Source organism: Acomys minous (assembly GCF_964271855.1).
Source record: "Acomys minous genome assembly, chromosome: 9".
NCBI lineage: Eukaryota > Metazoa > Chordata > Mammalia > Rodentia > Muridae > Acomys > Acomys minous.
This window is the reverse complement of record NC_140490.1, coordinates 50,583,227-50,691,002: the sequence shown is the minus strand read 5'-3', so window position 1 is coordinate 50,691,002 and position 107,776 is coordinate 50,583,227. Positions and strand designations below refer to the sequence as shown.

The 107,776-nt window shown below is 46.2% G+C and overlaps 2 long non-coding RNA genes and 1 pseudogene across 4 annotated transcripts; 1 reads left to right on the top strand and 2 right to left on the bottom strand.

The window, feature by feature from the left end:
- Window positions 1–11,597: 11,597 nt before the first annotated feature.
- LOC311604645 lies at window positions 11,598–67,667 on the top strand. 2 transcript variants are annotated; one of them, XR_014781600.1, is made up of 3 exons: window positions 11,598–11,675; window positions 66,671–66,891; window positions 67,380–67,667. It is a non-coding gene; the product is annotated as an uncharacterized lncRNA (long non-coding RNA). The 2 variants fall into 2 exon arrangements; XR_014781601.1 differs by lacking the exon at window positions 11,598–11,675 and adding an exon at window positions 44,336–44,460.
- On the bottom strand, window positions 38,804–41,575 carry LOC311605016 (interferon-induced transmembrane protein 2-like; annotated as a pseudogene). The gene is made up of 3 exons: window positions 41,559–41,575; window positions 40,892–41,035; window positions 38,804–39,245 (listed from the first exon to the last, which is right to left on the bottom strand). The product of its transcript is annotated as an interferon-induced transmembrane protein 2-like (transcript).
- A 28,795-nt stretch (window positions 67,668–96,462) lies between the features above and the next one.
- LOC311604644 lies at window positions 96,463–100,463 on the bottom strand. Its single transcript, XR_014781599.1, has 3 exons — window positions 100,292–100,463; window positions 99,749–99,852; window positions 96,463–97,843 (listed from the first exon to the last, which is right to left on the bottom strand). It is a non-coding gene; the product is annotated as an uncharacterized lncRNA (long non-coding RNA).
- Between the last annotated feature and the right edge of the window lie 7,313 nt (window positions 100,464–107,776).

Sequence of the window (107,776 nt, the reverse complement as noted above, 5' to 3'; positions counted from 1 at the left end):
GGCACCGATCTCAGGGAGACAAAGACAAAACAACTAATTAGGAACAGATCTTCTCTGTGGGGTTTCTCTGGCAATCACGGGGATCTTAAAAAATAATATTACAAGGAAAACAATCAGGAACTTAATTTATATACTTGGCACAACTCTACAGTAGGAGAAAGAAACCTACAGAAAAAAAGGCTGGAATGTTGTAGGGCCACTGTGAGCTGTGGTTGGTTGTCACGGAATAATTGGAGGTGATTCTGATTATTATTTTCTTTGTATCGGCCACTGTTTTCTGGGTGCCCTTCAAGTAGCCTACACGTCTTTTGTCCTCAAGGCATCTGATGAAGGCGCGCAGTGTGAGCTCCTGTCTCAGCATCCCCGTATCTCACGTCTCACAACTTCAGTTCTCATGCACTTGAGGATGCTACTCTGCATCATTTGAATAGCTACGGAAAGGAGATTTGGGCTGTGGAGTTTTGTTTGAGAAATGATGTAGAATGGACATTTCCCTTCTTTTCTCATCCAATCACACTTCTAATTCATATCCCAATGCTGCTATGTAGGTCATGATGAAGTTATGCTCAGAAGGCTAAGTTTAGATGAAAGTGGAAGGTTGTTAGACCAGTGGCCAAGAAGCTGATGATGTTGGCCAAGTGTACTGGCTGCTATAGTTCAAATTATCTTGATAAGAGAAGTGTATGAAGTGTGCTTTTGGATACCACACTGCTGTGGAATTATTAATATTTAATATTATATTAATTTTATTAATATAATGATTGAGGCATATAAAAGGAATTAATTATTTTATTAATATTAATAAATGTTGTTATTAATACAGTGGCAGTTATTCTTTAACCCGCTATTTTACAAATAAAAGACACAGAAATTTGTTAGATTTATAATAAGCCTTAAAACTCTAGGGCTATGCAGATATCACCTCTCTAAGCTATCTTGTCTACTTCCCATCCAAAATCCCCATAAGCACTCGCACATGCTCCACTTGGGCTGCTTCTGCTCCATCAGGCCAGTCCTCAAGAAAGCTGCTCTTGGCCACGTGCTCCTGATTAAGCTGACCCATGCGCCCTGCTCCTCTCTTTCTCCATTCTCTCATCCCCTCGTGGTTCTTCCGTGATCCTCATAAGCCCTCGAACCTTCGCTCCCGCCTACTTCTCTTCTGCCCATCCCAGGCTGTAGGCAGCGAACTTTATTAGCCAATCAGGGATATTTGGGAGGCAAGAACCACACACTGTCATGTTGGATACCTGAGGATTTGCTGGTAAGACAGTAAAGATCTTGGGGGAAAGCAATTTGAATACATAGTAGCTCCTGATCAACTCCAACTCCACACGCTGGAGGAACGTGAGCAGAGGAGATGAAAGGTGGGGTCCGGCCTGGTCCAGCGGCAAGAGCTCTTACACTATTTACACAGGTCTGTGTGACCAGCGCCAGAAAACCTTTCCTTATTTCCAATTCCAGCATGAAAGCAAAAGCAAAGGCCTCTCTTCACCCGTTCCCAAACTGCCATGGCATCAGGGGGAATGGCGGTAAGCCAATGACATATTGAAGAAAGACACCATCCACCACTGAGTGGACCTAATGAGACATCCTTTCCCAGCGTTCACTGTCTTGCTTCTCTTGAGACACACAGATACTCTTACATGAACAGGAAGTGTGAGGGGCTGGAGAGATGGCTCAGCTGTAAAGAGAGATTACGGCTTTTGCGGAGGACCCAGGTTTGATTTCCAGCACCCGCATGGAAGCTCACAACTCTCTGTAACTCCAACTCCAGGGGATTAGATACCCTTTCTGACCTCCACTAACTCCTGCATGCAAGTGTGGTACACACGCTAGGCAAAGCACGCATACACATACACATAAATTTTTTAAAAAACCATTAAAAAGTGATAAAATTTAAAGAAGTTGGACATGGTGACTAAAAACTGGGTTTTTTTGGTTGTTTTTGTTTTTGAGACAGTGTCTCACTGAGTAACTCTGGCTAGCCTGGAACGCCCTATGTAGACCAGAGTGACCTGGAATTCACAGAGATCCCCCATCCTCTGCCTTCTGAGTGCTAAGATTGAAGACATATGGCACCATACTTGGCCCCTCATGAAGATATTTAATAAGATTTTATTGAATTTTCAAATAATTAAAATGTAAAACTTTAGCTTTTTAGTATAATTTTAAGATCTTTTATTATTAGTTATAGTTTATAAATTGATTGCTTTAAAATTATAATAAAAATTATAAAGTTCATGAAAGTGTTATGTAAAAATAAGTCCTGAGTATGGCTCCGTGTTACACACTTGCTTCCTATGCATGAAGCCCTACACATTCAATTACTAGTATGGCAAAGAAAAAAAAGTTCAACAAACAACAACAGCAACAAAACCCAACCCAACCCAACCCAAACAATAACAATTAAACCCTGAAAGGAATTTAAATAATAATTCACTTACATTTTTTGTAAAACAATGTAAATGTAATATAAAATACAAGTGTAAAAAAGAAGAGAAAGACAGCATTTACTGCCATATGTTTTTCCAGCAAAACCTCCTACTCCTGTCCCCAGAGGCTAACCTGTGACCATCTCATCTGAACGCAAATAAAATATAAGTCCCTCTCATTAAAAAATGTGCTTTATGGCATAAATAGAGACCCAGCAATGAGCATAAGCAAGGCCAGCCACGTGAGCCTGATGACCTGGGTTTAGTCCCTGGGACCCACATGGTAGGAGAGAACAGATGCCTGCAAGTTGCCTTCTGACCACCACACATGTGATGCAGCATGAGCTTCCCTATACACATATGATAAATACTTTCACACATATGATATAGCATGTGCCTCCATACATATACAATAAATATGTACACATGTGTGATGTAGCATGAGCTTCCCTATACACATATAATAAATACTTTCACACATGTGATATAGCATGTGCCTCCATACATATACAATAAATATGTACACATGTGTGATGTAGCATGAGTTCCCCCATACACATACAATAAATACTTTTACACATATGATATAGCATGTGCCTCCATACATATACAATAAATATGTACACATGTGTGATGTAGCATGAGTTCCCCCATACACATACAATAAATACTTTTGCACATATGATGTAGCATGTGCCTCCATACATATACAATAAATATGTACACATGTGTGATGTAGCATGAGTTCCCCCATACACATACAATAAATGCTTTTACACATATGATGTATCATGCACCCCCATACACACACAATAAATACCTCCACACAATAAACACTGACACATGTGTGATGTAGCATGTGTCCCCCATCCACATACAATAAATACAATAAATATCTACACATGTGTGATGTAGCATGTGCCCCCCCATACAAATATAGTAAATATTTTTACAAGTGTAATGTACCATGTGCCCCCCTATACACACATACTAAATACCTCCACATTGTGCAATGTAGCATGTGCGTCACCCCCACCTCATAAACACACAACAAACAAAGGTACAAAGAGAACAAGTAGAGCAAAGAGCTCAGAGCTTTTGGTGGTGAGTTCCCCAGGCCACAATGAGAGTATGGCTCCTGGGTTTCCATATGTGATGGTGGACACATGGCCTTTTGCTTGTACCATTTGCGTGTTGCCTGAACACGCCTTTTCTGCAGCAGGCTGGAGGAAGCCCCTCAGCAGATGTCCACTCTTTTCTGGGTGTCACTCTAGTGTAGACACACCCTTGAGGTTTGAAGCCTTTGGACAATTCCAGACCATCGCCGGAACTTTTCTGTCAGGTAAGAGGCAGACCCCACCTCTGTTCCACTGTGCATGACAGCTCAGATCAGGGGCAGGAATTTGCACCTTAGAATTAGGACCCTCTATTTGCCTGAAGCTCTGTGTTTAGCTGAGAATTTATTCACTAATATTCTTTTTTGTTTTCAGTTTGACCTGAAAATTTATAGCTGGAGTGAGATTCTACCCTGGTTTTATTTGAATTCTACAAGAGGGGCTGCCTCTGTCTGACATCCCACACACCCCAGGAGCCCGCCGCTGTTTACTCATCCCATTGGTCATGTCAACTTGACAACAGTAGTTCCATAGCCTATGTGTACTTTTCCACAGCTAGGATGTTCACATTTCCCACGGAAACCAAGTGTAAGATACACACAGTAACAGTTCATCAAATTTCATTTTTGCTAGTGTGTATTACACACGTACATATGTATGTATGTGTGTACATACGTATGTGTGCATGTACAGATGGGGTCTGGCATTGGGCTCTTCATGCAGCTCTTCTGTTCCCTGTGCCTCATTCTCCGGGGTGCTGAGGCTGTAGGTGTGGACCACCACACCTCATTTATGTAGTTGTGGGGATTGAACCAAGGGCTTCCAGCATGTCAGTTCCAAATGCTGCAGACTAAGCTACGCCCTCGGTCTTGTTATCTGTTAATACAAACAGATGTGGAGATTTGTTGTCACACCAGTTTCTGTATCTAAGTCATACCTGGAAGACATGGCAGGTGTGGCAGGTGTGGCAGGTGTGGCAGGTGCCTTGGGATGGTGCACAGTGGTGAGACTTTATAGTTTAGGGTGAGTGACTTTCTCTCCTCTTTCCTTCTTCCCATCCCCCTCCATGTTTCCTCTCCATTGCTCTGTCGGCAGCTTCCTGTCTTCCCAGCAGTCAAGGCTCCTGAGGCTTCGCAGCTACCTTATCTCAGAGGGAATTGAGATCTGTGGGGGGAGTCGTGCTTATAACACTCATTTATTTGAATTTTCCCAGTGAAAGTTTCCTTTCTTCCCAGAGCTTCCAGCATGGCTACCTTTTGCCCCGTTTACTGTCTCACTGCTGTGGCAGTGATGGCTACAAAGCCAGCCGGGGCCTTTTCAGGGTGGCAGCCTTCATCTTCCCATTGAAAACAGCAAACCTACTGTTAAATAAGAGTGTCTAAGTGGTTTGGCTTTTAAATTCCCTTTCTTTTTTTAAATTTTTAAATTTTTTTTTTTAATTTGACGATTTCCTCCAGTCCCTCTGAGATCCAACTGTAACTCTCTGTTTTGACACGTTAGACATCAAAACAGCTGTGAGACATCTCTTGGCAGATCCGGATCACTTACACACGTCTTCACTGTGATAGTTGAGTCTTGCTTGGCTGTTTTCTATCACAGCGGCGCCTCAAAGGTGAGTTAAACTGGTTCTCTCTGGGTAGGGATGGGTAGTAGGGTGCTTCTCTGTCTCTTCCCTTTACCACGTCTATGTTCAGAGGGAAGCCACTGTCCTCCTCTGACCTTTCTGCAAATTAGTCACAAAGGTCTTTCTACACGGATGTTTGCTCTGTGTCTTGCTTTTAACTTAATGGCAAGCCTTTACAAGTTTTTTCTTCCTAGACAGACATTAACATGATTTACCTGTCCCAAAGTCTCCTACAGTCTAAAAATTTTATTTTAAGTCACTGAGATTTTTAGGGGTTATTTATTTTAGCAGCTTTAAGTCTCTTTAAGTCTCTGTTCAATACTGGGGTACTTAGATTGCAAATCTTGAGGAACAGGACTCATTTTTAAAAAAATTATTTGTGGCTTTCTCAATATTTACAATAGATTCTTTTAAGGTTTCTTTCCTCTTTATTTTTCAGCAGGAGATCCGCAGTTCATTTTGTATTCATTTATTTTGTGTGCATATGTGTATTCATGCCCATGTATGTCCCTACATCCTTTTTCTGTACGTTTGTTTGTGTGTGTATTGTGGGGTGTGCTAGTTTTTTTGTTTGTTTGGTTTTTTATTGTTTTGTTTTGTTAACCTGACACAGCTAGAGATACCCAGGAGGAGGAACAGCATTAAGAAAAACGCCTCCATTGAATTGCCTATAGGCAAGTCTGCAGTGCATTTTCTTGACTAATGATTGGTGTGGGAGGGCCCAGCCCACTGTGGCAAATACCGCCCCAGGGCAGGTGGTCCTAGCTTCTATAAGAAAGCAGGCCAAGCAATCGAGTAAGCAGCATCCCTCATGGCCTCTGCATCAGCTCCTGCCTCCAGGTCCCTGCTATGAGTTCCTGCCCCAACTTCCCCTCAAGGTGGACTATCAGCTGTAAGGTAAAGCAAACCCTCTCCTCCCAAGTCGCTTTAGGTCATGGTGTCTATCACAGCAATAGAAAACAAATGGAAACAGGGATCAGTTAGAGGACAGCCTTGGATGTTGGTGTTGACCGTCAAGCACAGTCCACTGTTTTTTGCTGTTTCGAGACAGGACCTGTCACTTTCCTGGTACTAGCAAAGTACTAGGCAGGAAGTCCCAGGGCTCTGCCTGTTGCTCCTTCCCCAGGGCTGGGACCAGAAGCTCCTGCTATGATCCTGCTGCAGAGCAAATGTATGTTCTCACAAGCTCTTTATTGGCTGAGCTGTTTCCCTCAAGAGAAATTCATTAGGAGAGTTGGCTCACTTGAATATAGAGGGTGAGATGGCATCACAAGGCAGAGAACCGGAAGAGCTCTTAGTACAATTCAGCCCTTGTCCACAGGTCTGAGAATGGAGTGTGTGTGTGTGTGTGTGTGTGTGTGTGTGTGTGTGTGTGTGTGTGTACAATGATGTAAATAAGTCCTGGTTGCAATCCAAGAGCTCCGAGAAGGCTAGGGGAAGAGCCAGGCAGGGGACCACCCACATGGAATCTGAGAGTCTCAGAACCAAGAGGTGAAGGTACAAGTCCCAGCATAAAGACGGGGTGAATTTTCACACACACACACACACACACACACACACACACACACACACACACACAGACACACACACACACCTTTTGTTTTTAGCCAGAGCCTCAAAGGACTGGCCAACCCCACTGAGGAAGGTAGTCTTCTTTTATTCATCTACCAGAGATAATGTTTAACAGGTATTTTGGTATCTCGTAGCACAGTCAAGGTGACATATAAAATTAACCACCGTGTAGCTTGGAAATAAGCACGCCCTTGGGAATACTGCCTTAGACACGGGCCTAAGGGTAGGCTGCATAAATGAAGTGAAGCCTGACTGAGAAAGAAAAGTGAGTTGGCCTCAGGAAATGCTGGTTATAGACACAGTTGAATGGAACAGAATGTGGAGCCTGGTCAGGGATGGTAGCATTTACCACTAAAGGAGTGACCTGCTTGCTCCCTTTCCTCAACACTGTCACCGTGTTAATCTGCTTTGCATTGTAGTGACAAAATACCGCAGAGAAGCAACTTAAAAAGAAGTTATCTTGACTCACAGTTTTAGAGTTTCTGGTCTGTGGAACCATGGATAAGGATTCGGTTGGTCCTTTTGCTTTTTGGGGCACATCATGATGGGAGCACAGGGTGGAAGGAATGCTTACCTCACCGTGGCTGGAACATGAAGCTAGACCAGAATTTCACACTCCATCCCCCCCCCCCCCCCAAGCCATCACATTAAGGACCAGGAACCTCCCTCGGGCCTTTGTGACATGCTCAGGGTCCCACATCACCACAGTTCCAGCAACTGCTGAAGCTGACTTCTGTTCCCCTTTGTGTCTGTTCCTGACAGAAGCCAAGTAATCAAGTTCTAAATGGCTCTCACATTCCTCTGGCTTTTCCAAGCTGGTCCCGAATACACAGCACAACCATTAAGTGATTAATACAAGCAGAGAGCTCTGAACTCTGAAGTAGGACTTAATGAAATTTGTTTTTAATGGTAACTCATTATTGATAAACCAAGGGAATTAACTTTAATTAGCATAAACCTCTTTCTGAAGAATTGGGTGTTAGTTTCAGAATAAATTTGAACTGGATTTCTCTCCAAGGGGAAAGCATTTTAAAATGCATCTTTACAAAAATATCTGGTTTTGTGAGTAAGCTCTTGATAAATAACTGTCATCATTGTTTTCGTTCCCCCGTCCTTGTCATCTTCAGTAGAGCTGAATAAAGGCCAGATGGGGCTCAAGAGGTTGGTTGGTGTATGTGTGTGTGTGTGTGTGTGTGTGTGTGTGTGTGTGTGTGTGTGAGCTCACCGAGGTACAACTCTAGCCCTGAGTCTTCCTTTTTGCTGTGTATAATAGACTGTAACAAAAGGGTCTGTTCAGCTTCCTATCTGTGGGCAATGCGTAAGAGCAGGAGGCAGGGAGGGAGGGAGGGAGGGAGGGAAGGAGGGAAGGAGGGAAGGAGAGAGTAGCCTTTATGATATAACTATTTTTTTTTATCACATTACATTTATCAATCCACTCTTGACCCAACCTGTGTGTGATTGCATTCTACAAAATTCTAAGACGTGCACATCAAGATTGGAACATTTTAAATTAAAAAATTTTCATCGTTTGAATACATTCATTTACTGTTAGCCTTTTAATGGTGTACTCTATAGAACTAGATCAGTTTAAGGAGCATGGAAAGGGATACGAGTTCCCGTCTGTGGCATACAGTATGTGAGTTTTTCTCTTGTCTTTTTACTCAACTCCTTGATGTTGCATAAGTTGTTCACTAATGCCAGTTGCTGTTGACATCGAAACCAACAAATATATTTAGCACGATTCACCAGAGGCTGGAGAGTAAAGCTTTTAATTAGCCTTCGGGGGATATTCTAAGATCATAGGCTTAAAAAGAAGTTAGAGGGAGGGGAGTTCCCTGGTAAACTATGCCTTTTCTCCTGACTTTTGCATGTTGCCACAGGACTAGGGTGACCTCTGACCCACAGACATTGTGTAATAGGCTATTTTTTTTTTAAAAAAAGTCAATGATTGTTGAACAGCCTGATCTGCACCTATCCTATTGAGACAAGTGTGGGTCATCAATAAATTCGTGACAGTGGTAAGTCAACCACACTGCAGTGAATGGCTTTATACCTTGGAGTATATGGGTATCACAAATTATACTTGTTGGGTTATTTTTTTTTTAAGTCATAGAACTGCAGAATTGGCTAAGTGATTAATGACACTTGTTGCTCTTGAGAGGACCCAGGTTCAACTCCCAGCACCCACATGGCAGCTCCCAACTCCAGTCCCAGGGGATCCAACACCCTTTTCTGACCTCTGAGGGCACCAGGTACTCATGCGGTGCATAGGGACATAGATGTAGGTAAAACACACATATAAAATAATAAAACAAATGACTATTTTTTATTTAAAGCCACAAAGTTGGATGGTTAGAGAGGTGAGGGTAGATCTGAGGTGAGTTAGGGGAGTGAGAAGGGGCGAATGTGATAAAATATGTTGCCTGAAATTCTCAAGAATGAATTAAAAATGCATCTCAAAAAACTTAAAGCTCATTAACAAAGATGTGAGACTGTACACCCTTCCCCTTCCCTGGTATCTTCTTTATCCAGGACACCTGGGGTTTCCTGCTGGGCCCCAGTTTCCCAGCATGCGAGAAGCCTTGTTTTTGCAGAGCTCCTCCCATTCCCTAACTTCTCACCCCAGGGCTGAGCCACTGCCCTTAACTCGCCACCAAAAGGAACCTTTCTGATTTCTAGACATTGCACCAGACACAGTCCACGAGTCCCCAAAGCCATCTCTGCAGGAAGTTCTGGAAAACTGGCAGGTCAGACTCCACCAAACAAGGCTCACATGGGGAGGCTGGACCCTTCCTTCCTTCCTTTATCCCCTTCCCCTCCCTCCCCTCCCCTCCCTTCCTCCTCTCCCCTCCCCTCTCTCTCCTCCCCTCCCCTCCCCTCCCTTCCCCTCCCCTCCCCTCCCCTTCCTTCCCCTCCCCTCCCCTCCCCTCCCCTCCCCTTCCTTCCCCTCCCCTCCCCTCCCCTCTCCTCTCCTCCCCTTTCCTCTCCTCTCTCCTCCCCTTTCCTTTCCTCGCCTCTTTTCTCTTTCCCTTCTCCCCCCCTTTTTTTTTGTGACAAAGTCTCAGGTGATCCAGACTGTCCTCCATCTCCCTATGCAGCTGTCTGAAGGAAATCTTCCTGGGAATGACTCCTGCCTTTGCTTGTTTCCCAGTTCTTTCACGGCGTATGTCTAGACGGACAACAATTAGAGTCCAAGTTCCCTTTGGACTATGGGACCCCATACCCAGTCAACTCAGTTTCTGCACCCGCCATGCCTCTGTCTTAGTCCCCCCCCCCCCCCCGCTGCTTTAACAAAACACCACTGACTGGGACATTTGTGAAGAGCAGGGACCTGTTTCTCACAGGGTAGAAGGTAAGAAGAGAGGACTGTGTATCTTCACAAGACAGAAACGTGAATGTGAGCAAGCTGGTCCCAATTTCCCCTCTTGCCATTAATCTGTCCGTGAAGTCTTTACCCTTGTGACCCAAACGTCCCTCATTAGGCTCCACCTCCTAACACTGTTGCATTGAGAACTGTTTGCAACACAAGGGTTTCAGGGTATTTAGTATGCTCAAACTGCCAGTCAAGCCACTTAGTGCTCATCATTCTCAAACATGTTAGTGTCCTACGGACTGAGCTTCCGAGGCTGGAGATCAGCAGGGCCTGGATGGGAGGGCTGGGACTCTAGGAAGGCGAGGTAGAGTCGATGGATCTGTAAGTCTGTAGTTCGTGTGCTGTCTCCTCCTCCTCCCCCTCCTTCCCTTCCCTCTTCCTCCTCCCCTCTTCTACTCTTTGGTCCATCTTTTCCCTTTCTCTTTTATCCTTCTACCTCATCTTTAGATTATTGGATAGAACAGGGACGGGATACCTCTTGTCCAAGCTCTCTTCCAGCCCCGTGGCCTCTCTGCAGTCTAGCACACACATCCTTACTTCCCTCCTCCAGGCCTAGTCCACAGTAGTGGCTCCTCTGTGTGGCCGTGTCAGTCTGTACAGCCCAGGAACAGCAATCAGAATACAGGCAATTTAATGTAAAATTTATTATCTGTTAAAGAAGACTAAGGATAAAGATGGTAAGAAAAAATTTGAAGACTGCCCAAAGGCTTATGGGAGCACTCAGGAGAGCTCAGAAGTGAGGGCCCTCTCCAAGTCCAGATGCAGGCCTTGTTGGAGGTATGGATGGCTGTGGTGTGATCCTTTGCATCCTCTTAAATATTCATATCCAAACTTAATCACAGGGGGCTTTAAAAGGTGACTTACTCTGAGGTCACCACCCTCACAGGCGGGAGTAGTGTCTGGGTAAGAGGCCCTGAGGGTGTAAGTTCACTCTTGTCTTCTTCATGTACGAAAATGCACCTGTGCCCCATGGAGGAAGCAGCAAGGTGGTTATTTTCTGTGTGAAATTTGAGCTCTTATCAGATGGCTGCATGCACCATTACCTCTTGGGTGTCCCAGTGTCTAGCACAGAGAAATACATTTGTAATATTCATAGCTCACCAGTCTCAGGTATTTCATCAAAGTAGCCTGACTTTGACATTCATGGTTGACTAAGACACTCATGGTCGCTGGTCAAGGAGGAGACACTTATCCAGGATAGAGACCAGGTCTGGTAGAAGAGTGCACAAAAGGAGAAGGGGGGGGGGGAATCTCAGGGGCCTACTCTCCAACAAGGCAGTGCAAAAAGTGGAGTGTGCACATGGATCAACAAGGGAGGCTGCAAGTCAGGGCTGGCCATGAGCATAAGGACTGCATTTTCCACTTGCACAGATGGGGAAAGCCACCAGGAGTCACAGGGCTCAAGGTGAGCGAGGACAGCAGCCAAGCAGAGCCAGGAAGAGAGTCCCTTCCTCCCACACACAGGCACAGCTCTCTGCTGACAGGCTTCAGATGGTGTCTGCTACAAAGGAGAAGGCCTGAAGGTCCTTTATCGCAGTGCGAGTGAGGACGCTTTGGAGGTGAGAGTCAGTGCACGACTTGCCTTTCTTACCCCTCCATCTGGCTCCTGAGTGTCTCTTATACTGTATCCCAACACACATGCTCTGGCCTGTGTCTGAGCTTGGCTCATTGTGGCTCAATGGGAGGTAATCTCTCCTTCTTGATCAAATGCTGTCAATTCTGTAGACCTGGGGCAAGGCCCTAGCCCACAGCCTCAAACCCATGTTCTGGGCCAGTGAAATTAATCCATGTAACGATAATTAGTCCACCAACCAGTCCAGCTGGTCAGTTATTGGGGGATCGAGGGGGGTCGCAACCTGTACATAAAGACATGGGCGGGAGAGAGACAGTAGCTCAAGCGAACAATTGCTTGTCAAGAGCTCGTTTATTAAAGGTAAGGGCAGGCTTTTTAAAACCTGCTTTAGGGCGGGCGGGGTACGCAAGGGAGTAGTGGAAAAGTACAAAATCTTCTGGGTTGAGCCCCGGGAACATTTGCAAGGGGAGGGGTCTTTCAGGTGAGACAAAGCAGGATGTCTCTGTGAATATCTTAGGATCAGATCGCTGTCTTCTCAGGACTAAGCCGGATGCCTTGCATACCTAATGAGTGGCCCAGCAGGATGTTTGCTGCAAATACTGAATGGGTGGGAGTCGGCCTCAGGCCTTTTGGTCCCTGGCATCTTCACCCCTTTTGTTTACTTTGGCCTGAGGGAGACCTTACAGCCCAGCGAATGACCTTTAGGAGGTCACCAGTCATTGTTACAGGATGGCGGTATATTTAAGAATCACTAATGTCCAATGTTTCAGGACAACAGTTATTCTGGACCGGCCAAATTCCCAAGGAGAGGGGGCCTCGCGATGGCCTGAGCCTGCTAGAGGATCGATGCTCAATCTTACCACGCCTATGGTCTGTCCTCCCACCAAGGACCGACCGACGTCTGATAACCGAGGCTTATTCGAACGCTCCGTCTCTGACTTACCAGGCACTATCGGGGGTCAGGTCAAGGTGGGCTCAGGCCAAAAGATATAGGGGAGGGCTTGCACAGGTTTATCAAAGGCACCGAGGGCACAACCAATCTCACCATCCAGCATTCTGCATCCTCGGGAACTGCAAAGGCCGCCCATAGGAACTGCAAAGGCTGCCCATAGTTAACGTAGGTGTAGGTGAAATCTCCTGGATGGAAATAGAAGTCTCATTTGAGTCCTCAGTCTCCAGGCTGCGGTAGTGAACCTGGATATTCTTGGTGGCAGCTTCAACCTGACTTTTAACAAACCCTGTAAGACGGTTTAAAGTCCATGGGCCAAAGGATAATAGAAGGAGAACACCAACGAGGGGCCCGAGCAGGGTGAGGAGAAGGGTAGTAAGCCAGGGGGAGGCAAGGTTAGGGTTGGGGAAATTCCCCCTTTCAGAAAATTTAAAAATGAGTCGGGGTCATGAATAGTAAAACGGGGAAGAAGAATAACAAGGACACACCAGTCTTTGGAGGAAAGGAAGGTAGGGGCATAGACGATCGAGGTTAAACCAGAGGAACAAGCAAAATGGGTGTTATTTGGCGCGAGAATGTAGGGGAGGGAGAGGTCGGGAATGACAGTCTGGGCGCGAACGTCGCTGAGGGGAAGAGGTTGGGGGAGGGAGCATATGGGGACCCAGGAGGCAAGTACCTATGCCGGAAACAGGCTGGAGGGTAATGCGATTGTCGGGAGCTAAGCCGGTGAGGGTGGGGTAACATTAGTAAAGAGCAAGGTGGAAAGAAGAGCAATACCCTCGTAAAAGGGCGGGGAGGGGGAGAAACACATCCAACATTCAGGAAATGACAAGGAGGAGTCATTCATTTTTTTTTTTTTTTTTTTTTTAAGGCCCATATGGAGGCATTTGTCAACTGGGGAATGACATCAGCCGAAATGGGGGGGGGGCCCAGGGGGAGGGTAGGTCGGAAGGGAGGGGGTGGGAGGGGAGGGAGGCATGGGGGTGGCGGGTTTAGGCGGGGGGGGGGGGGGGCGGGTCAGGAGCAGGAACGGGAACAGGATGATGGAAAATATGATTAGGCCCAACCACTGCAGCGCCCTTACTGGGTACCTTCTTTCAGGAGGTGTAACCTGAACGTAAGTTCAAAATCGTACTCTGATTTATAAACACGGAGGCCCCATTCAAATCCACGACCCGTCCAAATGGCACGTTTACCGGGCTCAGTGAAGCGAATGGTCAGGGGGTTGCACCAGCCATTGGTGACTGAACGAGCTACATTGCAAAGGTCTTTAAGGGTCCCAAGAAGAGGATGGCTTCCAGTACGTGTCGCCAGTGGTCTCACACCCCCAAGAGGCACAGTAAAAATCTTGGGCCCCACCACAGCGATGAGAGGGTCCCGGGAAAACATAGAGCCCTCCGGCCCAAGCAATCCCATCTTGGTGTAAGGTTTTGTGGAGCATGATGCGCTCCAGGTCATTACAGCAGCCGGGACTGGGACCACCAACCGAGCGAGAGAAAAAAAAATGTCTTCCACGCCCCAAGAAGAGGGGCCTCCCAGGGCCAGGGCACAGAGGTCAACCTGTAAATCGAGCCACTGGGGATTAATGCCCTGAGAGGAGGAGGAACTAACAATATCTCCCGCTTGGTTAATAATGACCCAGATAAAATTATAGATTGTATAAGGCTGAGGTTGGCGCAGAAATGCGGCGAGAATCACTTCAGGGAGGCGGAGGCAAAGGAGCGATGTGGTGAGTAGCAACGTGATGCATCGGCGGTATCTTTTTTATCCTAAAAAAGAGCACAATTACATCTTTTCCTCAGGGGAGTTCCCTGGGAGAGGGGGGTTAAAAGGTTTGACTAGGCGCTCAGGTAACCAGCGCGCATTTTGTTCTTTCTGATCATAAATGCAGGCATGACCTTTGCCCCAAATAAGGACTGGGTCGGGTCCATGCCATCGGTGGGTCAGTGGATCCTTCCACAGAGCCTTGGCATAGGTGGAGGAGGTGGAGGAGTGCCAAAGGCGATCGGCCGCCGAATGGCCAAGATCATCCTTTTGTAGAAAATTTAGGATGAACAATGCATGATTGAGAAGCAGGCGAGGCCCTGCTGTAGAGGGATATAGGATTCCTTTGGAAAACTGTAATTTATTAAGCATTGCTTTAAGTGTCTGATGGGCCCTCTCGACAATTCCTTGTCCTTGGGGATTGTAAGGTATCCCCGTAACATGTTTAATCTGTAGTTGGGCACAGAAGGACTTGAAGGCAGAGCTTGTATACCCAGGGCCGTTATCAGTCTTTAAGGTATAGGGTTTGGGGGCAACAGTAAGGCAATATAAAACATGATCAATAACATCTCTAGTAGCCTCTCCAGCGTGCGGAGAGGCGCAAATAAATCCACTAAAAGTATCTATAGACACATGAATATACTTAAGTTTCTTAAAAGAGGAGAAATGAGTAACATCCATTTGCCAGACCTGTCCAGGCATGAGGCCACGAGGGTTGACTCCCGTATGTGGCTCGGGAAGAAAGGTGACACATGCCTGGCATTCTTTAACAATAGCCCGGGCTTGTTCCCGAGTGATGGAGAACATGTGGCGGAGGCTTTGGGAATTAAGGTGGTGGAGGGCGTGAGCCTCCCTGGCCATAGCAACGGGGTCACTGGCGGATGGAACGGCCAGCCCTGAAAGCAGGGGGCGCGTGGCTGAGTCCACCTGGGCATTAAGTGTAGTCAGAGGCCCTGGCAGGGTAGAGTGAGCACGAATATGACCAACGAAAAAAGGCTGAGAGCGCAAAAGAATAAGCTGTTGGATACGGGAGAAGAGAGGGGAGGCATTAGTAGCAGGCTTAATACGAGGAACCGTCTCGAGGAGTGGAACAGAGGACGCGACATAGGCACTATCAGTATATAGATTAAAGGGAGTATGGGGAAGCAATGTAAAGGCGTGTGCGACAGCTTCCAGCTCAACAAGCTGAGCAGAGGTATGGGGGGTTTGTTTTTGCAGGATAGCTCCGTCCACAGAGAGGGCAGCAACCCCGGTAGAGGAGCCATCAGTAAAAACCAGGGAAGCTTGGGGGAGGGGTCTGGAGCGGGTGACTCTCGGGAAGATGACAGGTTGTCGCTGCAGGAATTGAATTAGTTTATCTGGGGGATAATGATTATCTAATAGGCCGCAAAAAGAAATACAGGAGACCGCCCAATCATCTGAATTTTGAAAAAGCCACCTTATTTGTGTGGCCGAGTAAGGCGTGATAATAGAGTGAGGGTCCCTTCCGAAAAGCCTGGTGGCCGCTTCCCGCCCCTGTCGAATGAGAGACGCAACCAGAGTAGGATAGGTAGGAAGGACCTTAGTGGAGGAGGAGGGGAGATGAAGCCAAAAGAGAGGGGTCCGTTGCCAGAGCAGTCCTGTGGGGGCAAAGAGGGAAGGAAAAATTATGAGCGCGAAAGGCTGGGTAGGGTCATAATAGGAGATGGACTGGTGGAAGATGGCGTCTTCGACCTTTTGTAGGGCCACTGAAGCTTCAGCAGTGAGACTGCGTGGTGAAGAAGGGTCAGAGTTGCCTTTTAAAATATCAAAAAGGGGTTTAAGCTCTCCAGTAGTGAGCTTAAGGTAGGGGCGCAGCCAGTTTATGTCCCCCAAAAGCTGCTGGAAGTCATGAAGTGTTTTAAGGGTGTCTCGGCGGAGCTGGACCTTTTGGGTCCTGACTGAAGAGGTCCCAAGTTCATAGCCCAGAAAAAGAAAAGGGGGGTGTAGTTGTATTTTGTCTGGGGCAATTTTAAGTCCCAGATGACCCAAACTCTTAACAAGTTCCTGGGTGACGAGAGAGAGCTCAGCCGTGTTAGGGCCAGCAAGTAAGATGTCATCCATATAATGAATAATATATAAATGTGGGTACCTAAGGCGTAGCGGGTCGATGGCCTGGGCTACATATTTTTGACAAAGAGTGGGACTGTTGGCCATGCCCTGAGGAAGTACCCGCCATTGAAATCTGGGTGAGGGCCCAACATGATTAACAACAGGGAGGCTAAAGGCAAAACGTTTGGAATCGTCAGGGTGTAGGGGAATGCAAAAGAAGCAATCTTTAAGGTCGAGAACAAGTTTATGAAATCCTTTAGGGATAGCTACAGGAGAGGGGAGACCAGGCTGCAGAGCTCCCATGGGCATCATGGTCTTGTTAATTTCCCTGAGGTCCTGGAGGAGTCGCCAGGCACCATTCCTTTTTTGGATGACAAAAATGGGGGTGTTCCAGGGGGAAGTAGAGGGCTCAACATGGCCTGCATCAAGTTGCTCCTGCACCAGCCTTGAGGCTGCGGCCAGTTTACGGGAAGGAAGGGGCCACTGATCGATCCAGACAGGAGAATCAGTTCTCCAAGTAATTTTATCGGCCTGGAGTGCAGGGGGAGAAGTGGCCCTTATAAAAAATTTTGTTCATATCCCAGCCCTTGGCGACTAATCCTAGGCATAGGGACAATGGGCTCGAGACGCCCCTGTCCCAGCTTGCCGAGGCCCTGGCCTGGCAAATAGCCTTGATCCAAAAGCTGATGCGTGACAGGAGAGGAGGGGCTATAGATAAAGACCCCCATCTGAGAGAGTATGTCCCGGCCCCACAGATTAACGGGTAACCCTGGGACAATGAACGGTTGCACCGTCCCTGTCTGGCCATCAGGGTCAGTCCAGCGAAGGACCTTAGAACTTTGAAGGGTATTGGTAGATATTCCGATGCCCTGAAGGTGAGTAAGGGAGGGCTGACAGGGCCAAGACGAGGGCCAAGAAGATTGGGACAGGACCGTCGAATCTGCCCCGGAATCAATGATGCCTTCAAAGGGGCGGCCATCAAGCCTTAGTGTAAGATGGGGTCTATCAGAAGTTAAGCGTTGGACCCAAAAAGCGGAGGGGGGCAGGGAGGGAGTCGGGGTGGCGGGAGGAGAGACAACAGAGTCAGCCAGGGTTAACGGAAGGGCCCAGGCCAGAATCTGACCAGGAGAGATGGAGAGAGGGCCCTGGGTAGCGGCGGCAAGGAGGAGCGTAGGAGAAGGGAGCGGGTGTTTTAAAACGAGGGGATAGATGAGTAGCCCGATAAGGGCAGAAGAGGCACGGCCGAGGACCAGGAGGGGAAGAGGGGGAGGGTTTCCAAAGAGGGCGACAGGCAAGGACAAGGTTCCATCCTCGGGCGTCAGTATTGTAGAGGTGGTGGCACGGAAGTCCCATCCTGTGGGGGAGGGCAAGGGGCCGCCGCTGGAATGGGAGGAGGTTGGGTTTGGGAGGTGGGGTAGGAGGTCTGTGGATGGAAGCGGGTCTGTAAATTGGGGGGAGCCTGTGACACCGGTCCCGACGCAGGCTGGAATTGGATAGGGTGAGGGGCCCGGGACTGGCCCCCAGAGGAGTTTCCCGAATGCGGGGGGAGAGGGTTACCCATGGCATCAACAGTGGAACGGCAGGTGTTCGCCCAATGACGACCTCTACGGCAACGAGGGCAGAGCGTAGTAGGGGGGGGCCGGGCCACAGGTCCCCGGGATCCAGTGGGTGGCGGAACGACCGGCGGCTGTCCAGCCTGTGAGGGTGGGCGGTTACGCTCATTTGGGCAGGCGCGGGCAAAATGTCCCGGTTGGCCGCACCGGTAACAGGAGGCCCCGCTAGGGAGGGCTCCGACGGCCATAATGGCCTTGGTAAACTTATCAGTTAGGGGATCAACCTCTCGGCAAAGCTGAATCATCTCATCAAGATCCCTGCCCTTATATTTGTGTCTAAGAACTGCCTTACAGGCTGAGTTGGCATTTTCAAAGGCCAATTGTGTAAGAAATTTACTGTCTGTCTGGCCAGGACCAAGGGATCTTTCTGAAGCCTCCAGGAGGCGCGCAGCGAAGTCGCTGAAGGGCTCCTGAGGTCCCTGAAGAATCTTGGTAATAGGGGACAGGGCGGAGCCCGTGGAAGCAATAGTTCTCCAAGCAGCGAGAGCGGCAGAACTAGAATGTGAAAGTAAGGAAAAGGGGAGTGCACGCTGTTTTTCGTCAGTGGCATATTTGCCCTGGCCAAGGAGTTTGTCAAGAGACCATTCACGGGTCTCGCGATGTCCCTGCTGTACGTTTTTTCGGATAAGGTCACGGCAACGATCAGCCCAGTCCGCCCTCCAAGAAAGGAACTGTCCTCGAGTGAGGACAGTCTGTGCAGTGGTGATCCACTCGTTGGGCGTTAGATGACCTCCATCTGCCAAATCATCAAGGAGGGAGAGTGTGAACGGCGCATTAGGTCCGTAACTACGGACAGCCGTGTTAAGTTTTTCTAGCTTTTTAAATTTGAGTTTATGATAAGCAGTGGGGGTAGGGTCAGGAGCCGTTCCACCACCTTTCTGTTCTCCCTCCGAACCTGAGGAATCATGCTCACTATCAGAATCTACAAGGGCCGCGGACGACTGGGAGGGTGTAGGGGCAGGTGGGTCTCCCAAAGCAGCGCCTGAATCAATGGCCTCAGTTTTCGCCCCGCTCAGGGCGGGCTGGCTCTGGGAACGGGTGACAGGGAAAATAAACGGAGCTGTGGAGGAAATGCGCGTTGTTAAAAGCGAAAGCCGTTGTTGAAGCTGAAGAATCTTCGTCGCATGGGAGATCTGGTGTTGGAGATGAGCCTCCGTCTGGCAAAAGCAGTTTGGGAGGGAACAAGGTGGCGGGAGCCGGGAGGCAGGGTAGGGCTTAGTAAGGGGAGGGGGAAGAGTGAGCAAGGTAGAGGAGGGAAAGGTTGGCGCCGCGCGGAGGAGGCCATCATCGGAATGATGTCGAGCAGCCTCCTCCTCAAGGGTGGCAGCAGCATCCGGATCCAAGGGCTCATCTGGGGCCTGAGAAAGGAAAATGGCGGAATGGCGGGAGGCGCGTGAAGGGGCGGCCGACGGAGAAGGAACAGGAGAGGCTGGCGGACCGGATCGGACAGAGGGTGCCCTTTTTGGGGGAAAAACAGGGGCACAAAGTGGTGAACACCCGCGTTCCATAGCGGAAATGGGGTCCTCATGGGTGGGAGGAAGCGACGGATAGAGACGGCGGGAGGAAGGGGAAGGCTTGGACGCAGGCGCAGGGGAAAGATTTTTTAAGGGCTCCGAGGATGTAGGAAGAGAGGAACCCTGCAAAGAGGAACAGGAAGGAACACGAGAAGGAGGGAGAGATTCGCGCAGGCAGAGTTCAGCCACGGAGAGGAGCTGCCTCTCTCCGCTTTCGTTTTCGCCGGACTCAATTATGTCCCGTATAAGGCCCCAATAAGAAAAAATACTGTTCGACACCGCTGTATTACCATCTTTTTTAATAAGTGCATTAAGCTCACGCCCCACCTTCTGCCACTTTTCAGAATGAATAGTAGGTCCATCAATCATGAACCAGGGACAGGTCTGGTCAATAAAAACAAAAAACTCAATCAAATGTTTCTTTTTTACCCTAATACCTCTCTCTCTGAGTACGTCCTTTAAGCCTTTTATGAACTTTGCTTCCTTGGACAGCGAATGGCCCATTCTTGAGATATGCGAACGGATGACTCACCTAATGACGAAGCCGGCCGGGCGAGCTCGGCTGGTCATGAAAACTCCTGTGGACCGGTCCCTTAATCCGTTCGGGGAGAAACCCGCACCTCGAGTCCCTTCGTGGTCGCCAGATGAAATTAATCCATGTAACGATAATTAGTCCACCAACCAGTCCAGCTGGTCAGTTATTGGGGGATCGAGGGGGGTCGCAACCTGTACATAAAGACATGGGCGGGAGAGAGACAGTAGCTCAAGCGAACAATTGCTTGTCAAGAGCTCGTTTATTAAAGGTAAGGGCAGGCTTTTTAAAACCTGCTTTAGGGCGGGCGGGGTACGCAAGGGAGTAGTGGAAAAGTACAAAATCTTCTGGGTTGAGCCCCGGGAACATTTGCAAGGGGAGGGGTCTTTCAGGTGAGACAAAGCAGGATGTCTCTGTGAATATCTTAGGATCAGATCGCTGTCTTCTCAGGACTAAGCCGGATGCCTTGCATACCTAATGAGTGGCCCAGCAGGATGTTTGCTGCAAATACTGAATGGGTGGGAGTCGGCCTCAGGCCTTTTGGTCCCTGGCAGGCCAGGTCAGTCAGCGATGCGACATCAAATACGGGGGCTTCATGGCCATTGTTCTGATGACACTTTTCTAGGACAAGGGCTCTTCCTCTGTTTTTCCAATGGCCCCTGAATATCCTTTGTCTCCACAGACTTTCTCAATTGATGATGAGAAGTGATTGATTGACAGCCTGGGAGTTTTGGAGGTGAGGGAGATAGTTGGGCGGGGGTGGGGGGGATGTTAGGAAGTCTCTGGAAAGGTAATCAAGTGGCTGCTCTGTGCTCCATCAAGACCCAGTGTGAGTGAGTGCTCACTAGAGATCCCCTAACATAGCATCCTCCCTGGCCCCCTCCTGGTCCCTTGAACTAGTGTCACCACAGTGGTACCCATTATAGCGTAGAACTCGCTCCTGTAATTCTGGGTACTGGGTGAAGAAGATGTAAAACCCCTGGGGATAAATGGAAATGACATCGCCTGCTCTGATCTGAGCCTGGTTGGGAAGGAATATCTTCTTTCCTTGATCGCTTTTAAAAAGTAGAGTTGCTTTCGTAATGGAGTCATTTCTCAGGATGAAATACTAGAGATCATGAAAAAGTGGAGGAAGAAAATGACCTGAGTGCTTTGTAGAGGACAGTTTATTGGATCAATGCCTCTTTGTCTTATTACTCCGTGTTTCCCCAAATGGCCTCTAAGTGATTCTTTAGTCACTGTGCTCAGGCTCAATAGCTGGAGCAGGGACATATTAAAGGCTTTGGCCCAGGCTGTGAGCTGCTGTTGTTCTTCCCTCTGTGCTGATGTTGCTCATTGCTCAACAGTCCTTTAAAAAGCCATCCATTTCCTGTTTTATCGGATCAAGATGCTTCCTGACATGTCCTCCCCTCCCCCAACACCACAGATTGCACTGAGGTTTTAGCTGTTTTGCATTTATTTCCTCAGCAGCTAACTCATGGTCATTCGGGATGTTCCATGTTGAACTATGTAGCCCAAGAATCCAAAGCAGTGATGGACGTGTGCTTAGGTCTCAAATAAAAGTATTTAAATGAGTGGGTGACAGCCATCAGTGACTGAATTATCTTAGGCTGTGAGGACTGGTTGTCACGGCATAGGCCACCCAGCTGGTAAGTAGTAGAGATTTATTTCTCTCAGTTCTGAAGCTGAATAGTTCAAAGTCAAGGTGTCTGGAGAAGATCCATTTCCTGGTTCATCAACAACAGACAGTTCTCAACATATTCTTGGATAATAGAAGCGGCATGGGGAACCTTAGGGGCCTCTCTTATAAGGGCACCAATCCCACTCATGAGTTTCCACCCTTATGACCTCATTTCCTCCCAAAGTCTCTACCCTCTAGCATCACTTCCTGGGAGTTAGGTTTGCAGCATACGAAATTTGTTGGGATGTAAAGCATTCAGTCTGTTGTGCTGATTTAACTTGTTTTAAGCTGACGTACGTTGGTTCATGTTACCAGGAAGTTGCACATTGCACTGTTACCCTCTGGCATGGTTGACTCAGGGCTCAAACTTGAGCACCGATGGTCAATGTTCCTTTTAATGTATCCTGTTTTAGAGGATTGCTTATCTAACCTTGTGTGGGTCAGGAACATGCAGTAGCCTGTGGCTCCGGGTCAGAATTTCTCCTAAGGTTGTAGGCAAGTTGTCGATCAGGGCAGCCATCTTCTGGAGTAGAGAATCTGTTTCAACGTGAAAATCTTGGCTGATTTCAGGTCTTTACTGGCTTCTGAGCAGCTTGTCATGTGACCTCTGTAGAGGCTGCAGGGTTTCCTCAGAATGACACTTAAAAAATGGAAGTGAGGAGAGGAGAGAAGGGAGGAGGGGAACCTAAAATAGAAACTCTAGTTTTGTTTAACCATTATGATCTCAACGTGACATGCTGTCTTTTCTTCCATATCCCCCAGGGGGCCTGTTCTGGTAGCTGTAGGCAGGGTCACTGGGGTAACTCTGCAGAAGTTGCGGCTTCTCTAAGACAATGAAGACCAGACATTGTCCTTGTGATGCACAGAAGATAGGACCTGCAGCTCAGGGAAGTCACAGAGCATGGGAGGCATATTTCCCAAAGGGAAGTGGATGTCTACCACAGGTGAGCACTAAAGTGAAATACAATGCATAGCTCACTCTAGGGGCCACTGGGAAAGTTCCAGTAACAGCAACACTGTGGCTGACTTCCATCTGTGGGATCATCGTTAAGTATCCATCTACTGTGGGGCGGCGCCCCAGCTCAACACTCTTATTGGAGCAAAGGTTTGCATAACCAATTCAGCTGTGTGTTTACAGGTAGGGTTTTTGGAAATCTTGGCAAAAGACCAATGTTTGAGTGTTTGTTTCCTATAAATCATGTCTGTCTGTCTCTTACAGTTGCTCCAAAGATCTCTTTGCTTTGCTGTTCTTTTAAGCTTTCGAATTTATAGCAGGAGCAGAGGATGAGCTATGCCCTGATGTGATTTCCTCTGGGAAGGAATACCAGAGAAAAATTGCCGAAGGTCTAGAAATAAGAGATGGTCCAGCCATAGACCCTATGCCAAGATGAGCCATGACTGATCCAAAGGAGGCGTCTTTTGTTTTCTGAGATGGTTTCATTCCATAGTCCACTATGTACCACAGTCTGCCCTTGAGCTTGTGGCAATCTTCCAGACTCAGCTCTTGAGAGTTGAGATTATGCACCCTGTTGAAAAGTAGATATTTTTGAGCTGGAGAGATGGCTCAGCAGTTAAGATCCCTGGCTATTCTTTCAGAGGGCTTGGTTTCAGTGCCCAGCACTCACCCACATGGGGACTCACAAGAGTGCCTGGGAATCTGATGCCTTCTTCTGGCCTCTATGGGACCAGGCAAAAAGTTAAGTAAATAAATAAAAAATTTTTTAAGTATGTATTTTGACTGTATGTATTTGTAAGGATTTTCCATTGAAGTCTCCAACATCTGTGTGGCTAAGTAAATGTTTTTCTCATTAGGGATTAATGGCACACAGAGGAAAGGTTCTCTTCCTCCTCGTCTTCCTCCTCCTCCTCCTCCTCTATCTTTGGCTTAAGTACTGTCAGCTGCTGAGCCATGCAGACACCCCACTGCTCCCAGTAATGGAAAGCCATTCTTTGTTATCCTGTCTCTGCCAAATGAAGCCTGCTAGGTACCACATCCCAACTCCCAAGACACTTGCTTGAAGACTGAGCTTCTTTGAAGTTGTCCCTCTGGGCCTTTGAATGTCTTGGTAACTGCCCAGAAGCTGAGTGATGCAGGAGATGGGTTCAGTGTAGTCTTGGTGAGGTTTAATCACACAAACAAAGGAATTTCAGCAACTGATGAGAAAAAAACTGCTGAGTGGGAGGTCTTATGTACCTTAACTCTGAAGACACATCTGATTTGGGGCCACTCAGTAAAAGTGAGACCAAGATGTGTCAGTCACAGTGGGACCCAGGCCTAGAGACCTATGCCCTGGGCTTTGCAACTGACTTTCAAAAGCAATTCAGTATTAGACATGCCGTTCTTCCACAGTGATTTTGATCCTGACATTTCTCACCTGGCTTAGTCAGTCTTCTGTGGCTGTAACAAAATACCTGATACTGATATTGAACTCTTAATTGTCCTGTTCCCACCTCCCAAATGCTAGGATTATAGATGTATGCCAGTGTGCCCTGCTTCCTTAAAAATTTATTTTTTACTTTTTTAAACTCTCTCTCTCTCTCTCTCTCTCTCTCATGTCCTTTCCCTGTAAGGTTTTGCCTCATAATGCAGACAATTTATCCTCTCATTTGAGCAGATTTGTTGTTGTCATTGTTGTTAAAGGAAGAAAGGTACCGATTGCGGAATGAGGTCTAAAGGGAGTCGGCAGAACACCTCCCTGTTTAATAAACCTTTTGTTAATACATTTTTTTAATTTGCTAGGTTTTTCTTCCCTTCATCTTTTTTTAATTGAAAAATTTTGCCTCTCTCTTTTTTAGTGCCTTCTGTACAGATTTCAATGGAATAAAATTTCCAGGATACTTGGTCCTCTGCTCTTCTCTCTCCTCCCAAAGCTCTCTTTCAATCATATCAAACCCGCTGCAGCCGGGCCTTTCCAAACCATCAAGGAACAGAATGGATGGGGTCCAATGCCCATCTGCCGTTTCACGGCTTGGGGATGCACACAGTGATGCAGGCTTTGTCCTGTACCCCTCCCACCAAACGCTTATGTTGCATGTTTTATGCAGAGAGTTTTCATGCCAAGAGACAACGTGTTTCTTATCTCTCTGTGGCAAACAAAGCTAGGGTGTCATCACTGGAGGACCCAGAGGGCCTGGGATCACAGGGAGGGCCATACTTATAGCAAAGAGTGGGCCCAGCCCCAATGTCCAGGGAACGCTCAGTCTGCAGGGGTAGGAAGAACAGGCTTACAATAGGATGCTACACAGAAAGTACTAGAGTGAGGCTTTAGGGGCACAGAGATTCACTGAGTATCTTGATGGGGATCCTTGTCTACCTGGGACACTAAAGCCAAGGGCAGTTCCTTGTTAATGGTGGCCTTTGGAGCTCCGAGTCCACACCAATATTTGAGACTGAGAAAAAGAAGGACTGTGGGCTTTGGGAGAGGCAGAAGAACGCCACAGTAGCCTGCGCCCTCTTTGTGTGGCTTCACTTTGCAGCTGACTTCTTCAGAACCCAGGTTCGTCTTGCCCTGGAGGCCACTGAAGATGACAGGGTGGCACAGAGGCCAGAGCTGCTGGAAGAGTCACACGCCATCCTGAGCCTCCAGAAGAGGGATCCTCACTAGCCTAGCTCCAGGAACCCTGCCCAGTGTGGACTGGGACACAAGTCTGATGTCTCTCCACACTGGGCACCAATTGGATGGTGTTCTTCCACCTGCCTTGGAGGCCAGGACTGCAGCATAGCCATTGTTTAGGTTTTTCAGTGCCTTAGACATTTTTCCCTTTGCCACTTAGATGCTTTCTAAGTGATAGCAGTAAGTGGTACTCAAGGCATCAGACCTTTGGCCCCAACCATTGTTTGCCAAAGAATGATGCCAAAGTGTCTTTCCTCACCCACTCAGGGCTCTTAATTCATTTCCACATCAGTGAGCTCACCCCACATGACTGGCGCATTAGCAACCTTACTCTAATGACTTTCATGGCAAAGGCAGGAATGACAGCACAGCCTGAGTCACCACGTCATTTGTAACTTGCCTAGGTGGACAGCCACCCACTATTTACCACTGCATATGCCTGTGGTACTTATCCTGGCACTGCCACCAGCAGCAATACAGCCTCTGTTGCTCTTGCAGACCCGTGCCACCCCAACCTGCCTTTATGTACCTTATAGTTTAGGAAACCTAGTTCTTTCCAGAATATTCTCTGCAGCTTTTTATTCATTTTCTAATTTTAAAATTACCCCTTTCCCCCGTGTTTATATGTAAACCACTGTGCACATGTGGATGTTAGTGGATGACTTGTAGGAATTGGGGTTCCCCTTCCACTATGCAGGTCTTGGGGACTGAACTCAGGTCATCAGGCTTGGCAGTAACTTCCTTATTCCACTGAGCCATCTTGCTGGCCCCCACTCTCTGCTCTTACTCAAGACATTCTCTCCACTGCACTGTCCCATCTCTACCTACCTCTTTCCTTACGGAGCAAAGCAGGCATTCGTGTCTCAGTGAAGCCCTTGGAGACTGATTCTGGGCTGTGAGTCTCTCAGCCCTCGTCTTCTTGTCTACCCCTGACCATAGTGAACACAGTTGTCTACTTTGTGGATCAATGTTCGTTCAACCATGAGAGTCTACAATGCTCTGAGCACTGTGGCCTAGCCTACTATTATAAGAATGAGCAAGAGACTGAATATGATTTTGAGCACATCAAAAAGTCAGATCAAGGTTCAAACAGGTAAATACAAGACGAGAGTGAAATGTGGGAAACACAAGAACGGGGTTCTGGGAGTGTGTGAAGGCTGGCATGCCCCACGGCTGCTGAAGTTCCTAGTACATCCAAGGGATGATCAGAGGAAGACTAGGGTATGATGGGATAGCAAGCAAGCTGCCGAACATTACTGACCGTGGATGACAAAGTGGCTTGTGGGCCACAATAGTTTGCAGACAATGGGAAATCATGAGATATTACTACACAATAGAGTCTTAGGTGGGGTCTGTACTTAATCAAGTCTTCATTGACCTGAGCATCTTCCAGCCCTGGCCCAATAACAGGAATTAATGTTTTCAGTTTAGCAAATATTTCTTCTGCATAGAGAATTTCATACATACATACATACATACATACATACATACATACATATGTAAAATGTGCTTTGATCAAATCTGTCCTCATTACCTCCTGTCCAGGTTCTTTGACCACACCATTCTCTCCCAATTTTGTGTACCTAAAGGAAAAAAAAAAGCCCAAAACCGGAGTCTACTTAGTGTGGTCTGTATGTGCACAGATGTGATGCCATCCACACCCAGAAACCTTAGGCTCTCACCTCTTCCCTGGCTTTGGTGGGGTGCAGTTACACCAGCCACTCAGACCTTCTGGAAATGGGGTGCAGAGGCCTAGTGTGAGGAGAGGAGTCCTCCTAGGCTGGTGGAGAGGTGGGAGGTATTTATTATATTATTTACCTTTCTCAACATTGTGACAGTATGCTGGCCTGCCACAAACAACTTAAAGGGAGGTAGGACTTATTCTGCTCAGTATTTCAGAGGGTACGATGCATGATGGCACGGAGGGTTTGGCCAAATAGGGACAGTTCATGTGGCAGACAGGAGACTGATAAAGGATACAGGAAGGACCCAAGGCATGATATGACCCCCCAATGATGTCCCCAGTGACTACCTTTTTAACTAGGCCTCATCTCCTATCTGTCACCATCTTTTAAAAGTTAATTGATTAATTAATTATGAATGTTCTGTCTTCACACACACCAGAACACAAAATCAGATCCCAATACAGATGGTTGTGGGCCATCAGGTGGTTGCTGGGAACTCAATTCAGGACCTCTGGAAGAGCAGTCAGGGCTCTTAATCACTGAGCCATCTCTCCAGCCCAAGAAGTTCTACTTGGGTTTGAACCCCAGACCTCCAGACATAAGGTCTGGTGCTTTACCAGCTGAGCCACCTGAGGTTTCCTGTTACCCTGTCACCATCTTTCATTGGCACCATGTATTATTTGCCAGCCACTATGTTATGAATTCATCATACGATCAATTCATCAAACAAGACCCAGAGCCCCCAGGATCCAACCTAATCATCTCTGGAGTACAGATACACCAAGAGTGTGCTTATCTGAAGGCTAGCCATTACCCCGGCCCTGGCATGGTTTATACTGATGCACAGGTGGCCTGCTAAACTTACTGATAGGCACTGAGAAATGAGTAGTTTCTCCATAGGGTGACGCAGTAGAGCCAGGATGTAGCTATGAACTGCAGATGCTAGGATTGGCCTGTCGGAAGAAGGCCTGGCACACTAGGGAACCGAGCAAAGCCAAGTAGTAGCCTACATCCTTGGAGTGGATCTAACCTGGAAAGGCAGGGCATACTCAAAGTCAAGGCTATGCTGGCTTACAATTCCTGGCTTTATTACCACTCCAGCTACAGCTGGCAGCACAGAGAATACCCGGAGGTATTGAAGTTTGCAGGAACCAAGAAGTGTATACTGGTCCAGGATCCCCTCCGGGGAGGTATGGCTTCCTTCCACACCACACTGGTTACTTTGGCTAAGGACACCATAGTCAGACCAGGCCAGGATCAGATTCTGGAGGGGACTCAGAGGAGATGGGGGTGTGGGTGGCTGGAGAAGCAAAGGCGAGGGAAGTGAGGCAGGGCCAACAGTTGTCCTGGTATCGTGTAGAATTTCTTAAATTAGCTGTGAGGAGAGGAAATGGGAAAGTGGAGCCAGAAAGTCAGCAGCCAGTCTTTTCCATACCATCTGTGAAGGGAAGCAGGGAGCTGCCAAGAAAAACCATGTGCTAGAGCTAATTGGTAGAACTTGAGAGTGGAAGCGATGAATCAAAGGGCTCTGCTCTCTTCTCTTCTTTCCTCTCCTCTTCTCATCCTCTTTGCCCTGCCCTGCCCCACCCCTGCCTTCTCTTCCGTCCTCCCCTCTTCCCTCCCTTCTGTTCTTCTTTGCCCTCCTTTCCTTTCCCTCTCACTCTCCTCCCTCCCTTCCCTTCTTCCATCCCCTCTCTCTCCTCTCTCCCTGCTTTCTCCCGTCTCCTTCCCTATCCACATAGCACTCTGTGACCTCAGGACGATGATGCGACTGAGAAAGCACTTGTAAGCAAGCAAACCACGATTAAGCTGAGAACATTGCTAATAAAAATGGAAGGAGACGGCAGCCTTAGAGGAGTTTGATTTTTAAAGTCTTCCTATGAATTGCATTCCTACTTTGTTTATTTTGCTTTGTTTTAATATTTTCACATATTTTTTTGTGGTTCTTTTCCAGTAGGAATTGATCATTATGTATGATGGAAAAACATGGGACTCTCATTTTAATTATATTTTCATATAATTTTTGCTGTAGCTCTAATAATTCTTACAGTACTATAATATACTGAAAACATTTTCTTTCTACATATTTATTTATATATTTTTTATTTTATTTTTGAGATTCTAATATGCTTATATCATTTCTCTCCTCCCTTTCCGCCCTCCAAATCCTCCCTGCTCTCTTTCAAATGGCCTCTTTTTACATTAAATGTTATAACAAGCATATATGTACATACGTATATATATTCTTAAGTTCAACCTGCTCAGCCTATGTAATGTATTTTGAATGTATATTTTTAGGGCCGAGCTTTCGGATGGCCAATTGGTGTGGTCTTCCCTGGGGAAGACGAGTTTTCCTGCTCTTAACATTCCTTAGCTGCCTGTAGTTCCCTGTAAAGGCTTGAGGCCTCACAGGACTCCCTCATCCACTTTGGCATGTTTATTGTGTTGTCCATGTCCAGCCATCCACGCTTAGGCCATCGTGTTGGTGAGACTTTATGGCCACAGTGTCTGCTATTACGAGGAGCCTTGCTAATTGGTAACACCGGTTTAAGGGACACCACCATTTTAAAGGGACAATATCATTTTTTACATTTCTTACTTCCTTGTTATTCCTTGTGTTGAGCCAGGGCTTTATTATGGGGCAACTGTATCAAGCACAGACCATACTGCATGCGCCCCCTTGGAAGAACTGCTTTAGGTGAGCGGGTGGTTTTCAGTGTGATGAAAATGCCTCAAAGGCCTCAGAAGATTTGTACTTCCCTGGGATGTAATGTTTCTGTCATGTTCTAAGCTACTGAGGGATTTGGGTACCTGAGGAGTTGACTGCCTGAATGTAGTCAGTTGAGCAGTGTTTTGCAAAGTCAGTGCCTGACTAGGCTTCCTTCCCACTTCCTTCTCTTCATCTCCTCTCTGCTGCGCCCCCCAATCTGTTACGTATCAGGGTGCTCTAGGAGAGCTTGGAACCTCCTTCACCTGTGAACTCCTACAGGAAGGGGTGGTTTTTCCCTAAAAGTTCCTCTACAGTGTTTCTGCTTCTCTGGGGATTGGGGATGGCGGTTCCATTCATTGCAGAATAACTCTCTCACAGCATTTTGGTTATGAGACTCATAAATCCCAACCACCTTCTAGAGTAAATAGATGGTTTATGTCTTCAAGGTTCTAAATATTTTATATAATTAAAATGTTTTCAATGTTCTCATGGAAGGTGGCTTTATGAATCTCAGATGATTATCTCCAAGAGAGTTTGTTGGTGGTGTTTCTTATTGTGGAAGCCACAGCACATAGTTGCCTGGACTCAAGGTTGGAGAGACATGGCTCTTTTGGCAGCTGTGTCCTCCCCAGCTTTGTGATCTAAGGTAGGTCTTCAGAGAAGCACAGCTGGGAGAGATGTGCAGAAATGTTAGCCACAGGCCACAGAGCATCTGAGCCCCCTGCTTCTTTCAGGTCTTCAGGGGTGTGGGTCTGGAATTAATGGGTGGTCCAGAAGTCATACTGTGATAGAGAGCCAGATGACGGATGAGGTGGCTTCATGGTGACAATAGCAGTGGGGACTCCCAGGAGTTCAGGATAAGCTTAAAACATGGACTGTAGTGTACAGCTGAGCACATGACCACTGGAGGGTGACAAATGGGAGGTACCTGAGTGGCCTGTATATCCACGTGGCACTTCGTCAGCTTTCTAAGTGTCTCCTGACCATATTATTGTATGACACTCATGGATGCACACGGGTGTGGCTAGAGGTTGCCTTCAGGGGTCACCATTCCTATGACCAGTGAACCACAAGCATCTGCCTGTTCCCACCTCCCCAGCACTGAGATTACAAACACCTACCACTGTGCTCCTCCCCTCTCAGTGACTAATGCTGAGATTGAACTCAGTTCTTCCTTGTGCTTACAAGGCAAGTGTTTTACCAACCCCCTCCCAGGCATCTGGCTCAGATTCTTGGCGAAAGAAACTAGGGTGTCAACTCAACCCCAGCCTTCAGTAAGAGATAACTAGCCTCTTTAAGGTCAGCTCAGCATCACACCCTGACCTCTAGGATGGCCCTGAGCTGGGGTTTGAACAGTCACATCCCCCTGGCTTTCTGTTTCCCAGAATGCCCTATTGCTAATAGTTTGTACCTCAGCTAACACTTGGTTTTAGAGTCCTTTGTTTATGCTCATACTTGCCAAGTTCAAACCTTCCTGGAGGTGCCCCTTCCCTAGCAGGGTTTCCATGGATACCTGAGGAAGACTAGCCTGATGCCCAACATTCTGCCTTTCATTTATCTAAGCCTGACGCAAGGAACCACATGACTTTGGCTTTGAAACTTGGGATCCTGATAGCAGAGCGCCAGGTTCATTAGTTGATATTGGCCACATCTCCCCAAGTCCAAGGCCCCAAGCACCCACTTGTTTCTTATTTGTCTAAAAGATCTGGTAAGTGTGCAAAGGTGAAGACTCCAGAGAGCAAGAAGCTCATGCCTGAGAGAGCAGAAGTCTCCCATTGGTATGAACTGTCCTTTGCTATAGAAAGCCATACCAGTGGGGGAAAGCATATGACAGTTAAGCTCACTGGCTTTAGAATTGTAAGAATCTGGCTTTGAACCTGTAAATAGGTCCATCATTGGCCATATGATATTGAGAAGGCTGTTGCATTCGCATACTTTTCAGGGCAAGTGCAGGGCGGGATGTCACATTTTCCATTTAAAATGATGAAAAGTTGGGGCCGAGGCTGTAGCTCCATGAGAGAGCTCCAGGCCCCAAGCTCAATTCTCACAAGTGCAGCAGAATAAACATTGCTCAGTATAAACAAAAATGAAGGAGAGACTAGCAAGATCGCTCAGTGGGTAAAGACACCTGCTGCCTGACAACCTGAGTTAGATTCTGGGGACCCACATGGAGGAAGTTGAAAACCAAGTCCCTCAGTTGCTCTCTGACCTTCCACATGCATGCTGCAGCATGCGTACCCCCCCCCCAAAGTAAGAAGTAAATAAAATGTTATTTGAAAACAACTAAAAGAAAAAAATGAGACTTGCAGAAGCTGTGGGAATGAAATGTTTAGCATAGTGGCATCTCCAAGTTTGGGAGATAGTTCACATTTGGCATAAAGCAGAGACTCTCCTTGATATGGTTGCAGCCACGGCTGGCAGCACTGTTAGAGTTTACCACTTCTCAAGGGCAGCACCAATGATAAGAAGGCTTAGCCTTTATGAAGCCTTTCCAAGTGTCCACAGAGCTTTCAATTGCTCTCTAGAGAATGGTACTCCACTGCTGCAGGAGACACAGGTCTTGAGTTCCTTATGCTTGATTTTCCTATTTTAAGGAGACAGGCTCGCTGTCTCTTTACAAACATTGATGCTTCTGTTGCACACCATCAAACAGGGCCACAGCATTGCTACAAAGCCTCCCAGGAAGCTGAGCGTGGTGGCATGTGCTTTTACTCCCAGCATTGGGGAGGCAGAGTCAGGCAGATGTCTGTGAGATCAAGGCCAGCCTGGTCTACAAATCAAGTCTAGGGCAGCCAGGGCTATATAGAGAAACCCCATCTTGAAAAACAAACAAAGAAAACAAAAAAACAGACAAACAAACAAACCAAAACCAAAACCAAAACCAACACAAAACAAAACTTGAGAACACCAAATTTGTCTGTCCTCTTCATCTACAGGTCTGTAGGTGACCTTGGCCAAAACCCCTGAGAAGAGCGGTGTGTGCCGTAACCAGCTCCTCCTGTGGGGACAGGGAGGGGCTGGTCTCAGTTTGGTTCTCCTGACTCTGGACAGGTTGTTGTGCTATCACTTATGCCTTGTTTTCTGGGTGAGCTGAGTGGCACCCTCCCTGCAGAGATGTACCCACAGTGAAGCCGTAAGGATAATCTTATTCAGACAAAGGGTTCCTTCAGACAGAAGTTAAGAATCTCACAATGACATAATTCTGCACTATCTCAGTTCTCCCTAAATCCAATGGTAGGTGTTCTTACAAGAGGCAGAAGAGAGAGGGTGTCGAAGAAAGCTGTGTAGACAGAGAGATGGAGATGGCAGTGATACAGCCCCAGCCCAGGGATGCCCGGAGCCACAGTACTGAAAGAGCAACAAAGCATCCTGCCCTCGCCCCTTGGGAGTATGACCCTGCTGACAACTGTGACGTGGGCATTCTCCTCTCCAGAGCTCACACATGCAGACACACAGACACACACAGACAGACATACAGACACACATACCACACACAAATATACACACAGACATACTACACACACGGGCACACTCTACACATGTAGACATACAGACACAAGCACACATACAAGCACACACACACACACAGACACAGTCTATATATGTAGACATACGGATATAGGTGTGCGCGCGCGCGCGCGCGCGCACACACACACACACACACACAGAGAGAGACAGAGAGAGAGAGACAGAGACAGAGAGACAGAGACAGAGAGAGACAGAGACAGAGAGAGAGAGAGAGAGACACACACAGAGAGAGAGAGAGAGAGAGAGAGAGAGACAGAGACAGAGAGAGACAGAGAGAGAGACAGAAAGAGACAGAGACAGAGACAGAGAGAGAGACAGAGGAGACAGGGACTGAGACATCTGTCAGTAAAAGTAGCAACACAGGAAGAAATAGTGGGAAAGAGAAATATCACACTGCTCATGTGCACAGAGAAGCCATGTGTTCCCTCCTTGAGAGGGAAACCACTGGAACTAATGTGCCCCCACAGCTCTTTCTCTGACTCACTAAAGGCTTGGAGAGTGGCTGGTGGCTTCATTCAGCTGCTTGGAGTGTTCCCCCATTTGTATTCCCTCCACACGCATCTCCCCATCACAGAGGGACTCGCAGAGCAAGGCTTGACATTTTCCAGTTCTGTGCCCAGAATCAACAAGCCTCACCAGGAAGAGAGGACAAATCCCCAAGGCTGCAGAGCAGGATTCCTCTGGCTGCCTGGCTGTGGATTCCCCTTCCCTCCCTGAAACTAGTGCTAGTATCTCAAGACTCCAATGTTGACAAAAGAATGGTCCCAGAGCGGAGTGGTAAATACAGACATCCCTTCACACGCGCAGCTTCTGCGTCCTCAGACTCAACCAGCCACAAATCAAAAAGAGTTTAAAAATTCATCTGAGCTGAACGTATCCAGGCCTTTTCTTTGTTATCAGTCCCTAAACCAGACAGTATAACAATGGTTCATATAGCATTTATGTTGTACTAGACACTACCGTAATCCAGAGATTAATTAAAATATGTCTGAGTAGGAGGAATGCTGTGAGTTAGTTAGTCTGCCTGTTCTGTATAGCAAGTCTCTGCCTCAAAACCTAATAAATGAACCCCCTTCCCACCCTGCGAAACCAAACAGATCAAAAACAACAAATAAAAACAAAGTCTAGCTGGGCATGGGGGCGCACAACTTTAATCCCAGCACTTGGAAGGCAGAGGCTGGCAGATCTCTGTGAGTTCAAGGCTAGCCTCTACAAAGAGAGTTCCAGAACATCTAGAGCTCAGAGCTATTACACAGAGAAACTCTGTGGGGCGAGGAGTCTACAGGAGGCTGTATAGAGATCCCCAGTGAATCATGTGTTTTATGTAAGGGACTTAGAATTTTGGTATCGTTGGGGTCCTGAAATCAGTCAGTTCCTTGTGGGTACCCAGCATGTCTGAACTGACTCAGCTTTAGTGACTTTAGGTGATTCCAGCTCAGCCTGTCCCTTTTGTTCATGACGGCAAATCTTAAAAATGGTATGATGCATGTTAGGGCACAATTTGGTGTTTGCTTGCTGGCCATTTGTTGTTGTTGTTGTTTGGTTTTTATGGCTTGCTTGCGACCCACATGACTTCACAAGGACCTCTTATCGATGGATAGGTTCCATTTTGCACATCAGGGAAAGCTGCTCCAATGCAGCTGAGGCAACCTGTGTGCTCCACGAGCTGGGCATGGGGCAGGGAAGCTCAGAGCCAGCCGCTCCCATCACTACGTTTCTTCCTCCACCTTTCCTCCTCTGTCTAGTGCCACATATTGTCCATTTTAGGTCTTCAGAAGCAGTCACATCTAAGTGTACGAAGTCTATTCTAAACTAATAAAGCCATGTGACTTATGTTCTCAGAAAGCTATAGGCAGGACCAGGCACCCAGAAACCCAGGAGTGACCTCATTCTTAAAGATGCTCTTGGTAGGTCCTCTTGCCTAGCTTTAGGCATGACTTTTTTTTTTTCCTGATGAAAGAGAGAAACACACAACACTCCAGAGTACCAGAACTCCTGCTTGGGCTTTTGTCTCTAGTCCCTTTCACTCTGTGCGGCTACCCTGCAGGCAGTGCCAGCCATGGGCCACACACTTGCTTTGGGGCTCCTCAATCCATTGTTTCTGTGACTTCATCAATGAGTTAATACATTGGTAAAGTTAGAGCATGCTTGGTCCAATCATCTCTCAGAAGCCCGTCAGCTGGACACCACTCCTTGAAATCAGGAGCCTTTGGAAGACATTTTGATTCAAAGCATCCTGAGTCAGGGGGTTTAATTTGATCAGATTCTCACTTCTAGGCAGATGGCTACTCCTTTGTGATTTCCAGCAGAAGACCATCGCTGCATCCCACCTAAAAGGGACGTCACAAGGGAGGGAGTGTGGGAAGAGCCAAGGGCTTGGAGCAGAGCAAGAAACACCAGGCCCCTTTGGCAGGGGAAGGAATGCGTGTCCCCCCTGGGAACAATTGGTGACATTTGAGCAGAGTGTAGCATGCAGATGGGGCACTAGGGGGAAAGATGGTGTGGCAAGAGGGACGATTAAAGAACCGATCCAGTAACCAGCTGCCCAGATCTGTTGGTCCTGCCAAAGAGTCTGAGGATTATTCTTAAGGCATTGGTAATGATGACAAGATTTAAGGCAGGCAATTAACAGCATCAGCGCAATGTTTTAGAACAAGGGCTCTGGCTGCCTCCTAGAGCAAAAATGTAATGGGTTCAGACATGCTCAAAGTGGGGACATTAGGCAGGAGGCAGTGGCTGAAGTCCAGGGAGAATAGATGAGCTTGGACTGAGGCAGTGACAAGAGTGGGAGGCCTTGGAGAGGTGGGGGATGAGACAGGCAAGGGCCTCTGTGGAGGCATAAAGTGGAAGAGAGGAGAGACTGGCTTGAATCAATGGGCGGTGGCAGTGCCTGGCTTGCGGGGCACAAGAGGGACACAGCCCTCCCCTCTGTCATGAAAGGTTTGGATTCCCCTGTCCTTGGATAGGCACAACTGCCTGGCCTTGGTTTCTCTAGGGAACACTTGCTTGTGAGTTCTCAAGACTGGTGGTCCCTTCCTTCTTAGAGTCCAGTGGATACATCCACTCTGGGGTCCAAACATCACAGTATCCCAGGGTGACTTCATATCGTGTCGTGTTCCATGGGCAAAGCAGCTCCTATAAGCTATGGCTTCCTTGTATTTTGGAACATAAAGTAAAATTTCAATGTTTCCACCTTGATCTTGCTCTTATTTGATGCACTGTCTGAGGATATTGACCTCAACAAATGTCTCATTGTATTGGACCAACATAGGTCTTGCTTAGTTTACTTTCTTTCTTCTTTGTCCTCTTTGCCTGTTTAGAACACTCAAAGTTTAATGATCTAACAGACCAAAGAAAACACTGCAAATGACAGAGCTGGCGAAATAGCAATCCTGTTATCCCTTTCTGGCACGGTGGGAAAGTGCATTTCCCAAATCCCACTATGATTAGCCTGAAGCCATGTGCCTGGGTTGGGCCAATGTTACACTGCTAGAAAAGATGGCCAGTGGCTTCCTGGCCTGGCATGAAGCCCTGTGCTCAATAGTTCATGCTCGCTCTCCTCCTGTGGTCACATTGAAGGCTATGTGTGTGAAATGGTGGCAATCCAAAATGGAAGCTATTTAAATTCCTGAGTGACCTCCTGGAAGAGAGCCACTAATCTACTTTGGCTGTGACTTGAGCAAGTAGCAAGCCTAGAGTGTGTCAGGCCGATGGAACTGAGGGTTATTCATGTACAGCTTGTTACCCCAGCAAAGGCACACGGTTAGCAGTAACTCAAGGGTTTTCTTTAGGATCAGTCAAACCCCTTTGCTATTGGCTGCCTGTGCTGGTACTCACTGGCTGGAGTCTGGCTTCATCATGAGAAGACAGACAGCATACTGAGTACAATGGCAAGCTCATTGGCCTCTCCTCACAGAGTTTGGAAACAGACTATAGATATTTGGCTGGCTATATGTATATACACACACACTCTTATGGATAAGCCTTGAAGCATTTGCTGAGAAGTACATCCTTTGGGGGGAAAGTCATTTTTCTAAATCATAGTCAAGAAAAGCAAAGCAGACTTGGGTATGGTGGCACATGCTCTAGGGGGGCTGAGGCAGGAGGATTGCCATATGTTTGAGGCTAGTGTGGGCTACACAATGAGATATTGTCTCAAGAAATTAGAAGAGAGGAGGAGGAAGTATGAGAGAGAGAGAGAGAAAGAGAGAGAGAGAGAGAGAGAGAGAGAGAGAGAGAGAGAGAGAAGAAAATAAACAGAAAGAGAGAGAAAGAAAGGTCATATGAAGACAGAATTCTTCCGGCTTCCAAACAGGATTGTTTTACTGAATTATAATATAATGACGATGAACATGTCCCCAGGCTGCCCCCACTCCCACCTCCATGCTTGTCTTTGAGGAGAGCACCTTTTGTTATATGTCAAGTGTCCATTGCCATCTCCAAGGGGACAATTGAGTACTTTGCATCTCCAGGTCAGGGACCACTGTGTAGGCGGTGGACACTCGAACCTCAAGATGCCTTTGAGCAGAGAACGAGTTCTGGAGAAAGCCAAGGCACTGTGCCTGCAAACAAGAGCAGAAGGGGAGGCTGCCCCTGGTGTCCTCCCTGGAGGCTTTTGTTCTGCAGAGGGGCAGAGTGAAGGGAGGGGAGCCGGTGTCTAGGAAGAACCACCACAGCCACAGAACGGGGGAAAAAAGGTGTGTGTGTGGGGGGGTGGAGAACAGGACTCATTTTTAAAATGCCACTCAATTATCCAAACCTACTATGGCAGCTTGTGAGAAACAGTTCTGAGAGACCTAGAGATGGAAGTGATTGACAGGAAGAGGGGGACGGTGGCTAGGCAGACTGGGACAGAACCAGGAAGAGGAAAAGGCAATGGCGACAGAAGTGTTCTCTTTGCCACCACACCACATAAACCCATAAAAGCTGTGCCTGATGTTATTTATGTTTTGTTTTTAACTGTGTGTGGTGGGTCCACTCACCTACATGAGAATGAATGGAGGCCTGAGGTTGACATTGGTTTGTCTTCCTCAAGTGTATCTCCACCTTCCTTTTTGAGACAGGGTCTCACAGAACCTGAAGCTAAACTGGCTGGTGCCAGTGAGGCCCCAAACTCTCTTTGACCTCTGAACTGGTATCATAGGTATGCACTACTGGCTTTTACATGGGTTTGAGGGGTACAGACTCAGGACCCCAGGCTTGCTCACTGAGCTATCTCTCCAACCCTGAATGTATCTCCTGTTTCAACCTGAGAAAATGTTATCAAAATCCTTCTAAATGTTTCTTTTATTTATTTATTTATTTATTTATTTATTTGTATTTATTTTGCCACCATGTTTACTTTATTGAGTTCGCTGTGGACAGATGTGTGAGGGTAACGTTTGCAAATGCATAGGGCCAAGGCCTCAGCCTAGGGGATAGGGCCACATGTAGACAGTGGAGCAGAAGGCAGGATCAGAATCCAGAATATGGTACCCTTTGTGAAAAGGCTTGAAAGTCTGCCACAGAGGTGGTGGGGACAATAACAATGTAGATAATGACCATAATGACACTGAAGATCAGGGAGCTCATGTTCAGGTACTTGGCAGTGGAGATGTAGGCCTAGGCTCCAGTCACATCACCCACCATCTTCCTGTCCCTGGACTTCACAGATAGGCACAGGCAATGAAACCCAGGTAGAAGCAGTTCAAGAGTGCGTTGAAGAGGGACCAGACCACATGGTCGGGCACAGAGACCTCTCTGGGCATGTTGATCATGGTGGTTCTCATGATAGTTGAGTTGTGGGGCTCCCCTAGTTCAGTCACCCCATATTCCTCTTTGAATATCTCATAGCTTAGAGGAAGTTCTGGCATTGGGGGTCAAGAAGGCTTGGGAGTTGTGGTTCACGGTAAAGACTCTGGAATTATCGTACTGTCTGAAGGATGGCTGCTGTAGGCTGCTGCTACCTTGGCTCTGTAGGCCCCCTTCGATTTATTTATCATTTTATTGTAGTTTTGTTGTTGTTGTTGTTGTTGTTGTTTGAGACAGGGTTTCTCTGTGTAGCCTTGGCTGTCCTGGACTCACTTTGTAGACCAGGCTGGACTTGAACTCAGAGACCTGCCTACCTCTGCCTCCCGAGTCCTGGGATTGCAGGCATGTGCCACCAGGCCCTGAGAAATGTTCCACTTTCTACCTCAGATCTGGAAACCGGAGATCCTAGGAAAGTTTGTTTTCTTGTTTTCTAATTGAAATTTCAGGGTAACCACAGCTGGCCAATGGGTCTCCCTATGCTGTGATCTGTAGTGAGCTGTGGCATGCCTTTCTTCTAACTGTAAGGCTATGTTCTCTTTGTGTGGGTTTAAACTTTTCATCCTACCATGAAGCATTTGCTTATTGTTCCTGAAGCTTCCCTACACATCTGGGTTAAACGTATGTAGTAGAAAGTCAGACACTACCTAGATATAGGTTTGCATCAGTATAACAAAACACCCGAGGCTGGCAACTTTATAGACACATATGGTTTATTTAGGTTACTTACAATTGTGAAAGTCTAAGGACCCACATCTTGTGATGGATGGCCTTCTTGGTGTGTCAAAGTCCCAAATCATGCAGATATCACACAGTGAGAGGCAGGGAACATGCACACATGTGTCTTCTGGTCTTCCCTCTCTAAGAAAGCCACCAGGATTCAGAGATGGGACCTCCACACGATGAGTTTAATCCTAACCATGCCAAATCTCATCTCTATACACTGCATCAAGTTCACACCTTCTTAATTCCTCACTATAGGAATCATATTTGAGCTCCTGAACCCTGGTGGACACACTCTAGCCACCTGCAGGTCATAGCATATGTTTGGTAGATCCAAGCCCTACTGTTTAGATTATTGAGGGACCTACATCCTAAACTCAGTCCTAGTAAAAAGTATTTTAAAAAGCAGGTACATATGGTTGTACCTTATGTGTAGCCATTCTTTCATCTCGGCTACAGGAAGCTGGATCACATGCTATCCCACACAGCCAGAGAACCCTGGGTAGAGTCTCTACCAACCTCAGTTGTAATGTGCTCTGTATACTACGCATTGCGTGAAAATAATGTGCCCCTGAAATATATGAATAAACAAGGGCCCATACAGACATATAAAGCATATTATCTATAAAACTGAATTCTTGAGTTGATTCTTCATGAAAAGGAATCTTGCAGATCCATTTCCTCTACTATCTCTTTAAAAATAGTATCCATAAATTTTCACCTTGATGCCCTGCCATTTCTGTGGCCTGCATTAAGGGCACAGAGTCAGGATGAAATAGGAAGGCAAAAGATAAAAAATAAATTCACTCCACAGCTGGACCATGTGTCTTCTGAGGGACTCATTCTCATCAAAGAAAATTCCCCTGGAGCCCCCCCCCCCCTAAAGTCCACTGAGCTGATTGTCACTGCCAACTCTGTCTGCAGCTGTTGACTCCTGACCTGTACGGAGATCGTTAATCCTGCAAGCTCTCTCACTCCGAGGCTTTTCTCTTTGCTGAGAGTTTAAGGCAGATTGTGCTTGTTTCCACTGACCTTTGAGAGGTTTGTTGTGTGTCCCCGTTTAAGCAGGTCACGTAGAAACCAATTATTGGAGTGTGTCTGGGCTCACCGGCCCGAGTGGTCAAGGTGGACATCTTGATTCTGTCGTCTTCCCCCGTGTTGAAATCGATGAGGCCTCTGCCAACAGAAGCAGTTAGGATGTCGCATCTGAAGAGATGTGAAGGGACTTTTCTGATGAACAGTTCTTCTCCAGGGCCTGTGAGGAAGTTTAGCTGCCTCCTGAGGTACAAAGATAAGGAGCCAGAGGCCTCAGGCCAGCTGCCAGGAGTGACTGAGAATCCCGCTTCATAAGACCCAGTGGCTATGGTAGATCTCACTGGAGTTGGCCCTTATAATGGGCAGGTCTCTTTACTATGGAGAGAGAAAGAATTGTGTCCACACAATCAGAATAATGACGAGCAATAGAATTATCTAGTGAAGGCAGGTGTTTGGGGAGATAGCCACTCTTGACAAATGAAAGGACAGGACGGGTATGGGAAACCCAACAACATGGCTTAGGCATAATAAGATCCCCTTCTCAGTGGCTGCTGAGTTGTTTGTTTCCTGAACTGTTTATCTACCCAGATGTCATCCACCAGGCATCCTTCCTGGGAGCCCCTATTCTAAGGCCGTCAATACGTCACTAATCCTCATACCTTACTGCAGTTTTGAATTCATGCTTGCCCGTTAACCCCTATGTTCATGACAGCTTGCCGCAACTCGTTCTCTGATTTCCATCGTTCCTTTTAAAAATCATATTCATTATTATTTTTTGTGTATGTGTTTGTGTATAGAGGCTCCCCTGGACCCCCTCCCCGCCCCCCATGGTCAGAAGACAACTGATGGGAGTCTGTTCTCTCATTCCACCATGAGGTTTTCTGGGATTGAGCTCAGCTCCTTAGGCTTGGCAGTGAGTGCCTTGACCCACTGAGCCATCTCACCAGCCCTAGCATCCTTTCTTCTTTAGGCTTTGCCTGGAGATACTGTGCGCTCTCTAGTGATGAGGTTGGGAGGATGATCCTGGTGGTGTCCCGACTGGACCTTCAGGCCATCATTCTGGTTGTCGCTGCTTCCAGACTACTTTTTTCCCCTTCCAGTGTTGATTTCCCCAGATTTGATCCGTCTCCTTGAGACGGACTGGAGGCCTAACTGATGAAGTGATTATTCACAGACCATTTGTGACTACAAGAGTTCAACAGTTTTATGAGCTCAATGATGTCCGTGTTTATGTTTGCTCTCTGCAGTCAAATGCTTTACCCCTGATCTATATGCACCCTCGCTCTCTGGTTAATTTCTCTATACATTTAAAAACCACAGTTGATCCTCATAAACGTACTAGGACACATAAGCAGGGTCTGTGCTTAGGAGTCTCCCTGCTTTCATTGCGATGGGGTTTCTACCCAAGCAGGGGGCACTGAGGCAAGGAAAGAGTTTCCTCCTAATTTTTGAGCAGTGAGGAGATGCAGAAAAACTTGATTTTCCACCAGAATCTAATTCACACCAGTGCCTATGATGCTAAGCCAAGCTCAATGCCCCAGGTTCATTTTCTGTGAAGTTTGCTTTCACTCTAGGAAAACCCAAAGACTCCATGACACTGGTAACGGAGATGGCATCAATGACAGGGGTGTGACCAAACAGTGCAGTGGCATCTTAAGGAACAGAAAGGTTGCCTCCTTCACATCCCTCTCTGAGAGAAGGATTGTTTTGCTCTATTTGCGCTGTCCATTCATTTGTATCAAACGAGGACAGTAATGGGTGTGGAAGCCCTTGGTAGAGCACAGAGTGGATGCTACTGCTGTAAGCAATGGCTGCTTTCCTTTCATAAGGTGAGCCATAGCTTGTTAAAGTGTCTTTTGGCTAGGAAGTTGGAAAGGGTTCTGTGTGCACCCTGGACAACAGACTCTGCACCATTTAATCAATGAATCTGTTTTTAAGGAAGGAAGGTTGGCCAGCCAGTGAGGGTGGCTCTTACTGCTCAGAGGGGGTAACAATGAGCGATCCTCAGAGATCTTCCTGGTGTCTTCCTGAGGGACCCTACCTTAAGATCTGGAGAATTCCTTGGGGACAGAAGAGGCTCCTATCTACTAAAATAGCCTTCTAAAGTGTATATAGATCAAAGAATACAGTGGGGCACTGTGGAAGCCAGGCCAGTTGTCTGCCCCATAAATACATGCTCCTAATTGACACCGTGCCTATGCATCATAGGGGCCTTTGATATTTTCCTGACCAATTGGAGAAATAGCAAGTCAAACATCAATCATAAACAGATACTTTCTGCTTAGAAAGAAAAAGAATTAAAAAAAAAACACCGTGTGGTTATACAGAACGCCAGTGTTTTGTGATGTTTGGTTGGTAACAGGTGTCCAGTGTGAACGAACAGATGCTTCTAAAAAAAGAAAAAATGAAAATATAAAAAATGAAAACAAGTCAAGTAGCATGGCTCACATCTGCAATCCCAGTACTCAGAAAGGCTGAGGCAGGGGGATTGGTATGAGTTTGAAGCAAGGTGAGGCTATGTTTTGAGTTTGAGGCTAGCCTATGCTTACATAAGTATATATCATGGCCTTCCATAGGACCCATCTCTCAAAAGCAGACTAGTCTTCTCTGATGGTAGAATTTTACCTCCCATTTGATACTGGCACAGGACCAAGTAACTAGTTGGTGGTTTCAATTGGTTTGAGCTATTTCCATGCTCCTGAAAGACCAACTTAGTTAGCGACGCATTTGCACTCAATAAGTAGAGATGTCTATAGCAAATCTAGTGGGAGTGTCTTATTCATATCATTTCTGAAGCTGGTGATGAAAGCCAGTGAGGCTAGAGGGCTGACTCAGGTTCTTTCCCCCCCATCCCCAACCCCGTTCGTTCTCTTGCTCTGTGTGCTTGTGGTGTGTCTCTGGTGTGTGTGTATGTGTGAGAGAGGGGGCGTGGTGGGACTGGCCAGCAAGCTCCAGGGACCCTCCTGTCTCTGCCTGCTAGAGTAGGTGTTATAAGCTTATGCCACCACACCCAGCTCCCCCACTCCCCCCCCCCCCCCCCCCGCCCAAACAAAACAAAACAAAAAACTGATTACACTGTGTAGCTATGGCTGTTCTAGAACTCACTGTGTAGACCAGGCTGGCCTTGAACCCACAAAGAGCCACCTGCCAAATGCACCCCTGCCAGTTCTGGAGATCTAACTCAGGCCTTCAAGCTTGCATGGCAAGTGTTTTACAGGTTGAGCTATCTTCCCTGGCCCACAGTTTTTTTCTTGAGTTCACTCCCTGAGTCTCTATCATATTAAACTAGGCATAAATGCCCACACTGTAAACTAGGATGTGGTGAGGGGAGCTTACATAATGAAACGTGCAGACACTAGGACCCAGCACAGAATGCTAAGTAGCAATGGAAAGAGGCCACTGCTCTGAGCTAAGCTCACTCCCTAGGCCTCCTGCAAACCAGGCTATAGATTAAAATGGAGTCACTCATGCCCAAGGCCCTTGTCGTCAAGTGGAAACTAAGCTGTTTATCTGACCTCTCAAGAAACCAGGAGAAACGAGAGATAAGAGCCAAACGCCCCAAACAGGTCAGTTTCAACCTGAATGCTAATGAAGTTTCATTGGTTTTAATTTTAATCCATATACAAAGAAGTGGCCTGAAGTAACCCATTATCCAGCCTCTTTGTTCTTGTTGTTCTGTCCCCTTGTCCCCACCTCATAAGGGAGAGAGACTGAAATGATCTGCTTTTGTCCCTCATTCTGTATTTCTGTCTTTATTTCATGCTTTTTTTTTTTTTTTTTTTTTTTTGATTCTGAAGTTAAACCCAGAGCCAGTTAAGATGCTTAAATTCCGTTGTAAAGTTGTCCTGGGACAATAGAAAGTATTCAAATACTTGACGTCATTGTGTGGATGTTGGATGTGTGGGTTTTGTTGTTGTTGATATTTTTGTTTTTTATGGTCAGCATCTGCAGTTCGGTGAAGCCCTGGCAAAAAAAACTCTGAGAGACGGATGGTGGTGCCAGCCATTGAAGGGTTCACCCAGTTTGCCACAGGAAAAGGGCAGGCTAGTTAAGATGCCTACCAAATGTCTACCTCACCTTCCTGACAGAGAGAAAATAGGTCCTAAGACTTTTACCATGTGAGCCGGATGTGAGGGATGGCCACACCTGTCTGCAGGACCGAGTTCTCTTTTGTTCTCCCAGTTTGACCAGTGCCTTGTCAATGTCTGTCACAGCAAATGCAGCAAGGTGTCTGCTCCAAATTTCACGGTATTCTAATTATAGGGTTTGCCATAGTTCAGCCCCAGGTGTTAAAAATTTGGGCCTTTTTTTAGCTGGGAGAGGTGTCGCATGCATGTAATGCCAGCACTTAGGGAGGCAGAGGCAGGCCCTGTGAATTGGGGGCCAGCCTGGTCTACAAAGTGAATCCAGGACAACCAAGGCTACACAGAGAGACTGTCTTGAAAAACTTTAAAAAAAAAAAAAAGCCCTTTTATCACAGGTTTTGTACACCAAAAACAATTAAAGAGACAGGGCCTAGTAGGGGATTTTAGCTCTGCCCCTGGACGCAGGTATCTGTGTTCTGACTTTCTCTGCCCATCTCTTTTGTTCCCAGTGTGTGTTCCCTATGCATCCCATTATCCCGTTTCATTGCTAACCCAAAGGACAGCAGGGCTGCCCTTCACTGTAGATTAGCCTTGGAACTACTGGTCCAAAGCGAACCATCCCTCTGTTTAAACTGCTTTTCCTAAGGCAGTGGTTCTCAACCTGTGAGTCAGGACACCTTTGGGGGTCAAATGACCCTTCCACAGGGGTCACCTAAGACGGGTTGATAAGCACAGATGTTTACATTCGATTTGTAACAGTAGCAAAATGGCTGTTATGAAGTAGCCACAAAAATAATTTTATGGCATCATGTCACTACGGCATCAGGAACTGTAATAAAGGGTCACAGCATGTGGAAGGTTAAGAACCATCATCCTAGGGTGTGTATTACAGTAATAAAAAATGACTAGCAGAGGCTCAGTGTTGGAGATTGGGGGTGGTACACAACACACACACACACACACACACACACACACACACACACACACACACTTTTCCCTATCCTTGAAAAATTAGCTTTTTCAACCACTGCTGTGATAGAACCCACAGCACACCAAAAACAACTGAAGACTTCCTGTGTCAAATTGCCAGGAGGTTCAGCAAGATGGGTCAGGCAGGCAAACACTCAAAACTAACCCTCTTCAGGCTACAAGAAGCAACTTAATGCCAATTTCTGTAGGGGAATAATTTTATTCAACCTCATAGATAAGTCCTGATACAACTGTTTCGGGTTTGTTTCAATCCTTTTCCTCTATTAAACTTGATCCCTAAGGCTCAACACTGGATCCTTTTCTCAGGTTGTACTCTTCCAGGGCTCTTGTGGCATAATGTGACCTTGGTAATAAAAGGCTACTTAGCCGTGTGTGGAGGAGCCAGTGGCTCACTCACCTGACAATGACCCGGCTGTTTTCACCATTGCTCCCCTGAGATGGCTATGCTTAAACTTTGCATCTCTGAACAGTATCTTGCTCTCAGCTGCCCTCTAGTGGTCAGAACACAGATATTTCCCCCAATAGCGCTTTCCTAAAGAACAAAATAATGACCCACATTCATAAGTAATCTCTGGGTAATGCTGGCCTAGGTCTATTAGCCTAGGTAGACATTATACTAGAAAACTTTATTCCATAGTGCTCTGTTTTGAAGACATGTTTGCTTTACCCTCCTTTTGATTATATTTATTTATTTGGTATCCATGTGTGTTTGGTATGCACATGCCATGTTGCAGGTAGGGAGGTCACAGAACAAATTAGTTATTTTCCCCCTTCCACTCTGTGAATCCTGGAAATCAAGCCCAGGTCACCAGGTTTGGCAGCAAGCAAGTGCTTTTATCTGTTGACACATCTCACTAGTCCACAAACTTTTTTAAAAGTTCTTTTTGTTTTTGTTTTGTTTTTGGAACAGGGTCTCACATATATAGTAGTAGATAGCCTGGGATACACTATGTAGACCAAGATCACCTTGAAGTCATGGCTGTCCTCCTGCCTCTGTCTCCTGAGTGCCGAGATTACAGGACACACACCCACATGTCAAGCAAGATGGCTTCTCGTTATTCCTTACCTCCTCACCCTGCCCCGTTCCTCTCTAACACTCACCCGTTCTGGCTGCGGTTGCCCTTATCTGTAATCCTGACTACAAGGTGCTATAGTTTGAATCATGGATGTCCTCTAAAGGCTCATGTGTCCAAGGCTTCCTCACCAGCCTACAGTGCTAATAGGAGATATTGGGTCTCTTAGGACCCTAGACCCTAGGAAGGGAGGGAGTCAAGCTATCAATGCTGTACTGCTGATAACATATTGGCACTCTGTCCCCTTTCCTCCTCTCTGATTCCCAGCTGTCATGGGGTGAGCAGCTCACACTCCACACCTTTTGCCACAGGCCCCAAAGCAATGGAGCCAATTAAACATGGACTTTTGAAATGTCTGAAACTATGAGTCAAAATACACCTTCCTTCCCTGGAGTTGATGGTCTCAGGGTGCTTTGTCACCATGCTGGAACACTAACACCGAAGGTCAGCTTCTCTAGACCCTGGATGTCTGTTCCCTGCAGTGCTGAGGGGGAGCAGAAGACTGAGAAGCACACAGTCGGTGATGTGCGAATGCTATTTGAATGACGCTTGAATACCAAACCTAACTAAAACTTGGGTACTGTCCATGAGATTAGAAAGTAGTCTAGCCTTTTAGGGGTTAATGGTCTAGAATAATTGGACTTCGTGACTATCGCTTGTAGAAGAGGCTGTAGACATTTGCAATTTATAATTGCGGTGGGACCACACCAGGCATCCATACTTATCATCAGTATTTGAGGGTCTGTCTATGGAAGGAAGACTGTATCTATTCAGTTTTCATCCAAAGAATATACTAATTGGGATGGAAGATACAGGGCAGGAATTTTGGCCTGACAAGAATCAAGAATTCCAGACTCATTTGAAGTAGTTTTGAACACTACCAGAACTCTCTCTCTCTCTTTCTCTCTCTCTCTCTCTCTCTCTCTCTCTCTCTCTCTCTCTCTCTCTTTCTCTCTTTCTCTCCTCTCTCCATCTCTCTCTATTCACATCTTGCTGTCAGGAAATGGGGGTCACCACAAACTATCAATTACAATGATCCCTATGATAGCTCATCTTCATTGTCAACTAGGCTGGACTTAGAATCACCCAGGAAATAAACTATTGGTGTATCCGTAAGGATGTTTCCATAGAAGTGTGACTGAGAGGGAAAGACCACCTGGAATGTCAATATTGCCACCCCATGGGCCAAGGTCCCAGGCTAAGCAAAAGCTGGAAAGCAAGCTGAGCATCAACATTCCTGTCCCCGTGCTTCCTGACTGTGGACCCAATATGAGCAGACACTTCATGATCCTGTCATTATTCTGCCGTTCCATCATGATGGACTGTATGCATTCAAACCATGAGCCAAGATAAAGTCTTTCCTAGGTTAAACCATGTCCGGTTAGAGATTCACTCATATAAATGAGAAAGTAGAGAATACACCACAGACTTGGATGCTTTGAGAATCTTATCCTCCGGAGACTCTTCCCAGAGGTCCTGAATCAGAATCCTGGGGGGATAGCCCAGGGACCCCTATTTTATAACAAGCTCCTGGAGGTCCAGAGGTAGCCCAGCTGTGAACAGGTCCCTGCCTGGGGTTCAGAGCAGTACTGGGCTGATTGATGAGAACCTTCTGCACACAGGGCCCCATGGTTCCAGATGATCATAGAAGGTCCTCTCCTGATAAAGACAATAGTAGTTGGCGTCGTCTTTGCTGAATCTATTACCAAACTAGAAAACCAAATGAGGGTCAGGTTGGTAGTCAGTCAGGTGTAAGAAAATATGGAGGAAAATGCCATACTTTCCCATCTCTCCAAGGGCAGATAGATGGTTTAGTCTTCAAATTGCCATGTGCAAATAACTAACCTCAGAAAGTCGTGTGCTGTGGTTGGCCTAGTGTGCTGTAGCTGGCCTGGCATGATGCTCTCTGTATATCTCATTCCCAGTGTTCAAGGTCTTAAGCAGAAGCCCACATAACCACTGGCTTCTATAAGGAGGACTAGCAATCGAAAACTGCAGGTATTGAGCCCTGTTGGGCAAATAGAAAGTTTTATGGTCATTCTGTTTCATCCCACGCCACCCTAATACTTTATGTTCCAGGCTTTTCTGTACACTGTTGTATACTATTTTCATGAGTTTGTTTATTTCATTTGAACTATATAGTCATGGGTGGCCTTGAACTTGTGGTGTTCCACCTGTCCTGGCCTTCATAGTGCTGGGACTATAGGGATGGTCACTACACCCGGGTCCTGAGCACTAGTTTAGGCTTGTGGGCCAGTGGGTGGCAGTTAACATGGGGGAAGGAAAGGAACTAAGATATTTGTTCACCCTTCTCCAAGGCAAACACACACACACACACACACACACACACACACACACACACACACAATACTTGGACAAGAGAGAGTGGAGAATTCTTACTTGATCCATCCTCAGAAAGGCAAATTAAATTGTAATAAGGTTATCCACTGAATGTAGAATCAAGGTGTGAACACACAGGTGGATCCTTTATGGTCCCCACTCTCAAGGTGTGAACACATAGTTGGATCCTTTATGGCCCCCACTCTCAAAGTGTGAACACAGAGGTGGATCCTTTATGGCCCCCACTCTCAAAGTGTGAACACAGAGGTGGATCCTTTATGGCCCCCACTCTCAAAGTGTGAACACAGAGGTGGATCCTTTATGGCCTCCACTCTCAAGGTGTGAACACATATTGGATCCTTTATGGCTCCCACTCTCAAGGAGCTTGAGTAGAGATGTGCTGAGGTGGATAATCGCCTTAAACATGACAAGTGTTGCATCAGTGGTTCTCTCAGTGGCAGAGGAATAAACAGAGGGCTGTGTTTCAGCTGCCCCTCCCCCCATTCACCCAGTGGATGTGATGTTCTTGTGGCCCAATGCCTGCTCACGCCTGTCATTAATTTGCATGGGCCAATAGGCACAGTTGTTTTTGCTCATATGTTTATTTTGAACTGGGTGAAGAAGGAAGGGCTTCTCTACCAGTCTTAGGATAATGAGGAAAAAAAAATAACATGGACAGTGTACATGTCACCTTCTGCCCCTCGCCTGAGAGCCTGAATCCACCAAAGAGGATTGATTAGGTCAGGAGGTGACATAAGCTCTCTAAAGTCCATAGAGTGCTATTTGATGTCTAGGGTGATGTGTGAAAGAAGAGCCCCTCCCTGCACACCCCACCCCCAGGTTCCATGACACACCAAATAGCCCGGGGAAGCAGGAGGAAGGAGGGAGGGGCCAGCTCTGTCTTATTGTGTTTATATTAATTTCAGTGTTTCTTTTTAAGTACCAGCACGTGTTTGACAGGAGAGAGAGGCCTCTGTTTCCCCTGGTCCTTCTTGTTGTCATTGTATCTGGATGTGGGGTGTGTGGAGAAAGGATGCGGAGAGTGCTGGGCTGCATCCCAATAGTGCAGGACAAGCAGCGGAGCTCAGATATGGACCATGAGACTTGTGGGATAGAGAAAAAGGAAGGGACTCAAAGGCAGGGCTTGAGTTGGTTCTCCTGGGAGCCTTCAAATGCAGAGGTGTGACAGTGACATGCCATCCTAGTCTGTGTGCTGCTATCAGGAAGGGGACGATTCTTTGAAGCAAAGGTGAAAGAAACACATCACTCTAAGCTGCTTCTCAGTATGAAGTATTGGAAAGCGATGGCCTGGGAACCCAGGCTCCACCTTTGACTCACATCCAACGGTGCGCCTGTTCTGGATCAGGGTTCCCGGCTCCCCTATTCTCCGAGGGATCTCGGCCTGCCCTCTCTACTGTGAGGTACTTCCCTTGCATGTAGGCCTTAAGAGATGATCCTCTGTACAGATCGGATGTCCGTCTCCTGCCGGTTTTGTTTCCTGGGTCTGGGGTGGGGAACAGAGTTAAGGATGTAGATGTGAACTCTGATGGCTAGCTGCCTTCCTCACACAAGACTACACACACACACACACACACACACACACACACACACACACACACACACACACACAAATGACAGAAGTAAAGGGACTTTATTGTGGTAAAGCAAAACTGCAGCTCTTTACCTACACAGTCAGCTGGGGGACAGCTCTGCCATCCAATTAGAGCGACATCCCCACGTCTGCTCAGGTACCCTCCTTCCTGCTGTTCAGCACCTGCTCTGGGGAGCCTGGGGACTTCGAAGCCTTGTGCTCAGGATCCTGCCGATCCAAGCTGTAGACCATGCTAATTGCTCTCACCTTAGGATCATCAACCTTTTATCCAGTGTGTGGAGGAATCACAGAGCCGCGTCAACACGCAAGCTGAATGCCAGCTCTCGAAGCTTGCCAAGAATCCGGAGCTCCGCGAAGATTAATTACTGGCACTCTCTCTGTGGTCTCTCCATCGGGCAGACATCTCTGTTGCTCTGGAAAGCTAATATAGATATTTCACAAAGGCCAACCTTTCCTCTGGTTGGAGGCCCTGCCAAGAATGTCTTCGACTGATAGGGGGCACTTCAGTGGGAGAGAGCACGGGGAGCTGCCAGCAAAAAGTAGGGGAGAAACAGGGCAGCACTGTGCCTGGAGAAGACAGCGCGTGGCCTCTGGGCCAGGCTGCTTAGAACACTCCTGTGTGGCCCTCCCACCTGGCGACACAGACAGGCCGAGAAGTGTGCTTGTTAACAGGCATGTGGTTAGCAACTTGAGCCTTATTTCATTGGACTCAAATTGATTTAAAAAAAAAAACACTGTATCAATTCAACAAAGACTTCAGCCCATTGGGAAGTAAAAGTAGGGCAGGCTTTGAATCAGTGAACGCTGACCAATATTCATGATGGCATAGGCGACGTATTTGGGCCTAACTAATTGGATGGGCTTCCTTCCTTTCTTCCTTCCCCTAGGATTTTGCTATGTAGCCAGGCTGACCCTGAACTCACTATGTAGCCCAGGCTGGCCTAGGGCATGCAGTAATATTTCTGATTCAACTTCCCAAATGCTAGGATTAAAGGTCCATCTCTGTTTTGTTTTAACACAGAACAGGCAGCATTGTCCTCCTGAGTTGTTTTAAGAACTTACTTGAAGAAACTGTTGAAAACAGCAGTTAAGTTTCCTAGATAAGCTCACAAGGCTTCCTTTTCCCCCCTTCTCTTCTCCGCTCTTTTCCCTTCCTCTCCTTCTCCCTTTCTCCCCCTTCTTCCTCTCTCTCTCTCTCTCTCTCTCTCTCTCTCTCTCTCTCTCTCTCCTTCTCTCTCTCTCCTTTCTCTCTTCTTCTCTCTCTCTTTCTCTCTCCCCTTCTCTCTCTCTCCTTCTCTCTCTCCTTTTCTCTTTCTCTCTCCTTCTCTCTCTCTTCTTCTCTCTCTCTCTCTCTCTCTCTCTCTCTCTCTCTCTCTCTCTCCTGCTCTCTCTCTCCTCTCTCTCTCTCTCTCCTCCCCCTTTGGTCCTGGCTCAAACTGGCCCAAAGCTGCACCCCAGAGCAAGTTCATTTGCCTACCAGAAACACATCCAGATTCTCTGTTCACCTCTGAACTTCAACAATGGTGGCCCAGCTGGCCTGATCCCACTGGCCTGGCACACATAGTTGAAAATGAATTAAGTGATCACATGTTCTCTGAGCATACATCCTGTCTCAGCCACCAGCCACTGGGTTTCAAGGTGAGGATGCTAAGACACACACATCAGAGGTCCTGCCGCTTAGTTGAATGAGCCAGCTCTTCTGAAATAGTACAGGGTGTCACGACCAGGGCCTGCTCGTGCTGCCGTGGGAGTGTAGACATCTCATGTCTGCAGAGATGCTGCTGGTTAGAAAGAGAAAACTGAAAGACGGGTGAGAAGACGAGTCCCAGGCAATTTGTTCTTTAGCGAATATAATTAATAAAGTGTTAGGTTTAAAAACCTTGTCTGAAAAACAACACAAACATACAAAAGATTTAGACTTCACTGCATCTGTGAAAGGCAAAAACTGTATATATTATCATGCGATGTGTTGAGCATACACTGACCACATAGCCTGTTCTGGCCTGCTCTCCACACCGAGAACAGTGAGTAAATCACGTTCTATAGTGTGCACCTTGCCTCCTTGTAGCAGCTCAGCGATCCTCACTTGGCTGATTTATGACTGTCCTCATTGCTGTGACCAAGAAGTGGCCTGACTGGGGAAAGCTTTGTTTCACCTCACAGCGCAGGGGTGCTTCCCTTGAGGTGGAGATGGCATGGCCCCAGCTCACAGTGCAGGGGTGCTTCCCCTGAGGTGGAGACAGCATGGCCCCAGCTCACAGCGCAGGGGTGCTTCCCTTGAGGTGGAGACAGCATGGCCCCAGCTCACAGCGCAGGGGTGCTTCCCCTGAGGTGGAGACAGCATGGCCCCAGCTCACAGCGCAGGGGTGCTTCCCTTGAGGTGGAGATGGCATGGCCCCAGCTCACAGCGCAGGGGTGCTTCCCTTGAGGTGGAGACGGCATGGCCCCAGCTCACAGCGCAGGGGTGCTTCCCTTGAGGTGGAGACGGCATGGCCCCAGCTCACAGCGCAGGGGTGCTTCCCCTGAGGTGGAGATGGCATGGCCCCAGCTCACAAGGCAGGGGTGCTTCCATCCTGGTGTACAAGGCATGGTAGCAGGGGATGCCTGTTCACAACCCAGGGAGTCAGGAAGCAGAAGAAGAGGGCATCTGGTGCTCAGCTGGCCATTTCTTGTTTCCCTTTGTGTTCAGTTCAAAGGGATGGTACCTTCCTGGATGCCCCACAAAGGTGTGCTGCACTAATGCCTTGGGCTGTCTTTATCTACTCATGATGACAGTCAAGACTAAGGATCGTACTTGGTATGACAATGGAGCTAGCTGGTGAGCTAGCATGACAACTTGTGTGAGTGAACTCAGGTTCCCACGCTGACCGATACCACCAGACAGAGAACACATCCCTTTGGTTCTTCTCAGCATTCCTCTGGTAGCTCAGCTACTTCTGATGGCAACAACACTAACACAACACATGTATGCGTTATCTTGTTCTGTGAGCGAATGTCTGACAAGAAGCAACTTCAGGGAGACAGGGCTCATTTGGGCTCGTCGGCTGAGGCAATAACGGTCTGTGGTGGTGAGGAAAGCATGGCCGCAGGAGCACGAGGCAGCTCATCACCTTGCGTCTGCACTCCGGAAGCAGAGAGTGGACAGGAAGTAGCGCCAGATGAGAAAACATCAAGGTCCATTATAGTGACTGGCTTTCTGCAGGGAGGCTCCTCCATCTACAGATCCCAACCTTCCAGAACAGCCCGTTGTCAGCTGAGCCCAAGCACCCAACACATGAGCCTCTGGAAGGAGTCTGGTGCTTGAGCACAAGTGTTGCACTAGATGTTTCAGAAGGTGAGACTTTGGCAGTGGAAAGAGTACACCCCAGGACGAGGGCTGATAGGGGCGGAAGAGGCCTTTCCGGGGACAAAGGAGCATTTCCCCGTAACCCTAACTAAGTTGGAAGGCGTCCCAATGACTAGCGTAAGCCACCCCTCCCTGGACCATGATAGCCAGTTCTGACTATGGTTGCCGTTATGAAAACTTATAGATTATATTTTCAGGACGCATCACTTTTATTTCAGTGGCTGAACTGGAGGTTCAGTTGGCATGGTTGGCTCACTTTGCTTTCGCTGGAACCCGTGGAAAGCAGGACACTGATAAACGAATGTTCAACAGCCGGCTGTCCAGTAGAAACACGCACATGTGTGTGCACGCACATAAATCTGTTGTCAGTCTAAGCTACATTAACAATGTGCAGCTTTACAAATAACTACAAAGAGCACGGTGCAGCATTCTTTATTGCAAATGCCACAGAACCAAGTGATGCTCAGAGCATGGGTTTGCTGATTTCTGCTGAACTGACTTGACAAAACCAGACTGTATGCAAACGCTTGGTTCTTTCCAACTCAGTAGACTTTGCTCAAGGTATTAACAAATCCATGGGCTTCCAACACAGCATTTGTGGATATTTTCATTTTGGCTGAACTAAATGGGAAAACGTGGCTATTTCATTCATTTCTCTACACAATGAGTTTTGCTACCCCAATAGTCCTGAGAGACTACTCCTCAGTATTTGGTACAGTTCATAACTTGGCAGGCACAGAAATACTTTCAGGTTTTATGATATGCTTTGAAATTTTCTGGCATACTGTTACGTTTAATCAGCCTTGTCAATATTGTCTCCATCATGTTAAGTCGAGAGAACAACAACAAAAAGTGGGTCCATATTTGCCAACCTCTGGGTATACATTTTCCTGCAAGGACTGACTTCATGCTACCCCTAGGCCATCAATGAACACAAGACAGGAAGTGACACAACAGCATGCTGCTATGTGCTGTTTCCACAATGCAAGTACAACAGGAGCAACTGGCCTCAAGCATATAAAGAGCATTGAGATGCCAGAAAGTATATAAAAAGAGAGATTTTGATGACACCTTACCCCTATTTGTAGTAATAATTCGATAGTTTTAAATGGTTTAATGATTTTGGTACTTTAATAATTTTAATATAACTTAATTTTAAAATGTAATAATGGCCATATTTAGTACAAAATTCTGAAAATGTCATAATCAGCCTTCATGAGCTGCTACAGATGGCCCCAACACACCCTCCACCTTGGTGGGAAAAAAAACCCCACTTCTTTGTATGTGCAAGTCTGCGCTCATATCACATCAGCAGGTGCTCAATCCATGCATGCCGAGTGAGTGAGGACATGTGGAGGCCCATCCATCGCTCTCGCCAATGATGCTCTTGTTTTCTCACATGCACTTTGCATAGTGTCAGTGCCTACTTATCCTTTCTGCTGTGGGATCTCCTACCTTCTTCTAAGGGCACAGCTCCAGCTTTCACACTAGGGCCTCCCACTTTGATCATGCCTCCTGTACATTAGAAGAACAACCCACAACAATGTTAATTAAAACTTGGACTTAGGTGAGTTGGGTGGGGAGGTGGGAAGGACCTGGGAGGAGTTGGAGTAAGAGGAAGCATGAACAGAATAATTGTATATTTAAAAAAAAACATTTTCTGTAAAACTTAAACTTACACAAACTTTATAAGTAGTTTGAAGATTGTATAACCCATGTTTTGATCATCTTAAGCCTTCTCCCAGATCCCACCCTTCTTCCCCACCCTGCCAATGTGGTGCTCTCATTCAAGAATATATAAGTAGCACAAATTGGACTTAATGGCTATAACATGCTAATTCAGCACTCAGGAGGCAGAGGCAGGCAGATCTCTTGAGTTCGAGGCCAGCCTGGTCTACAGAGCAAGTCCAGGACAGCTCAGGCTACACAGAGAAACCTTGTCTCAAAACCCCAAGCAACCAAGCAAGCACCCCAACACTGCTAGGTTCCTGAACATGGTGTCCTTTGAGGCGCCAACCTGCTAAGCAGCTGGCAACGAGCTAGACTTCAGGCATTTGTCTCACCAGCTCTCTGTCTATATCGTGAGACAGTCATGATTTTTCTTTTATTTCTTTGATTCTTTGACTTATTTATTATTATTTTTTTTATTCTAGCAATTAGCAGTGGGGCTGCCACACTCTGGCATTTGAGTCACAGATGCCAAACAACTTCTGCCTCTTGTCCACTCCTTTCCACGATGCTGTTTTCATGGTGTGACCTGTCTGTGGGCTCTGGAAGGTGACAAGAGGGAGTGAGCATTTCCTTTTAATGGGTCTTGTTGTTATCTTGAAGAGAATTAGAATTTTTCCCTTTGTCGCGACTGCTCTTGAAATGCAGTGTTGTACAATGGTGGCCAATGACCAGCACAAGCCATTCCCTGAAGACCTGTGCCGTTCTCATGATAAGACAAGCTGAGCCTCGGACTCTTGTTGCTGGATTGTACAGGAGTTTTCTCCCATGTGCATATGCATGCATGCGTGTGGTATCCTTTGAATTGGAATCTTTATTTTAGAAGTAAAATATTGTTAGTGCACATTTCTGTAATCATTTCATTTCACCTCCTTGATGAGCGGTAATATATCTGAAATACGAATTTAAGTTGTGTGCGCCAAAAAGTCCGGGAACGAGTGTGAGTGCTGGGACCCAGCCAGCTGGGCAGCCATAGTAGGATCCTTCTACCTGAACAACCGTTTGCCCCCATGTTACAGTCACATCCTTTTGCTCCTGAGCAGTTAGAAACCAAGAGACACTATATGGCTCTGAGCCCAGCTGCTCTCAAACATAAGAAATAAAGAGGAGGCCTGAGGCACTGATGGGAGGCCTCCTCACTGACACTAGAGAGGAGACAGACAGAGCCATCAGCCCTGGAGGAATGTGTCTCCTTACGTCTAGCCATTCTGGTCTCATGGTAAATTCAGTCCACACCTACCATAGACTCTAGCTCAGTTCTGTCTCCCTTCACAAAGACAGACAGACAGATACACACACACACACACACACACACACACACACACACACACGCACGCACACGCACACACTCACGTACACACGCGCACACACACACGCACGCACACACACACGCGCGCGCACACACACGCACACACGCACACGCAGAACCAACTCTTCACTAGTCTCCCCAGCCCCACTACAGTGACTTTGCTAGAAGGAAAATGCTGCCTCCTCTCACCCTTTGGGAGCTGTGTTCTCTCCCCTCAAGGCCATTGGTCCCCGTTCTTTCCTGTCCCCATATTCTGTTTCCTGTGTCTGGCCCATGGCTTGGTTTAGACTCTCATTATTTCTCACCTGCACTGTGCCAGTGCTCTCCTGTGACAACAATACCCTGCGTCAGCCGCTCCTTCCAGTCACCACCTTCCCTCTCCATCTATCCGTAGCCGTGTACCTCCAAGTGTGGTCCCCAGACCAGTTGCATTGGCGTTGGCGGGGAGCTTGTCAGAAATGGGGATTCATAGCTCCCTTGTTCGCTGGCAGTCAGGGTCTTGCCTGAAGATGGAAAGGCTCATTAGTCTGAATAAAGAAAATTGAATATGATGAATGGGTGACTGGAGAAATAAATTGTATCCAGTCATGCAACGGAAAGCTATTCAGCAAACAACACGAATGGCTCACAAAGCCATTATGCTGAGAAATATAAGCAGGTCTCAAACAGCCAGCTGCATGAGTATGATGTCTGGGAGGGGACAAAAAACCACAGGGACAGATTTCATTGGCTGTTGGGTGCAGAGGAGAGGGGGAGAAGGAGGAAGAGGAAAAAGGATTTGCTGACAATGAATGGGACAACACCAGAGACTCCTGAGTGAGCTGAAGGCATCCTGTGTCTTCCCCATTAGGGCCGCTAATCTCACAGAATTGCACACCCAAAAGGCCAAGTGGGGCACACACACACACACACACACACACACACACACACACACACACACCACAAGGCATAAAACATTGGTTATAAACCAGAACTATAAATCATATTGGTAACAAGCAGGCAACTATAAAGACTTCCTTCAAATACTAATATACCCAGGGAGGCAGACAAGAGCAGACTAGCCTGGAAGATCACTGCTGTGGCTGAAGTGTCAAATGTCCCTGACAGGCTCATGCTGTCCAAACACTTGATCCCCAGCAGGTGGCACTGTTGTGGAAAGCTGTAGAATCTTCTGGAGGTAGAGCTTTGCTGGAGGAAGTGGGTCACTGGGGACAGACCTTGAGGTTTTATAGTTAAGCCCCACTTCTTGTCCTTTTCCTCCTTCCTGACTACATGCAATGTGTCCAGCTGCCTCATGTTCCCCTGCTGCTGTGCCTTCCTTGTCCTGAAGTGTAAGCTGTAATGAATCCTTCCTCCCTTCTGCTACCAGGTATTTGATCACAGCGATGGGAAGTGTAACTAATACGTCCACCTTAATGGAGTTATTACCCCTGACATCATCGGTAATGTCCCAAATGGAATTGCTTTCCATCTGCTGAGGTGCAGAGAGATCACAGATGGCCAGCTTCACAGGCCAGCGACAGTTACATACCCTCAGGGCCCCAGGCTTTGAAGGCTTCGTGCTCTGCTGCCACAATCTTGAAATTCTCAGTCATCTGTAAAAACAAGGCATCTATATGAAAATGCACATTTTCATTTGCAGTGACTCTTGCCTGTGACTTGGGTGGTCCCAGGAGCTGCATGGCATCCATGGCAGTCATCTAAGTTGTACATGCTGAATTCAGCATCATCAGACCAATTTAATGGCTGGTCATCCTAGGATGTTATCTGGCTATATTATTTTCTTTCTTAACTTCTATTTGTTATTTTGCTTGCACATATATCTGTGCATCACCTGTTGCAGAGCCCATGGTGGCAGGGAGGAAGCATGGGATCTCCTGGATCTAGCATTACAAATGGGTGTGAACTGCCATGTGGATGCTGGGAATTGAACTCAGGTCCTCTGCAAGAGTAGCCAGTGCTCTTAGCCACTGAGCCAGTTCTCCAGCCCTATCTGACAGTGCTTTATAACAGGCAAGGTCAGGAGAGGAGGCATCAGGAGCCCCAGGAGGTGTTTGGTGTAGCAGGGAACTGAAGAGACATGGCCAGTAACAAATAGTCTTGGCTACACAGGCGTCAATGTGACAGTCAGTGAACCTTGAATGGGTCCCAACAATTAGATGGCAATAATAAGTCAGTGTTAATTGTTAATTTTCTCATTCTGATGGATACATACTGGTTGTGTCGGAGAATGTTCTTGTTTGTACACCTTTCAATATTAAATATTTAAGAGTGATGGGGCCACGATATTGGCAGCTTCCTGCCGAATAGTTGAGGGGGGGGGGCGCAGAAGGCTATTATGCTTCCTCCATGTCCCCACAGCATTTTATTAATTTTGAGATTGTTTCAAACAAGAGAAAGAAGTGATGGGGAGGAGAGAGATGGGGGTGGAGGAGGAGAGAGAATGCTGGGAGAGCGACAGCTCCACTAACTAGGTGTCATGTGACCAGAGACTTGAGTAAATAAAAGAGAGTGTTATTGGAAGAAGAGGATTCCAGACAGGCGAAAAAGAGTGCATGAAGGCCAAGAGGAAACCGCATGCATGGAAAACGTGAGAAGGTCAGAAGACAAGCAGAGGATGATGTGGAGGTTATAACCCATCCTGAGCTTTACAAGGACCTCTCCAGTGCCTGTATGGGGAATCAACCACAGAGAGGAAGCAAGGAGGCTGGCTGAGGGTCCATGGAAATGTTTTTCTCTCTGATTAATAACTGGGCTGCGGAAACCTCTCAGAAGGTCAGTCAGCCCACAAGTACAGAGCACTGGCAGAGCTCAGCCCCGGCGGCAGGAACGCCATCTGACTGCACCGGGATTCCATGCTGGTTGCCTTTGGAGACCTGCCAAGGCGTGTCCAGCACTGAGGATGTTTGCCAAAGGGCACTTCACTTCTGATCATGATGTGCTAGGAAGGTTGAAAAGCCAGCTGCTTGCATTTTAAATCTCATTTTTCCATTATTTGGCACAAGTGTTAAAGTGTCGTTTTAAATTAACTATCGTAGAACCAAAGACAAGTTTAGAGAGAAATATTGTAACCATCAGACCATGCCTTGTCACCCCGGGGCTTCCTAGCAACTATGAACACTTATCCTGTGCAGACTGCATCCCCCAGACCCCAGAGAAGTGATCTCAGGTTTTCATTGTACCCCTCCTCTGCCCCCCAACCCTGCCCCTGCCACCATATGCTAAGCCCTTTTGTGTTAGTCAAGCAGCACAAAGACTGGGAAGTTTATAGACAGAAGTTATTTCTTTCTGTTCAGCATGCTGGGAAGAAGTCTTAAGGTCCCGGGGCTCACATTTGAGGATTCTCACTTTGTGTCATTCCATGATGAAAGCAGAAGAAAGAACAGAGATGGAGGCAGAGAGGGAGACGGATGGGAAGATGGAGGAGATTAAACCCTCTGCCTGAAGTCCTTTAGTGTGTGTTTGTGTTTGCACATGAAAGCCAGGTTTTGTGATTTTTTTTTGAATAAGAATGGCTCCCTCTCAAAGGCTCATATATTTGACTGCTTGGTCATTAGGGTTGCCACTGCCAGGGAGGAATTGAGAGGCGTGGCCTTGTTGGAGAAAGTATGCCAATGGAGGTGGGCTTTGAGGTTCAAAAACCAAACCCAGTCTCCCATTGTCTCTCTGCTGATCCAGATGTAGAACTCTCAGCTCCTTCTCCAGCGCCGTGTCTGCCTGTGTGCTGCCATGCTCCCCACCATGAGAACAACAGACTGATCTTTTGAACTAGAAGCCAGCCCTACTTAAAAGCTTTCCCTTATGAGAGTTGCTTTGGTCAGCAGTGGGAACACTGACTAAGACTGGTATCTTCCTTAGTTGCTTTCTCTACTATATATTTTTAGAGACAAGGGAGGTCTGTCATATAACCTGGAGTCACTGGTTGGCTAGACTGGCTGGCCAGAAAGCTGCAGGAAACTATCTGTCTTCACATCCACCTCAGGGATTACAAGTAGGTCCATGGGGCTGGAGAGATGGCCCAGTGGTAAAGAGCACTGTCTGCTCTTCCAAAGGACCCGGGGTTCAATTCTCAGCCATGACATGGCAGCTCACAACTGTCTGTAATTCCAGTTCCAATGACCCTGACACCCTTACACTAAAATAAAATAAAATAAAATAAAATAAAGTATTTTTTTAAAAAATGGGCTCAACTTCCTTACAAAGTGCTGAGGACCTGAACTCGTGTGTACACAGCAAGCACTTCACCAACTGAGTAGTCTACCACTGAGGCACCGCCCCTAACCCTACAGCACGTTTTGGATGTGAGCCTAAGCCCAGTTTACAAAGCAGGAACCTGGTGTCATGACTAGGGCTTATTTTATGTAGTAGAAAATGATGCCAGTGACGCTCTAGTTAGGACCGAGCGGCTTCTAAGTCAGCATGCAGATGATGCATCACCAAGCAGAGCTATTGATGCTGACTCGGCTGGCTTGATGATTTCTGATCTGCCCCTTACTCTGCCTCACAGTGCTTGTTGTTTTCAGAATGTGGAGGGTTAGCTTCAAATTTTGGTTGAAGATATTTCCATTGCTTAAAGGCCAGAATGAAAGCATGATTGGTTTTCCTTTACTTTTTACAAGTTTGGAAACCATGGCACGTTGATTGACTCAATGGACCACAAATATGATACCTCAGAGTATAGTCTTGTGTCATGTGACTTAATGCAACAAAACTATTTAAGTCTGAAACTGGTGATATTGACATCGATTTGACCTTTCAAATAATATACAAGTAATATTGGGCATTGCCCTGGTCTAAATATGACCTCCAAAATTCCTGTACTAAAACTTAATCACCAGTGTGATGGTATTTAGGAGTGAGGCAGTTGGGGGGTGCAATTGCCCCAGAATAGCAAGGCTGGGGTGGGTGGTACCTAGGATAGCAAGACCCTGGAAGGTGGCAGGCTTAAGGAATACCCTGGATTTCCCCTTCTACTCTTCCACTTACTATGTCCTGTTTATCCATTTCATTCCTGCCCCTGTAAGAATGTAGCAAAAAAGCTCTCAGTAGGTACCAAACACCTTGAACTTGGACTTTCAAGCCTACAGAACTGTAAGAAGTAAAGTTGTTCTCTTATTAATTATCCCAGTAGGCTAAGACAGGCACGCTTCACTATTCTGGTCTGTCAATTAGTATCCTCCATATTTATCTTGCCAGAGATCATCTTTTGCCTTATTTCCTGAATATGTATCTATACTTGGCATATTTGTCACTTTAGTGGATTAAACAAAGCAAACTCGGGGTACTGGAGTCTTGAATACACCAGGCCATGCAAGCTTGTTTCATGTATACTAATGTTGCCATGGGATAAATTATTAAACAGATGAAGGTAAAACAAGACAGTTAGAGTTGGTCCTAATTTCATGTGACCAGTGTCCTTATGTCCAGAGAAAACCTGGAGATAGACGTGGAAGTTTATGGAAGAAAGGCCACACATGGGCAGGAGGAAAAGGTGCCACACATGGGTCACAGAGAGAAGTCTTAGAGAGAAACAAGCTGCCAATGGCCTAATCTTGGACATCCAGCTTCAGAACTGAAGGAGCTGCATTTCTGTTGTTCTAGCTTCCCAGGGGGAAACACTTTGCTATGGCAGCTCTGTTGCTTCACCTCTGCTGTCTATTTGGGTGGGTTTGGGATCATCTGGAAGACACATTTCTGGGAGCCTCTGTGAGGATGCTTCCAGAAAGATTTACCTGGAAAAGGAATATACACCCTGGATGTGGACAGCACCACACGCTTGGATATTCTGGGGTCCTAGGCTGGATAAAAAACATTAAGTGTTGCCTATCTTATGCTCTGTTTTATGGTCTTCCTACATGTGGAGGAGTTGCAGTAGCACACTCTTTCTGCCTTGGGTTCTTCCACACCCTCTCTGCATTGATGGACATATTCTTTTAACTGAGCCCATCATTGCATTTTGTCAGGTAGTTAGCCACAGCAATAAGAAAAGTGATGAATACAGTGGGCCTGTCAGATAATAGAGATTTGGGCACTGGCAATAGGGTAGTTTTATAATGAGTACCCCCAAACATGGGAGTGGTATTGGATATGTGTAGTGGGTTAAAAGGGGTTGGAGAATATGGGTAAGAAACCCTAGGTGACATTGAAGAGGATGTCAATAGAAACATGGCCATTGCAGGTACCTCAGGCAAAGCCTTGACTGGACATGAGTATTAGCCAGTATCAGCCAGACAATCCTTGCTATAAGCTGGTCAAAAACTTGGCTGAATTGTGTCCTAATTGTGGAATACAAAACTTGTAAGTTATAAGCTTAGAAATTTAGCTGAGAAAAGTTTTTAAACAAACGGCTGAAGGTTTGGTCTTGTTTCTTTTTAACATATGTCTTAATTTTTATTGCTTTGATAAATCACCAGGACTGAAAGCAACTTGGGGAGGAAAGGGTTGATTTCAGCTTACAGTTACAGAGCACAGTTCATAATTGAAGGAAGCCATGGCAAGAACTCACGGTAGGAAGCGAAGCAGAGGCTGTGGAGGAGTGCTGTTTCAGGCTTGTTCCTCACAGCTTGCTCAGCTTGGCTGTCTTATACACCCCAGGACCACCTGCCCAGGGTGGGCACTGGACACAGTGGGCTGGGCCCTTCCACATAATCAATCAAGAAAATGGTCCACAGGCTTGCACACAAGCCAGTCGGATGGAGGCATTTTCCCAATTGAAAAGAACTCTAGCTTGTGTCAAGTTGACAAAAACAAACAAACAAACAAAAAACCCTATGCCATATATAATGAATGCAAGAGCATAAAGCCAAGCTAAAGAAGGAATTGTTAAAAACAAGAGGCCAGAATTTGAACAGTTAGAAAATGGTAAGCTATTCACACTGCACTATGGGGATGTAGGGTGGTTCTAAGGATGGGTTGTGTTGCTCATACACACTATACAAAGTTGTACATTATAAGTTGTTGTACCAAAACAAAACGCTATAGGGTTGCTGTGTAGGTATTCTGTTGTATAAATTTCCTTATGAAGTCAGAGGAGACATATTATTTCAATGTAATTTTTTATCATTAGGGTATTTGAGATTTAGAGTGATGGAGTGACTTTTTATTCTTTTGACAGAGGATGCCACTACATAGTTCAGGCAGTCTTAGACACACCTCTCCCTCCCAGCGCTTCGGATTGCAGGCATGGACCTCCACATGCGGATGCAGATGAAGCAGTTGGTAGAGTAATATCTCAAGGTTGCAGGACCTGGAAGGGGCTTAGATCTGTAAACTTAGTTCAGTGCTCTCTCCAGCATAAACTTATCTCATCTCACAGACTTCTCAAGACTTGCAGCAAATCTAATTAGCAAGCATTTAATAGCACAGTTGGAGCTAATAAGGAATACAAAATCCACAGAAGACTGTCCCTGTGTTACCTAGATAGCAAAACAAACCAACTAACCAACCAACCAACCAACCAACAGCAACATGGGATAAAAGCATTCCACCTCTCAACTGGAATTTTTCTTTAAAAAAATTTATTTGTTTGTATGTATGTATGTGTGTGTGTATACATATATGTATGTATGTATGTATTAATTATGCATGGAGAGAGAGAGAGAAGGAGAGAGAGAGAGGGGGAATGTCAAGGGAGATCATATACTAATGGAGGCCAAGAGAGGGTGTCAGTACTGGAGTTAATAATAACAACAATAATAAATGATGCAGGAAAATGGGAAGAGGGAATTGAAGAAGCTTTGTTTAGCAGCTATATAAGCACTTGCTTCTAAGCATCTACATGGATCGCAGCACTGGCTAACCTTCCTGAAAGGCAATACTTCTGTAAACCCTTTGCTTTCTGATGAACTATTGCAGAAAAGAACCCAGACAGCATCCTCATCCTGCAGTCCCCAATCACACAGAAATGCAAGTACTCTCCACTGTGACTAGGGAGCCTAATAGGGAGAAAATTTGTAAACTGTGGATCATTTTTTCCCATTTGGAGATTCTGCCTTTTTTTTCCTATTCAGATTTGAATTTCCATGCAGTTGTCTCCAGAGTCAGGGGTATAAGTTTCACGTGCAGTCACAGAGGCAGGATGGGAACCATGAGCAGAGCTTGCAGGAGGAGCGAACCTGCTGTCTTACATGTCCCTGAAAGAAAGGCCACTGTGACTGCGCTTGGCTATGCCATCACACAGCATGTTATGTGTACACTGCATGTGGCATCACACAGCATGTAACATGTATACTGTATGTGGCATCACACAGCATGCTATATACACACTGTATGTGGCATCTCACAGCCTGTCACATGTACATTATATGTGGCATCCATCACACAGCATGTCTTATGTACACTGTATGTGGCATCACACAGTATGCAGCATGTACACTGTTGTGGCATCACACAGCATGTCATATGTACACTGCATGTGGCATCTCACAGAATGTCACATGTACACTGCACGTGGCTTCTAGTTCTGGGGAAAGAAAAATGGCTTCCCCAAAACAAAGCCAGGTTATACCTTTTAAAAAATCAATTTTATTTTGCTGTTAGTTTTAGTTAATCCCTAAGGTAAGTCAGCTAAGAATCTACCTCATTTTCTTCCATTTCCATTGTTCTTTCTCCATACTCCCCCATCCCCAATGGCTTTTGATGTTCTTAGTCATTTTTATCCATGGTACGTGTGTGTGTGTGTGTGTGTGTGTATGTGTGTGTGTGTGTGTGTGTGTGTGTGAGAGAGAGAGAGAGAGAGAGAGAGAGAGAGAGAACATATATAAAAAACTTACACGTTTCCCCAACATACAGTTTGTCCCATTATACCCTCTCTACAATGTACCCCCTACCTGTGGCCTTTCCTCCTTTCTCCAACACAGTTGACCACTGGATAAAGTGACGAGCCCCGCTCCCAGCCTCAGTACCAATAACCACAAGAAAACCAGTCTTAGGGTTCTGTGGCAAATCTGGAGCTGTGTGGTGCATTCCTGCCACCTAGAGGTGGTGTGCTGAAACAGAGACTGGAGATCAAGTCAAAGCAAGCAAAAAGTGTGCCCTACCTTGTCCTAGGGCAAGCTGTGTTGCTCTGCACAGCTTAGATCAGTATTAAGTGATGTGCTTCAGATTTGTATTTCTTTCTTCCAGAAGCCAAGGCCCCCATTTATGAAGTGGGCTGTCATCCAGGTTATTACAGTGAAACAGTTCAAACTTGCCACTCTCAGAGTGAGAAGGGGAAGGAGAGTGAGAGCCAGAGAGAAATGCTTTGGAAATAACCCCCGCCCCCTTTTAAAAAGATTTATTTATTATTTATACAGCGTTCTGTCTGCATGTGTGCCTGCACACCAGAAGAGGGCACCCAATCTCATTAAAGATGATTGTGAGGCACCATGTAGTTGCTGGGACTTGAAATCAGGACCTTTGGAAGAGCAGCCGGTGTTCTTAAGCAGAGCCTTTATAATCAATCGTGCTTAACCACATCAAAGCTGGGGGAACTGATGATCAAGGCAGTGACAGATGTTTCAAATTTGAATCACTGGTGAGTGCTGTTGGCAAGGCTGGAATACAGGGCTCATTTCTTCTTTCCCTGACAAGAGCAGCTTGAAGGAGAGCAGCTTTATTTCAGGTCAGAGTCCATCGGGGCAGGTAAGTCATGGCAACTTGGGGGAGGGTCCTGGAAAGGGTAAATCATTGTGATTTATGCAAAGGTTATTGCTGATAAGACCTGCGGCATTTTAAAAATCTGTTTGTTTTGAATATAAGTTTTGCACATATATATGTACAACACACACACACACACACACACACACACACACACACACACACACACACCAGTCTTTTTATGTGGCCCTGACTGGCCTAGAACTCACTCTCTAGACCAGACAATGCTCAAACCGGAAGGGGACCCTTTTTCTCCGCCTCTCTAGGTTTCAGCCACCACACCAGGCTTAGATCTGGAGGGGTTGGAGCTAAGTTCCCAGGAAGAGGGCTGGCTGGACTCTCATCCACCTACGCTCTCTTCTCCAGACAGCACATGCCTGTCAGATGGCGCCTGAAACCTGAGGCAGAGATCGGTGACAGGGACAAGCAGAGACTCTGATCTACAGTGAAAAAGCCACCCAAACAAATAGGCCAACTACAGCTTCAAGAACAACCCTGGGAGATGGGAGGGAAGGAAAAAAAAAATCTCAGGGCTGGAGAGATGGCTCAGTGGATAAGAGCACTGCCTGCTCTTCCAAAGGACCCGGGTTCAATTCCCAGCACCCACCTGCCAGCTCACAACTGTTTGTAACTCCAAGATCTGACATCCCGACACCAACACACATAAATGAAAATTAAATAAAATATATTTAAAAGTCTCCCTTGTGCTCTTTCTTGTCCAGTAGACCCTATGGGAGAAATCTGTAAATGTGTTCTTAGAACAATGCTTTCAAAGGCATAAAAGGGTATGAGATGATAGAGAGAAACAACCACATGCGAATAAAGGTAGCAAAATCTTCTTTCAAAATCATGCAGTGGACATGTATATTTCTGGCTGAAAAACAAAAAAAGCCACAGACTTGGTGGTGCAATATGTTGCAATAATTTCTCACAGTTCTGGAGGCTGAAGTCCAAGGTCAGGTGCGGGCAGATTCATTTCCTGATGGAAGGCCCCATGTCCCCCTCCCCGTCCATTCCTGCCTTTAGGGGGCTGCCCCTCACCCTAACCCCATCCCCTCTTGGCCCTTACCCAGGAGTGCTAATCTCACCACAGGGACTACACCCTCTTGGTTTTACCTATATCTAATCAGCTTTCAAAGAGTTAGCATTTTAGCAGTGGACCTTGGAGTCGGGGAGGTTGGTGACACAAATTTCAGCAAAAGGACAACACGCAGCAGTTCTAGTTTCTGGATGGCCTTGGTTTAGTGAGCACCTGTCTCTGGGACTCTCAGAAAAATCACTAGTTTGTAGTCAGTGAACTAAATCCATAGGTAAGTGAGTAAAAAATCCCATAGGATGCACCCAGAGAAACGACCCTGATGATATAAACAGGAGTCCTGCATGCATCCATGCTCTCAGATTTGTTTTCTTTTGTTTGTTTGTTTGTTTTGTGTTTCGAGACAGGGATTCTCTGTGTAGCCTTGGCTGTCCTGGACTCACTTTGTAGACCAGGCTGGCCTCGAACTCACAGCGATCCGCCTGCCTCTGCCTCCCGAGTGCTGGGATTAAAGGTGTGTGCCACAGCCGCCCGGCCTCAGATTTGTTTTCTCCAGCTCCTCTTGGGTTTGGAGTGGAGGATGTGGGTTAGCTGTGAACTTGCTCTGAGCTCCACATCCTTTCCTCACCTTGTGACCTTGGGTAAAAGGGTAAAAAGAAGCATTACCGGGGCAAGGGAGCTCAGCTTTACTTTCTTTGTTTCCTGCGCACAACCACAAACCCAACAATTGGTGTGTTGTAGAAAAGCAGTGACTTTCTCGTGTTCAAAGCCAAATGACTCCTTCTATAAGCAGACTAAAAACTAAAAAGAAAGGGAGGGTATGCAGTTGGAAGGTTGTCAGGTCTTATTAGGAACAGCTGAGTAAATGGGGAAACACATACTGCTGAGCATTTCCAGTGTCTAAGCTAAGAGAAGACTGTTCAAAACAGCCCTTCACCTTGTTAAGGAAAAGCAGTCAGCAATTTTGGAGGGAATGTTTTAATGCTGCTCCTTTGGGCCCGTGTGTAATCAAAGCATCTAGGAGACGTTTTAATTATGCATCCTACTCATAAAATAAGATGTCCCAGATTGCTTCATTTAGATGCCTTCCTGCCTCTAAGTTAATAGTGTTATTGGCATGTAGTCAACATGTAAGAATCTGGGCTCATGGAAGACCACTCATACATACAGGCTTGGCGTCCACTGGGGACTGCTATCCAGGAGATTTTATGCAGCAGGCTGTCATGCTGATGAGCACGGAGGTGAGTGAGAGGCGGCAGGAGGAAGGCTGCTGCTGCAAGGCAAGCTCAGAAAGCTGCCCCACTGCCTTCCACCCTCTAAAGGCAGGCCTAGCTGTGGAGAAGTGGGGCTGTAAGGCAAGGCTTACCGTAGTTAGCAGATGGTGATGGGAGAGGGGAACAGCTATTTCTTTTGTTTTCTGTGTATTAGCGTCTGCAGGTATGTGAGCATAATACGTGCACGCAGTACCCATGAAGGCCAGAAGAGGGCACTGAATTCCTTGGAACTGGAGTTAAAGGGAGTTATGACTTGCATGTGGGTGCTGGAACCTGAACTCCTGTCTTCTGAATGAACAACTGTTTTTATCGGCTGAGCCATTGCTACAGACCCCTATTTAGAATTTCTTTTAAATACCTTAAATTTTTTCTTTTATATTTTTTCTTTTATTGAAAACAGTTTCTCATGTATCTGAATTATAGTTTCCCTTCCCTCTCCTCCTCCCAGTTCTTCTTAGCCTTTCCTCCCCTCCAGATTCACTCCCTTTCTGTCTCTCATTAGAAAAGAACAGGAGTCTAAGATAACAACCAAATAAGACAAAATATAATAATATGAAGCAAAAATCCTATCATGTAAAGTTGGACACAGCAACCCAACAGGAAAAAGAGTTCCAAGAGCAGGCACAGGAGTCTGAGACCCATTCAGTCACACATAAAAACTATTAAGCTAATACTTATAATATATACCCCGAGGACCTGGTGTAGACCCTGTGCTTGTCGCTTCAGTCTCTGTGAGCTCATACGCGTCTTGATTAGTGCACTCAGAAGGCCTTGCTCTCCTGGTGTCCTCCATCCCACTGGCTCATACACTCGTTCTGCCTCCTCTTTTGCACGATTCTCCTGAGCTCTGACAGGAGGGACTGCACGGAGGCCTCCGATTTAGGATCTCTCCCCACATAACGTCTGGCTCTGGGCCTCGGCATCTGTTCCCATCGGCCTTCAGAGGAAGATGGTGGTGACTAGGATAACAACGCACTGATCTATAAATATAGAAGAATATCATTAGGAATCGTTTTATTGAGTTTTTTCATAGATGGGTAGTGTTTGGTTTTACCTTAGGTCTCTGGGCTACTTCTTTGTTATGCAGACGGTGTTGAGCGTGGGTTCCATCTAGTGGTGTGAGTCCTAGGTCAATCAGACATTGATTGGCTACTCCTACAAGTCCTGTGTCATTACTGCCTTAGCTCATTATGTAGGCAGGGCAGACTGTAGACCAAAGGTTTTTGTTGTTGTTGTTTTGTTTTGTTTTTGGCTGCGTTGGTGTCCACATTTCTCTTTTTGGTAGCCTGCACACTATCTTCTCATACCAAAGAGGCTAGAACATAGGGATGAAGGCTGTACGCAGGTAGCAGCTTGACTTCTCATGCTCAGTGAGAATGTGTGAGTGTTCTCCTTGACAAGGAGGCTCCACTGTCAGTTTGAGGAGAGCAACCTTTTGCCTTAGCCACTGTCTGGGTTGTTTGGGATTTCCATGGCCCCCACCCCCGCCTTGACAAACAACTCAACTGAATGCAATCCAGTCTTTTCACTAGAAGCCTTACCTGGCTAAAAAAAAAAAAAAAAAAAAGCCAGATAGACTATATTCCCCATTACTGGTGTTCTTATTAGGATCACCTACATAGATTTCAGAACGTTTTCACTGCACTAGGCTATCACACATCTCCCAAATGAGCACAAATTCTAGCTGTCTCTCCCCACACTACACACTATCTCCTTCCACCCCGTTTCCTCCACCTGATTCTGATTCTCCACTCCTGTTCCCACCTGCCCCCAGTCTGCCCTTAAAATCTATTCTATTTCCCCCTTCCATAGAAATCCCTGCACTCTCCCTAGACCTCTCCCCTTTACCTAACCTCTCTGCGTCTACTAATTGTAGCTTGGTTATAGCTTACTTAACAGCTAATATTCTATTTTAAGTGAATACCTATCATATTTATCTTTTTGGGGCTGGGTTGCCTCACCCAGGATGATTTTTTTTTCTAGTTTCATCCATTTGCCTGCAAATTTCATGACGTCATTTTTAAAAACCAGCTGAGTAATATTCCATTGTGTAAATGTACCACAATTTCTCTATCCATTCTTCTGTTGAGGATCTTCTGGGTTGTTTCCAGTTTCTGGCTATTGGAAATAAAGCACAGTGGATATGGTTGAGCAAGTGTCCTTGTGGTAGGATGGAGTGATGTTTGGGTATATGCCCAAGAGTGATATAGCTGGGTCTTGAAGTAGATTGATTCTCCATCTTCTTAAGAACCTCCATATTGATTTCCATAGTGACTATGCAAATTTGCACTCTCAGCAGCAAGGGAGGAGTGTTTTCTTGTGACACATGCTTGCCAGCATAAGCCAGCACTTGTCTTACTGAGCTTGGACATTCTGACAGGTGCAAGATTGAATCTCAAAGTAGTGTTGATTTGTATTTCTCTGATGGCTAATCAGAGCCTTCTCTGATCCTTCTCTGAAGGATGTTGGATGTTTCTGTAAGTGTTTCTCAGACATTTGAGATTTCCCTATTGAGAATGCTTTGTTTAGATCTGTACCCCATTTTAAAATTGGATTATTTGCGGTTTTTTTGCTATCTAATTCTTGAGTTTTTAGCCTACTCTGTAGGCTCCATTTTGTCTTATTGACAGTGTCCTTCCCCTTACAGAAGCTTTTCAGTTTCATGAGGTCCCATTTATTGATTGTTGATCTTAGAGCCTGAGCTATTGGCATTCTGTTCAGAGAGTCTCTTCTGTGCCAGTGTGTCTGAGGCTCTTCCCACTTTGTCTTCTATCTGCTTAGGTGTATCTGGTTTTATGTTGAGGTCTTTGATCCAGTCGGAACTGAATTTTATGCTGGGTAAAAAATATGGATCTATTTTCATTCTTCTACATGCAGCCATCCAGGTTGACCAGCACCATTTGTAGAAGATGCTTTCTTTTTTTCCCAGTGTGTATTTCTGGTTTCTGTATCAAAAATCAGGTGTCCATAGGTGTGTGGATTCACGTCTAGGTCTTGAGTTTGATTCTATTGATCAACATATCTGTTTTAATACTGATACCACGCAGTTTTTATTACTTTAGCTCTGCAGTGCAACTTGAAATTGGGAACAGTAGGACCTCTTGAAGTTTTTTTATTATTCAGGATTGTTTTAGCTATCCTGTTTTTCTTGTTTGTTTGTTTGTTTGTTTGTTTTCTGTATGAAGTTGAAAACTGATTTTTCAAACTCTGTACTAAATTGTGTTGGAATTTTGATGGGGATGACGTGGAATCTGTAGATGCCTTTGGTAAGATGGTCACCTTTACCACGTTAATCCTACTGATCCATGAGCACAAGGGAATCATCCCATCTTCTGCTAACTCCTTCAGTTTCTTTCTTCAAAGACATGAAGTTTTGCTGTTTTGTTCATTGTACAAGTCTTTCACTTGCTTGGCTATAGTTATCCCAAGATATTTTCTATTATTTAAGGCTATGGTGGCACATGCCTGTAATCCCAGCACTCAGGGCCAGAGGCAGGCAGATCGTTGTGAGCTTGAGGCCAGCCTGGTCCATAAGGCAAGTCTAGGACAGCTAAGGCTACACAGAGAAACCTTGTCTCAAAAAAAAAAAAACCCCAAAAAACCAAAAAACAAAAACAACAAAAAAGGGTGTTGTTTCCCTAATGTCTTTCTTAGTCCATTTGTTATTTGTATATAGGGCTTTTTTTTTTTTTTTAGTTAATCTTGTATCTAGTCACTTTGCTGAAAGTGTTTATCAGCTATAGGAGTTCCCTGGCAGAATTTTTAGGGCCACTTATACATACAATCATATCACCTGTAAATAAAGATACTTTGAGGTATTCTTTTCTAATTTGTATCACGTTGATCTCCTTTGGTTGTCTTATTTCTCCAGCTAAAACTTCAAGTACTATAATAAATAGATATGGAGAGAGTGGGCAGCCTTGTCTTGTTCATGATTTTAGTTGAGATGCTTTGAGTTTCTCTTCATTTAATTTGATATTGCCTATAGGCTTGGTGTAATTCACGTTTGTTATGTTTGGCTATGTCCCTTGAATCCCTAATCTCTCCAGGACTTTTATCATGAAGGAGTATTGGATTTTGTCAAAGGTTTTCTACATCTAATAAGATGATTATGTGTTTTTTCTTTCACTTGTTTATATGGCAGATTATACTTATTGATTCTTTTTAAATCTTAAACCATCCCTGCATCTCTAGGATGAAGCCTACTTGATCATGTTGGATGATCTTTTTGATATGTTCTTGGATTCAGTTTGTGTAGGGCCAGGGAGATATTCTTTAAATTTGACTGTATCATGGAATATTTTATTTTCTTCATCTATGATAAAGCTTTGCTGGGTATAGTGGTCTGGAATGGCATATGTGGTCTTCTAGAATATGCAACACATCTGTTGAGGCCCCTCTGACCTTTAGAGTCTCAATTGAGAAGTCATGTGTAATTCTAACATGTCTGCCTTTATATATTACTTGGCCCTTTTAATTTACAGCTTTTAACATTCTTTCTTTGCTCTTACATTTAATGTTTTGATTATCATGTGACTACTATTATGATTATTATGTGGGAATTTTTTTCTAGTCCAGTCTATTTGGTGTTCTGTATGCTTCTTGTACCTTGATACCTTTTTAGGCTGGGGAAATTTTCCTCTATGATTTTGCTGAAAATATTTTCTGTGTCTTTGACCTAGGTTTCTTCTCCTTCCGCTGTTCTTATTATTCTTAGCTTGTATCTTTTCATAGTGTTCCAGATTTACTGGATGCTTTTTTTGTTTGTTTGTTTAACATTTTCTTTGACTGATGTATTCATTTCTTTTATCTTCAATGCTAAGATTCTCTCTTCCATCTCTTGTGTTGGTGAAACTTGTCTCTGTAGTTTCTGTTAGATTTTCCAGAATTCTCTCAGGCTTTTTCTTTTTTAAAATTGATTTTATTTCGAATTTCAGATCTTCAATAGTTTTATTTATTTCCTAACACTGTGCTTTCTTGGATTTAAGAGATTTATTCATTTATTCCTTAAGGACTTCTATCATATTCATAAGGACCTCTATCAGACATCCATGCCTGAATGTAAGTCTGCACACCACACGTATGTATAGTGGCCAGAAGAGGGAGTCAGATCCCTAGGAATTGGAGTTACAGACCCCACCTGTGAGCCACCATGGTGTTAAGACTTGTACCTGAGTTCTCTGGATGGGTAACCAATGCTCTTAACCACAGAGCCATATGTCCAACCCTCATCTGGAATGTTAAGAAGCTGGTTACCACAATGATTGTATATGAGAAGAATTCTCAATATTACTTAGACACTCCTTTTTATTTCCTTAATGGCATCTCTGTTACCTAGAAAAGCCAAAATGATGCTGTTTGTAAACTACACAGCCTCATTGAATTTACATACTGGACATATGCTCACATATTGATACAAGCCAATGAATTCCTGTAGGCGTTCCTGGGTCTGTGGCTTGATAGACAGACCTCTGCATTTTATTGGAATATTTATTTTTTTTTTAATATGATAGATGCCAAAATAAGTATGGGTGGACTAGATGGAGCTTAACTCAGAGGGGAGGGTGTATAGTCTGCTATACCTTAAGCATTTCAGTTTGGCTCATTCCCAACCTTCATATGTGCATAAATACTGTCATATGTGCAAACATGAGTGTATTATTATGTCTTTACTGTCATTTGTATTCTTTTAACACATTATTTTATACACTTTCTTGCTAATTTGAAGTATTTCCTTCATAAAATTTTCTTTATTTGAATTAATGTTGAGTTCCTAAGAATTACATAACCAAAGTGTGGACTTTAAATGCTTTGTTTAATAAACCACATATTACCAGACTGCTTGCAGACTGACAGTGTGTGCACTGACATTGAGGACACTCTCAATTTATGTAAATTCACCTGCATGAGGTCCTGTAGTTAGGCTTTTGGTCACTTAGAAGGAAACAATATTTTATTTTAATCTACATCTGCAAATGGATGACACTGCCCCTTTCCCTGACTCTCTGTTTTATATTTATGTTTTTATGTGGGTAGGGTTATATCTGTCCATATCTTCCCCAACTTACCTAAGCAAGTGCTTCTTGTATCCCTAAGTTACCAGGACTTCCATAGGAATGTTCTTGTTGCTGTGACCAAATACCTGATCGGAGTTACTTAAGGGAGGAAGGGCTAACTTGGGCTCCTCTGTGTGTGTGTGTGTGTGTGTGTGTGTGTGTGTGTGTGTGTATGTGTGTGAGACCATATATGAGTAAGTGTGCATGAGTGTGTGAGTTGTATGTGAGTATGTATTTGTGTCTGAGCATGTGTGAGTGAGTGTATGTGTATTTGTGTGTTAGCATGTGTGAGTGAGTGTGCATGAGTGTATGAGCATGTGTGTGTGAGTGAGTGTGTATGTATTTGTGTGTGAGCATGTGTGAGTGTGCATGAGTGTATGGGCATGTGTGAGTGTGTGAGTATGTATTTGTGTATGAACATGTGTGAGTGTATGTGAGTGTGTGAGCATCTGTGAGTGAGTAAGCATGTGTGCGTGTGTGTGTGTGTGTGTGTGTGTGTGTGTGTGTGTGTGTGTATGTGTGTGTGTGTGTGTGTGTGTGTGTGTGTGTGTGTGTGTATGTGTGAGTGGAGATCCATCATGATGGAGAAGACATTGCAGCTGTGGCATCAGGAAGGTTCCAGTGTGAATTTTTACATTTTGCTGATCAGAGACTACCCCAGCCCCTAGTGCTTTCCTTCAGCCAACTAGACCCCAGTCCCACATATTTACACCCCCAAGTTGTATCACCACCTAGTACTCAGTGTCAGATACATGAGCCTGTGTAGGGGGACCCATTCAAACACTAGCAAACATTCATGGAAAAGAGGGTGTCATCTCAACACTGTGAGTTCAGTTGATAGTAACACAGTGACTTCTTTGTTTTGAGATGACATTGTGGCAGTAACCTGGGGGAAGCCAGTGGTCAGTGGTATCCGGAGGTCTCTACATTGTCTTTGCAATTCTTCTATAACTTTGAAATTATTCTCAAATAGATTTGTTTCCCAAAACTGCATCAAAGGTTGAGTAGTTGCACATGGTTGTAATCCCAGTTACCAGGGGACTGAGGTAGGAAGATGGCAAGGCTGAGCAACTTTGTGAGACATTGTCTAAAAGCAAGCAGGGAAGGAAGGAAGGCAGGGAGGGAGGGAGGGAGGGAGGGAGGGAGGGAGGGAAGGAGGGAGGGAGGGAGGGAAGGAGGGAGGGAGGGAGGGAAGGAGGCTTGGGGAATATAACCCAGCAGTGGAGCACTCTTCACATGTATGAGGCCCTAGATTCAGTCTCTTGAACACACAGAAAAAAGGCATTAAAGTGGGTGTAGTAGTACGTCTGATATTGCTTGGGAGGCTGAAGCAAGGGGATTGCTTGAGATCATAAGTTTAAAAGAGCCTGGCATGGAAGCCATCCTCCTATCTCCAGGATAGCTTCAGCCTGCCCTCTAGTTAAGGCACACATTACCAACCCCATCCCTGGAGCCCTGCCTGGGCATTCCACCATCTGAGATTCACAGCCCTTGCTTTTCTCGGCTCAGTTTCAACCTTGGACCTGAGCTTGGATGACGACATCCTGGCCTAGGAGAGAACAGAGTCACGCAGAGGAGCCACCTTCGGTGTATGCTTGATGAAAATATTTCAAGTTAGTAGACAGTGTTTAGGTGTGCCATGGCAACGTGGCCTGAGAAGAAGCAGGACTACGAGGCATTTGGAGAAAGCAGAAAGGAGGGCTTGTCTACCCCATTGAGCATCATTCTGTTCCTGCAAATAGAACTGGTTGCTGGGGCGAGGGGAGTGGAGTGACACTGTGATTGGCTGTGATGCAATTAAATAATGATGTCAACAGGGAAACTTTGAATGTACCAAAATAATCGTCCACGCTGAATTTATTTCAAGGGTAGGTTTTTTTTTGTTGTTTTGTTTTTTTGTTTTTTTTTTTTATACCATGGATGGGTTCTGTTGAGCGTGAGCACACACACACAGGAGACAGAGAAAAGCATCCTTTTCAAATGCATTTCTTGACCCTGTAGCAACCAAAAGAATATATGTGTTGCTGAATTCTGACCTCTTTCTGTGTTCTGCCCTCATTCCCAGTCTCACTGAGCCTGAATTAAGACCCTCCCTGTTGATTCTCCAGCTAACCAAAAAGTATACCAGTCAGTTACCAAGTGGTGACCCAAGGGAAGCTACTTAATGCCTCGTCCTTCTCTTTCTTCAGCTGTACAACAAAGATGGCCGTTGTCCTTGCATGCTACTGAGAGGACTCGCTGCTTGAAACAGTCTCTGGCATGGGTTCAAGGCTATGGAAATTGTCGTGACTGCTCTTGTCAGTCACAGTGCATTGTCTGTGGGCCTGTGCCATTGTCTGTACAAGTATGTAATAGGCAGGATCTGTCCCTACCTGCAAACTGTGTGCTGTAACAACAGAGCAAAACACACAGTTTGGGGCTTTTGAGATGTCTTAGTCTATAAAAGCACATGCCACTCAGCCTGAGGACCTGAGTTTGGTACATGAAACCCATATGGTAGAATATAAGAACAGACTCTGGCAAGTGGCCTCCTATACATACCATGGCAGGAACACTTACACACACACACACACACACACACACACACACACACACACACACAAAAGTGTATAAAATAATTTCAAAAACCACACACCACTGGGTATAGTGATTTACACATATAATCCTAAAAAAACAAAACAAAACAAAAACCCCTGCAGCTTCTTTGCTTCAAAGGTGGGCTTGGGGGAGGGGCGCCCTTGAGACCTCTTCTAGTGTGAGGACATAACAGGTGTCAAGAAGGACTAATGTGGGTCATCTGGGTCTTCCCTGGGATGCTCGTGCACAAACAATGACCAAATCCAACCGGGAGGTGTCTCTGTGGCTTCTTCCTCCCAAACTCTCCCGAACTCTCTTGTGTGAGAATAAGAACAGAGGCCAGTGAAAAGCGATGGGGCCAGACAGCCATTAAAGGAAAAACCACAGGCAAGATAACTTTAAGAGAGGGTAGTTAAACAGAAACAAAACAAAATTCACAAACCTGGGGCCACTCAGAATGAAAAGTGGTTTCAAAATGCTACGTCCCACAAGTTGTGCAGGCTGCGTTTATATATACAGGGAAAGGAAACGGCATACAGAAACAGTCTACTGTACCCATGCCGGTAATCCCCGCACTCGGGGAGGCAGAGGCAGGTGGATCTCCGTTGAGTTTGAGGTCAGCCTGGTCTACAAAGCAAGTCCAGGACAGCCAGACTACACAAAGAAACCCTGTCTTGAAAAAACAAAAGAAAAAAAACCCCACCACCACCACAACCACAACAACAACCCCCCCTTAAAAAAACCCCAACTGAACAAACAAACAAAAACCAGTCTGACCACGTGCCATATCTGGACTTGGTTTGGCAGACGTCAGCATGTGCTAGGTTGAGACCCTAGGTCTCGTATAAGAGCACCCTCTCAAGTTAGGTTGCAGGTTGACACACTAAGTTAGGTTATAGTTCACTGTACACTTGCTCTGATATAGTGTAAGCCCAAGGAATCTAACTAGGCACTATGTCACATACAGAAAGCTAGGCCTTAAGGTCTTAAACAGACAGACTTGAATTCTTAGGACTTGACAACCAAGCTGGCACCTGAGATTTCCAAGAAAGAGCAGCTAGCCTAGTGAGGGGTTTTGTTGTTGTTATTGTTATTGCTGTGGCTTTTTGTCCGTTTTGCCTGTTTGTTTTGTTTTTGTTTTTTGAGACAAGGTCTCACTATGTAGCTCTGGCTGGTCTGTGACTTACTACATGGACCACACTGGAGCTCACGAGATCCTCCTGCCTCTGCCTCCTGAGTGCTGGGATTAAAGGAGTGTGCCACCATGCCTGACCACTGAACACTCTTGATGCCATTCTCCAGGGCTGGTCTCCTATGGGAGGGGCGCTTGTGGTGCTGGGGCCAGCGTCTCGTCACACAGCCCTGGCTCATATTCACTTCTCTACTCATCTTCCCCCCTTAAATAAATTTTTAAGTCTACTTAAACAGTTCAATCAATCCAGGTGGACCCAGAAAAATGCTCCTGGCCATATTTCCTTCAGGAAAGGCTCATTTCATTGGTCAGAAACACAGTCTGGATATCCCTTTAAATTATCTTTCGTCTAAGAGGCTCATGTGCAGATGAGTTTGAGAACCTCTAGGCTAAAGGAAATACACTGAGAAAAGATTCACAAATACACACACACACACACACACACACACACTCTCTCTCTCTCACACACATCTATAAACATGTGTGCACTGGGTTTAATACCTTGATTTGTGCCTATTCAATAAAAAAAAAACCATTTGATTACTTCATCTCTTACTGTGTAAAAGGTTACAGGGAGAATATTTCAAGAGAAAATGGCCTCTGAGTCACGGGATGATCCAGTTAAAAGGAATGGCTGGAGGAAAAGTCAAGTCTAATTTATAAATGAGCCCTGTGCTCCACTTCCCCCAAAGTTCCTGTGTTGCAATTTAAACCACATAATGGATTGCCACCGATGGCAACAGACGTTCCTTTGGGGAAGCTGCTTGAATTGTTGGTTGACTCCTGATTAAGGACCAAGGGTGACATAAATTAATCAGAGGTACAAATCGAGGGCTGTCGGAAAAGCAGCTGCTTGCTGACCGAAGTTCCCGCATTCTGTATCACAAAACCATAGTTCAAGTGTAGAACACAGGCGCGACTCACTGGGCATGTGAGTTATACAAGAATTATAGTGTTTTCGACGTTGTTGTTGTTGTTGGTTGGTTTTTTGTTTGTTTATTTGTTTGTTTTTAAATGCAAGGCTTTCATATAACCTTGTATGGCCTAGAACTTACTATTACACCAGGTTGGCCTCACTTCATGAATCCCGCTTTCTCTGCCTCCAAACCACTGGGATCAAAGGCATGCATCATCACACCCTGAAAAAGGCACCTTAGTTTTCCCTACCTGTGTGTAACATGAAAGCATACAGCGTTACTGGGTCATAGTTTAACCTAAAACTCAATGATGTAAGCTATGACACTTATTATCAAAAGATGCTGCCACCAGTGCGTGTTCGTAAGTAACAATGCTAACTGTCACATTTTTAGTACCCACTGTTAGCCTAGACTCTATCCTTGCACTAAACAAACTGCATCTAATTTTCTTCTCAAGTGAGCCCTTTGTGAAGGGAATTAAATTCTTCTTCAAAGTCACATTGCTAGAAAGCCACTATGCTATACCAGGTCCAGCCCTGTCTCTCCCTATAGAGTACTTGCCTATAGATCCTGCTGTGCCAATTGCACACTCAGGTACCTATCAATGAGCTGCAAGTATAGTTGCTAACATCCCAATCATTCACAAAATCCACTGGAAAACACGGATGGCTTTAGGAAGATGCCCAATGTCATTCGATCTGGACGTTTCTTTGCTTGTGAAAAACCTTTGACAGTGATGGGTGATGGGGCAGACCATTGTCCTGTTGAGCTGGGAGCTACTGTAATGAGAAAACTTTTTTAATGTTTGCCGATAAAGTTTGCTATTAAAGGCGATGCTTTTAATTTCAGTTTTCTATATAGAGTCATCTCTAGGATATATTAAATAAAAAGTTCACTAAGTAGATAAGGAAGAGGAATACACACACACACACACACACACACACACACGCACACACACACACACACACACAGAGTCCTATTTGTTTTGTTTGCATGTGGTAGGGAAAACAACAGTAAAATGGTTCCTTACGGAAGGGGACATACAGGTTGAGTTCCCATTGTGTCACTTTGATGTCAGACCCTCAGAAACCTGTATGGTTACAAAATGAAGGCAAATCAAAGCAGAGATAAATATATGAAAATAGAAAAGCTTATCTTGCTCCTTGGGGGCTGAAAAGAAATAGAAAGCAAAGTAAAGGAAGTTAACTTGTTAGGAGTAGCATAGACAGGTCAACCACGTGGAAAGTGGCTTTTTTTCCATAGATTTCAGAGCACTGTAACTCAAATACTTATCCTTAGACAAGCTACTACTTAAGGGGTCAAGCACCCATAAACAGATTTTAAATTGCCTTTATTAAATTGTGAGCTGTGTTTATTGTGGATGCTGTTTACATAACCCATCTGAAATATACATGTGTGTATAGGTGGAGACGGACAATTATGTCAGTTATTGGGAAGCAAACTTGTCTGCTTAAAAACAGATGCAAACATGAAACTAAACAACCTGTGGGAAATCTATGACACTAAACTTAAGTTGAAAGCAGTCATATGAACACTGTAGACTTATTTTTGTAACTGTCCATTGAAAATTCCATGAATTGATAATGTCCCCAGCTATTCTAAATTCCAGTTTCTGTAAGTGTTCCCAAGAGTGATGCCGCCTACTCTGAAGCAGCTGCCGATGCCTCTGAGATGAGCAACACGGCTCAGAGTTTGAAACACCACACCATTTAAGCATATGCAGGCTGCTTGTGTCTTCTGCCATGTCTTTGTATCTCTGAGTATCCATTTTCTTATTGATTATTGTTTTAGGGTTATTAAGACTCTTTCGATGACAGGATCTGGCTGACTGGATCTTGTGTAGGTCTTGTGCAGGTGACTATAAATGGCATGGGCTCATGAGTGTGACGGCCACCTCATGTCCAGAAGGTGGCATTTCGCAGGACTTCTCTCCATCCTCTGGCTCCTCTACTTCTGTGATGTTCTCTGACCCTCGGTTGGCATTGGGGAAGTGACACACATGTTTCATTTAGAGGTGAGCACTAAGTCTCTTGTTTTCAGAACTCTGACCACTTATGTATCTCTGCATGGATGGCTGCCTTTGCAAAAAGAAGCTTTTCTGATCAAGGTTGAAAGCAGCCTGGGCCTATGGATATAAGCTTACATATTTAGAGGACAATTTTACAAGATGATCATTTAGCAAAATTACAATAGTAAGTTTTGCCTTAGGGCCTGTGACTTCCCCAGATATAAGCTTCCCTCCACCCCCAGCCCAGAATGGTAGTACCAGACATGACATTGCATCCTGTGGAGCAGGCTTCACATCGAATCAGAGAGTAGGCAGTCATCAATGACAGTTGTGCCACTATTGCTTTATGGCATCAGTGGCAGATCTTGCCTGGTAGATTGGTATTTCAGCATGTAGGATCCAGAGCTGGGTAAGACTATTTATGTCTTTTTTTCCCTCTAGCAAGAGAACTCGGATTCTAAGTTGTCTTGGTTTCAGACAGTTTTTTTCTTTGCTGAGATGTGCGTCTTAATTCTCTCTTCACCGGTGGATATTGTGTTAGAGATACTGAGGAATAGGGAAACCGAAAATGCTGACAAAATTTAGAGCTTCGTGTAACTCAAGGATTAAGAGATCCAAAATTCTTTATTTTACTTAGAAACGCTCAAATTTCTATCCACTCTCAGGCAGGAGAAACTGCATGAGTGTACACACTTGTGTTTACTCTTTGATCATGAATAATACAGGTAATTTATGCTCCACACCATATCTCCCCAGTGGGGATATGATGGAATTGGGTTTGTACCGTAGTGAATTTTGAATCTATTTCTGAGTAACTGAGCAGGCAGCTTGCCTCTAGAATAAGGATGAAATGAAGGCTCTTTACTGTGGCTATGGCTCCTGGTTGGTGCTCTCACATGGAATACTTGAAACACAAACCTAAGGACAAAGCAAGATCCCTTGAAGCTTGTGCTTTATGGAGCGCAGATGTCAGCTCTGATGTTCACACTTCAGGACTAAATTCCCTGTAGGTTTCCTGAGCAAGTTATTGGATCAGTCTGGAGATTTGCAAAGTGGGTTTTATTTCTATTCATATTTTGGTTCTTAATCCCCCTTTATGCCCAACATGTCACTTTTCAAATTGATATTTCAGAGCCTTTAAATAAATCATGAGAGCTTAGCGGATGTCAAAAATAAAATAAAATAAACAGGCTAACTGCTCAGTTGCTAAGTTTGACTTTAGTCATTACAGGCTTAGGAAAAAGTCACAGAGCGATTCATAACTAGCTCGTCTGTTAGTGAGAGACCCCTACACCAGGCAAAGCCTCCCAGGCGTACTTAAGCCACCTCAAACGACACAGGGAAAAGACATCTGTTCTCAGTAACAAGCAGCTACATGAGAACAGTTCAAAACGTAAAGCCGGATCAATATCAACTGCACATCCTGCTGCATCTTGACTAGAAGGAGAGGAGACTGTGCTGGGAGCTCACGACCAGATTCGAAGCTCGGAAGGGAAGTTAAGCTCTGAAACATGATGGTAGCACTACTTCCTGCAGAGAACCAGAGCAGGAAAGTGGTTCCTAGAGCAAAGAATTAGAAAGTGGGAGAAACCTTGTTTCCTTGACATCGCCCTGTTCAGAATATTTAAGGTTCACAAACATCTCTAGAACTTTCTATTTCCTCCCTGGATCTTGTGTTACTGGCTATGCCGCATTTTATCTTGTTCTGCCATAGCCATACAAGAGTTCCGGTAACTTCTCCTCTGTTCTTTGTGTGTGTGTATTCATATATACAGGTGTGTGTGTGTGTGTGTGTGTGTGTGTGTGTGCGTGTGTGTATGTTTCATTGGTGGAAGCCTGAAGTTAACATCATCCCATATCTTCCTCAGTTGTTTTCCACCAGCTCTCTCTTTGGAACCTGGTGTTCGCCTTCAAAATATTGTCCATCAAGTTCTGCTGCTTTGTTTCCCACCATGCTTAGCTCAAGGAACCTTTGAGGGTGGCAGGCTTTGAAGGCTTTACATGTGCCCATGAATCTTCAAAACTAGTCAAGTTTCTACCACCATTTTGTTTTCATAAACTTGGACCAGTGCCGGGTGTGGAGGGATGGGAAGGAGGCAGGGGTCCCTTTGGAAGCATGCTGCAATGGGAACTCTTTGGATTCGTCCCAACTGATCTTCTCTTAGTTGTGGTGACTTAGTTTTTCTAGAGTCTTTTAAAATGCTATATACAGGGAGTTTATGGTATAATCCCTTTGCCTTTCTTATACATAGAAAAAAATCTTTATTTTTGTATTTTTTTTTTATTTTTTGAGACAGGGTTTGTCTGTGTAGCTTTGGCTGTCCTGGACTCGCTTTGTAGACCACGCTGGCCTCAAATTCACAGTGATTCACCCTCCTCTGCCTCCCGAGGGCTGGGATTAAAGGCACGCGCCACCAGAAATTCATTTTGAGGTGGATGAAATCATTTTCCACAGTTGACAAAGATAAAAAGTGGAGAAAGGAAGATGTTATCATATACAGGACCCACCCTCCCTCAGTTAACTGGCTTACCTCAAAATAATTTTTAAGCAAAAAGAGTGGAGAGAGGAATTCTATTAGTCCTTTGGTCTGCTATGTAATAAAACTCCCACAGATACATAGCTTATAAATGTTTATTTCACACAGTTCTGGGAGCTGAGCCATCTAAGATTGAACTGCCCTGAGATTTACTGTGCAGTGAGGGCCACTTCCTGCTTCCAAGTTGGTTCTCTTACTGTGTCCTCCCACGGAATAGGTGGCAAGTCAGTTCTCTGGGCCCCTCTCATAAATGCGCACTAACCCCATCCTCGCAGGCTCCGCCCTCACCTCCCAAAGTTCTACCGTGTAGTAAGCATAAGATGTAGATGGAGGTAGAGACACAAACATCCAGTTTGTAAAAGGGGAACTTTTAGCATCTTAATATCAGTATAAAGAAAACTTGAGTAGAAACCAAACTACACAGAATTTCTAACTCTGGATTTTCTGGAAGGTGGTGGAGAGGCGCCCTTGGTTGTTGGAGCTGGGCAGTGACTAGAGATTTTCAGTTTTTATTTCTTTGTCTAGAGAACAAAACTCAGGAGAAAAGATTTAGAGCAGTGGTTCTCAACCTTCCTAATGCTGCAGACCCCTTAATACAGTTCCTTCTGTTTTGGTGACCCTCCCTAACCATAAAATTATTTTTGTTGCTACTTCATAACTGTTTTTGCTACTGGTATGAATCATAATGTAAATATCTGGTATGCAAGATATCTGACACGTGACCCCTGTGAAAGGGCCACTTAAACTCACAAAGGGGTTGTGACCCTCGGGTTGAGAACCACTAATTTAGAGAAAGGATTCTCGTCCCCTCCTCTTGGAACTAGATCCACAAGGTCAGCTCTCCGTAGCTGTAGCAAAATACTTGAAGTAATCAACTTACAAAGAGGAAATGTTTGCTTTGGATGAAAGTGTCATAGATGTCGGTCCACAGGCGCTTGTCCTCATTGCTCTGGGCCTGAGCAAGCATAGTGCATTCCGTCTGGAGTATGTGAAGTTCTGGTCACTTCCACGTGTCTGGGTAGGTAAAGCAGGAGGTAAGAAGTGAGCGCAGGCATGCCCCTGGTGGCCTACCTTCCTTCTACTAGCCCCACCTCTTTCTGTTTTGTTTTGATTATTTGACATGCTGGAGATGAAAACTAGGAACCTGTGCATGTTAAGCAAGCACTGCACTACTGAGTTACCCCTGAACCCCACAAACTCCTGAATGGTTCCACCATCTCCCATCAGCACCATAGCTGACAGGCAAACTTTTAGGTTATGGGCCTTTGGGGGCACATACTAGAACCAGCCTGGCAATCCAAGATGGCAGTGAGGTTCCTCTGATCTCTCAGATTTGGAGTATTAAGAACTTCAGTCTGCCAGCCTGCCATGGTGGCACATGCCTTTAATCCCAGCACTTGTGAAACAGAGGCAGGTGGATCACTATGAGTTCGAGGCCAGCCTGGTCTACAAAACAAGTCTAGGACAGCCAAGGCTACACAGAGAAACCCTGTCTCAAAAAACAAACAAACAAACAAACAAAAAACAAAAAAAAAAAAAGAAAAAAAAAAGAAAAAGAAAAAAGAACTCGAGTCTGTGTATATTATCGAAACGTGCTCAAGAATGACATAATCCCTGCTGTTTTGAAAAGACCCATGAAGAATAGACATTTTTATTTCTTCTCTAGCCATCCTGCCTTAGGCTGTGCTTTTCCCAATTCCAGAACGTCTTCCTTACTGTCGAGCATTGGAAAATCAAATCTTGTGACTCATAATGAAAGCTGTGCATTCGTGCATGTGTGGATACGCACACTCACACTCACACTCACACTCACACACATACACCTATATTTGTGACTTCTTCTCCTCCTCCTCCTCCTTCTTTCTCCTTCTCCTTCTTCTTCCTCTTCTTCTTCAAAAAGATGTGTATTATATATACATGTTCTGCCTGCATATGCACTTGCAGGCCAGAAGAGGGCACCAGATCTCATCGTAGATGGTTGTGAGCCACCATGTGGTTGCTGGGAATTGAACTCAGGACCTTTGGAAGAGCAGCCACTGCTCTTAACCTCTGAGCCATCTCTCCAGCGTCCAGATCATTTCTTTTTCGTGCCATTCAGCTTGGTGCTCCTTTTTCACTGAACTTGCTTCCAAATGACCTTGGCTATTTCTTGAGTTACATTCATTCTCAAATAGCAAAGATTTGTTGCTTCTTTAACATTTTGCAAGTATATAAAGGTATGTTAAGAGTTTTAAGTCTGGCATGATTGCATATACCTGTAATCTCAGTACTTTGGAGGCTGAGACAGGAGGATTGCCCCGAGTTCAAGGCTATCCTGAGTGTGTGTGTGTGTGTGTGTGTGTGTGTGTGTGTGTGTGTGTGTATGCGTATGCATGCATATGATGTATAGCAAGTACCAGGCCAACTGTGGCTACAGAGAAAGGTATTTTTAAAAATAGTTTATTTTAATTGGTTTTAATTGTATGTATGCTTGTGTGTCAGTGGATGGGTATGTGCACATGAATAGCATCAGATATCCTTGTGGCTGAAGTTACAGGCAGTTGTGAGAGACCCAATGTAGCTGCTGCATCTCTCTGGCCCCCATAGAAAGATATTGTCTTGAAAAACAAAAGCAAAACAAATGCACAGAAAAAAGTTTACACCCTGTACCAGCAGTTCCTTAGGATAAATGGACATGTGCCTTGCTGGATTGTAGATGCATTCTGGTGTGCAGGGTTCTAGCATCTCAGAAAAGTAAATGGGTGGTTTGATGTTTTGTCCATAAACAGAGGCAAGGTGGGTTCATTCTATTGTTATTTTTCTTTTTAAACTCCATATCAATGTACCATGTGGATGAAGTGATTTGACCAGTCATCTGTAAAGTTCCCGTATATGAAAAGTAAGTGTGTCTTAAAAAAAATAAATAAATAAAACCAGTTCATTGAGTGCTTTAATATAAAACAAACTTTCAGTTTACAAAAATAAAAAGAGGAACTGTACTGCATTCAAAACTAGACTGGGAGGAAAAAGAAATGTGATTCTAAAGAATTTTCTCCAGGTGTAGATACAGCCTAGGAAAAACAAAGATAACTGGCAGTCTTACACAAAGGTGTGCTTTATTAATAAAAAATAAAGGACACAAAACTATCAAGTTGGGAGTGAACATCTATGTACACAGACTTTTTCTCACAGGCTTTTCAAACAAGTGCACTGCCTACCACTTACCTATTGTATTGATACAGTTAGTATAGAAAAAGAAAAAAATTAATATTTGTTATCCAGTAGAATTGATAGTTGAATAAAAGGCATAGAGCATATGAAATTACACATCAATAAAATTTACATGATAGGCAAAAATAAAAAAAAATTTCTTTTGTGTGTGTGTGGGAGTGCAGGCTGCACATGTTGTGTGTACATGTGGTGGTCAGGGCACAACCTCAGGCAGGGATGCTCTGCTTCCCACAAGCTTCTGTCACTTCTGTCGCTACCCATCTGTGTCCCTGCAGGAGGATGCTGGGATTACCGCTGTGCATAATGGTTAGGTTTTACATGGTTTCTGGGGGATCCAATCATATTTATAAGGCAACCTCTTTACCCACTAAGCCATCTCTCCAGCCTCTGAAATCTGCCTTTCTTTTTCATTTGTTTGTTTGTTTTGACACATTGTTTCTCTGGGTAGCCCTGGCTGTCCTGGACTGGCTCTGTAGACCATGCTGGCTTTGAACTCACAGAGATCCACTTGCTTCTGCCTCCCGAGTGAAATCTGCCTTTCTAGTGGATAGTTTACCAACATTTAATGCATCTTACACATCCTGTGTGCTTGAACTTGTGTGGGATTCAGTGGCAATGTATCCAGCTAAGTGTTGGAAGGCCTATTCTGAATAAGGTAGTGAAACAACATTTGTACCTCTTGCTTATTCTAATTCATCTGGTCCTTCTTCTTACATCATGGCAGCCTTGTTGGGAAGGTTTTGAATGTGTGGGCATTCATGATGCTGAGTTCTAGAAAGCCCTATCTGAAATATGAACAGGTGCTAAAACACAGGACATGGAAAAGGAGGGTTTGGGTCGACTTATAAAGGGGCTGAAAGGAAGGAAGGAAGTTGTCCTGTGAGGACCTTAGTGAGTGTAAGACCTGCTAATAATGTGGCCACTGCCTGGACTGGCCTGCATTTTGGCAATTCTACCAGTCATCTCTTCTTCCAAATAACCTCCGCAATCCCGGTGGCTTACCTCACAAGCATTTATTTTTCTTATTCGTCTGTCTGAGGTCTGGCTGGGATTCAGCTGATCTTGGCTCAGCTCCTCTGGGCATAGCTCCCAGCTACAAGTCTACTTTGGGCTTGCTTCATAGACTTCCTCCAGGAATTGGCACCACCCGCGGCTTGTCGTCTCACGGTGATGGTGGAAACGCAAGAGGTCTCACCATGGAAGCACACTTAAAACTTCTTTTACGTCGCTTTCACATCTGTCTTTCAAAGTGAGTTCTGCGGCCAAGGCAAACATCATTGGGATGGAGAAAAACACGGACACTTTGAGAGCCATTGCAAAGTCCCACAACGAGAGCCATAGACAGATCATTCTGAAGCAAGGAGGGGGGTAAGGAATAGGAAGTAATCCAGGCAACCACAGTTATGTAATTGGTAGTGAGCGTAGTGGAAATGGGCAGTGGGAAGTGGCTGTGGGTGTAGTTTAGTTGACAGAGGACTTCCTTAGCATGTACAAAGCCCTGGGTTTGTTCTGTAGGGTCAAGTTAACTGGGTGTGACGGTGCACATCTGCAAGTCTAGCATTGGGGAGGTAAAGGCAGAAAGAGAAGGCAGTTAAGGCTATTTTCATCTACCTAGCAAATTGCAGGCCAATCTAGGCTATATGAAAGCCTGTCGATGATGATGATGATGATGATGATGATATGAGAAAACTGCAAGCAGTGTAGATCAGAAACACTCCAAGTAGGAGAATGTAGGTTGTTGTTGTTGCTGGGCTGAAGTAAAAAGATTAGCAGTCCTGTGATGCTCTCCAAGAGTTAGAATGTTCGAGGGGACTAATGCTAGTTGGCCTGTATGAGGGCAGTGCTGCCAGATTCGGGTTAAGTGAGATCCTGCATCGGAAGAAAGTTTTGTTTGGAAGGCAAAGTCTTCAACAACTAGGTAAGGAGGGCGGGCACCCATCTCTGGATCTCTGTAGCGAGTGAGATCTAGAAGGCTCCCAAGCCTCTGAGGTGCCTGGTCAAGAGGAACACCCCAAGTCTGTCTCACTTCTATATTTCTATGATGTCATGGCTACTTCCTTCCCCAAAATCCCCTCAGTGGCTGAGCATCACAGTGCCGCATGTGACGGCCCGTGACGGCCTCTGAAAGTTCTTCTTTTGGTTCCTCTGGCAGGTGGCTGATGAGTGGAGGGAGGCCGGAACTCAGCCAGCTTTGGAGTTTTCATCACTAAGGCCAGCCATGAAAACCTGGTCAACGACACCTGACCGCATACCTGGGCTACAGAGTGCTGCTCTGGGAAACACCAGGTGCCTCATTCCTCTAGAGGTGACTCTGGACAAGGGTCACACTCTACATTCAAGGCTGACATACAGGACTGAGGTGTAGCTCAGTGGCCTGAGAAGAACACTTGCCTGCTAAGAATGAGTCCCAAAGTTCCATCTGCAGCATTAAATTCCAGGCCAGGTATGGTGGTGAGATAAGCCTTTAGTTATAACACCCAGAATACAGTGGTAGGCAGAGCTCCGTGAGTTCGAGGCTGGTCTACATAGTGAATTCCAGGACAGCCAGAGCTTCATACACTGTGAGACTCTGTCTCCAAAACAACCAAACGTGTTACCACCCAGATCACAGCACCTTCAGAAGTTACCTCAGTGGGAGTCATGCATCACAGAAGCCCAGTGTCTTCCACACACAGTGAGGAGGATAGCAGCTAATTTACCAAACACATGAACCGAATAAGAAAACATATACATGAGGTGTGTAATCCTAGCACTTGGAAGAGTGAGGCAGGAAAATCATGTATTAGAAGCCAACCTTGGCTACATCGTAAGACCTCGTCTTAAAATGCTAACTACCCACACAATCACAGCTACCACCAATATCCAGCAGGCAGGATTTAATAAATGACAGCTTGAGGAAAACAAATACCTCATATAGCTAAGTATTTTAGTGTATTTACTTGGTGTGTGTTTGTGTATGAATGTATGTATGTATGTATGCATGCATGTATGTTGGTGTGTATGTGTATGTGTGTGGTGTGGTGTCTATGTGTGCTGTGGGGTGTGTATGTGTCTGTGTGTGCAAGTACACATGTGTGCGGGTACATGGTCTGTGTGTACATGGTACACAGGTATGTGAAGGCCATAGTCAACCTTGGTGTCATTTTCTTGGGAGTCACATTGTTTTTGAGTCAGGGTCTCTCACTGGGGCTTGGAGTTTTCTGGAATTGCAAGTACGGGGCCACTATACCTTTTTTAAAGTTTTGTTTTAAAATATAGGTCCTGGGGGCCAAATTCAGTCCCTTATGTTTGTACAGCAAGCACTGTACTGAGTGACTTATTGCCTCATCTCTGGTTTGTTTGATTTTTTTCTTTTTAAAATTCAGTTTTATATTCTATAAACACTGCTAACCTCAGACAATGCAACCAGGAACAGACTGGAACCTGATTTAAAGGACGAAAATTCCTGGGATGCTCCCAGCCAGGACAGTCTGATTACAAAACCCTTACCAAAAAATGCTTTGTGGTAAGGATGTAGGTGGGTTCACAGATAATCCTACATCAATCACCACTCCTCCAGGACCCACCCCAGCCCCACCTCAGCCACTGCCATAGCCCCCACCACAGCCCCCACCCCAGTCCCCACCCCAGCCCCCACCATAGCCCCCACCATAGCCCCCACCACAGCCCCCACCACAGCCCCCAACATAGCCCTCATCATAGCCCCCACCACAGCCCCCACCATAGCCCCCACCACAGCCCCCACCACAGCCCCCACCACAGCCCCCAACATAGCCCTCATCATAGCCCCCACCACAGCCCCCACCATAGCCCCCACCACAGCCCCCACCACAGCCCCCACCACAGCCCCCACCACAGCCCCCACCACAGCCCCCACCACAGCCCTCACCCCAGCCCCCACCCCAGCTCCCACCACAGCCCCACCTCAGCCCTGCCCTAGCCCTACCATAGTCCCCACCCCAGTCCCCACCTTAGCTCCCACCACAGCCCCCACCCCACCCCCACCACAGCCCCCACCCCACCCCCACCACAGCCCCCACCACAGCCCCCACCCCAGCTCCCACCCCAGACCAACCTGAGACCCCATCCCAAATCCACCTTAGACCCATCTGGCCCATGGTTTGCACCAGAGAAGAGGCAGGGGTTTAGTCATTGCTTGGACCCCACAATGTTTAGCATAACAGCTTGTAAGCTGTCTGCACTCAGTAAATGGATGCTTGTTGAACAGATGAACTGAACACATCTAAATTCAATTTATATTCTCAGTTCATATCCACTTCACATTAGCTCAGGCAAGCCATTGACTTCCAGTCACAGGCATTAAAAAAAAAAAATCTAAGGAATATGATTGTAAGACATGGCACAGGAGGTATTGTGCATTGTAAGACCTGTACATTAGCTGAGTGTGGGAACAAGGGATTAGTGTGCTATGAGCTGTGTAAGAGGGACACTGAATGTTCCAGGTGCGTGTGCGCACGCGTGCGCGCATGAATGATTTGCTTGTGTTTGATAGCCTTTTTGTTAGATTTACCAGGAACTCACATTTCCTCTGTCAAAGGTTGAAGGGAACTTCCCCATAGTATTTTAAGACAAAACCTGGCCTCTTGTGGCTTCTATATGGAAATTCACCAGGACGTCACCAGCCTTTGTAAAGGCCTGCCTTTTTCCCTGTCCTGAGATGGCCAGTCTGGGCAGCACTGGGAAGCTTGGCTTTGACCCTGAAGTGGGCCTTAAGCCAGCATGGCCACTAATTCTCCCATCCCAGCGGGGTGAGATTTTTTTCTGCAATTGTCTCTTTCTGTCCCTGGTTCTAGCAACTCTCCTTTAGCTCCTGTTGATCACACGACTTAGGCTTATGGAGAGACTCACCCTTGGTTTTCATTTCCATGGGCAGAGCTGGGGTTCTGGTACCCCTTTCCTCCTTTTAACCCAGGAGCTTGTGTAGGGAAGGGGGTGCCGTAACCACCCTGCCTGCTAAGAATAAAGTTATTTCAAGGTGGGCACCCTGGTGTTCACTTTTAGTAGTAGCACTTGGGAAGTGGGGCAGGCAGATCTCTATGGGTTTAAAGCTAGCCTGGTCTACATAGTGAGTTCTAGCCCAGCTAGAGACAGCTACACAGTGAGAGCCTGTCCTCTACTAAAATAAATAAAAACCAACTAATTCTCTATTTGTTCCCGCATCCCACTGTGGCCACATTGAATATATTTCCCTCTGCTTTTCATTGTTACGTATCTCCTTAATTGGCATACCAGGGGCAGATAGCTGAGCCTGCCTTGCTCTAACCTTAACAACAGCAGTAGTAGGGACAGGTATGACAGGGCATCTCAGCTACTTGTTCCTCAGTTTCAGAAGACACACGGATGCCATGGATGCACAGCAACAGTTCTTGACCAGGACAGGGGCATATGAGATGCCATGTGGCCACTGGGACCCATGGCAGGGTTTCAGTTTTGTTGCTGGGGGTGGACTGTTGGGAGCTACAGGGTGCATTAGCCCACTACACCCGGACAAAGTCAGCAGAGGTGTCACGCTGCAGCCAGGTGTCCCCCAGTTTCATTTTGAAATAGGAGTCTAGATCATATGTAGGCCGTTCCAATGGCAAATGCTCTCTGAGTTGTTTAACAAAATGCTGGGATGCTCACTTAGAACAGCCCGGTTCTGTGTTCAGGTCAGGGGTGTGCTCTGGTTGAAGGACCCTGGCTCCCAGAGGCCTTTCCCAGGGTCACTTGTCTGAGTCCTCGAAATGCAGTTGTTGTTTACATCACTGCATGGGAGTCAGGGTGGCGCGTGTGTCCTTTTGCCTTGCTCCTAAGTGAGTGACTTCTCTCAAGGCAAAAGCACAGCTCACACTCAGGGGGAATCGAGTTTACTTAGGAGCTAAATGTGAGTGACACTGGCCTAGGAACTGTGGATTCAGTTCATCCTAAGTTCTGTGTTCCAGGGGGTGGTAGCAGCTTCCTGAGGTTTATACAGAAACAGAGCAAGAAAGTCATAAAACAAAGTGGTTTTCCGGTTCATTGGCAGGTTACAGCACTGGGGGATGGGGGGTGCAGGAGTGGGGGAGAGGGGGTAACAGGGGGAGAGGGGAAGGGGGGAAGGAGGGAAGGGGGGAGGGGAATCCCCGCTAGAGGCTTCTGATGCTAGCTGATGGCATTCTTCTGACAAATTTTAGTTTTAGATTTCTTTCTTTTACGTGTACGAGTGTTTTGCCTGCCCACATGTCCCAGCTGTTTGCAGAGGTCTGAGAGGGCCTCAAAGTCCTGGGAACTGAAGTTGTAGATAGTTGTGAGCCACCACAGGGGTCTTCTGGAAGAACACCCAGGGCTCCTAACTACTGAGATGGATCTCCAGCCCCTGGCAAGATTCTTAACCTTTGGGTTGGTAGAAGGTGGGGGTGTGTTTGTCCAATTTCAAAAGGATTTTTACCTGATGGTTGTTAGGTCACACACAGGATTTAAGGGGCTTATCTAACCCAAAATAATTTTGTCCTTGACTTGCAACACTCCAACTCTCCACAAATACTGAAGTTCCAACCAGCCTTGCAGATTGTTTAACATGGGTGTGGCTTTAAAAAAAAAATAGTATTTTTCCCAGTTCTTACCTTTCCTCAGTAAACATTCCTATGCTGAGGCCTGGTGTTACCGTCTGAATCTGCAACTTCCCCCACCAGTTAGTATTTTGAGTACTTGTTCCCAGCTGGTGGTCACCTTTGGGAAGGCTGTGCCACAGGGAGGAGGTGGGGCCTGGCTGGCGGCTGTAGGTCGCTGGGGCCACCATGCCTTCCACGGAGTCAGTCCATCATGTGGTCTACTCCAGGGAAGGCTCACAACTCTCTGACACCAGGTGAATGGGACTTGGCTGAACTGGTGACCCGGCTGAAGCTTTGAGCTGAGTCTGACCTGACCAGGGCCTCTGTAGACAGGAAGAGATAAAACTCACCCCAAGGGAAAATAAGGTAGTGTCAAAGAAACCAAATACCCTGGGAGTGGGAATAATGAATGGATTTATGATTGGGCCCTGGTAAGGTGACAGATGTCCATCCGTCATGGAGCATAAAGTCCTTGTTAGGAACTGAAGAGTATGTCTGGGCCTGGTGATGTGTGTCCATCACTGCAGAAGTATAGAGGCAGCAGCAGGAAGGTCATGCCTTCAAAGGCAGCCTGAGCCACATACTAAGACCCCATCTCAAACATTAATTTAGTAGTTAATTAAACATTGTGGCCTTTGGTCAGTTAAGCTATTTGAAGTGAAAGTTGGATGCAACCAGCTATTTTAGTCATGGCAGAACGTGACACAGAGGCTAAGAGCGTGGGGGAACAGAGAAGCCCTCCTTGGTTCCAAATTATGTCCCCACAGACCATCCTGTGGAGGAGAAGCAGGGTCCCACCAGCTTGCACTCTTAGGACTGGTTTTCAACATGGACATACAGGCCTATGGAGGTAGGAGTGAAGTTGGTGGCAGAGGAGAGCTGGGAAGCTCTCACCATCCAGGTTCCTCTGCTGAAGGAAGAGGGAGGATGCCTGGAGCTCACCAACTCTGTATCCCCATCCACAAGAGATGCCCAGGTCTCCTAGCAGCACACACCCATGTGCAGACACACCCGCCGTGGGCCACACATCATCTGCACCCACTACCATCTGCGTTCGTCTTCAAGTGCAAAGCGCCAGGCAAGTGATTCCTCTCACATTCAGACACAGGCAGCAGCTGAGGGACTTCTGGGTAACCTGAGGTCACCGAGGGTGCTCTGTGATAAATGAAATCTCTCAAAAACCAGCTCCAGTGCCTTAGGAGCCCAGTTCAGCTCCAGGCTGAGACCCAGAGGATGCCAATGGGCAGGGCTCTGGCTCTGCTAGGCCAGTCTGGTCCTGTGAGAGCATGGTCTGATTTCTGAGTGTGATGCTATCCCAGAGAAGGACCTTGTCCGCAGCATGATCCGTAGCATAACCCAGAGTGTCCCTCAATAACCCATGTGTTGGTGGCTTGGTCTTCAGCTCAAGTGATGGTGGAACCTTTAAGAGTTGGGGCCCAGTGGTTGACCTTCAGGTCATTTGCCCTTGTTGGAGATTGAAGTAAACTGTGGGACCCTGTTACATTGCTCTTACTTATGCCCAAGAAGGAAGCTACTAATGTTCTGTCATGTGTAGAAGGATAGTAGACATTATCCCAGGTAAAGACAGTTTGGGCGGGTCTTGCCTCCAGCTACGCTGCTTGGAAACACTACTGATACCTCACTGAGATGGACATTGTTAAAAGCTTGGAGGGACCATTCTAGGTCCAGAATTCAGGAGCCAGACCAGAGATTCCAGCCAGGCTATTGTGGGAGGAGGGATCCGGGAGTGAGGCCAGCCCTATCGTGCAGATGGAGAGGAGACGGGGAGGCTGCAGGTTTGGACCGAGCAGGAGCATACGTGGATCAGGGAAAGGACCAGCGTATTGGCCGGACTAGTACGCAGGCCAGAGACACCTGGGGACCCATCCAATGGAGCAGACACCAGAAGGTTTATTCTTGTTTCCCTTTAAGCTTTTTCCCCCTCATGTATAGGATAGCTGCGTTGTATAATAAAGTTTAATTGTTAAGAAACAGAGCCAACAGTCATGTGTTCCTGTAATGAGGTGCTACTCCAAAGAGTCAGGCCTATAAGGTCTTGGATTAAAGCCTCTGAGACTGAGAGTCCAAATTAACCTTTCCTTGTTATAAGCTGATTGTTTTGGGTGTGTGTTGCAGTGAAGGGAAACTGTCTAGTTTTCTATAGAAGCTTTGTAGGCGACTGATGAGTTGTCTCACTTGTTAAGGCACTTGCCTTATAATAGTGATGATTTGAGTTTGGACCTGAGAGCTTACATAAACTGCCATGTCTGGTGGTGTGTTCTTGTACTCATAATGCTGTGAGATGGGAAACGGATACGTGGACCCCTGGAAGCTCACTGGCCTGCTAGTCCAGCATACTTAGCAAATATCCAAGCCAAGGAGAGCTCCTGTGTTCAACAAAAAATAAGTGGTACCTGAGAAATGACACCCATACACATGTGCACCTGAGGACTCCTCCCATGAACACTTGTGAACATATGCACACCAGAAGAAATGTGAGGAAGTAAGGAAGTTGAGGGACATGCAGCTTCTTCTTAGTGTAGCAGCCAAGGGAGGTCCCACCAGGAAACAAACTCACTGAGACTTTTCTGACAGTATTCTCCCAGGTCAGGCCTCACTGGGCATTAATGTCTTTGCACTTGGAAGTGGGCATTGCAGCATATCTCACTGGAAGCCTCCTAACGATTAAGGTGTGATGTGTGTGCCTGGTGAGTCCTGCTCAGGAGATGCTCATTTCTCTTTCTTGCCCTAGTAGAATGTGCTGTTGATACGTTCCTACAAAGGGACTCTTAAGTAGCTGTAAGCACGTTTGTGCAAAAGGTAGCCTCACTGCTGATGGAATTGATGACAAACCTTCTTTCCTCATAGCTCTTGCTGGCAACTGGGGCTCTCAGATATACTAGGATGGGTGGAGGTCTTCCCTGGCTTTTCTCTGCATCACTACACACATGGTATCTTCAGGGCTACATTCAACAAGAAAAGGAGGGAACAGACACAACACCTGGCACCGAACAAACCTCATCACCTCATAAGGATGCTCTTGTCAACATCAGGACCAGGCACTGGGAAGCACATACCTATAGACAGTCCTTGGACTCACTGCCAGCTCTGTCATGCTGCGCAGACAAAGAGGAGAAGATGCTATGTGCAACACTTTTAGCAACCTACCAACAAGAAGCTATTGTTGCTGATGTTTGAAAGACCACATTCTAGGGGCTGAGGAATGTCTCAGTCAGTGCTCACCATGCCAACATGAGGACCTGAGTTTGGACCCACAGCATATGGGGAAGAAGCTAGGCGTGGTAGTATGTGCTTGTTACATAGTGTTGGGGAGGGAGAGACAGGAGGATTCCAAAGTCTCCCTGGCTAGGAAGTCTGGCTGAATCAGTGAGTTCCAGGTTCAGTGAGAGGGCTGGGCTAAAAAAAAAAGAAGGTGGAGCATGATTAAAGAAGACACCTGACATAAACTTCTGGGTTCTACACACCTGCAAAAACATACATACATACATACATACATACATACATACATACATACATACACCCTTGTATGCAGGCACATATGTGTACAGACACACACTTGCACACATACATACCCTGCATACACACATCTGCGTGCAAGCATACCTGTGTGCACTCACACATACACCTGCACACCTACACCCCTGAATATATACACACACACACATCTGCACATACATACCTGCATACACACGCACCTGTACACATATACACCTGCACACACACACACACACACACACACACACACACACACACACACACACATCTGCACACAAACACATACCCTCACACAGATACCCCTGCATACAACACACCTACACACACGCATACCCTTGCATGCACACACACATACCTGTGCACATACACCCCCTTCCCCCCAAGATCCAGTTTTGTTACCATACAAACACAAAGAGGGTCAGCATCACTTGGGCGGTGTTTTAGTGGGGAGAGAACTGTGGGGCTGGGGTAGCATGTCTCACTTTGCCCTAGCTAAGTACCATCCTGCTGTGTGGTTCCTGGGGGCCTGTGAGGTTCCAGAAGCACCCCCATGACTGAGAGCTATGTCGGTAAACAGTGATGATGGAGGCTTTGTGCTGGGCTGGATTCTCATGAATGCTACATTTCAAAGAAGGAAAATGTTAATGAGTCATTTCCTAATCCTTAAGTGTCTCAGTGAAACCATGATGGAGATGGCCACGCGCCAAGAGCTGCGGAAGTCTCTTTGGCGCGCACTTATTGTGGCCTATTTCCTTGTAGTCTGATTTTCACTTTCAAATGAAACTCATCACCAAGGCCCACATGAGGCTGTAGCTCACCCTATGCAGTCCCAAGACACTGAGGAGCCTTCCTTCACACGCCACAGAGGCCATGTGTCACCCCAATTTCCACATCATGATATAAAGGAAAGGCTGCTCACTGACAGGCTTGCACGGGTGTGTTTGTCTAGCGCAGTGTTCTGAATCATTTGTAGCGTTTAAGAGATTTCATATAAGCATCTATATTTTAGGCTGCTCTTAACAAACCTTTGGAAGATTTGGCAACAACTGTTAGGTTTCAAAGGAACACGGGACAAATGCCTAACCAAGGTGCCCGTTAACATAGCAGAGCAAATGCTGGCCAGTTCTCCCAGCATCCTCAGTACCCGTGGCTTCTCTCAGCACTTTCCACCTCACCCCCATCCTAAACCTCTCCAGCCCAGGGCTTGGGCTTCCTTGCCCCCCTGCTCTGGATCCTTCTATAAACTCAGCATTTTGGCTACATTTTCTCTTGGTCCTTTGGCTTTGCTCTTGGCCTCTTAGGCTGTGGCTCCTTTCTTGGTCAGCTTGCCCCTCCCTTCTCTTTCTCACTTTCTCACACTCTCTCTCTTCTCATGGCCCAGTTCCGCCTGGGTCCTTGGTGATGCCTCTGGCTGTGCTCTCCCTCATATCTATAATAAAGCCGACTTCTTCTCCTCCACCATGCCTAGGGGCAGTGACATCTTCACCTTCATTCAGGCGACACTATTGAAGATGCTACCCACACTTGGCTAGAGCCCAGGAGCACCAGTTCCCGTCAGATGAGCTGTGGTCTCTCAGTTGCACAGTCCCCATCAGTCTCTCTCTCTCTCTTCTCAGTTTCCCAGAGTCCCCACCACTCACTACTGCTCTCTTCTCACATAGGTCACATTTACTGTCAACTGAAGTCCACTATTTATTCCTATTATCTTCCTGGTCTTGTATGCATATTTCTATTGCTGTGATGAAATAACTGAGGCTAGTTAGCTTTTAAGGGGGGGGGAGGAAGAAACATTTATTGAAACTCACAGTTTTTGGAGTCTAAGAAAGTCCAAGATGAGGGGAATTCCCTTGATTTTGCTTCTGTTCGGGGCTCCAGTGTCTGGACCACCACATGACAGGTGACATCCTAGCAGAAGCACAGGTAAAAGTGAGAAATCATGGAACAAAGGAGGTTGACCCGGAGGCCTGTACATGTTTGGCTTTGAAAGAGGATCTTATAGCAGAGCCCAGCCTAGCCTCACTCTATAGCTCAGTTAGCCCTGAACTCCTTCTGCCTCTGTTTCTTGAGTATAGTATTTACAGGCATGAGCTAGTATGCTCAGCTATAGGCATACATCTTTACAACTCTCGTGAGAACTCAGCAGGGTCCCAGGACCATCCCAGTAGTCCCCCCGCCCCAAGAAAATGCCTCAGTCAGCCCCTCACTTCCTCCCAGGCCTCATTTCTCCAAGCTATTCTGTTTTAAAGATGACCACAAACACAAACTCACAGACTATTTCTGACATGAAAGAGGTTGCTACCTTTACCAGTTAATTATCCATAAAGTAATACAACCAACCACAAACCTTGGCACTCGGCAGGAGCATTTACTTAATTCCAGGCACTTGGCCCTGGAGTTGAAGGTCAGCTACTGCTGGGGTCAGCTTGGGGGTACAGCTGAGAGACTGTCTTCCCAGGCTTCTCAAGTTCTTCCTAGACTAGTAAGCTGGCCAGAGAAGATTCTTTCTATGTCGACAGCAGCAGTACTAGAGAGAAAGTGGGATTGGCACACATAGACTTCTGCCTTTTTTTATGGCCAGCAAGTCATATGACCAAACCCAAGATCAAGCACTGGGAAAACATTTCTGCCACAACTGTTGGATGCTACAAAATGAGACAGCATGTACATAGTGGGGAGAGGCTCCCCTTGGCTGGCCTTGGCTTTGTCTCCCTATGGATCCTCTGAATCTCATTGCCTAGAAAAGTGTCTGTCTGGGGATTTGGCCACTGGACAGAGTAGCAATTTGCTTATGATGAATGGTAGTAGCATTTACATTTTTGAAGAGACTCAAAATTAAGGTCCACTATAGGTGTAGGATGTGATTTTTTAACCCTCATCAAAATACTGAATTCCAAGGCTTGAGTGTTTCTCTGATTGGTGGTATTCTAGACATATCGTCACACCTTATGGCCAGGAGAAGCAGGTGGAGCACACTTGAAATTCCACCTTCTCTCTTCCCCTGGGCTCTGGACTATGCAACCTTCCTTCGCTGAGCCCCTTACTCTGTAGCCATAAACATAACAGTCTTTGGTGCCTTCAGAGAGTCCCTTCAGTGGGTTAGCAAGCACGGGACTGCGTTTGAGGGGCCTTCTCTATTATGATTTGATGGTCTTTTAATTGCTTCCCTACCTTTGCAGGTGACAGTACCGGCGTGGGACCGCGGAAGGATGGGCATGGAACTCAGCTGCCACAACAGCTGCTCAAGATGCCACCACTCAAGGACGCCTCCGCTCACCTTCTATCTATCCATCACTGAGCATCCTTTATGCGCCCGATGCTGCTGTAGGATCTGAAAGTGGATGGAGCGAGGAAGACACTGCTGGGAATTCTAGCAGAGATGAAGCAGACCAGTGTGTGAGAGGTGAGACTGGGAGGAGCACTGAGGGGTCAAACATGCCCATGGGAGGCAGCGGAGGTCAGCTCTTCACAGGGAGCACTTAGAAACACCACTTCTGGGGCCAGGCTGGAGAGATGGCTCGGTGGTAAAGAGGGTACCCTGCTTCCAGAGGATCCATGTCAGTGAGTGCACACCTGCCTGGAAATCCGGTTCTGGGGCATCTGACTCCTCCTTCTGAAGCCTCGGAAGGTAGCCCCCCCCCCACTCCCCCCAATACACGCACTAAAAAGACACTTCTGGGAAAGTGACATTTGAACAGACTTGAGCGAAAGAGGAAGCTGGGGCTGTGATTCAGGCCAAGAAAATTTTAGAGAGAAAGACAGGCAAGCCTAATGAGGGTGTGGGTAGGGGCCCCCAGAACTCCCCCAAATCCCCCTGACACTGCCCAGGGTCAACACTCACAAATACTCATTCAATGAGGGGGGGGGGGAAGCTCTTCTCCTGATCTTTAGAGGGCTACTGAGCAGAAGGGGTAAGCCTTCCCTTCCACAGACCTGGAGTCAACCCTGAGACCAGTTTCTCCGCCTGTGCTTGGATATGACTGGCCAATTGGGGTCATGTGAATGACAACAATGTACAACCCTGGAATTGTCCCAGTGCCACTTTCATCCTCAGACAATGGCCAGCACTATTTCTAAATGTTATTATTTTCTCAAGAAGAAAAAAAAAGCAAAAAAGAAAAATGTTGGAAATAAAAGTTATTTCTATTCATTTACTTGGCCCAATCAGTTAATAAATAAGTCCCTCTTTGGAAAGTACAGGGTGACTAAGATTTAGCCTTGAGGGAAAAACCTAGTGGGGGAAATCTGACTGAAAACTATGGTTTACATGCCCACGCTCTGGCTTCTTTTTTAGCCTCTTGTCGTCCAGGCCTGTGGGTATGCAGGCATCAGTGCTACTGGTGTGCGTGGTGGAAGGTGTTTGTGACGGTCCTTGGCAAGTGGAATCTGCTCTGGTGGCTTTGTTAACTGGGCTGACTCGTGTGTTCTTCCTACCTCAGAGAAGCAGCTTTAGGAGGCAAACTTGGGGCAAAAGGGAACCTCCCTTTGTAAGACTTCCTCATCCTTGAGGTTAAGAAGATGGGGGTGTGGGGGCAGAAGCACCAGGGATTAACCCATGGGGTTCTCCCGCCTCCCCCAAACGGGCCAGCAGTGGCCCCCACAGAGAAGCTGCTTGCTCCTTGGCAGCCTCAAGCCTCGCTGCCCATTTGTGATTAACTCAGCATCTAGGAACATGGGAGGACCACCCACGCTTTCCCCTTCAGCTGGACTTTTGCTTAAAATTCAACCCTCACTCTCATTTCCTTTTTCTCCTGATCCTTTCCCCTACTCCCCCCCAGTCAGGGCTTGCTTCTTCTCTTTCTTTGTAGAGTGACCGCCAACTCTCTTCTTCAGCCCCTAAGAGAGAAATGCGAATTCGAGAACAAGCCACGATCACACTAGAAAGCTTCTACTATGCCCAGGGCCTCTTCCATGATGCTGAACAAACCCTTAACTGTGAACTAAAACCTTCTCCCCTCCACACCCAGGCCCTCAGCACCATGGGAAGCGTAGGTGAGAGCGCCATGTCCTAGAGCAGGAGTTCTCAGCTTTCCTAACGCTGCGGTCCTTTAATACAGTTCTCCATGTTATGGTGATTCCCCCAACCATAATATTATTTTCGCTGCTACTTCACAACTGTAATCTTGCTACTGTTGTGGACTGTGATGTAAACATTTTTAGAGATAGTGGTTTGCCAAAAGGAATCATGGAGACACACCATTCTAGAACTTTCTTTCCTGACATTTAAACTGACCAGTTCCTGTAATGGCAGTATTAAAATTTTAATTAAAATTTTAAACATGTCTCCTTGGTGTGCTTTATGAGGGGTAAAAAGAAAACAAGACAAAACAGCACCCCCTCCCAAAGGGTTTCAACATAGGCAGTGAAGGGACTAAAGCTAGCTTGGGGTTTGCCCAAGGTTAACAAGTGTCTGCCCTGGCAAGCCAATGTAACCACGATGTTTGCTGATGATTTCCCCCCCCCCTCATAACTAAGTAGGAAGAGGTTAAGGTGGCAGCTAGTGGTGTCCAAAGGGCAAGAAGCTCCTCCTTTGTGCTCACTTTTCCTGTCCCTTTCCAGTGAAAGCAAGGGTCACTCAGCTCTTCTCTGGTGTGAAGTGGAGCAGTGGCCTCCCCAGTTCAGAAACACTCAAGGAAATGCTGTTTAGGTTTTCATCGGAATGTGGCCCCAAGTTACCCTGGGAATGCTTTGTACAGAAAAGGCTTCATTATAAAGAGGTTCCTGCTCAATATGAGGGTGATATTTAGAGCCTGAGGAAGAAAAAGATAAAGGCAAAAGTATACCTTGGTGTGTCTGTGGGGTGGGAGGGGGCTGTTGTGAAGTCACACAGATCATGTACTTGTCAACAGTGTGAATTATGACAAATGTGTTTTTGGAAGTTTCTAGAAATACTGAGTAAAGTCTTTCTCACACACAGTTGTCCTAGGAAGAAAGTAAGTGATGTCTGAGCACTGGAAATGATTGAAGAACTGGGATCCAATCTGAACTGACTTTGGGCTGCTGGAATTGGGATCTGTGGGAGCAGTTGCCAGGGTTGGGGACTTGGACTTGGGAGGCTCACCTGCAGTCACCAGCATGGGCACAAGAGGAGCCCTGAGCATGGAGAGGACAACCAACCAGCCCCTGCAGGCTGTCACAGTGTGAGAGACGGGACAAGGTGCAGGCACTCAGGGGTATTATAGATAGGGATGCCAACAATAATTGGCTTCAGAATTTATGAAAACAGTCTGTTTATTAAAATGTGATGAGTGCAATCATTTGAAAGCAAAAATAGCCTTCCACTGCAGTGCATTTCTACAATCTCAGCTCCCAGGGAAGGTGGAGCCAGGAGGATCAGTCTTTCGAGGTCACGCTCAGATGTGATGTGAGTGGGAGGCTAACTGGGCATGCGCAATGCTTTGTGCAACATACATGATATATACCTAGCACTTAGGAGGCAGAGGCAGGCAGGTCTCTGTAAATTACAAAATTATATGAGGCAAAATGTGGACAGGCAATAGTCCCAGAGAAAAAAATTTAACACGTCTTTCAGTTATTTGAGAATTCTAATAACAAAAAGAAAGGACGTAAAAGGTGCAATAAGAAAACACGATTAAAAAAAAAAGACCTCTGACCTCTGTAAGGAATATACTTCTGGGCTTAGGAGGTGGTTCAATGGTTAAGTGCTTACCTACAGTATGAGACCCCAGAGATATGACCCCCCAGAACCCACCTAAATGCCAGGCGGGTGGGGTGTAGGGGCTGCCTGTAATTCTAGCCTTGGAAGGCAGAGGCAGGGGCTCCCCAGAGCATCCTTGCTTGCACCAACAGATCACACAGCAGCCCACAAAACCATTCTTGAGATGCTGCAGAAACTCCAGCAGACAGCACCTGCATAGATGGTAGAATCTGCTTGGGAAAACAAAACAAACAAACAACACTTTAAGACATGCAGTGATCAAGAAGTGACATCACGGAGCTTCTGAGAATATACTATTAACAAGCCGAGCATGTAAACTTCTGTGCAGTGGTCAAGGACTCTTCAGAAAAATAGGTTTAGGAAATGCATATGTAAAATAAGCACCAAAAAATGTACAGAGGCATTTATGTACAGGGAATATGTTTATCTGAAGATTCAGGAGAAAAGCCTCTGTGTGATGCTTGAAACATTCATGGAGGCCTCAGTAAATGGAGAGATATGCAACATGGCAGAGCCGTGGGTCTGAGTTCCAGATTGCTTAACCTTACGCAGGATGCAGTCTGAGTGTCTTAGTGTTTCGGGTTGATTCTACTCTGCATTAATTCAAGGAACCAATAGCCCTGGGGAGAAAGTCCAATACCTGGGCCTCAACTGCACTGAGGAAAGGCCTAGATAATCCACAGTCAGGAGAGGCAGAAGAGACCCCAGCAGCAGGCTCACTCATTTATGAAAATTTGTGTGGGGCAGAGACATAACTTCAAAGCAGTGAGGGGAAAAGGGACTCTTGGAAACGACGTTGGAGCTGAGGTGGGACGTGGTGGTGCAGGTCTGTATTTCCCAGGACTTGGGAGGATTGAGAGTTCAAGGCCAGCATGATTCACTTAGTGAGCTCTTGTCTCAAACAATGGAATGGAGTTGGGGTGGAGGTAGGGAGCAGCCCTGGAAGGAACCACTGTCCCACTGTCAGTGGGGAACTAGCTAGGCACCCTCATCGAGTGCTGTTAAAATGGATTAAAGAGCTAGATAGACACGCCCATATTCTGAAGTGATGGAAGGAAACGAAGGAACATGCTCTTAGGATCTCAGAGGAAGAAAAGACTTGTTAAGCCCCGCCCCAAACACAAACCATAAATAAATATGATACATTTGACTACATTGAAATATTTCCAAAAAAAAAAAAAAACCCCTCTTTGTACATAAAAGGTGTCATAAAGAAGAAACATGGATCTTAAGCTTGGAGAAGGAATTTAGTGTGAACCTCATCGGCAAGGATGGCCCAGAATTTATAGTAAACAACTTTAACTGAAGCTCAAAGTCCCTGGGACAGCGTCACAACATACAGGAACAAAATGTTGGAATCAAGCAGGAAGGGGGTTGCGACCCACAGGTGGAGAACCATTGACTTCGAGGCATGGGGTGTGCATCTGCACCATGGAGGACAGGCCGGCAACAGGCTTAGGCTCTGCTCCCTGCAGTTCTGTGTTTAATGGGTGAGAATCAGTGGAAGGAGTCACAGCTGGATGTGGGTTCTACTGGAGGGTAAACAGAGGACCTCAAAAATATCAGGACTGTTCCATTCCTCGGGAGTTAACTGTGCACTGGTGTGCTCAGTTCCACAATGCTATGTGGCAGGCAAGCAGAGGGGATAGCTCAGCAGCAGCCTTGTTTACTTTGCACACACCCATCTTCTAGTAACCCACGGAAGCCTGAGCTCCTTACTCACACTCCTGTGCACCCCTCCCCTACCTCCAGACAGCCTGTTGGTAGCCTAGGACCCCACATCAGGCTGTACACACACCCAACGCAGAGCATTGCAGTAAGTTAATCTTCCCTTAAGGCCCATCAAACTTAGATTTTGGTTCAACCATACTCTAGCCATGTCCAGTAGGAGAGTGGAAAGGCTGATCCTGCCTGAACTGGTTTGGGGTGCATGTTCAGTAAGACTAATTGTTCCTTCAGAGCAAAGTTTTGGGGAAAACCCCCTCTTCACTGCCTTACACCTGTGTATAAATGGGCATGCCTATGGTTTTCTTCAGAAGTGGGGGGGCCCTGGTAGGTGCCATGCTACAGTGCACAGACCTACACCCACATGCCTGTGTTGAGCACTAATTGGACGCAGTAGGATATATATATATGGGGAGCAAGAGGGTGAGGTGAGAGGGACAGAGCAAGAGAGAGCATGGCGTTGGCAGGGAAACGGAGGGAGGGATCTGGGAGGAGAGGGGGTTGGGGGTTGGGGCGTAGACTTGATAAAAGCAAAATGCCTTCATATAGGAAGGAAAAAAATAGTAAAATAGAAAAGCCATCCAACTCCTCAATACTACCTAATGGGTTCAAATTTGCGGCCCGATGGAATATGGCATAGCCACTATTTCAGTTCTGTTCTATTCGGCTGCAGTTGCTGAAACTATTTTTAGTTATGGTGGGAACTGCTTGTGAACTGTTAAACTAAACTAGCACAAGACAGAATCACAGTAGGAGTGACAGAATGACAGAAGGGTCAGAAAGGTAAGCCACTAAAATACCTATGTAGGCATAGAAGTCAACACAGCAAAATGTTAGGGGAGGTTTGCTTCTGGATGAATTAGAGGTGACTTGATTAAAAATCAACAACAACAACAACAACAACGAATTTGAGGTGTCCATTTACTTCTGGATGTGGGCATCCACTGGAGAGTGCTTGGCCTGCGGGGGCGATGGGGTTGGGGGAGCGTGGATATCCTTAAAGAAAACTGATTCTTCTCCTTCCCCCCCCCCCCATAGACTGTTCATTTGGGGCAGGGGTGGGGTGGGGTGGCGGGGCAGAGCCTGTGAATCCCTTCCCCCTCCGTGCTAAAAGGTTGGCTGCCCTGGGCTTGAGCAGATCATCACTACTACTGTGACTTCAAGAGTGCACCGGTGGGTGTCATGTCCAGATGACATGACTGTATCACTCTGATCCTTCCAGACCTCTGGCACTTAAAATCTGTCTGCTCCTTCTTCCCCTTTGTCCCTGAGCCTTGGGAAGGGGATGCAACGCAGATGGACTCAATCTTCTTTTAGACTTTGTTTTCTAAAAACAAACAAACGTGTGTGTGTGTGTGTGTGTGTGTGTGTGTGTGTGTGTGTGTGTGTAATTAATGCTTCAGCACAGAAAGATCTCCTTTGCTCAAA